The sequence below is a fragment of the Lutra lutra genome, chromosome X, assembly GCF_902655055.1.
Source record: "Lutra lutra chromosome X, mLutLut1.2, whole genome shotgun sequence".
In the NCBI taxonomy this organism is placed as follows: Eukaryota; Metazoa; Chordata; class Mammalia; order Carnivora; family Mustelidae; genus Lutra; species Lutra lutra.
In genome coordinates, this window is record NC_062296.1 from 64837150 (window position 1) to 64981328 (window position 144179).

The window sequence follows — 144179 nt, forward strand, 5'->3', positions numbered from 1 at the left end:
TACCCCTTTTTATAGCTGGTTCCACCACCACGTGCCCGCCCAGTCCAGTACATAGAGCCCCAGTGGCCCGGTCTGGTCTGTCCCATGCTAGGGAGCCCTCTTTTTGACTAACTAGGGTTCTTGATGGATGGAACTCAGGACTGAATGGGTGTCTATGTGCGTCCAGGCTTGTGCTACAGTGTGGCCTGTACCTCATCTCATGGGTTCACCAGATCGTCCTCTGGGGCAGTTCTCATAAGTCCTGTTAAAACAGCCTGGATACCTGCAACTCAGACTGGTTAGGTGACTCGCCCATCATTGCTAGCAATCTTTCCTAAAATGACTTCTGTTAGAAAGCATCATTTGAAGGTTCGGAATAGACATATAACATATACATTAAAGGCTCTGACAACTGTTTCACTTTCTTAAGGAAATTGACAGTCCCCCATGCCTGAAATCTCAACTCTTTTACACTTTTTAAAAAGATTTATTTATTTGTCTGAGAGAGAGAGCGAGAGAGAGAGCAAGCACATGCGCGAGAACGTGAGCAGGGGAGGGGCAGGAAGGAGAGAGGAAGAGAATTTCAAGCAGAATCCCTGCTGAGCACAGAGTCTGATGTGAGGCTCGATCCCACAACCTTGAGGTCATGATCTGAGCCAAAACCAAGAGTCAGACCCTCGACTGATTAAGCCACCCAGACGCCCTTCTTTTTCACTTAAAAAAACACACACACATTTCCCCAACTTGCTTGACCATTGAACATTTTCCCCATGCAACTTGCAGCAAAACAAATCATTGTGTGACAGAATCTGCTCCCTCTCTCTAAACTTGCACGGAAAGAGTAAACTTCCTTGTCCCATCTGATGAAAGACTTGGCCACGTGGCTTGCTTTGGCCAATGGATGAGGACGGAGGTGACGGTGCGCCAACCTCAAGCCTAGACATTAAGGGACATCGCGTGTTTCCGTTTGTCTTTTGTGCTTTTCCACTCTCTGTGAGAAGAACATGCCCTAGGGGGCTGCCAGCCCTCCATACTGGACCCCAGAATAAGACACGTGGAGCAGAGCCACCCCAGCCAACTGGCAGATGCATGAGTGAAAAATCAATTCTAATCATCATTTGCACCTGAGTTTGGGGGTTGCTCATTACACAGCATCATCATCAGTGGCAACAGCTGCCTGATACACTATTCCTGCTTACTGTGTCGTAGAACCCTCACACTCAATGGAACTTCTTTGGGAAATGCTGAGTCATAGTCAGTAAATGGCCAAGCCAGGGTCACAGTCAAGGCTTCCAATGCCAAAGCCTGCTTGCTCCACCACACCACACTGAGGGAGATGAACAAAAACTGCCCCCAGGGTTGGAGGGTTGCCCAGAGATGGCGTGCTTTGGGGATTTCTTACTGCAAGGGAAATACAGGGTGAGGGGCAGGTGCGGGTAGCAGAATCTCTAGGCTGGCACTCCGAGGCAGGCCTGGAGCCCTCGGGCAGGGGTACCAGAGGCAGGAAGCCCACACGTGCTGCTGTAGTCTATCCTTAGAGGCCCTGGATTGTGGAGGTTAGGATCTCAGACTTAAGACTGCTTTCAAGTTCTCACCTTTCTTAAACCTGCAGAAGACACATTGTTTCTAAGGTCCTTGCCTAAATTCGTACCGATTTGCTGAGTCAGTGCAAAGTGCAGAATTCATGGTGCAGGAAGACATTAAACAACCTACAGCCCTTTAGACCACGTTGCTAGGGAACCCCCTTAAATCCTTGTGGCTTCTCCCCCAAAAGTAGGGATGCCCTTCTAGCATTTAGAAACAGATGGAAGGAAGGATTTTCACTTCTGCTGGGACAGCAGTGTCACCTGAGCTAGACTCTAGAGAGGGTCAGTCAATCTTCACCCAAGAAATAGATCTTGAGCACCCTTGGGCAGGGGTGGGGATGAGGGCTGCAATCCACCGCTGGGTCTGCAGGAACCCGGTCCAGAAGGGAGAGAGGTGGGCCGGGGACCACCACAGTGCGATGTGCTGCTGGTGGCAGGAGGTCTGAGGATTCTTCACACATAGAAAGGGAGCAGCCAGGGCCTACTGGAGAGGGCCTGAGCTCCAAAATGCCAGCCTAAGGTCAGAAGGATCATGCTCTGGGAGGCAGCCCTGGGATGTGACCGGGAATGAGGAAAAGCTAAATTAATAAATCTACATCCCTTGTCTTGTGCTCTATCTGGAAAAAAAGAAAAGAAGAGGAAGAGGAAGGAGAAGCAGCAGCTAGTCAGGCATGGAGACTTCCAGAAAAATGAGACCTAGATGCAGAGGCTGGTGGGGATCACTGAGCAACTCCAGGGCAGAGGGCCCGGCCCAGGATCCTTGAGCATGCGGGTTTCCCCTACCCAGTGGCCAAGAGCAGGGCTCCGGGACTCAGGTGAGACTAGTTAGGAAAGTTAAGTGGAAAAGGAAATTAAGTTAAGAAACACTTACTGCCAAGGTCGTGGATGGTCAGTGTCTGTACTTGATGCTGAGTGGGTCCCAGGTCCCTCTCTTGCTTCTTCCAAGTCCCAGCCTTGGTAAAGAGGCTAAAGACACCAGCTCCAGACTTGGGAGGTGTGTTTTGAATCTCAGCTCAGCCAATTGTTATCTGTGATGATCCTCAACCAGTTCCTTAAGGCTTTAAGCTCCAGTTTCTCCGTCTGCAATATGGGGATGCCGTTCCAATCTCAGACAGGGATAATGGAGGATGATGCTTGCAGAGTACTAAGCATCGAGCTTTCAGGCCAGGCATGTCTCGGAGATATGGTAGCTTCAGGTCCAGACCACCATGATAAAGTCAATATCACGATAAAGTGAGTCAAACGAACTTTCTGGTTTCTCAGTGCGTATGAGGGTTATATTTACTCTACCCCATAGTCTGGGAAGTGTGCAATGGCAGTGTGTCTAATAAAAACGATGCCCAGAACTTAAGTGAAAAATACTTTATGACTAAAGAATGTGAACCATCATCTGAGCTTTCAGTGAGTCCTAATCGCTGACCACAGTCGTCGTAACCCAATATAACCATAATGACAAAGTTTGAAATACGGCAAGAATGACCAATATGTGACCCAGAGACCTGAAGTGAGCAAATGCTGTTGGGAAAATGATGCCGACAGACTTGCTTGATGCAGCGTTGCCATGAACTTTCCATTTTTATTTTATTTCAAACTTCCAATTTTGAAAAAAAAAAAAAGAAAGAAAAAAACACAATATCTGAAGCGACGCAAAGGGCAGCAAATAAAACGAGAGAGGCCTGTCCATGGTTCTGACTCGCTAGGCAAGGTGTCCCTTCTGCAAGGAGAGAGTCGTCACCCAGGCTTCTCCAAGACAGGTTTCGTGAGGTCACGGTAATGGCTGCCACAGTGTGCTACCCAGGCTCCTGTTCAGGACCATGGGACTGAACCTCCCCTCGGCCCTGCCCCAAGCTGCCAAGGCAACCAGTGGTATGAAGGTCTTAACTGTCTGTCCCCGCAGGGAGCTGCCTCAGCTCCCTTCCCAGGGCAGCCTGCATCCAATGATTGATGGTCTAGGGGTACACAGGCCCAAGGCCCTCACCCCAATTTGGGGCAATTCTGAGAGGCCCCCTCAGCTCCAAATCCCCAGGGTCGGCTGAGGCTTCTTGGTCATTTTTCCTTGGCCCAGTCCGGCTTCCTTCACTTTTCCCACCAGCGCATACTCCAAGAACTCCCCTCCATGTACTTCCCACATGTCACATGCCAACGCTTTTCAGGGTCAGGTGCCACTCTGGACCAATTAGCAGGGCACAGTGACCATCTTTAAAAAAGCAGCTGCTCCCATGGTTCTGGGGCAGGAGGGGTGGGAGGCGCAGTAGACGGAGAGAGCGAGCAAAGGGGAGTTTGGAGCCACTTGTAGCCAGCGTTGCCACATTTTTGGTCACCTAGCGTCTGAATCTACGAAGGAGGCAGAGGCCCCTGTCACTCGAGCAGCTAAAAATGCACGGCACTTGCTAGAGCAGATGCTCTTGTGCCCACGCATAAGCACTTGGAACTCACGGCTCCTGTATGCGCCAACGGAAGCGCACGTGACTCCATACAGTGCGGGCTGGACTGGCAGGGACGTTGACATCTCCCCCAGGGGAGGGGGAAGGCCACCCTCAACCAAAGACAGGTGGGGATTGGTGGATCCAAACTCTGGTGGACTCGCTCCTCAGGTAAGACAACCCCAAGAGGGTCTATACTGCCTCCCAGAGGTGCCTGGGAAGAAGGAGCCCCAGTTGTCCACAGCAGTGACCTGCTTCTTCCTGTGTCCTTTATTGGCTTTTGCCTTTTCCTAGCTCACTTCCCTGCTGGTACTTCCAGGGATCACTTCTCAAGGACACTACTTGCATTTCAGGCCTTATCGCAGAATTATCTCCTGGAGAAACCCAAACGAGGACGATCGCCTCTCCAACACACCTTGTGGTAGGTCAAGGGCACTCAGTCTCAGCCAGTCAGGTACACCTGCCATAGATTGGAATCTGGAGCCAGGGGCAGCTGGGAATTCTTTTTGGCAACAGCCGCCGAGACTGAGCATCATTTCCAGCAGACGCCCGCGATCAAGGAGCTGAATGTCATTGTTGGCAGTAGAAGCTGGGGCTCTCTCTGGCTTTGGTCTGGCTCCCCAGCTGCCCTCTGATTTTATGTGCTTTCCAAGACTGGTTCGGCAACCTGGTGAACAGGCCACCCAGTATGGCTCCAGCGATTCCTTTAATGCTCCCGTGGAGCCAGTCTCCCTTCTAAACACCAAGCCACTGCCCACTAATGTGACTGCCCATGCCATTTGCTCATACACAGAGAAAGTGATAGTCAGACTAGTGGGAATGTTTGGCCTCACTCTGCATTAGTCTGCTTAGTCATCCCAGTTTGTAGATTTACGTCTCCGTTGAGCTCGAAGAGCCAGCCAATCTATTCGCAGGGGGCCGAGGGCATCTGGTTTCTGAGGCTGCCAGACTGAAGGTCTGATTGCTGCCAGCCATGGATTCACCCAAATGCCACCTCAGAGGAGGGCAGGCAGATACCACTCTTCCATGTCCCTTAAATCCAGGCTCCTTCTATTTGAAAGAGTGGCACGAAGCTTTCCACTTGTCACTGAATCAGACTCACATGTAAGCTTCCTTTTTCAGAGCAAGACTGCAAATGCAGGGAGCTGGGGAAGGTGCCAGTAGGATCTTTCTGCGGGTACTCTGTGCAGAGCAGAGTAAGGACAGAAAGCTAAATGTGCAGCTTTGAGCTACCACCAAGCCTCCTTTATGCAGTGGAGAGGGAAAAAAGTTTTCTTAGTCTTCTGCCTTCTCCCTTGTCTTGGCAAAATTAAGGTTACTAAGTGTCAGTCTCCTCTGAATGTGTGCAGAAAAAAAAATCAGAATAGAATAGAGTAGAATAATAGAATAGATAGTAGAATGATAGAATAGAACATATAGAATAAGAACAGACTAGAGTAAGAATAGAGTAGGGTAGACTAGGCTAGGATAAAATAGGAGTATGGTAGGATAGAATATAATAGGATAGGATGGAATAGAAAAGAATAGAATAGAATAGAATAGAATAGAATAGAATAGAATAGAATTATGGTAGGATAGGATAGAATAGGGGTGTGGTGGGATAGGATAGGATAGGATAGGATAGAAGTAGAAGAGAAGAGATGAGAAGAAAAGAGAAGAGAAGTATGGTAGGATAGGATGGGATGGGATGGCATGGATACAACAGGATAGGGTAGGATAGGTTGGGATGGGACAGCATGGGAGGGAAGAGAAGAGAAGAGAAGAGAAGAGAAGAGAAGAGAAGAGAAGAGAAGAGAGAGAAGAGAAGAGAAGAATGGTAGGATAGGATAGGATAGGATAAGATAGGATACACTGAGCCCACTACAGGCAAACAAAACCATTTTACTCAGTGGTTCTTGAATCAGCCCTTCCCTTTCTCCCATGAAACAAATGTCCTGCAGCTTCACCCCCCCACCCCCAGGGAAGACGGTGACAATCAGCAAAAACAAGTTCCTTTCCTACCTCGGACTGCCTGTGAACCGTGAGCTAGAAAGGCCGTGGCAGGCTGAAGCTCCATTTACACATGGACACACTCCTGTCTTGTTAATATTTGCATTGAACAAGCCATTTTCTGTGCTGACATTTTGCATCTAGTTAAATGCCAGCAAATCCGGAGAGATGTGACTTTGACCTGTGGTTCTGCCCTTACGGACACACGTCGGATGCTGCGGTACTTTCATTTTAATTTTTTATATTCCACATTTTGGATTCTTTCATCTCCGATTTTTTTTTTTTAAACTGGATGTAATGCGTCAGACTTAACATTATCTCTGCTGAATATTTAATTGGGAAATGTTGTTAAAAAGGCATTTGGCTTAAATGATCTAATTGTATGCATAGATATTTCTTTTCTGACAGTAAAGTGGCTTTGAATGATTTTTGGTATTATGAGGGAATTATGGAAAAATAAGCCTTAAAATGGTCAATGCTGGGGGTGTGTGTGTGTGTGTGTCTGTGTATGTGTGTGGTGTTGTATTTTTTGAGCGCGTGGCTTTGCTGAAGGCAAGTAAGAAAGTGCTGCTGAGGATTCCTTTAAAGAGTCTGGGGAGACAGTTGGTGTAGTAATGGACTTGGGCTCTGGAGGAAAACAGTGTTCAAACCTGGTGCCCTCTACTCCCTATATCTCTGGTATGAGCAAGAGAGGCATAGCATTTAAGGCCTTTCTGTCTCTCCGGGCTGCTCCGTGGCTGTGAGGTTGGGATGCAGGGGTGAGGCCCTCCATGAGGGCCCACCCCCTTTTTCTTTGTTTCCTCCCACAGCCCTGCTCAGCGGCTCTGAGACCACACCTTCTGGCCAGAGCTGAGGGGCAGGGGGCACTGACAGTCGGCTGAAGCGAGGCCCCTTCTTACTGCTTTGAAATCGGGACCCAGGGAGCTTAGTGGGTCTGCTCAGTCGGAGCGCTGATGAACACTGGTCTTTGCCAGGCCGAAGTGTGGACGTGTGGCCTGGCGAGCTAGCAGGCCCTGACTCCGGCTTCTGTCTTTGCGGCGCTTGGTTACCACTCCTCCAGAGGCCCTGCCCCGGCTGTGGCTCCCTCAGCTGAAGTCTCTTTAGTCAGCTCTGGGGGCTTTGGTGTTCTGCAAACAGTGTTGGATTATACGGCTGGTCCTACCCAATGTCTCCAAAGTGGGTCCTGTTTCCTCAGCAAATTCCATTTGAAAATAAGGGCTTCGTGTTCATCAAATGAAGAAAAAGGTTGGCAATAGACTGAGTTGCATGGATTCTGGTCCATAGAACTTTGGAATTAGGGTCAGGCCCTAGAATTCAGATTTTTGAAATCTATGAATAATATGGAAATTGTTCTTCCAATCTTCTTCTTTTTTTCCTTTTGTTGGTTCTGAAGAATTTCTTGAAGGCTTACCTTCCCCTAGTGCCACATTCACAGCTAGCTTGCCTTCCTCCCCCTTCCATTTGATCTTCTGAAGACCCTTAGTGCTTACCTGGCCCCTGGTGTTTTCTCAGATGCTATGGGTTCAGACCCTGTTCCTCAGCCTACACTTTCAACTCTCAACCATACACTCAACTTTGCCTCCAACCGTGGGCTCTCTAGAGAGGTGTGCGAGTGCAAACGTGCCCGGTAAACCTCTCCCACCCACAGCTGTGAGCCTGTGTGATCGGGCCACCTTGAAATGTGAGAGTGATACAGGTGTGTTCCTGCGGGTGGGGTTGGGGATTCACCTGGAGGGAGGCGTTGTGGTATTTTTCCTGCCCTTCCCACATTTCACTTCCGATCACTACCCCCCCACCCCGCCCCCGCCCCGCCACCAGCCAAATCAGGATCTTCAGGAGAACTGTTGTCACCTGTGCAGTGAGGACCTGCCAGAAGGGGTGGCTGGCAACCGTCCTCAGACGTGTGATCTGAGCTGATGAGTCTTTTGCGCACCCACCCCGTCTCCCCACCCCCACAAGTGCCCTGCGATTCCTGGGAGGGCCTGACTTGGCCCTAGGAGGCTGGGGGCCCAGGAGAGCAGAGAACAGCCCCTGCTTCCCACCTGGAGAATCTGGAAGGAGGACGGGTAGCTAGAAGACCCCATGATGGCTGGTGAGGGAGAGAGGGCAAGACGGGTAGCAAGACTTGACTCCCAGAGCTTGGAGTGGCAAGGGCGACCGAGCATGTCCTGCTGAAGGTAAGCTACCTCCTGGGGAGGGGGCAGCAACAAGAGGCCATGGGATGAGCCACGGTGGGCAGGAATTGACGGGTTTCTGGTGAGGTGAGCTGGGGTCTCCCAGGCCCTCATAAATATGCCCATGAGAGGGCATCATCCGAGCCCTTCTGGAGAGAGCCTATCATGGGATTATGGGAGGGCCGGTCAGGTATAACTGCATTCTTCTCTCCCATTTCTCCCCCAAAGATGCCAGTGTGTCAGAGATGGAAGGAAGGGGGGGAAGGAGGGAGGGAGGGAGGGAGAGAGAGGAGGGGAGGGCCCAGAAAGAGCCAAGGGGATGGACTAGAGGAAGGATGAAATGGAAACAGGGCAAGTGCATCCCCAGTCCCCAGCATGGGTCCCAGGGTCTCAGGGCAGGTCTGAGAGAATCGGTCTGGGCAATTAAATCCCCAGAGGCACTGGGAGGTGTGAGAGCTTGTAAAGATGTCAAGAATAGAGAAGGGGGAGCTGATGGTTGCAGGTGTGAAGGCAGGTGTTGGAGACAAATTCTGTCTCCTATTACTCCCCGCCCCTCCTCCTTGGCTTCAGCCCGTGTAACAGGCTAGTTTTACACGTGTCTACTAACCAGATCCACACACGCTGACTTCTTCGAGGAAGGGGCCTGGTGATCTTCATGTCATTGAGGACACCGACGCTCGGAAAATAAAGGGTCCCTGCTCCAAATCTTGGAGTTCAAATAATTTCCTTTTTGGTCAACTCCCTAATTCTCGAATTCTTTATGTTATAAAATAGGAAATGCCCAGACTTAGGGTGGCAGTGCAGAGTCTAGGGAGGCTCTGAGCAGGGCTGGGGAGAGGCAGCAGGGGCGTGAGGGACCCGCGGGACCCGCTGTGGCAGGGGGCATGCAGGAGGGGGGACTGTCTGACCTGACTCCACCAGCGATGGGCACGGGAACACGTGGAATATTTTCCTAGTGTCCCACGCCTGGGGGGGTCTCAGCTGTGACAGAGGCGTGGAAGGGAGGGTCCTGTGCAGAAACCCCTGAGTCCCCGAATGCCCACCCTTCAGCAGGCTTCCAGTACAGCCTTTGCCTTCTTCCTCTTTCTATTGAGGCGTCTCTGCGATCTGTTAGAATTCACAAGTGCACGTGTGTACACACACACACACACACACAGGCTGACGCCTGCATACCACCGTGAATACTCAGATACCTGTGCATGCACAAATGCAGACTCACACACACACACGTGCAGGCAGACTCCCGCGCACACACACACGCGCGCACGCACACACATGCGTGCAAACTGATTTCCGCAGGAGTCGGAAGCAGTTTCATTAACACACAGGTACATCTCCTCTATGAGTCAAAGTGGCACACTGGGCTCAGAAGGAGGAATATTTTCTTCCCTGAGATAGCTGAGCGGTTTCCCCTGAGGAAATGATTCAGAAAAATCCTTCCCAAATCAGAACATTCTTGAAGGGAAATCTGCTGTCCAAACATTTGTTTTCTTGACATGAGGACAAGTGAGCAGTGCCCACCCCCCCACCCTCCTGTCCTTGGCTCCTCTGTGTCATAGTATGTGCTGGGTGTGGCTGCAGGGCTCCTGGTCCCAGGAAGATGGGGGCTTTGCCTTCCGGGGGCTCTCCTTGCCTTGTTCTTCTTAAGACTACTTAGGACTTGGGTGCTCCAAGGTTCCCTCCCAAAAGAACTCCTCCTCTTCGAAGAAATCCAGGAGGAAAGTTCTGAAGACATTTGTGTATTGGTAAAAGAATACAAGCATTTGCAAAAATGGTCTTCTACAATGATGAAACAGGACCAAAGAGCTATAAACCAGGGGTAGAGGGTTGGGCTCACACTTCTGGGTGGGGGTAGGGGAGAGGAAAAGAAAGAACTGGACTGGGCGGGGGGTGGGGGTAGGTAGAGGAGGAAAAAACCAGACGTCTCCAGAAACGATCAGAAAAAGGCTGAAATGGTGGATGGAACAGAAGGGTCCCAAGCCGAGCATGGAGAGGTGATGGGCCACTCTCATGCCTAGACTAAATGTGGACATGACAGAGTTGTCAGTTCAAATGAAACAAGACAGAACAAAAAGAAACAATAAAAACGCATATCCATTGTCTCCTAGTTGGCTGCACTTGGCACGAGCAGTCAGAGTAGTTTTCTGGAATAGCCTCCTCTCCTGGCCTGGAACATAAACATAGCCATAATGGCCTAGGGCCCGGCTGGCCAAGGGCCTCTGCCTGGGGAGGGCAGACCACCCACTTCGTTGGGGAAACCACATTAGGCTTGTCCAGGAGGCCTTTGATGTGTCTATTATACCAAAGATAGTGTTTTGAGGTCCTGAATGTTTATTTTGTTGGCTGTCAGGTAAAAGACAGACAGCAGGACAGAGAAAAACTGTTTTAACTCAAGTAATAGCATTTGACTAGAAGTGAAATCAACTCAGGGCGATCGACAAGAGTTGATCAGGTCTCTCCATTGTCCCGCAAACTACTGGAAGAAAGAGAAAGAGAGAAGAGAAGGAGAACGGGGCAGGGGGAAGAGGGGTGGAAGAAGGGATGGAAGAAGAGAAAGAAAGAAGGAGAGAGAAGAAGGAGAGGAAGGAGGGAGAGAGAAAGGAATGCGAGGAAAGTTAACACAGACTTCCCTTTGGCGTGTATTAACTACACCGTAGGAAGTTTGGTGTTGCACTGTTTTGTTTTGTTTTTAGAGAGAACAGGGTGGGGGGGCAGAGGGAGAGAGAGAGAGAATCTTAAGTAGGCTCCATGTCCAGTGTGGGAGCCCGATGAGGGGCTTGATCCCACGACCCCGAGATCATAACCCGAGTCGAAATCAAGAGTCAGATGCCCAACTGACTGAGTCACCCAGGTGCCCCTACTACAGGAAGTTATTTATGCCTTTCCCCATCCATGTTGGATATGTGGTCCTATTGGTTTAGTATTATATTCTCCAACTTCTGATAAAGACATAGTACAGAGAGAAATGTTTTCCTAACTAAAACAAAAACAAAAGCAAGGGAAAAAAAACAAACCAGTGTAGTGGTACAGATGAATGGGCACTAACATCCAATCCCAGTGCTGAGGGTGATAGGGATGGGTGGGGACTGTGGCTCCCTGGGCTCTCCCATGCACAGTGGCTCGTGCCAAGGAGGTGGCCACCATTCCGCTCCAGTTGTTGTTGCCTTAAGGGAGTGCCAGGTCTAGAGTGTCAGGTCTGACTTTTTTTTTTTTAAGATTTCATTTATTTGACAGGGAGATATTAGAGAGAGCACAAGTAGGCAGAGTGGCAGACAGAGGGAGAGGGGGACGCAGGCTCTCCACTGAGCAGGGAGTCCAATGTGGGACTCGATCCTATGACCCTGGGATCATGACCTGAGCCGAAGGCAGCCGCTTAACCAATTGAGCTACCCAGGCGCCCCAGATCTAACTTTTTAAGAGATGCTACAAACTCAGTTTTATGTGGCATCTCCAACTTTTAAAATATTGGATCAAATTTTTAAAACCCATTTCAGGCTTCACTCCCCCTGGGGGGTTCTAGGTTGTCACCTGTGCTCTAGAAGGACAACTGGAAGCTGAGAAGTGAAATGTGCCATTCATTCTTCCCCTCAAATGTTCCCGTTTCCCCTCCAGATGCTGGCATCGGTAGCCAAGAGAGGGTAGTTTAGACTTTAGGGTAAACAGGACCTTTGAGTTAAAGGCAATGAGCAGAGTTGTTGTTGTTGTTGTTGTTGTTGTTTTAAGATTTTATTTATTTGACAGACAGAGATCACAAGTAGGCAGAGAGGCAGGCAGAGAAAGGGGAGAAAGCAGGCTCCCTGCTGAGCAGAGAGCCCGATGCGGGGCTCGATCCCAGGATCCCGAGATCATGACCTGAGCTGAAGGCAGAGGCTTAACCTACTGAGCCACACAGGTGCCCCGTTGGTGTTGTTTTTTAACGTTTGTAGAAGTTTTACAATACATGCTCTGGATTCTTTGGCACTCCTCCCATTGAGAGTTGGAGACTGTGTCCTCTCCCCTTGAATCTGGGTGGGCTCTGTGACTCCTTTGACCAGTCGATCCCAGAGAAAGTGACACTTACGTGACTTCCAGGCTGGGTGAGCGATGGTCAGGCAGCTTCTACCTAATGCCTTTGGAATATCTCTTCTTGAATGTTCATTCTTGGAATGTTCAACTTCTTCGGCTCTCTCTTAGGAAAACCTCGGAATTCAGTCGCCACAGCAAGAGACGCCCAAATCACAAGGAAAGGTCACGTGTAGATGCTGGGATGGACAGTCTCAGCTGAGCTCCCACCAGCCACCAGCCCCGTGCATGCGCCATCTTGGAAGTCAGCTCAGCTGAACTTCTGGAAGACTTCAGCCCCAGCCGCTATCTGGCAGCAACGGCTTGAGAGACCCCAAGTGAGAACCATCCAGCTGAGTCCAGTCAACCTGCAGAACCCAAGAGACTGTTATAATTGTCCTTTTAAGCCACCACATCCTAGAGTGGCTTGTCACCCAGTGACAGTAGCTGCAATGAGCCTCCACTCGGTGCAAGCATGTGGGGTCAGAACGAGATCCCGCTAACACTGCAGACTCACCTAGTGTTCAACTCCTTGGTGTGTGTTGTCAGTGCCCCAGTTCTCACGGAGCTGGAGGGAGGAGGGAGGCGCTCCACAGCCCTAAGCTTCCATGAACTGGGAGGGCTGCCAAGCCAACTGTGGGAGCCCAGCTCAGAGCAGCCTCCACGTGAGGCAATTAAAATGTGAAATTTAACCTTTAAGAAAAGAGCCTGACTTTACCTTTGCATCTTGGAGATTTGGGATGCAGAAGACCTGTCAAATCCCTTCCTCTGCCTGCCCCCCCCCTCACATTTCTGTCTTATGTTTGGACACAGGACTCGGACTGTGTACACACAGGGAATGGGGTCTGGCGCCAAGAACACAGAGCAGCTCAGCACTGCTGTTTCTCCTCTTAGGAAAAAAAAATGACAGGGAAAAGAAAAGGAAGATAGGAAAGATGAAAGGATGGAAGAGAGAAGAAGGGAGGAGGGAGGGAGGAAAGAAGGAAAAGGCAGGGGCAGAAGGAAGGAAGAGGGAGGGGAGGAAGAAAGGAAGAAGGGGAGAGAAGAAGAAAGTAGAAGGGAAAGGAAGAGGGAGAGGAGGGGAGGGGGAAAGGGAGGGAGGAAGGGTGGGAGGACTGGAGGGAGGAGGGGAGGAGGGAAGGAAGGGAGAAGGGGATGGGGAAGGGGAGACTGGCGGGGGAAGGGAGGGAGGGGGGAAGGAAGAAGGAAAACCACTGGCAAGGTAGAGCTGTGTGTTTTTATTTCCTGCTTTAGCGAGTGAGGTAGTCCTTCATCAGAAGCAGATGTACTGAATCACGTCAAAGTCTACCTAGGCAGGAAGCATCGGTTTAATTTACCCAGGTCACGGCAAATATGTTGTCATTCAGCATGTGGAACTGTTTGAACTTACAAGGAGTAACCCAGCAACAGCCATCACCCCACGTGTCCGCTGTGCTCTGATGCTACCATCGTAACCATATTGCAGGCTCAGAATTTCACAAGGTGACAAAAAATTGGATTCTGATGTTTCAGCTCCCCCTGCGAACGATCGGGGAAGCCAGCTGAATACACAAATTCCTTGGGCCCGTGGGCACTGCACGAAAGCCCCACTCCACTGTGGCTGGGCCCCTGCCCTCCTCTACCAAGGGCTGGCCGGGCCGCCTACCCCGAAGCAGGCTTTTGTCGCTGAGAGCTACACCTCTCTGCCAGGCTGATCGGATTTACGGCGACGAGGGCTGGGAGCAAAGCAAAGTGCACACATGAGCTCATCAATTCAGACACCACTATGCAGAAATTTGGATTTTTTTTTTTTTTTTTTTTTGGTCCATGAGAACCAGATCTGATGTTAATCTTGGTGCTATCCTTGGGGAAAAAAAAATCATTCACAGTGATACGACAATAATACATCGCGGTTACTGTGTTCTGACTTGAAACATGGGACTGACCTGAGGGCTTTACGTGGATTGTCTGTCTCATCTGATCTTTAGAGCCACGCCGTGAGGAAGGCCCTTATGATCTTCTCCACTTTACAGGCGGTGATTCTGAGGCACAGAGAGGTTAAGGCTTGTCCAAGGTCACACAGCTAGAGCACGGATTCAAACGCCAAGCGGTTTGTTATCAGAGTCGTGGTCTCCACCACAGGTGGACACGTAGCCCCCGGCTCCATCGAGAATTCAAATTGCTTCTAAGAACTCAAAAATCATTTCGACAATCCCCATGTCTGTTCTTAGGAAAAAAAAAAGAAAAGAAAAGAAAAAGAAAATGGGGTGCCTGGGTGGCTCAGTGGGTTAAAGCCTCTGCCTTAGGCTCAGGTCATGATCTCAGGGTCCTGGGAAGGAGCCCCACATTGGTTCCTCTGCTCAGCGGGGAGCCTGCTTCCCCCTCTCTCTCTGCCTGCCTCTCTGCCTACTTGTGATCTCTGTCAAATAAATAAATAAAACCTTAAAAAAAAAAAAAGAAAAAGAAAATGACCCAGCCGGTGATTCTTATCCATACATTAAGCCCCAGCTGCCCCTTGACCAACCCATTAGCCTTTATTTCATGCCCACGGAATGAATAAAACTTCGTCTAGCTCCCAAAGACCCTCTCAGACTCAGGCTCTCCACTCTTGCAGGCCGGCGTTGCCATCATTATTCAGCCACTGAGGTTTTCCTCGCAGACTAGGAGACCAGACTAATCACAGCTGCGTCGGAGGGGACGGCTGGGGATGGGATGTTTTAAAGCGTCGTCTAGATTGGCAATCAGAGGCCAGCCCGTATCATCAGCTACCGCCTTCCAGGGCAGCGCCGCCACGGGCCGAGAGCCCTCGACTTCCACTTCTGCTGATGGGCACAGTTGGTGGCCTCTGGGGCTTGGCTGGAACCCAGCAGCCAAGGAGAGATTCTCTGAGCTGTAGGCAGCTGATTCATCTGATTCATCTCACGGGCAAGGAGCCGAAGGAGAATGCGGGAAAGAGCAGAGGAAAGTGGGGTCCCCTATTTGACACAGGACAGAGCCATTCTTGGGTGACACAATGTCCCTGGGCCTGAGTTTGGGGCAGGTGTGTGGATTGAGGAAGGCGGCTGCTTCACCGGCTCAGGGAACAGATGGTGGGGTCCTCTGTGTGAGCAGCCGGCCCGCCAGCTGAGGCGAAAACATCCAGGCCCAGAACCCTAGCAGGGCAGGCTGAGGCTCCCTGAGGTTTTAACCCAATTCCCCACTCTCCACTATGTGAAAAGGCAGAGAGCGCCATCGTTCCCTACCCACAGAACAACCAAGAAACACTTTTCAGACGAGGGGCCAGAAGCAAATCTGTTGGCCCTCTGCAAAAGTGTCCCCTCAAACCTCATGACTTTGGGCAGGAAAAAAGTCTAGGTTTCCAGAACTGTGTGGTATTGGGGATCCACTGGTTTGGCATCTGGTGTTGGCAATTAGATTCTTCTAGAGAAAATCACAAGTTTTTTTCCTGCGAGATCTCCTCGTTTTAAGTTGGTTCCATTATAAAATTTTTAAGAAGCCGTGTGGGCCAAATAAAACACCCCCCAGAACCTCAGTTCTCATGCGGGCCTGCAGAACGCATGCGTCTTATGGAGGTAGGGAAACTGAGCCAGAGAGGTGGAGTCGGTCACCTCGAGGGGCTGCGGGTGGCTTGCAAGTCCCGGGCCTGGCGAAGATACTCTTAAGCGCCCCACCAGCGGGGGCTGTCTATACCTCTCTACAGCCCAGGGAAAGGCTATGCCGGGAAGAGGAGAGTCTGGGTCAACCCGCACTCAGAAGAATAGAACATTCCAGGCTTACCCAGCACAAAATAATTACTGGGACCATGTTTCTGAATATCACCTAATGCAAAAAAGTGAGCGTGGCGTTTCTGTTTAATAATAATTTTATTAAAAGTAAAGTTCAATGATGTGATGAAGCGGTGAAATAATTTTCCCATTTCTCTTTTTTCCATCCCCCCCACCCCCACTCACCCCTCCACCGAAGGTCTGAGAGGAGCAGCCTCTCTGACACCAGCTGAGGCCATCATTTAACTCATTCTTGTCCACAAGGATGACAAAGGCAGGTCCTAATTGTGAATTTTCCCACGACGCTTCTGGTTCAAAGAGAACAGATAAAACCTTTGGAAGGGGGGTGGGTCTTAACCTTTGTTGGGCCGTGGGCCACTCTGACACTTGGGGAAATCTACAGACCTTTTCTCAGTACAACAGTGTTAAGTGTATAAAATAAAATACAGAAAAATCACAAAGGAAACCTGTTAGGATGAAATGCAGTTACAAAAATATATTAAAAAAAAACCCAGATATGTGATAAATGCACATTTATTAAGGCATTAAATATGATCTAGTGGCGGGTCTAATAACTACCATAATTTCCAAGCAGTGCCGAGCATATTTCAAGATACCGGTAACAACCATAATGTGACATAAAAATATCTATGATTTCTCTTGGTGATAAACTCATAGACGCTACTGACGGAACCGTGGACTTGCTAAATGGCAGTCAGAGGTTAGTGAAAATAAATACGAGATTTTTTTTTCCAACCCAAATTGACAGATCCCCTCCCCTGAGGGGTCCAATGACCCAATATTAACCCCCTCTCCCCAGATATGAGGCATGGAGTGGAAAAAGCCATTCCTTTTCCTGCCCTTCTGGTTTCTAGGGGCGACGTCAGGCGTTCTTCTTTGTGCAAAATTGCTCAATTGTCCCTGCAGCCACATTCTTAGCAGTCATTTATTGAACACCTACTGTGTTCCAGGCACTTTATTTACTTAAAAAAATCTATTTAGGACTCCAGGTACCGGGAGGTGGTTAATCATGTGCCCTGGTTCAGAGCACATAATGGACCTGGGGCCACGTAAGGCCCGCTTGTGCCTCATTCCCTCCCCGCCTCCCCCATCGGCTGCAATCCACACCTGCAGCCATCTCTCTAGCACAGGCGTACCCTCCGCGAGCCTGGGATGGGTCCTCCTACAGGTACGTCTCCAGGGAAAACAGGCGCTGCCCTTCTGCTAGTGGGTTTGGAGTTTACGCGACCCGTATTATGCTATACACCTTGTTCATTTTCTTTTTTTAAAAAAGATTTTACTTATTTGTTTGAGGCAGGGATGGGTCGGGGGTGTGAGAGCACAAGTGGGGGAGGGGCTGAGCATAGAGCCCTATGCAGGGCTCGATCCCAGGACCCTGAGATCATGATCTGAGCCAAAGTCAAGAGTCAAGAGCTTCACCAACAGAGCCGCCCAGGTGCCCCCCTACCTGGTTCATTTTCTTACCTTTTTGCAGCCTGCACCCCCATCATGAAGAGCCACAGCCGCTGCTGTGTGTGGACGGAGACTGTTCCTTCTCTCTGCCGCGTGGCATATCCCAACACTTACCTCTGCCTTATTTTTCTTATCTGTTCCCCGAACGCTGGACACCCAGGTTGTGTCCAACTCTTTCCTGAGTCATCCCTGGCAGCGGCACAACAGAGGACCTTTTTTATAAAGATGTCCTTCTGGACCTGTACGTGGGACCGTTCCTCTGGGCTCGGCACGTGGCCAGGAGGTCACCAGATCGCAGGGCCTGGGCCAAGTAAACTGCAAAATCAGGTTGCTCTGCAGGAAAGCTGCTGCGGTTTACACACCCGTCGGCCCCGCGGGAGTCACCCTTCTTTTCACACCTTCAGCCACACTGGGTAGATTCACCTCTCTCAGATTCGGCCACGCAGAAGGTTCTAAGAGATCGGGCTCTTTACACACCATAGCAGATATTCTAGATGCCCCAAGTCCCATGTTCTTGGAACACCTTTGCTTTCTGCTCCAGCGGTGACAGATCAGCCCGGGTGAATTTCAGGCTCATGCCGCAATAGTGTCTCATCTCTAACACGCAGCATGCATCTTGACCTTTTTTTTCTTTTTGCCTCAAGGCCTTTGTTAGGCCTGGGAACCTGCTCGGCCTGGAGCCAAAGTCCAGAAATGTGGGGGCTGAGGGCAAATGCTCAACTCAACTCATGGAGACTCCAACCCTGGCATCGGTACAGCCGACAGTTAAATCCGGGAGGCATTTCATATTTCTCAGAGGTCCTGGCAGAATCTAGCCCCCGAGTGCCTACACTGAAGATCTGAATAGTTCTGACTCTGGCTTTTCCTCCTTCCCTTGTTTCTCTTTCCATCTCTCTGCCACCTCACTCCTGCTCCCTGAGCTCACCTCCCAAATCCAGGACACACACCCTATCTGGGATGCAGACGTGGTTCCGAATCTCCGCGGCAACCCTGGGACGTAGGTGTACTTCCCATTTTACAGAGAGGGAATAGGCTCAGAAAGTGGCAGTGACTTGGCCAAGGTCACACAGCAGGTGGCTGTCTGCACAGAAATGTAATCCTTCCAGTATGCTCTGCCTTTGTGAACCATTCTTTGGAGGTTGCCACAGAGGGCAGAACTTGAGGAATAATCTTGCTAGGGAAATAAAGTGATACACGTGAAGCGCCTGGAGATGAGCTTGAGTTCTGTGTTCATTTATCCCTTCATTCAGCAGGGACTTAGTGGGCGGCTACACTGCTCAGTGTTGGGGCTATCGTAGTAAACAGACACGACAAGGACCCCCAGGAAGCTTGTATTCTAGCAGGGGGTATAGATAAATTATTGGAAGAATAATTGCAGCTTCATTAATTGTGCCTTCTTTTCTGCTACTTCCCATCAGTCTGGATTACATTTGGCTAGATGGAACAGAAACCAGATTCCAATGGCCTAAGGACAAAGGCCTTTATCTTTCTTCTGTAAGAAGTCTTCAAATAGAGCTGGTGCGTTTGCTCCAGGAAATCATCAGGGTTAGAGACCGCTTCTCACTCCTTGTTCTGTCCACCTCACACGGCCACAACCAGGCCACTCCACCTGCTGTTATGCTATTAAATTATGACCATGACCCAGGCAGGAGGACAGGAGATGAGCCAAGGATGTAAGTCAGAGGGTTCCTGTCTGCCAAGTCTTTCCCCTTAAAACAAAACAAAACGAAATGAAATGAAACAAAAAACAAAAGGAGAACTTTCCTGACAGTCCTACTTAGGAACCTTTATCTACATGTCCTTTTTGGTGGGAAACTGGGTCCTTTGCTTGCGTAGAGCTGCAAGGGAGTCTGGGAGTAAGCAGTCTAACTGGGCACGTCATCACTCCAAACAGAATTGGGATTCTGTGGGGGTCATTGTTATGATAATGAAGCAGATGCCATGGGGACCCCACTTATGTTCCCTTAGCATTTACTTGTCCTGCAGATCACAGCCTGCTGCCCTAGCCCAGGCACTTGTGACCCATCCCCTCCAGGCTTTCTCTGGCTGCTGTCACTTACTCCACCTGAGCACGCAGCAGGCCCAGAGGGTTGCAGAATCAGTGCCCCTTCCCCACAGCAGTCCTCCATTGGTGACAGTCAGGACTTGGTGGATAAACACCCCAACTCCCTTGCCCCTCAGGTAGAATAACTCCATGATGTATTTTCTCTATCGTGTCCGAGTTCTCAAGCGAGATTAGTTCCAGTGGCTCACAGTGATGCCTAGTTTGATCATGGACCCTTTACTGGCCGCCTTCTCGCCCTTGTCTCACTCCTGGTGCCTGTTAACTTTTTGTCTCAACTTGGCTAGGCCATGGTGCCCAGTTTTTGGCCAAACACCAGTCTAAGTGTTGCTGTAAAGGTATTTTTTAAGATGTGCTTAATGTTTAAATCAGTGGTCTTTGAGTCAAGTAGGGTACCCTGCATAGTGTGAGGGGCGAGGAGGCCTCATTAATCAGCTACAGGCCTTAATAAAGACTGACCTCCCTGCTAGCAATAATGGATTCGATTTCCACACAGCCTTTGGACTTGAGCTTCAACATTAGCTCTTCCTTGGACGTCCAGCCAGCCAGCCTGCCCTGCATATTTCCGAATCGCCAGCCCCACAATCATGTGAGCCAATTCTTTAAAATAAATCAGTCTCCCTCACTACATACACACGTATGCACGTGTACCCCCCACCGCTGCCAACACACACTGATTGGTTCTGTTTCTCTGGAGAACGCTGATAATATACTTTCTCATCCCCTTACCGGTCTTTTCCAAATAAACCACTTACATTCAAATTCCCATCTTAGGATCTGCTTCTGGGGTTGGGGTGGGGCAAGTTAAGGCCATTTGCCAACCCATGGACTTGAGGGTCATATCTATTATTAGTGCAGATCATGGGAGAAGAGAATCCACACCAACATTCTGGCTAGTCATTGAGGGCCACAACTGGGTTCCCAGCAATGGTCTGGACATCGGAACTCACTGCCTCCTCTACCTTAATGCTTTCCACCAGACCTCTCCCGTTAATGCAACTCAACAACTAACTTCCAGAGGCGCCTGGGTGGCTCAGTTGTTAAGCATCTACCTTCAGCTCATGTCATGATCCCAGAGTCCTGGGTTCAAGCTCCGAATCAGGCTCCCTGCTTGTCAGGAAGCCTGCTTCTCCCTCTTCCACTCCCCCTGCTGGCGTTCCCTCTCTCACTGTGTCTCTCTCTGTCAAATAAATAAAATCTTTAAACAACAACAACAGCGAAAACCCCCAAAAGAAAATAAAACAACTAACTTCCAGTTTCTGAATGTCTCCATTTATATTCTGAAGATAAAGAATCCGGTTCCTGTATTTTTATCATCTGTTTGCCCCCCAGGCAAATCAGGAAAGTGGAGTCCTGTGGAAAAAAACATGGCCGCCAAGTGTGTTGGAAGCAAACCCTGTGTGTGAGGTGGACGATCTTCATAGAACAGGGACTGGGCAGTCACAGTAATAAGCATGCACTATGCTGGTATTGAAGCTTTCTGCCAATTCTAAAACATGGCATTATTGACAATTACAGGGATAAAGAACATGAATGAAGCTATACAAATGGGGTTATTTCTGGATAAATCCACATCCATAGAAATGTGAAAGGACAACTTACTATGAGGATGAACTTGCTGTCAGCTAAGATGAGATCACTGCAGCTTTCATTCAAGGGAGGAGCATCCACGTAGTCGGGTTTCCTACAGGTGAAGAGGATTCAGTGTACGGAAATGGAATGGAAATTGAAGATGGTATTCCATCGCTCCGTGGGGAAAACACTATCCTTATCTTAGCTGGGCCATAGGATTAAGGCATTGTGTGGGTCTGGGCCTCTGTACCTGTATTCTGTTATTATACAACGTAGCCCGAATTTCTAGAACCTCTCACACACTAAATCACGCAGGTGTGGTCTTTCTTGTCTGCCTTCCGTGGGGTATTGTACCCCTTTGGTGGCCCCCCCCCCCCGCCAGACTGTGATTCTGTAATAAGGTCGATAACTCATTCGAGTGGTGTAGCGGGTTCAATATTTTCAGACCTTCTTTTATGGCTCGGTCAGCGTCTCTCCCAACATTCCGTCTGCCATTATGGCCCCAAGGAAGGGGAGAAGCATGTGCCTTCAGGAGAAGGAAGAATTTTGTTATGAGGCAAATTCCTTCCAGATAGGTAGCGAAACATCTGCCCCTTCCAGGCCAGACAGAGGATGGGACAAGGAGGAGAGAGAGAGGGAGGGGAAAAAACACAGTTAGACTCTTGCCTCCTCACTCTAGGCTGACATCCCGGAGGTGAAGGCAAATACAGCGACAGTGGGACTCTTGTGCTCCCTGTTGGGAACTCAAGCGTGGACACTGCCAGGCAGAGTAGCCCCAAGGCACCTGTTCGGAGCCATGGATGTAGCCCCAGGTAAAAATGGCCGTGCAGTCAGACCAGGGGGCATTCTGATTTTCTGTCGCTATGTAATAGAGAACACCTACCAACTGAGCAGCTCAGAATAATGCCATCAATTTTGTTCAGAAATCTACAATTGAGGCAGGGCATGGTGGGGACACCTTTTCTTGGTTCCACGAAGCATCAGCCTGGAGAGCTTAAAAACTAGGGTCTGGAATCATGAAGGCTCACCCACTCACATGCCTGCCACCTGGTGCTGGTTATTGGCTAGGCGCTCAGTGGGGAAGTCAGCCCCACATGTGGCCTCCCCATGGGAGCTGGACTTCCTCACAACATGGTGGAAGGACTCCTAGGGCGAGCCTCTGGCCAGGGCCAGGCGGAGGCTCCATGGTTCTTTTAGGACCCCGGAAGTCAGACAGCATCCCTTTTGCCATAATCACTGGCCTTTCCAGATTCAAGGGGAGAGAACACGGGCCCCATTGTTTGGAGAATGACTGTGAACTTCACATTGTAAAAAGGGCACGTGGGGTGGGATATACTGGTGCCGCTGCCTGTGAAAAACAGAACTGGCCACAGGCTGACAGAGAGAAGAATGAAATCTTGCTATCACGTGGAGCTCTCCTCAACCTCCCGGGGCTGTGTAAGGTGGCCCCATGTTCCACGGGTCCCCGATGGGACCACAGAGGACAACTGAGAGTCAGTCCGGGAACCTTGTCAGGGGAAGTTGCTGCCACTTGATCCGGGAGGCTGAATGGGTGTCATGGTCACACCTCCAATGTCTGCAGCACCATCAAGAACAGAGGTCGGGCCTGGCCCTCCACAGCGGAGGTGACCGAGTTTCCTGGGAGCTGAGGAAGGCCAACAACACCGAGTTAGCGTGGGTGTGGGAGTTGGGGGGAGGCGAGAGAAACAGCAGGAAGCTCAGGACTGGGGCTGGGCACTGCCGACAGAACACTCAAGCCAAGTGCTACAGACAGGGAGACTGGGGAGTCTGTCCTGGCAAAACAGTCTGTCCTAACAGCCAAGGGGACGACAGATGGGGAGGAAGCAGGGGAAGGATTCTGGTGAGAAGAAGAACTGAAATAGTTCTCAGGGTTGAGTGGCCGAGGAGCCCGTTCCCTTTGGGGGAGGCCAGGAATGGCCTTCACCTGAGAACTAGAAAGCTGATGTGCTGTTAGCATGCCCGGCCCCCCCGCCCCCCACCCCACCTTCCTCAATTTTCTCACACAGAAAATCACTGTGAGGCAGGTGTGATTATCCCCATCTTACAGGAAAAGGGAAGGACGCTCAGAGAGGGGAAGAAACTTGCCCAGGGTCATTTACTAAATGGCCAGGCCAGACTGTACTCTTTCTCTCTGAGCCCTATCCAATAGAACTTTCTCTGATGACAGAAATGTTCTCTATGTGTGATGTCCAGTCCAGCAGCCGCTAGTGACGTGTGGCTATTGAGTGCTTGAAAAGTGGCTGGGAGGCTGAGGAAGAGAATATTTTTTTAAAGATTTTATTTATTTAGAGAGAAGGGGTGTGAGTGGGGAGGAGGGGCAGAGGGAGAGGGAGAGAGATCAATGTTGGAGGAGGCTGGAGAAGAACAGGGAGGGGTTTGCAGGGAGAGAAGCTCCCTGCACGCCTTTATGTAAGAAGGAAAGTTTCCCGATTTATGTCTTAGAAATCTCCCTCTAGAGGCGCCTGGATGGCTCAGTTGATTGAGTGTCCGACTCTTGATTTCGGCTCAGGTCATGATCTCAGGGTCGTGGGATCAAGGCCCGTGTGGGGCTCTGCACTCAGTGCAGAGTCTGCTTGTCCTTCTCCCTCCTCCTGTTTGCTCTCTCTCTAACAAAAAATAAAATCTTAAAAAAAAAAAAAAAGAAATCTCCCTCTATCCCTCCAATCTCCCACCCTCATTCTGGTGGCAGAATGGAGGGAGTGCGACAGGAAGTGGGGGTCTGATTCTGTAGTCAAGGCAAGCAGCCAGCCGGGAGAGCAGAGGTGGCCCAAAGTGGGCAGATTCTTAATGTATTTTTGGAGGAAATGAGGTGGCGAGGGGAGAGAAGGGGAGAAGCAGGGACCTCGGCCTAAGTCAGGGAGCGCCAGGGAAGCTGGTGGGTCACAGGATGATCCCAGGCTCCCAGGGGGATAGTGGGAGCATTAATTAGTTCATATTTGTCTGCATATTCTCCGATAAAAGAGGCTTTATAATCCTCAAATGAAGCATGAAATTTTGAGCTTCAAGAGGCTGTGGAGAGGAAATGCAGGCGGGAATGGTTGGGATGGGTGGACCAGGGTCATTAGTCAATTACGAGGAGCCCGAACGTCCCCGGCCAGTGTCTCTCGGAGAGCGGGCACATCTGGTGGTCACAGACAGCCTTTCAATGACCAACCTTGCACTCCAGCTGAGAGGGGTCCTTTTATTTCAACCTTAAAATGAAAGCCCCTTCTGTGAAGATGGAACAGTACCCAGCATCCAGTTAATTTCTTCAAAAAGGAAGGAAGAACAAAAGGATAGACTAAAGGGGTCTTAGGCAGACTCTCAGAATCATGAAAACTTCACTTAAACCTCAGGCACCTTCCGCCTCATTCCGAGAGGTTCTCCCAGCTGTGCGTGCCTTGGGGGTGGGGTGGGGGTGGTGAGAAGGGGAGGGTGAATCGGGGCAGTGCGGGGAGGGCTCCTGGATGGCGGCAGCAAAAAAAAAAAAAAAAAATCCTTCCCGGGGAGCAAGTGTGGTAGACCAAGATGAGATGGAAAAGTTCATCTTCTGGACGTTGGATGTTGGCCCCTCTCTTTTATCTGAACATTCTTTGTTGGTCGCTCAGATAAAGCATCAAAAATGATATTAAAATGCTAGTTAGGAAACATCACCCCCAACAAACCCTGTTCATCAAAATGTTAGTGCTCTCTCCGGGGGCCCTGCGTTCGGTTTGTAACAAGCTGAAGCCGTTGAGCTGGGGCTCTGTGAGGCCCAGGAGCATGATTTAATTAATATCCTACCCATAATACCTTGCTGGGTTTATGCAAACAAAGCCCTGTCACTCCTCACCTTCGGATTTACCCTCTCCTTGAAGCAAGCATTTATTTACACACAGTTTGACCTCATGACGGTGTTCAGCAGATGTGGGTCTTACTTATTTGCATTGTTTTGTGACAGTTGCAAAATTCATTAGTGGCTCAGGGAGAAATCCTCTGTGGACGGCCCCAAAGATAGGTGAAGGAAGAGGGTTCACACTAATTAATCCTCCCTCTTCAGCAACGCTGTGTATTAATGATAACATCGTGCCCCTTTCAGAAAGTGCCTGTATCGGTTCAAAATTTTGCGGTCGCAAGTAACAGAGACGGACTCCTGGCTCCCTGGGGCAAAAGGGGGTGTTAGGGCATGATATTGAGACCTTAGATCAGTGAAGGTGGGGAGGAACCCAACTGGGCAGCCGGCCCCGGGGAGGTCAGGATGAGGCTCCACTGCTGGGGCAAATCGATCTCCCCCAGGTCCTCTTTTGGCTTTGCCTCCCCCTGCTCCCCATTCCAGGTCCTTCTAGAAGATTCAGTCACCTGACCACATTTTAATGGACTAGGGTAGTGAAGGACAGTACCTAGTGGCTTCCACAGGGAGTGGGCAGGCACCTTGATAACTACCCCCCACCACCTACGTAAGCAGGAAGAGCAAATTCCCCCAAGCAAAATAGCGGGCCACGGAAGAGGAAAGACGTGCAGGTGGCCAGAGGTGTGAAAAATGTCTCGCATACTGCGTGTTATCTCTGGATCAATGCCAGTTCCCAAGGTCTGCAGGCATCAAACGTTCGGCTGCAAGATGTCGTATCTAAGGAAAAAATGAGGGGAAGTGGGATGATTCTATTCCACCAAGACTTGGGATGGGGTGCGGTTCATGGTGTGGAAGCCCTCCTGTCTCTCTGGGAGGGCAAAAGCCTCATCGGGCTCGTTCCTCAAGCTGAGTTCATTGTAAGGCACAGGGCGTGGAGACTGCCCTTCTGTCACACACAGATGAGAAGGATGGGCCTCTGTTCCCACGCTTTTCGCTCTGTGACCAGTGACTTCTCCGGGAGGAGTTTGCACTTGACAAGCACTTGCCTGAAAATAATAGCCAGCTTGTTTTCATCTATGCTGAAAGGTAAAATCGAAGAGATGGGCTTTATGACAGACACGCTGAGCGGGCAACCCAATGATAAAATGACCTCATATATCCAACACACTTTCCCAGCGTATCTGCGATGTACAGTCTAGACATTAGCAGGCGGAGGAGTGTTTTATGCGCAGCGCTGGAGAGCTAGGCAGGCGGAAGGAGAGCCTTCCCAGGTCCCCGGGATGGCCCCGAGCGGGCAGCCCTTCCTCGTCTGCAGCGGCTGAACCCAAGCCCAGTGCGGGGCCAGGGAGGGGGTGTCTATAAGGGTGGGGCACACAGCGGTTACAGGAAAGACTCATCAGACAAGGGCACTTTGGCAGAAGGACAAGGCTGAGCATGGGTTGAGGGAACATGAGCATCTTGAAATCCCTGAGGCAAGAGAGGGCAGGGCTGGGCAAGCCCGGAGCACACGCTGTCTCCTTTCCACGTGAGAAGACTTTCTGGAAGGAAATCAGGTTTTAGGAGCTTTAGAGAGTGGAGGAATGAGAGGACATAGCAGATAAACTGGAGGGAATGTGACAGTTCCCTAAGACTCCCTGTCAGCTGCCAGGGCTTCCAGAAGCCCCGGCACGACGACTTCCAAATGTGTCTCTCAAAGCCAGAGCAAACCCGTCCGTCCAACAGTCTCGGAACCCACCCATCCACCACGGGGCTCATGAGTCTCAGCCCCTGACCTGTTTGTTTTCCATCCGTATTCACCATCGCAGAGGAGGGCAAGTCTTTCCACCTCCCTCCCTCCAAGGTGGAACCCACAGTCAGTGCTGATGGCCCCCCTGCCACACACTGTCAAGACATGTGGGTCCTTTGCTCTCCTCTCACACAGCCACCGCATGGGACAAAGCCCCCTTTGGCTCTCCCTGGGATTAACTGCAGTGCCTTTCCATTGGTATTCTGGTTCCCCAGACCTGTGCAAGTGCAGAGACTAAATTTCAAAGACCTTTCAGGTCACACATGGTGTTCTAGCCCAGGGCCCCTCACCAACCACTGTCCCTTTGCTCTGTGCGCTCCGGACCTGCGGGTCTCCCTGTGCTTTGTCTAATGTGTGTGACAAGCTCTCAGCTGCCTCAAGGCCTATCTCAGGCTCCAGGAAGCAGGCTCCGATAAAGACTCAGGAGTGCCGAAGGCTTACTGGGAGGAGTGCCCCTGAAAGCTGAAGGGCAGGGGGAGCCAGCAGGCGGCAATGCAGACCCCACAGGGAGCCCCTAGTGGGGCAGAGATGCCCAGCCTTGAGCACGAACACCCTTGTTCAGCTGGAGGTCGAGGCCACCCTGAGAGGAGTATAAGCTCAGCTCAGAAGCTGAGGCTGACCCCGAGGAAGCCAACAGCGGGAGACAGGCAGCTAACTGTGAGTCTTGTCCTCGTCCTCGGGCAGGGAGTCCTTTTGGAAGGGGGATCTGAATAGGGCTTCTCTATGTCTGCTGTAGAAAGTCAAAGCACACTCTTCCCCTCACCCCTCCTTTCCAGTTTACATCTGTCCCTCCAAAAGACTGTCAGCCCCATGGCACCGTGTTCCCAGAGCCTAGAATATTGCCCTGAATGCATAACCCGTACTCAACCAATAGTGGTCGAAAATGAGTAAGGCGGGGGCACCTGGGTGGCTCAGTGGGTTAAGCCTCTGCCTTCGGCTTGGGTCATGATCCCAGGGTCCTGGGATCGATCCCCGATTCGGGCTCTCTGCTCCATGGGGAGCCTGCTTCCCCCCGCTCTGCCTGCCTCTCTGCCTACTTGTAATCTCTCTCTCTCTCTCTCTGTCAAATAAATAAAGTCTTTAAAAAAAAAAGAAAATGAGTAAGGAAGAAAGGAAGGCAAAGAAGGAGGGGTGAGGGCAGTGAGGGAGAAGGAAAAGGGTGGGGCGAAGGAGGCAGGAGAGACAGGAGGAGAGATGGAGGAAGCAGAAGTGTGGGTTACTGAAAGAGATCAGAGCTCATGAGGGCAATCCTTGATCGTTCCTTTCCTTCCCCTCCACACCTGCCCTGAACTCTCATGAACCTCTGGCCCTTTGCACATGTTCTTGTCTCTGCCTGGAACAGACTAATCCACACCGTCTGTCCACTCATCATTCACATATCAGCTTAATCTCACTTTGGCAGGGAGGCCTGGCCCAGAACCCCTTTATCTGTTAGGACAGATTTCAGCCGCAAGGAACAGAAGTTCAGTAAAACAGTGAACAAGATAGAGGGGTGCTTCTCACTCAAGCAAATGCCCAGAGGTAGGCAGGGCAAGGTGGGTTTGGCCATGGCCCTCCAAGAAATCCTCAGAGGACCCAGGGTCCTTCTGTCTTATTTTATCTTGTGTGGTCTGCATTCTCAAGGGCACTTCATGGTCCAAGATGGCTGCCCTGGCTCTAGCCATCACATTCCTATTCCAGCCGGCAGGAAAAATGAGGGGGCCAAGAAGGGTATGCCTCCTCCCTCTAAGGGCACTTCCTAGAAGTCATGTACAACATTTGCACTTGTGTCTATTGGCCAAAACTTAGTAGTCATGGCTAGCTGTAAGGAATGTTGGAAAATCTATTTATCCTGCATTGCCACATGGTTAGGTAAAATTTGGGATTTTGACTATTAAGAAAGGAAAGGTGTTGGGCCATAGCCCCCAGGAATCTCAGCCAGAACCCCAGTCTACACGAGGTTCTCCTCTGGTTTGTTTCTATAGCTTCCCTGTCCCTCCTTCAAGAATTCATCCCAGTTATACTTCCTCAGTCTATTTTCACCACTAGACTTTTGACTTGATGATGGTGGTGATCTGACTGGTTTGTTCTCCCCTTTGTTTCTAAAGCCTAGGCACGCAATAATACTAAATGGATATTTGTTGAATGAATGAAAAATACCTCTCATATGGGGTCCCAGTCCACTGGAGACACACATTACAGCAACTGCAGTGTGAGTGTGTGTGTGTGTGTGTGTGTGTGTATTGGGGGAGATGGCTGGGAAATGTCACCTTGGGCTATGTCCCCATAGGGAATATCTATTCTAATCTTCCTGGAATGGGTTTTGCATGGTAGTATTTTTTTTAAATGGGGATTTGTATTTTAAAAGAATGCACATTTATCTTTTAAAAATTAATAATGCTGATATTTTGCTATAAAAACTGGAGCTTTCTGGGGGTAGATTCAATTCCTGGGCCCAGTTCTTCACTCCTTCTGTATCCCGCCCTACCCTTTGCTCTGTCCCTTGACTTTGGGGCTTAGCCATGTGACCTGCTTCAGCCAGTGAGATGCTAGCAAAGATGAAGCCGGCATCACCTTGAAATGTGCTTGTGTGGTTGCACTTGGCCTTCTGTGTCTCTGCCACATTCACTTCTGTGAATGTCCCGGAAGCTGCGACGGGGTCTTATTCATTTTTACCATTTCCTCTTAGGGCAGTGATTAAAAATACAGTAGAGCCGAAAAAGAGGTTTTGGCAGGCGCCATTTCTAGTCGGTAATGTCCCAGCTAGGTGACCTTGGCTAAGCCACGTGACCTTGCTGGGCCTCACTCTTCTTCATTGTCGAGTGGGAATATTACAATCGACCTGACAGGTTTGGGGAGAGGATTGTAAACACTCCTCGTCTTGTCACTCTCCTTCGCATTGAGCTCATCTGACTTCACGGCTGAGTCTTACGGGAGGACAAGCAGCTTGTCCTCGGGGTGTCAGCTGGTGGAATGCAAGGCATGTATTGGCCCATCGACCAGGAGCCTTCGGTGGTGAGGGCTGCCTCAGGCCATGGGGAAAACCGCTCATTGCCTGAACCCAACACCGGACTCATGAGCCACGGTGAGGCCATTATCCCCAGTTCACAGAAGAGGAAACTGAGGCATGGAAGGATTTTTTTTTTTTTTTAATGACGCACCGAAGAACACAACATCAATTCTGGCCGAGACAAGACTAGACTCTTAACCTAGGGTTTTCCTACTATACCACACTGCCTCTGAGACCATCAGGAAAATGATGTAATCTGACCCAAGAATTCTGCCCTGGAAGCTCCCCTCAGCCTGTCTATCGAAGATAAAAGCAACCGCAAATTCAGTTTACATCTTCTTTTACTCCCTAGCCTGTTGGAGCCAAGGCTGAATGGTGCCAATTTGCCTATGGTGGTTTTTATGATGTGGGCTGTGTTCACTGGGGACTGTTCTGAAACCATCAAATTCATTTCAATTAGAAGTGTAACTTAATGTCCAATTTTCAAACCAGATTCCCTAGGTAAAAGAAGCCCATTTTGTTTGCTGAACCGCCTCAACACGATGGACGGTATTTCTGCTTACCAGTTCTGCCCAGTTGCATGCCCTGGCTGGGACACTTCGTCCATGTATACTAGGAAGGGTAACTCGATCAAAAGAGGGGTGGAGAGTCAGTGTGGAAAATGGGGGGATGTGTGAAATTTGAACCAGCGTAGATCAATTCCAGAGCGTTGCCCAGGGATTCCTAAAAAGAACCCAGGGAAAAATAAATACATCTCATCCTTATTAACACTCCAAGCCCTTAAATGAGTCCTGATGTTAATCCCTACGAGATGCCTAAATGCCTATTTCCAACTACCGCCCCACTTGTCCTATAAAACAACTTGTACTTCTTTTTATTCTCCCCATGTTCAAAAATAAAGGAAATTCCTTTTGCAGTCGAGGGCCAAGGACCAACCCAGGCCTGGCTCTGATTACTGAAAGCCGGGGAATTTTGAGTGAAAGCTACAGCCGGCTGCCAGCCTTGTTATTAGTAATAAGCATCAAGCCGTTCTCGGGAGAGCAGGAGCCTTTTGAGAATGTCAGACGGCAGCCCGCACCTCCCCTCGAGAGCACCTGCATTCGCGGCTGGAGGTGCGAGCTTGTCCAGAACTCCATTTCCCCTTGGCTGAATCAGCAGCCGCAATCAACAGAGAAATAACCCCTTATATTTATATAATATCTACCTACGAGCAACTCAAATTGCCGTGCTCCTGTTTAAGATTCGACAATGGCTCCCCATTGCCCCTTGGAGCGAGTCCAAATGCCTGGGCTTATTGTTCCAGGTCTTGTGACAACAGACCCTACCTTGGCGAGGCGGGAGCTTTGCTCTTTCCTTTCCTTTCTGGGTTTTAAAAGCTCTCCAGGCCAGGCATTCTTCTGCAGCCCGAAGCTGATTACGAAGAGAGCTGATTACGGAAGCTGATTCCAGGGCTGGAAGGCTTGGTTGAAACCCCACCTCTGTCTCAGCTGCAGGACTGGGCGGCCAAGGTACTCTTTCTACCCAGGACTCGGGACCTTTCTCAGATGCCTTCGGGGTAGAGGATCTAATCCGGCATCGCCTTGGGGGATCTGAAATCTGAAATGGTAAGATTTCCCATCCATAGTCTTTTCGCTGGTCCTGTTCCCTTCTGGCCTCTATCCGAGGGGCTGCAGGACTTAGGAGGCTCGCTTCCCGGCCTTTCTTTCAGTTGGCAGTGACCACGTGCTATGGTTCTGGCCAGTCACATGCTGGGAGGGTTGCCGCTGGGGTGGTTGGCTGTGGCCCCCCAGATGCATGGCCTCAGCCCCCTTCTGATTTCAGCCTCGGCTGCTGCAGTGAAAGAGTGTACCCTGTGGCGTTGTTCGGAGTCTCATCAGCAAGACAGCGCCCGATTTCAGGTGGGCACCGTGCCTCTCCCTGCTCTCTGTTTCAGGGCTGCTCTGACACCGTAAGCTCCTTGCGCCTGCACATGAGCAAAGCCTGGAGGTGTGCGGTTCTTACCTTTGGGGTTGACCTTCAACCAGTGGACAGGGCCTGCTGGGTAGATGCTCCAGCCACTTGTCGCTCAGGGCTAAGATTCTGGGAGACATTGTGTACACTTCTCTGGAGGTCCGGATGGAACAGAAGCCCTGTTGCCCCAGACAGCACCCTCCTTGGCACACCGTTCTATTATCTTTTTTCCTTTCTTCTCTCACTCTCCTTGCTTCCTTTTCTGCTTCTCAGTTGCCAAATAAACAATGCATGCTCAAGTCTTTGTTTCGGGATCTGCTTTTGGAGGAACCTAAATGAAAATAGCTGGCATCACCTTCCCTCTTTCTTCTATCTTGAATACAGATACAGATGTGATGGCTGGAGCTAAGCAGCTATTCTGGGACCAAAAATGAGGGACAGGCTAAGAAAGTGGCAGAGATTCCATCTCTGACATGTGTAGGTGACTGAATCAACATGAGCAACTGTCAATTTATCGATTTCTTGTACTATGAAACCAACGCTTATTTCTGCAAGCTGTCGCTCCTTGGACTTTTTTTTTAATGCAACAGAATACAATTCTGGTATATTAATTGTGCTCCAATGTGCTATTGCAATCAGTTTTAATCTCTGTGTCTTTCTTCACGTTGTTCCTTTGACCTGGAGCACCCTCTCCACTCCGTTCTGTTGCTCTCACTTGCCTTTTTCTTTTGTGACACAGATCAGGACACACCCCCTAACTCATTCCCTCAATAAAACCATGGCTTTGAGCTTCTATAAAATTCTTTAATACCTTTGTATATGTAGAACAGAATGCAATCTTGTGTCCACCACTAGGTAACCCTGGGGTTCTTCCACATCATGATGTCTTAGGCTAATCCAGCCTAAACCGAGAGTTTCTCAAAGGCATGGCTTGCACTCCCTAGCACTTCTACAACCTTCCACACCTGATTAAAGAGGCTTATGTAAATGCAAAGGAGTCACATGACAAACACATGCTCCCTAAGCAGATTAAACCGTGATTCTGTGCACATGTGAAGGAGAGTGGTGTGTGCGGCTCCATACTGTTGGCCTGGGGCGTGAGGGGGAGCTTCTCATGGTCATTTTTTTTTTTAATTTGACAGAGAGAGAGAGAGAGATCACAAGTAGGCAGAGAGGCAGACAGAGTGGGGCAGGAAGCAGGCTCTCTGCCGAGCAGAGAGCCCGATGCGGGACTCGATCCCAGGACCCTGAGATCATGACCCGAGCTGAAGGCAGAGGCTTAACCCACTGAGCCACCCAGGCGCCCGTCGCGGTCATCTTTGCTTTCCGTGTCTCCCTCTTTCTGATGGGACCGTCTTTCCCCACTGAACAGGATTTTGGTGTGATGAGTGACAGGGCTAACCACCTAATTTATCTGGTGACCAATGAAAGAAGGAGGGATCCATTCTAGCGGCATGGGGAGGGCGGCTGGGTCAAACTTCCAGAGAGAACGTGAGCTGCTCTCCAATATGTTGTCCCTGGGAGGGATTTGGACCCCATGTGATCTTACGGACTGACTGAAGAACATGGAGCCCCATGCAAAGACTGACCTCACTTCTCTCACAGCCTCTCCTTTTTTATGATAGTCCCTCTCTGGGTCATTGCCTCCACTCCCCACCTTGGCCCCTTCTCCAAAGGGGTCCACACCACAAGGGCTCTGCTCCTCCCTCCACATGGCTCTGGCCGTTAGGACCCTGACGAATGGAGAGACTAACTTGACTGCTCCCGTGGCCTGCCTCAGCCACCCGGCAAAGAGCCACATAATTCCGTGACTCTCCCTCCATAGGGTGGCTCAAATTGATTGGTCTTTGTGTTTTTTTCCCACCAGTCCCGCCCAAGACCAGGCCCTCAAATCCTCTCCTTATGGCTATGGAAATGGCCTCCTAGCTGGTTCCTGGGCTGCCATCATGCCATCCTCTATAGATCCTGCCCACAAGTGGTCATTCTGAAGGGCAACCCCGAGCAAAACATCCCCTTGCTGGAGATCTTCCAGTGACTTCCATTCTCCCACAGAAGAAAACTCAGATTGCTTCTGTATTCTGTCTTATTTTAGTTTCCAGCTAAAATGAACACTCTGCTATTGGGAGACTATACCTCATGCTCGAAGACCTCTCCATGGGACTCATGTCCAGCCCCCACTTCCCCACAACAGAATGCCACTCCGTTTCAACCTTCAAATGCCACGTCTGGCTCTGAAGCCTTCCCAGATGTCTTCAGTCAATTCCGCTCTGTCCTCCCCTCTTGCTCCAGAGCACCAAGCCGGTCTACCCTGGCTTTTGCTGGCCCTTCCCTTGCACTGTATTCGTTTATGTCTGTGGACTCTTTCTTCTGCTGCGGTATTAGCATTTGGGCCTATACCCCCGCAGGAAGCATTGACCCTTGTGCATATAATATTGCCATAACAATTAGAGTTAACCCCTACTGGGCACTTCCCATGGGGCAGGCACTGTGCTCCTCTCATTCCCAGCATCAACTTACTGACTTTTCACAGCATCACATCATTGGACGTCCCCAGTTTTCCCATGGGGAAATGGACCCAAAGAGGGGGAGCCACGGCCCCAAGTCCCCACAGCTTAGGAAGTCATGGGGCTGATCTTCCGACCTTGGGTTCTGTCCCTGCAAGACCTGACTGCAAGGACTAACCTCTTCCGTGACTCAGTTTACCAGAAATCGGACTCTCTGGGGCCTTGCGCCTGCCCATTACCTTACCTTCCCTTGTAAACTTGACCACGAGGCCTCGCAGCTCTGACTTCAAAATCCGCATTTACCAAATGGGGTTCAAAATAACTCCAGTCCTCCCCTGAAGCATCTTTTGTGGAGATGGGCTATGTGAGAGTATGCGAAAGCCCTTTGTCAGCACAAGCGCAGGAGGTGACACCATTGGGTGGCTGGCAAGTGAGGGGTAAAGGATGGTATAGTGGTGACAGCGTGAGGCCCATGTTGAGTGGCATCTCCCGGGACCTCAATGAGTCCGAGTCACCTAGTGAGTCCAAATACCCAAATTTTAAATGTGGAGAAGGTGAAGGATTATTACCTCAGCTCATTACTTTTGAGTATATTTTCCTTTGCACGAGAGTGCTATATCACACAAATCTGTCTAAATAAATTTCAAAGTGCTCTTTTAATAACTATACAATAAAAATTTTAAGCGGTACAAAAGCATTGTGCTTATCGTTTCAATGGTGGCATATTTTTTTCTGATTGGTACATAAAATATTGGGAGGTCTTAGAACTGATGGGTCGCAGATTCAATGGAACACCCTGCCACCGCAGAAGAACGGAAGGGGTGTGAGAATGTGTCATGGAGCCCCTGACGCTATGGCGGGCATCAGGGAGGACTTCCCTGAGGAGGTGACCTGAAGTTGAGGCCCATGCAAGGAGAGGAAGCCGGGAAAGGGCCTTTTGATTTTCCTGGGGAGAAGAAAAGGAAAATAGAGCCCCCGTGTCTGCCTACTGGAGCAGGATTCCTCTACCGGCGGCTCCAAGGGAGGCCTGACTACCGACTCCTTTGGCTGCGTGTCAAAGCCTTCAGTGATGACCCTGCTGCCCCTATCACCTGGGGATGAATGGCACTGACCAAGGCAAGGGAAACCCAGCTCTTGGGGGCAGGCTGGGTTATGTCTCCAGCATACACGCTCATAATTGGGCGCCCGGTTCTGACATTGGTTTTTCAGGTCTGCAGCCTCCCCTTGGTTTGGCGCTCCATTCCCGGGGGCTCACCACCCGGAATGGCATCATAAGCAGCAGCCTTGAAGCAGTCCAGGGGTTAACCGAGAAGCGGCCAGATGTAGCGGGGACTGTGACCATATGGCGTCTCTAACCCCGCCCCCCACCACTCCCTTCTTCCTCTCCCCAGGGAACTGGGACTAACTAATCATGGGACTCTCCTCCACTGTGCCGAGATCTGGGCTCAGAGTCCTTCTTACCACACCGGTGCCAGGCAGCCCCCGTCCATCGGTGGTGGATCTGGCCCCGATGCGGAGGAAAGGGGCACTGGGAGTGCAGCCGGGAGGCCTGGCCACTCTGTCTAGCCCTGCTTCTAGCCAGCTCTGGAGCCAGAGACAATTCACTTGATCTTCCCGAGCCTCGTTTTTCGAAGCTGTAAAAGGACGAAGTCCGACGCTCCCTAAGTGTTCTTCTGCTGTTCATGTTCTAAAAAGCAAATAGCAGTGACCCTGGAAATGAATGCAAATACTGCATGCCAGTGCGCTCAGAAACCACATCAGCATCTTGAAGGTCGACCGCGTGCTCGGTATGGTTGCTAAATATTCTGTAGGGAAGCAGAGAAATGTAAACCTGAACACTCAAGAGCTCGCAGTCGGGGCTGGGAGGGTAACCCTTGTGTCTATGAAAGCACTGGGTCAATGAGAAACCGGTACAGAGAGAGCCGATGGGAAGTCACAGAGGGAGAGCTGAACTTGGGGTGGAGGGAATGATAGTCAGCTACCGCCGCAATAAATCGGGTAACGCTCCCCGCCCCCGCTCCTGCCGCCCCAGAAGTCTTGGTGGCATAGAACACTAGACATCGATATCATTCCAAGGGCTGCGCATTTTACTGACTCTGGGCTGCACTGGGCTGATCTCCACCGCGTGGGCTCACGCATCCGCAGCTGGCTGTGGGTCAGGCAGCTGGCTCTGCTGACCTCGGCTCATGAATTCAAGGGTCTGCTTGTTGTAGGCTGATCTAGAACGGCTTGGCTTGGTACAACTGGGGTGACTTGGCTTTGCTCCTTGCATGTTTCCTCCTCTCACTGGCTGGCCCAGGCGTGTTCTCATGATGGGGGTTAGGGTACTGGATCATAAACGGAAACACACAAGTGTTTGCTCCATCACTTTAAATTTCCCGGAGGAGGAAGGAGGCTACGGGCACAGTGTGCTTTGATAACTTAGAAGATGGGTTGCCCTTGGTCTGAGGGACTGTTTGCTTCAAGCCAAACTCAGGCTGCTATGGCCCAGGCAAGGATTGCTTTTGGCTCCCTCGAAGATGTCCGCCATGATTGAGTTATCCCCCATGCATCTTGCGAACACGCCCCTTGCCTTGGTTTTCCTTGCTCCCCTGCCTCCCTCCTCTTTCTCCCTCACTTTCATTCTCCTGGGTCGTCTCCCTCGGAAAGCATCAGCAAGTAAGTTGGCCTCTGCCTGTTTTCTCAAGGACCCCAGCTATGACATCAACCAAACCTTCCTTCTAGTACGTTTGACTCTTTGAGTACATGAACTCAGGGAAGGGGACCCCAGATTTATTTATTTTATTCCACAGACCGTCCTTCACCTCAGACACACAGACACTTTTGTAAAAAGGCACTTGGGTTAACAAACAGGTGTCCCGTGAAGCCAGATTAGGAAGGCACACTTACCATGTGGCCTGCACAATGGGATATTACTCAGCTATCCAAGAATATGAAATATTGCCGTTTACAACAAAGTAGAACGAGAGGGTATTATGCTGAGCAAAATAAGTCCGTCAGAGAAAAAAATTATCATATGATTTCACTCACATATGTGATTTAGGAAACAAAAAAGAGGATCATAGGGGAAGGGAGGGGGAAAAATAAAACGAGATGAAATCAGAGAGGGAGACAAACCACAAGAGACTCTTAACTCTAGGAAACAGTCTGAGGGTTGCCGGAGGAGAGGGGGATGGGGTACAGGGGTGATGGCATTAAGGAGGGCACTTGATGGAATAAGCCCTGGGTATTGTATGCAATTGACTAACCACTGGGGTGGGGGAAGGAAGGAACACTCACCAAGAATAGGTCGCTGACTGACAGACAAGAGGCATTGAGCCCACGAGATGGAGGTTAGAGCTCCATCTCATTAGGACCAGCGGAGGACCAGATTGTAGGGTCATGTGAAGATTTTCCTCTGCACCTCCTTACCTCTCTTCATAAGGAGCCCAACCCACCTACCAAGGAGGGCTCTTTCATCTTATGCTCTAAATTCAGGCAGAAGACAAGCCTAGAAAGATCAATACAATAATCTAGGTCATCATAACCTGAGACATAACTACTACTCAGGGTGTTTTCATTTCCATAGGGGACCCTTGAAAATGAGAAGGTCATCTCCATAGGCAACTAAATATCTAATGGTGAAATTATAAGCATCCTGTCAATTGGCATGTAAAATTCTTTGTGGTGAGCTTTTCCTCAAGTGACCCTACAGAGCTAAGTAGCAACTGTGTCTCTTTGTGAGATGAGCCAGAAATGGTTGTCTCACCAGGAAACTGAGTCTCAGAGATATAATGTAACTTGCCCACCATCTCTCAGCTGATGAGTAGCAGAATTCTGCCACCACCCCAGAGTGAGATGAAGGAGACCAAAATATGAAAGGCCCATCTTGTCATACTGTGAACTCATAAGAAGGTCAGCAAATGGAGGTCAAGGACAGTGGGCTCAGGGGACTGTTCAGTGTAAGACCATCCCGGAGAGTGATTCTAGCACAGCTGTCTCCCCCTCTGGGCCAAGGGCACGATTCCAAAGCACGGGGCCTCAGGTGATGACATCCTAAGAGTCTTCCCAGCCCAGGCAGCAGCCCAAAGGCTCTGGCCACAGCTGCAGCTGGAGTGGGGCCTTCGAGAAACAAAAGACCTGCTCTGGAGTTAGCGGGCCCATAGCACGCAGGCCAGGCAGAGCCAGCAGTGGGGCAGAAGGCTGTAGAGCAGGCCGCCATTTTCCACCACCAGAGTGCTGGGCAGCCCGGTGGAAAACCCCTTGGCTTTTCTCTCAGAGTCGTTTTCTTAGAACAAATGGAGGCAAGACTTTCCTTACCTACCCCAAAGGGTTGTCTTGAGGTGCCACAGGGAAAAGTCTCTACATTTTTTTAAAAAGATTTTGTTTATTTATTTGACACAGAGAGAGATCACAAGTAGGCAGAGAGAAAGAGGAGGAAGCCGGCTTCCTTCCGAGCAGAGAGCCTGATGCAGGACTTGATCCCAGGACCCTGAGATTATGACCTGAGCCGAAGGCAGAGGCTTAACCCACTGAGCCACCCAGGCGCCCGAAAAGTCTCTACATTTAAGTGCCACAGAAATACAAGATGAGGATGGAAAAGCCACAGTTCATGCGGAGCGCAGGGTGGCTTGATGGAAGAGGCCTACAGGTTTCCTACGGCTGCTGTGACAGATGACCATAAATTTGGGCGCTCAGATGGCACACATTCGTTCTCTTCCAGTTCTGGAAGGTTCCAAGTCTTAGATCAGTCCCACAAGGCTTAAGTTAAGGTGCCAACAGGGCTGGTTCCTTCTGGTGGCTCTGAGGGGCGGAAGTGTTTCCTTCCGTTTTCCAGCTTCTGGAAGCCACCTGCATTCCTTGGCCCGTGGCCTTCCCTTGCGTGGCCTTTTCCTTTCCAGCCTCTGGCCTCCACCCTCACATCTCCTGCTACAGACTGCGATCTCCCGCCTCCCTCGGAGGAGCCCCTTGCAACGGCTTTGGGCCCACCTTGACCATCCTGGATACCCTTCTCATCTCACGATCCTAAACTTCATCCCATCTGCAAAGTCCCCTGTGCCATATCAGGTGACATATTCACAGGTCTGGGGATTAGGCTGTGGGCGGTGGGGGGGATCCCTTATTCCACCTATCAAAAGGCTGGCCTGTTCTTCCCATTCTAACAGAACTACTTCCTGCACCAGCCCCAGAATGTTTCCTAGCACACCCTGCCTGTATCCCGACCAGACCCCTTTAATGCTTAACATTTTTTGTGCACGTGGGCCGACTTCCAACCACCCACACCTGCATCTCTGCCTGAGGGGTTTTGGCCACGGGAGCCGCTCTGCCTGTGCAGATAGCTGGAGGGAGGAGCCAGGGAATCCGTGTCTCCCACACCCTTCCCTCCACCCCAACCCCCCCCCCCCCCCACCAACCTTGGAAGCAGGCCTTTAACCCCTGCTTGACAGGCTCTACTGGATAAACACTCCAGTTCTCTTGCCCCAGGGTTGGGATAACAGAGGCGTGTGCTCTACTGCCCCCTACAGGTCCCCAGAGGAATCACTCTCTGGTCGCTGGCCCTGGCGACTGCCTTGGTAACACTCCCTTCCTTGGCCGCCTTCCCTGTCCTGTCTCTCTCACCGGATGTTTCCTAGAATTATCTCCCAAGCAAACTGCTTGCACTCAAATCCCCGCCTCTCAATTGTGACTATTTCTCCCAAGCCTTGTTCACGCAGCTCTCCTGCCCGCGATGTCTCCTTCCTTTACTCGCCCATCTGCTCATCTTTCTAAACCGTCTTCCTAAGGGAGGTCTTCCCCAGCACGTCTGTGCCTGTCAGTCATGCCTCTTCCTGCCCCTCCCAAGTGGTCACAACAGTTGTTAGCTGGATCGGAGAATGGGGGGAGACAGCTCAGCATACAGGTGAAGACCATGGATTCTGAAGCTAGGTTCTGTGGTGTGGATCCCTAACTTCTCATCACTCACTAACTTGGTAACAACGACTAGGTTACTTAGCCTCTCTGGGCCTCAACATGGGAGTGGTTATCGCACCCCCCTTGTGGGCTCGCTGTGAGAAACAGACGCTAGTGTAGGCAGCTGTCTTAGAATGACGCTCGTCGCACAGCAAACACCTAATGCGTGGCGGCTGTCCCTGGTCACTTTCACAAGTTACTACACGGAGCGCAGGTCTCTCTCATACCCCTCCCAGATCAATAGGGTGGGGCCCAGTCCACGCTGATCTCTGTTTATACCCAGTGCCTGGAGCAGCAAACTGATGTCTGATCCTTTTAAAAATGCCTATTATACACAAAAGAGAGAAGGAAAAATCCTAAGGGGCTGAGAAATGGTGGGAGGAGGAAGAAACCCTGCGGGGAAAGACCACAGGCTTCCTTGCTCGTGGACTCGCTGCGAGGACTGGGTGAGTGGGGCCAGCCTCTAAGCCCTGGGCGCTCTGAGAACCAATTCAGCCTCCGGGTCTGTGAGAGGTGGAGATGCCCCATCAGATCCCTCTTTGAGCGTAGGTCTCGCTGCCCAGCTGTGCGGAGTGTGGGCAGCGGACACCCTCCAGCCATTGGCTCCTTCCCGGAGCATGCCGGCTTCTGCTAAGAGCTGTCTGGCCTGAGGTCAGGCCTTTGTCCGAGATGGACTTCACCCCGAGACTGAGCAGTGTGGGAATGTAAAGGGCCAGACATTTCTGTCGGACAGGAGTCTTTCCAGGGAAAATCCTTGTCCAGAGCACCCCACTGGGTTGGCTCAGCCTTCGCTGAGCCAGGCAGCTGGGCCCCAACTCCTGCTTCCTTCCCTTCTCTTCCACAGGTGCTGATCTCCAACAAACATCTTGTCCCACAAACCCTACCCCTGCTTCCAGAAGGCACAGCCTGTGACGGGAACAAGGACTCCACTGCCTTCCAAGTTCAAATGAATGCTTGAGGCTCTCTTTGGAAGTTCAGGGACCCAGAACCACCTTATTGTTTTCCTCTCTGACAGTTCAACCCCTTGGTGATGTTAAGTGTCCCGACTTGAGCCTGGGAATGTTCTGAGCTCACTGTCCTATGGCCCAGACAAATGAGAGCTGTTTATCTTTCAACTTCACTTAGAACAGTAAATAAGAAAACCTCATTAATTCAGACTGTTCTTATTTGGAATTTGTGATGATCTAGAGAGTGGCCTGGCGGGTGTTTGTTGACTTTTGTATTATGAGGGAACAGAGAGCTTGCCAAGCAAATGGGGAATGTAAGCAGATTGGAAGGGAAACATTTCAACAATTTTCCAGAGGGAAAAGCCCCTTCTCTTACTTTAAAAAGCTCCAGTTTATAGGCAAAAGATCCACGAGACGTTCTGATCCGTTTATATCAAAATACTTTTTAAAGCGACCCATTGCTGGTCTAGTTGGTGTCATTCTATGAACTGAAATTCATTTCTTTTTTTTTTAATATTTTGTTTATTTATTTGTCAGAGAGAGAGAGAGAGAGAGCGCGCACAAGAAGGCAGAGCAGCAGGCAGAGGGAGAAGCAGTCCCTCCGCTGAGCAAGGAGCCTGACAGGGAGCTAGATCCCAGGACCCCGGGATCATGACCTGAGCTGAAGGCAGATGCTTTACCGACTGGGCCACCCAGGCACCCCCTGAAATTCCATTTGACGTTTATGGAGCTCCTATTGCCTGCAGAGCATGGGGTAGGCCCTGTGGGGTCTACCAAGATGAAAACAACAACGTAATCTTGACTCAGAGGAGTTTACAATCATAGCAGATACTGCCATTGCATTAAAAAAATGTTGTTTTGCATTTCTTCTCAATTGTTGAAAAGTGCTTCCTACATACCCAGCTCTGGCCTCCAAGCTAGACTGCCCTAGTGCTACAGTAAGCACTTGTCGAACCACAGAACTCGAGCTCAGACTGACCGCCCGGGTCACTGGTCACCCACCACCCAGCGCCTGCAGAATCTGGTCCCTAGCTAGAGTCCCAGCAAGTTGTCATGTCCCTCTATTTTGACGCTGTGGGATGCCCCACCTCGCTCACTCCCCCAAGGTTGTACACATCACAGAGGAAATCCTCGCCCACAATAATCGGCTGTGATCTCAACCTTTCTAAAGAAAGACCCCAACAAAAATGGCAGTCATGACCTTGGCTCCATGCACTTCGCAGGGACGGAGCTGGCTGGGTTTCTGGCCTGAGGCGCAGCCTGCAGGCATCCAGAACTTCCAGACAATTACCATGCCCCTGGAATTGCCCTCACTCCTGATTGCTATTGGTTAATTAAAGAAATCTAGGCTCCAGACTGTATTACCCACCCATATGTCACCTCCGATGTAACTAACGAGTTCTCAGCAGAACATGGCTGGGTGTGCGCGTGCGTGCGCCCGTGTGAGTGTCGACGTTGTTAAATTTGATGCATGAGGCTTCTCTCCACAAAGAGGGGTTCCCTTTCTCCCCTGTGACTCTTCAGTTGCGGTGCCGAGGCTCGCTCTCTGCCAGCTGTAATTCTGCCAATTTTCTAGTGTCACCCACCACGTTTTCACTACCGTCACACACCTTGACTTCTTTTGCACTTAGTGACTCCTGAGCCTCAACCACTCCCTAAACTCTTTAACTGTTACCACTCTAGGGAGATAGTCCTGCTCTCCTTCTGGCAAAGCAGGGGGCTAAAATGGCTAGTCTAGGCACCCATCTTATCAGAACTCATTTTCTTCTATTTAATTCAATTCAGTAAGAATCTGGCATCAACTCAGGGAGGGGCTCTGGGATGGGAAACAAAGATCAGACCCTGCATTCAAGGTATGGTCTTTTTGGAAAAATAATAAAAGATTCCCATAGCATTTACAGAAGAATCTATTTCATTGATTCATCCAACAAATATGTATTAAGCATTGTGATAGCTCGGGTATGGGCGGAGGTGCTGTAACCAAAGGCACACCCCATCCCCCCCCACACCTGTCCCAGGGCCACGACTTGCAAAAGAGAAGAATTCATCTGTTTCTCCTGTAACATTTCTAAGGTCCGTAGTCTGCGTTTGTATGACAGCTTGGCTCCATGTATTTCTTTTTTTTTTTTTTAAGATTTTTTTTTTAAGATTTTATTTATTTATTTGACAGACAGAGATCACAAGTAGGCAGAGAGGCAGGCAGAAAGAGAGGAGGAAGCAGGCTCCCGGCTGAGCAGAGAGCCCGAAGCGGGGCTCGATCCCAGGACCCTGGGATCATGACCTGAACCGAAGGCAGAGGCTTTAACCCACTGAGCCACCCAGGCGCCCCATGGCTCCATGTATTTCTTTAAGAATTCCAGATCCTTTGCTCTTAGGCTCTGCCACTCACTAGGGTGTGGCTGTCGTGCATCAGGTCCCAACCTGGTCAGGGTACCTTCGTGTCCTTGCTGGTTGGAAGGTGAAAGGAAAATTTCAGGGCAAACATCTCCCCCCCCCCTTTTTATAAAGATTTATTTATTTATATTAGAGGGAGAAAAAGAGAGGGGGCGAGGGGCAGAGGGAAGAGGAGACAGAAACTTAAGTAGACTCCTCACTCAGCACGGAGCCTAACGTGGGGCTTGATCTCATGACCCTGAGATCACAACCTGAGCTGAAACCAAGAGTCAGACACTTAACTGACTGTGCCACCCTGACACCCCAGGGCAAGCAGCTTTTATAACTGAGTGAGGTATAGTTGTCCCCGCATCTTCTTGTCCCATTCCACTGGGGAAAACCTAGCGGGCATGGCCACATCTAGTTGTAAAGGAGGCTGGATATACTCTGTTTACCTGGCTGCCTATGTGTCCGAGGAAGAAAGGCAGGATGGATTTGGAAGAGCAACCAACAGTGTCCCACACCAACATCTGCTGTACGCCGGAGACTTCCAGATCCCACGCTTACAGCAGTGATCAAGAAGACATGGTCGCTGACCTCGGAGAGCTTAGATTCCGGGGTGGGGTGGAGTTGGCGGGGGGTGGGGGAGCAAATATGAAGTAACTTGTAATGTTGGTGTGAAATGGGAGGAAATCCAGATCTGAGACCGGGGCCTGCTGGACTTTGAGGTTATGCCTTTTCAAACATCCTTCTGCTTAATACTTGCCCAAGACTTCCCACAGCTCTGACAAGATTTTTCGTGCCGCCCTGGGAGTGTCCGCCCCACCTGCCTGCTCTAACTTAGTCTCCTGGGCAGAATGCCCTCGTACTCTCGCTTCAGTTGGGATTTACCACTGGTTTCCCGAAGGCAGACAATCCTTTCATACTTCTCTGCCGAGACCCAAGCTCTTTCCTCTGTCCGGGACACCCTCCCATGAAGGATGCCGGGTACCCTCTCACCATCCCCTTCCCTTTATCAGCCCAGATGGCCTTGATGTCTGAGTAATTAGACCTGCTGCTTGCCCCCTCCTCCCATCATCCTTGGCGCAGGTCCTCCGCAAGGCTCTGGCCTCCGTATGAGGGGATGGACAGCACGTGGGCTTAGCGATCTGGCAGATCTGAGTCCCAATCTCAGTGTCGCTACTTCTTCACTATGGAACTTGCTGAAGTTTCCTTATGCTGAACCCAGAACGGAGCAGCTGCTTGACAAAGGGCAGAGATGTACCGCCCTCATGGGTCTGTGTCCCCTACAAGATGGGGAATTTCTCCAGGCAAGGACTCCACTTGGAGATCCCAGGCTCTGGAACAGGAGAGGTGCTGGAGGCAAGTCTGTGAAATGAGGACAGGACCCTCTTCTGTTCATTCATACTGACACTTGTGAATTATCTGTATGCTCTCTCTTTTGGGGGAGGGGGGCATGTCCACGTTTTAAAGGACCATAGGAAGATAGAAATGCTTAATTCAAAGAAACGACTTGCCAGTGGAATTTTAGACTCACTGTTGTGGAGCAAGAGAACCCAGGTTCTCGCAAATTCCAGCAATGAGCCACCTACTCCTTCCTGCTATTGCTGAGTTCTGTTCTTACCCACGTGGACCACCATCCATCTCCCTCAAATGATCCTGTCTTCTTCCCCACCAGGGAAGGGTCTAACTGGTGCCTTGCTCCCGGAGGGTGGACATACATCAGCATAATTAACTTACATGGAGCTTCCAAGCCCTGGGGCCTGGCGGAAGGACAGCTGTGGGGGAAGTGACAAGACGTGGGTGTCCTGCTAGCTCTGTCCCTTGCCTGCTGTGGTCTCTGATCTTCAGTTCACAACTCTGCAAACTTCAGTGAACTGAACTTATTAGGACAACTGGTATCGGGCTTCCTCACCTCTCCCGATGTCTCTCGCCAAGGCCAGGGAGCTCCAGCCATGACTCCTGATTTTCTGTCCTGTCCAGGACCAGCCCCACCTCCATGCCCATCCCCTGAAAGCGGGCCTACTCCTCTTCTCCTACGCATCTTTCTTCCGGCCCGCAGCAGCCCTCCTGATTATTATTCAGTCCAAACACCTCTGTCATTCTGGCATTTTCATTGATTTAAATTAAGAGTCAGACTAATAATTAATGCAAACTCTCCCCCCATGCTCACCCCCTGACTGATGGATTCTCGGTGTCAAAACATTAACCTTTAGGTTTGGGACCTTGATGCATTCAAACCTCTACATACCTGATAAGCAAGCAAACTATAGAACTATTCCCTAAACTGCCTCTTCCTATCTCGCCAGCCCTTATTTGTCTATGCAAATAGATATTTGTCTTGGGAACGAAAACAACCTATATTCAAAAAGACACAGACACAGAGAACCAAACCCAGCCATCACAGCTAAGTTCTCCTGCCTCCCCTGACTGGGGCTGAAGGCCCTTGACTGGATGCCTGGAAGAAACCCTAGGAGGCCATCTTGGAGACACTAGCAGGAACTCCGTCAGACCCAGGGAGCAGGACCAGATTCTTCCGAAGTTTCGAGAAGTGTTTCAGCTACCTACTGCCGGGTGACCAGCTGCCCTGATCGCTAGTGACTTAAAACCTCAGGACTCATGTCCTTGCTCACCATTCCCCAATCTGAGCCAAGCTGGCTGGGGAAGGCCCAGCCCCACTTGCCATAGCATTGCCCGCCTGGGGTGACTTAACTGGGGCCAGAAGGTCCACCCCCAAGGGGGCCTGTGGCTGGCCAGTTGGCCCGGGCATCGGGCTGGGAGCTCCGAGGGGCCTGTGGTGCAGGGTACAGCCCTTCCCTCCAGCCTGGGCTCCTCGAGGCACAGCAGCTAGGCCCCAAGAGGGGAAGTATGAGGGGGCAAGCCCAACGTGCAAAGGATTATTAAGCTTCTGCTTGTTTTGTGCTAGCTTGTGCCATAGAGTCGATCCCCAGGTCAGCGTGGCAGGGTGGGGGGAGTGGGGGATGGTGGGAGGGGACGGGGGGGCTCCATAAAAAAGATAATCCTGTGCGGCTCAGTTCATCGGGGCTGGGGAAGGTGGAGCAGACGCACCCACAGTTCACCACAGATGGTAATGGAGGGGGACATGTGGAAGTCATTTTCTTTAAACACGACAACTGCCTGCCTTATAATTCAAGTATTTTTTTGCAACAGCTGTCTGATCATCTCTTCTAAATAATAATAATAAAAAGTGGGGCCTGTTTCATTCTTCCTTGTTTTCTCCCTTGAAACACTTAGGAGTCTTGTGGCTCTGGGGTCCCCGAGGTCCATCCTTTTGATTCCAATGTGCCACGACCCCTTAACCCAGCTGGCTCTGTTCTTTCTCTCAAGTTTCCGGTCGGCTCCCACATAGGGCCATCATCCTCAAGCTGTGGATAAACTTGCTGGATATTTGAGTTACGGACAGAAGCTCCTCAGTGCATGGGTTCAGAGAGCTGGAGCCCAGCCATCATCTGAGAGAGGGGAAGGAGCTGGGGTCCCCTCTCTCTGCCACTGCTGTCCACTCTCTGTGTCTTGCTGCCTTTGCTCATTCTGTTTTTCTATTTGTTCTCTCTGCATCTCTCTCTGACGGCCTTTGCTCTCTTTCTCTGTGTCCTCTGTCTCCCTCTACCTCCCTTTGTTCTTGTCTGACTTGTCCCATCCCATCTCCTTTCTCTCTGGGAATCTGTCTGTCCACAGGGTTCTCTCCGTGTCTCATTGCCCCTGTGCGTCTCTCTCAGTCTCTGTTGCTCTCGCATCACCTTTCTGTCTTCTCGAGGTTTCATGTCCCCGAGCCACTCTCTGGCAGCATGTCTTCTCCTGTCCCTGCCATCTATACTTGTCTGCCCTGCACAGTTTGCTCTCAGGTTCCAACTCAGGGCCCTGGCCTGACCCGAGGTGTGGAGGGCGTGGGGGTGGGGGAGGGGGGAGAGGGATGGAGTAGCTCCAGGCCCCTGTCTGGTGGCTTCTTTGCGAGCAAGCTTGGCATTCTCAGCTGCTCTGCTGTCCTCATCCTTCCCCAGACTGGCCCAGAAAAATCAAGCTCAGGGGATGGGGCGGTCAGTGGCTCTGGTGGGAATTCAGTGCAGGAAGACAAGTCTAACTGGGAGGGCAGAGAACACGGGCCTACAAACCACCCTCACACTCTGAAGCAAACACTCTCACGTTTGGCAGCTCGACCGATGGTTCACTGAGATCGCCCAGCTCGCTGCCCAGCTGCTGAGGGTGCCAGCAGTGGGGGTGGGCACCCTCCAGCCATCAGGGCAGGAGGGATGCCGTGGGTGGCCCAGAGCGCCTGGCCTCAGGCCACACCCTCTGGGCAGCCTGCATCCGGTGACTGAATGACAGCGACTTATTAAGACATGGCCTTCTCAACCCATCTTGGAAGGCCCATTCTGGCTCTGTGGCTCTCCGTGGGGTTGGCCAAGGCCCGCTTCACGGCAGCTGGTCAGCTCCATCTGTCCACTGCTGCTTCCTTCCCCTCCTTCCCCAGATGTGGATCCCGAGGTCTCTCCCTAACTAACATCTTGCCTGCTAACCCAGCCTCTGGGAAGCCCAGCTGGTGATGCTCACCATCTCCATTTCTCTCTCTCTCTCTCTCACTCACACAGACACAGACACAGACACAGACACACACTCTCTACCTAATTTCTTCTCTCCCCAATGCCTAAAACCTACCTTTCTCCTTGGATCTCTCCTTCGTCATGTACCAAAGCCCTTTTCCCCAGGCAGCTCACCTGGCCTCACCGTCCCCCCACAGTCTGGTTCATTCGTACACTGGTCTCTCAGATTGCTCTAGAATCTTTGGCAATTCCCTGCTTCCCTTTCTCCTCATCAGCACAGTAGAAAGAACTCGGGCTTGGAAGGGGAGAGGCCCAGTTGGAAATCCTGACCCCGTCACTAACCAGCTGGGGGACATTGTGCAAATCACTCCCATACCCTGTGCAGCACGTTTCCTTGTCTGTGAAAGGGGTTCCTGAGAAGTCGATCTCACAGCGTGAGAAATGGCACCTGAGCTTGCCGGGTGACGGTACCACATAATCCTGCGGTCCTGAACATGTGTCACGTTGGTTCTTTAGTTCCTGTGACAATTTTTTCCTTTTATTCTTGTTCTCAGGTTTTCACCTTTTGGTTCTCTAATTGTTTAATGGCAATGGAGCCCTCGCCACAGAAACAAAAACAAAAACAAAAACCAAATAGCAATTGTACGATTTACTAAACCCCTACTATGACTTTTCTTTTTAGTGCCTCATTTGATTCCCACAGCTGTCCCATGGAGAGGGCTCTGTTATCCTCTCTTACAGACGGCGGCACAGAACCTTGGGAGGCAGAGAATTTATCCAAGGTCACGTGGCAAGTGACTAGCGGTGTAAGACCTGAACACAGGTTTGATCATGTCCGAGGCCCGCGTGGCACAAGGGGGACAGAAGTCTCTCAGACATCATGACCTGTGCCACGACATGGAATAGGATCCATCCATGGTTGTGAATCCCAGAAACCTTAGGGAATGGATGATGACCTTGACACTTCATTAGAAATTTGGTTCTAGTCGATTCACTACCCAAGAGCCGGGGAGCACAAAAAGGTCGGGAGCCCCGAGATCTAGTTTAAGTTCTGTTTTTAACTCACTGACCTCCTCCATTTCCGGCTGCCTGGGAACCCTAACTCTTTCCACATTCATTTACATGCCTATTCATGGGTCATGGGGCAGAGTACAAAGAGCTTGTTTTGGGACTCAACCCTACATTTCAATCTAGGGTCTGTAATTTAGCTGCTGTGTGACTTTGAGCAAGTCACCGAGCCCCTCTGAACTCAGTTTCCTCTTTATAAGGGGGTGGTAAACTGCTTACTTCACAGGGTGATCATGAGAAAATGAGGTCATTATTTTATGTATGGAAAACTTCCAGGTATTGTATCAATCTTAGTTTATATTACCATTATTATGAGGAATCAGTAGTTCATATGCAATCCTACTGAGAATTTCTGGAAGCTGGGACTTCCCCCTTTGCGGTGTCTACAGTGCAATTTGCGTGCACTTGGCACTAAACACTTGAACCGGCCTGAATGGAGTCTGGTAATCCAGGAAGAATATATGCTGTCTTCTCTTCAGGAAGGTAAGTGGGCTTTTGAGAAGCAGGCAGCACCTCATTCACACCTTCAATTTTATAGGGCAGAGGACCAAACAATTTCTCCAACCACCCGTTGGCATAAGTTGGAATATTAATTTTGCATTAAGATCAAAGAACAGAGGCTTGAGGCTTCCCTCCAGGATGGCTCTATAGGACAGGTGGCTGCCATATTGGAATTACAAACTCTGGCTCTCCAGAGCTTTGGGCCCAAGTCACACGTATGTCAGCAGAAGCACACGTTCAGGGGGAGGGCCGACTCTGCAAATGGGAGCCCCAATCCTGCAACTGCCCAAAAGAAACAGGGAGGCACCTATCGGAAATCAGAAGGTGGGCGTGGAAAGCAGTGGTGCCTGCCTCTCTTTCTCTTCCTGCTGTTGCTTTCTTCTGCTCTGAGGGTCTCTGGGAGGAGCTGTGTCCACTCCTCCAGGGTCTCTGCTCCTGCAGGGGTGGTCCCTCCCTCTCTCCCTCCCCTCAAGTCCTTGTTCCCCACCTGCCTCTTGTTTTCCTAGCCTTGGGGGTGGGAGACTCCTGCTTCTGCTTCTCGCCTTTGGGTTCGCTTAGCTTCTTCTTTGGCATCTTTTAAGCCTTCCAACACCTGTTTTAAATCCCCTCCGAGGGGTGCCTGGGTGGCTCAGTCAGTTAAGCATCTGCCTTTGGCTCAGGTCATGATCCTAGGGTCCTGGGATCCCACATCGGCTCCCTGCTCAGTGGGTAGTCTGATCCTCCCTCTCCCTCTGCCCCTCCCCCTGCTTGTGCTCTCTCTCTCGCTCTCAAATAAGTAAACAAAAATCTTAAAAAAAAAAAATCACTTCTGAAACCCCTCACTGGTTTCTGCTTTCCTGACTAGGTATTCCATTATGTGAAGTCGAGATCAAGGAGCAACAGCATTTGGTGAGACCTATGGAGGAAGTCTCCCTTCCACTCATCGCAGAAGACATGTGATGTCATAATCTTACGATGCAAAATGAATTTTGTTGCAACAAACAGGTTAATAGTAATAATAATAAGAAGAATACTAGTTAACCTGGTACATAGAGCCCAGCATAATATGTCGAGAAGCTGCACACCTGAAACGAACGTTAATGTTGTGTGTTGACCAGGGTCCAATAAAACAATTTTTTATTAAAATAAATAAGTAAACAGGAAGAATTGCCTGGTGAAAATGTGTCAGAGATCAATGTGTGCCTCTGTCATATCTGGGCCTGATATGAGGCAGTAGTGGAGTGTAAAAGGAAGCAGGCTGGCCTGGATTCCGCGGACATAAGTTCTAAGAGCTTGTTTTGTGGCAAATGATGAATTTGACCTTGGACAAGGTGGTCGATCCCTCTGAACCTTTGTCTCTACATATATGAAGTGAAATGATTGCAATAAATCGCCTCCGTCTTGCAAAAATATCTTGGATTTGGTGAATCTCAGTATACATACTGGTGAGTTACTTCGTAAGTATTATGCGGGCAGGGACTCTGTCTTATTGGTCTTCATAACCATTACACTGTTTGGCCACAGACATACAATAAATATTGATTGACATGAAAAATAATATCAGACACATAAATAGTACTTACTATGGGCTGGCATTATTTGAAGCACTACACATATAGTAACTCATTTAATCCTCCCAATAACCTATGGGAAAGGCACTATTATTGTTTGCATTTTATGGGCAAAACAGAGTGAGGTGCAAGGCCCAGAGAGTGAAGTTGCCTGAAGACAAACAGATAGGGGTGCCTGGGTGACTCAGTCGTTAAGTGTCTGCCTTTGGCTCAGGTCATGATCCCAGGGTCCTGGGATCGAGCCCCGCATCTGGCTCCGTTTTCCGGGGAGCCTGCTTCTCCCTCTCCCAATTCCCTTGCTTATATTCTCTCTCTTGCTGTCTCTCTCTCTCTGTCAAATAAATAAATAAAATTAAAAACAAACAAACAAACAAGCAGATAGTCTGAGGCCAATTGGTATTCAAATACAGGAAGTCCGGCGCCAGAGTCCGGCTTTTTTAAAAAAGATTTTATTTATTTATTTATTTATTTATTTATTTATTTGATAGAGAGAGAGAGAGATCGAGCAAGCAGGGGTGGGGGGTAAACGGGGAGGGAGAAGCAGATCCACCCCACCCCCAACCCCACCACTGAGCAGGGAGCTGGATCGGGAGCTCGATCCCAGGCAGAGCCCAACTCTTAACCACTGTCTTAGCATGGCTTTCTCCAAAAGCAGACTTGAAGACAAGCATTCAGGTTCAAGTAATAATATCTGGGAGATGATTTCTGGCAGCACTGTGAGCAATGAGGCAGAAAAGGGAAGAAAGCTGATAAAGAACGTGCTAATAAGTGGGTTAGTGCTCTGGGCATCGGGTCTCCGTCCTGGGGTGGTCGTTCCACGAGGCTGAATATAGCCCAGTGTGGAGGACCACTCCTGGTGTGATAATCCCGTGGCCTTTTGAGCCAGTCCCCGAGTATGCCACATGTGCCCCCTGTGGCCAGAGAAGCGCCTCAGCTAGAGAGCTATCGTAGGGCAGAGGCGCACAGGGGAACTTTCCTGCAGCGCCTTCCCAGCTGGGATGAGGGGAAATGGGCAGGCCATCGGCCGTGTCTACCACACTTGTTAGTCACATGGCTTCTTGCTTACTTGTTTGCATGTCTGTTGTCGTTTACAAGTGAGATGGCAAGTTCAGATCACTGTACAGATGCCAAGGACATGATCAGAGCCTCTTTTTCTACACCCAAGGGGATGTTGTTAATGTCAGTGACCAGGATGATCGGCCTCCAAGTCACATAGACCTCACCTCCTGCTTCTGCCCCTCAGCCTCCCCACCGTGTCTTCATGCAAGCCTGCCCCATCTCTCAGCTATCTCCAGTCTCTGACCCTTTCCGAGATGTTATCGCTGGGATAATCTTACAGAAAGGCAAATCGGATCATGCCGCTTCTCGGCAAAAAGCCCTTAGGACCTGCCACTGCTTTCAAGGAAGAAGCCGATCTCCTTAGGGAGACACACGAGGCTACTGACTCTGTATCCAACATAACCCCCACACCTCCTATATGCACGACCTCATTTCCACACAAGATCTGCTCTATCTACACCTTTGTGCCTGAGAATCTTGTGCCTGCACACCTGCTCCTGCTGCTTCCAGCTCTGGTTTCTAAGACTAGCCAGGGTATCGCTTCTTCTGGAAGCACCGCCTTCTTGCTCCCACCCTGCATGGCCCCAGAGGAGGTGCCTCTCTTAGCTTCCCACACCCAGCACAGGGCTTGGCATACAGTTGTAGGTACAATATTGGTCCTCCGCAGTCCTGGACTGCATCCATCAGGAATCACGAAGACCCTTTTGTTGACAGTAGAAAGTGCTTTGACACACTGCCTTGTGTCCAGCATCACATGAGTGTCCCAAGGAGCCTCAGGGTCATGGGACAAACGCATCTGAGACTGAGATTCGGGAGGACCAGGTTTGAATCCCCCTCTGCCACTTACAAGCCATACGATCTTGGGTCTATCTCTGAGTGGTATGGGGGCTCAGTTTCCTCATTTGTAAAAGGGGGTTGTATCACATGCCTGATCTACTTTGTAGGATGGTTATTAAGTTGAAATAATGAGAAAGCGCCTTAGAACTCCCCTGGGTTCCCCAAGAAGCAGACTCAGACAGGGTCGGCGTTTAAGTTGTTTGTGTGTGAGGAGATCTAGGGAGCACTGATGGGGTTGAGGGAGCAATATGAGAAAGGAAGGCAGCCAATAAAGGGCAGGCTCATGAATGGCTTACTGCTCCAGACAACTGGGGCTCAGTCCTACTGGGAACTCTGGGAGATGCTGGGGAGCACACTTCAGCATTGTCCCACCCAAGGGTGAGCAAGCCAGAATATTTTTGCACCAACTTCTGGTCTGACACTCATGGAGGGCTGTTCCCTTGCCGCACCCCCACACCCCCGCCCACCATTCACGTCCATTCACGTGGACTCTTCCAGATGGGGTTGGGGCGGGGAGTACTGTGCCCTGGGGACCTTATTGGCCCATTTTACAGAGCCCGGGACTATTCGGTGGGCAGCACAAAGCAGTCCAGTGAGTAGTGATGAACGCTGACCCTGGCTCTGAATTGCCAGGGTTTGAATCCCACTTCTGCCGCTTGTGGCAGATTATTCAATCTTTCTGTATCTCCATGCTTATGTGAAAAGCAGGCCTGCTAAGGGTCCCAATCTTGTGGGGCGGCTGTGAGGGCTGAAGAGATCCTTGGAATGAAAGCATATGAAAGAGTCAGGCACTTAGCAACTGATATTTCTGATGTCCTTACAGAACACACGTAAGTCAAGTAGAGAGTGTGATTCCTGTTTGAGACCTGGGGAAACTGAGGCACGGGGAAGCTTGCACTCGCTGACTTGTTGGCCAGTGACCGCTTCCTTCGATTTCTAGCCTCGACTCCTTCTCATACCTCAGTCTCACTCCCTGGTCTGAGCCCACACAGGCGGGCTCCTGGGGGCTCCCACGCCCCAGGCTGAGGCACAGCTGGAAACGCCAGTGTGTGTGTGTGTGTGTGTGTGTGTGTGTGTGTGTGTGTGTCTTGTGCTCCTGGTGCTTCCAAGCTGCAGAGGCTCAAGGAGAAGGAGGTGGTGTTTCCACACGGATGCACACAGCCAGCCCAGGCGGCTGCACTTCCAGGAGCTCCGGGCCCATCAGGTGGCCTCAGAGCAGAAGCTACAGGGTGGTGGCTGGCGAACCCCGAACCCTCCCCTCCCTGCATCGCGTCGGCGCTCTCTCTCTGCACATGGAGGGAGACAAACACCTCTCCCTTAATTCTGATCACATTTGGTACCATCTCCCTGTTCTTGGTTCCCTGTTCATTAAAACACGGGCTAAGAGTTGAGGGAGCTATGATCCAAGAGAGGGAGAGGGAGAGACAGAGAGTGAGAGAAGGCCCCACTGGAGGAATAAGGCAAAAGGATACAGAAGAGCATAGATCAAAAGAAAGGATCAAACTTCCCTGATCTAAAGTCAAGGGTGGGCAAGAGCGGAGACAATTATAGTCTCTGCTTTCTGGCCCAAAGCTCCGCAGTGATACTGGGTTGCTAACTCCCAACTGGGGGCCTGTGTGCGGCTGTAATCAGGACATTCCTGTCGTTAGTGCGACAGAAGAGGCAAGCACAAAGTGAAAGTCCCCGAGTGTGTTCTATTGATAGAGCTCAATCGAACATGGGGACCGGTCCTGGCCGCGGGGCTGTGGTAAATAGGAAGGCATCTGTGGGACTCCCAGTGAGTGCGGGAGAGCGAGGTTTAAGTCAGGACCACAGGGCATCCCAGAGGGTCCCGTGCCAGCAAGCAGGACGGTAAGTGTCTCCCTCTCTATTTCAACCCTGCCTGTCAAGCAAGGGAGAGCGCTCTCCTCCCTCTTGGTCGTCTGTCATTAAGGGGACAGCTCCGGAGGCCCCTCCGAGAGGCAGGCATGAGGGCACACCAATGAGGAAGATGCAGCCGCAGGCTCCAAGGGCCCCCCCAGTCTGGAGGAGGAAGGGGGCTTATCTTGAGGGCCCACCTCCATGGTGGAGCGGCTTGCAGAATGACATGCGTGTGCGGGCGCGCGGGACCACCTCTGGGACCACATCAACTCCAAAGCGCGGGAGAGGCAGTGACAGCGCTCTGAGTCACCTAGGAGGTGCGATTTGAGAATGCAAAGACCGTGACACACTCACACGCCCCAGCAGGCCCGCTGTGAAAGACGAGACTCCCTTCCCGAGGCTGGAGACAGGACAGACTTGTCCTAGCACGCGGTTTGACACTGCCGTGCATTTACCCAGTACCACACAGCTGCCTGGAAGGAGGTGGCCGTCACCGCCTGGGGCCAGAGGCTGTCCTCCTGGGCAGGGGAAGCAGTGCCCTCTGATGGAGTCATCTGGGGGGTACAGGAGAGCCCCCATGACGCTCCTGTCCCTACTCTCACCTCCGCCTTGCAATATCCAAAATGTCAGGGCGGAACAAATGCCTCCCCTTGGCATTTAAAACAGAATTTCCTCCACCTGCAGAGGACCTCACATCTGGGACACCAAGAGCAGCTCTTCTGTGCTCGGCTCCCTTGATGGCCAGAGTGTCTCTAAGCACCTGGTTCGTGTGAAGGGGACTTTTGGGTGGGGGGTAGGTGGCAGGCCGTTGGGAAACACAGGGAGGTGTTAGCAGTTTCTCAGACCTCCTTTCTGAAGGTCCCAAGGCCACAGAAGGGAAGGGAGTAGCAGGTAAAGTGGCAGATTCTAGAAGTGCAGAGAGGGAGCTGCCCCCCACCCCTTACCCCCACCCAACCGTGGCCTTGAGCAGCACCACCTCTGGGCTAATGTGTCTTTAAGAGAGGGGCTTGCAAATGCTCATCAGATGGATCACTGTAGGTTCTGGATATGCGAAATACGACGTGACAGGGCGTCTCTATATTTTTAGAGATGAATTCATTATGGCTGCAGGACGTTGAAAGGAAGTGGGGCACCAGCGCTCGGGTGTTTCTTCCAGTGGAAACCTTTTCATTTTCCTGTGTCAGTGTGTGAGTGAGGGCGTGTGGCAGACACGGATGGTTGTTCACACAAAGGTTGGTCCCCTGCTTTCCTCGCTAATAGAACCTTGGTTAGTTTGACGGCAACATGCACTGGATGAGGGAATACATCACAATTAGACCAAGAGAACCAACGAGATGTCAGAGGATCTGTGATGGAGGGACCCTGAGAAGTAGTAGCCCCTGGACAAAGACTCTTTCTTACTTCCTGCTTGGGATGCTGCGCCACTCACAGACGATGCTTGAGGCCCCAGCAGCCCTCTTGAGACCATGAGGCAGCAAGCCTAAAACGGAAAAGGGACCAGGCCAAGGGCTGCCAAACGGAGGGGCACCGTTGGCCTCATTAAGTTGCTGAGCCCACCTTACAACCACCCACATTCAGACTCCTTGTTTTTGTTTGTTTGTTTGTTTTGTTTTTAAAGATTTTATTTATTTATTTATTTGACACAGAGAGAGAGAGACAGCGAGAGAAGGAACACAAGCAGGGAGAGTGGGAGTGGGAGAAGGAGGCTCCCCGTGAAGTAGGGAGCCCGATATGTGGCTCGATCCCAGGAACCCGGGATTATGAGCTGAGCCGAAGGCAGACGCTTAACAACTGAGCCATCCAGGCGCCCCTGACTCCTTGTTAAGTGTGCCCCATGTGTACTCATGGCGAAAGGTGCCATTTTTGCCGTTGGCAGATTTTTCTGATGTACTGAAATATCATCACTGCTACTTCATACTCATGATGGCAGTTGGGCACCAGAGTGGTCAACGAATTGAAAACATGGACTGTGAATTCAGCTGGATGGTAAATAGAAATTGTTCTCTGCTTAGGTGGAGTACAGAGCCTTACCGACACTAAATCCATTCGTAGATTGATTGATATCTATTGCCTTTCACTGTGAAGGAGCCCGGGACAGCAGAAAGGTCAATGCACTGTGTCCAGCTCTGTGATCCTGGGCCTTCGTTATCTCTCTTCATAGAAGAAACAAAAGGGGTTGAAATAGAATCAGGGTCTCCTGACATTTGACCTGGAATTAGTCCAGGACAAATTTTCCAGACTGCAAATTTACCACTAAAAACCTTTAGTTCTTAAAATCCATAAAATTCATCTTTAAATAAAATGTCTTTAATGTGAATTAATGTTTTATTTCAGTGATAAAAGAAATGGATGAGAAAGAGTTTAAATAGGTTTCCACTGTTTATTGAAGAATTTAATAAATATATATTACATCTATATAATTTTAATTGATCCATGGTGGAGAATTTAGAGCGCCTGCCCCTCCTTAGTCTAGTTTGTGTTGGGAAATAGTGCACTAGATGGATCTTTAAGATTCCTTCCAGCACTAACATTATGATTCTAAGTAGAAAAATGTGTTGGAGTTCTTTGCCAACACAGAGAGCCAAAATGGCGGCCTCGGCTGGTGGTGTTCTGCCTTTCTGGGTCAGGGAGCCGATTGCCAATACCACGCTTCACTCATGACCCTGAATGAATATCTGAACACGTTGTTCTGTGGAAGTAAAGCAGAAAGCTCCAATTTCAGAACCCTGTCAGAACCTGGCCTGTGGAGAGCCATTTCTTCTGCCCTTCTAATTCTCATTTTAATAGAACAAGATCAATGGCTGTTGAGTCAGACTGTCAAATAATGGAGGACTATTTACTGAGCCCTGTTACAGGCTCAGTGCTGTGTAAACACATGTCCCTTTTTTCTGGGATGTCTTCATATTCATACTCTAGAGGAGTTGATATTAAAAAAGGCCCAATCCCATTTTTTTTCTTCCAGACAAGAGAAAAGCAGTTGGTTCCATAAGTGGATAGATAGGATTATTTTTCTCCGGAGTGGGGCTGCGCTCTGATTATATTAAATCCAATGATGAGCCCATTCCCATAATTGTTGAGGCTTATTTCTTTCAGGGTGGCCTGACAGAGCCCCTCAGACTGAATTCTCCTGACTTGAAACCACAGCTGAATTTGGAAAATGAAACCCAATATCCCCCATGTCTCCCCATGTCAGCCCCAAAGTATCTTTTCCCAGGGAGTCAGGGACTCGCCACACCATGAGTTTCTATCCCATGCTCTGCACCCAGCCAACGGGACTTCTGTTGAATTAATTCATTATCCCAGGACCAGCTTGCTAGAAGATATTTTGCCATTTCGGCTGTGCGATGGTCTGACCCTCAGGACAGAAGATAAAGCAAGAAGGCAATGCTGATTGAATATCGGGATGCCTGTTTTGGGATGAGGGAGTGACTTAAGAGAAAAGGGAGCTGGATCAGAAATGGAGCTAGGCTCCAAGAACCCCACGGGTTAACAGAAGGCCAGTGTGCCATCTTTCCACATGGGGAAAGACTGCCCAAGAATGACACTAATTCTAAGGAAAGCAGTGGGATGGAGAATATGAGAGAGATTATGAATCTGAGCTCCAATTTCCCGACAAAGCCTTATATTTCTGATGGCTGTAAACCAATAGATTCCTTTTTCTGTTAAAAAATAATGAAACGTTACATGGACCAGGGATGTGGTCCAAACTTTAGCAGGGAGACAGGCAACAGGGAAGGTCTCAGAATTTTCAGGAAGGTCAACTGAGCTCAGAGACTTAGAAAAAATAATGTTGATAATAAAAGATCTTTGGAAGTACAGAGTGTTTCACGGTTTCTATAACATCATCAGCTCTCAAGAGCACACAGCATGTACTCCAAATGTGGTCTCAATGCAGCAGGACACCAGGGACTATTAGATCTTGGACCTGAGTATTGTATGGTTACATGAGTCATACAATCTAGGGTGGCATTAATTTCAGGGGCACCTCATTTCCCTGCCACGAGGTCCCTATGGGGTTGGTAGGTCAAATATTACTTTTTCCATTTTTTTAAAAAGATTCTCTTATTCTTTGAGACAAGAGAGTGCATGAGCAAGGGGAAGGACAGGAAGCCCCTGTTGCACAGGAAGCCCGACACAGGGCTCAATCCCAGGACCCTGGGATCATGAACTGAGCTGAAGGTGGACACTTAACTGACTGAGCCACCCAGGTGCCACTACTGTTCCCATTTTTATTATGAAGAAATACTCAAGGTCACAAAGCTAGTAAATGGCAGAAGTGAGAATGAAACACAAGCATCTGACTCCAAGATCAATGTTCTCTCTACCACAGTATCATCCAATTATCTCTTTAATCATTTATCTAGTCATTCACCTATCTGTCTGTCCATCTATCTATCCATCCATCCATCCACCCACCCTCCTATCCATCCATCCATCCATCCATCCATCCATCCATCCATCCATCATCCTTCTATTCATTCATCTATCTGTTCACCTATTCAACAAATACTCATTGGCCCCTTATGTGACAGATGCTGTCCCCAGTTCTATAGATGAAAAAAAATGTAACCTTGGTATCTAGGCTTCCCCAGGCTTTGAGGACAAACAAGGTCAAGTTAGAATTTCATCTGTATTAGTCATGGTTCTCCAGAGAAACAGAACCAATAGGACGTGAGTCCATAGAGACAGAGAGAAATTGATTTATTGTAAGAAATTGGCTTACATAATTACAGAGGCTGGCAAATTCAAAATCTGCAGGGTGTGCTGGAAGGCTAAAGACCCAGGAAGGGGCTGATGTTGCAGTATAGGTCCAGAGGCCATCTGCTAGCACCATTTCTGCTTGCTGGTACAGGTCAGTCTTTCTGTTTTATTCAGGTCTTCAACTAATTGGATGAGGCCCACCCATATTATGGAGAGCAATCTGCTTTACTCAAACCCAACTGATTTAAATTATAATCTCACCCCAAAACATGCTCACAGAAACAACCAGAATAATGTTTGACCAAATATCTGGGCCCCATGACACATCTTAGTTGACACATAAAATTAACCCTCTCAATATCATTCTCACTTACAAGGCTCAGGATCACAAAGTTGTCTCTAAATGTTTCTGGGAATGCCCAGAAAGAATCTTGACTATGCATGAGAACAAGTCCTATCCTCATAGACCCTGCTTCAGGGCCTCCAAGAGGACACAGCTCCCCTGAGGGCCATGGTGGAACCCACAGCTCCACCACACAGCAGCTCTTTCCTGGAGGTTCCAACCTTGAACTCTTAGGATGCTGGGATCTGAGATGAAGAGAGATGAGAGAAGAATGACCTCTTCTCTAGACTTGGTGGGCTCTTTATCACTTGGGTCATGGGCAGCTGCACTTGCTCCTGTCTTGCATGTTGATATTTACCCAGAAGGACTAACTGATTTCACTTAAAATGTAGGACCACAACCTCAAAAAGGTCCTCTAACCACATGGCAAGCCTCTATTGGAAGTCTATTATTTGCCCTCTGATAAAACAATTTCATACTTTCCTCATTTTCTTTAAACTTCTGCATTTGCCCCACTCTGTGGTTGCAAGCTTGTGACCTCATTTCATCCTTTGTTGAGAAAGTGGAAATAAGCCCATGGAACCTCTATCTTTTCAACACCAAACCCACCATTTACTGATTAGGATTTCCATGCTACCAAGTTCCCCCATCCAGTGAATATACCCCTCTCCTCATCTGGTTGGTTTTCTAAGGAGCATCTGGCACAGCTGAGCCCTTTTGGTTTCTTAAAATACTCCCATCTCTCCCCTTCCATGCCAAAAAATGTGCTCCTTGTCCTCTACCTCTATGAAGAGAACCCCAAAGTTTAGTCCTAGGTCATCTTCTCTTCTTTATCTATGCCCACATTCAGGTAATCTCATCCAGTACGTGACTTTAAATATGGACCCATCTACATTCCAGATTTATTTTTTCAGCCCAGACCTCTCTTCTGCACTCCAGGTTCATGTATCTATCTGTCTAGTTGTGTTACTTTGGGTCCTCCAAGAAGCAGACTAGACTGGACACATAAGAGATTTATTGGGGGGAGGCACTTGTGAAGTAAAGCAGGGAGGGAGCTGAAGAAGGTGGCCAGAATCTCCAAACAGCAATGTGGGATATGATACCTGCAGAGGGAAGGGGACAGGAAGGAGTCTTGGACAGAAATGTTCACCCAGTCCAACAGGGAGTCCTTGAGCCAATGCAGCCCATCAGAGATCTCCCCACATCTTACAGGAGCGAACCTGCCTTAGTATCCCATTATAGTCAGTCATAGTCTGAGAGCAGCCTGCAGGAAATGTGGCCTCAGTGTGAAGCAGTTGATTTCAACAATAAATTTTGCTTCTTGCAACAAGAGATCTAAGTCTATGGTGCCTTTTCATGGCCCTGAAACTGATGTCTTGAAATTTCTAATAAACACCTAAAACTTAACATAGATAAAAAATTAAATGACTCTCCTCACCACATATATGTTCCCTTAGGTGTTTATCATCTTGGTAAATGGTCTCGCTCTCCTCCAGAAGCTAAAGATAAAGACCTAGGACTCCTCCTTGCTTTATCCCCCACTCCTGTTCCCTACTTTCAGTCCACAAGTCCTTCTGGACTTACCTTCACAATCTTGTATTCTATTACTACTTCTCTTCATGTCCACAGCTACCACCTTATTCTAAGCCTCTGTCCTCTCCCACCTGACCTCCTAAATGGCCTCCCCACTATCACTCTTGCTGATTCTTCACCCACATGACCAATTCTTCACAACACCCAAAGTGATCTTTGCAAAGTAAATTAGAACATGTTATATGCCTTTGCTTCTATGGCCTCCCATTATGAACAATTACACTAAAATCCCAGCACATTGCCTTGTTCTACAATGTTCTAAAATGACCTGTGTCATCTGGCCCCCACCTACTTTCCCACGCTCATGGGATCTAGGCACACCTGCCTAGGCCTCCCCTCTATTCCTCAGACACATTCCCTACCCTCCCCAGAGCCCTTGCCTACATTCCCAGAGCTTCACATCCCTCACTTCTTCTCATTCTTTAAAGATCACTTTGCTATTGTCTTCTGAGACAGCATTTCTCCGACTATCTTGTTTAAAGTAGACACCCTCAAGTTATGCATTAGTAGAGAATGGTTGTTCTTTTCATAGCCCATATCACACCTTGTCTATTCATCTCATTTATGTATTTTTCTGTTTCCCCTCATGTGAATCTAAGCTCTGTGAGAACAGAGTCTGTCTTATTTAATGCTTTCCCTCCCAATACCTAGCACAGACCTGGAAATTCTAATGGGAGCATACTCACTATTTGTTGAATGCTCAGTAAATGAACCCCTCTTTTGCAGGGCCTCAAAACTGTCTTTCATGTGCTATTGATGGCTATTTTAGTTAGAAATAGGTTTTGTTGCATATAACAGTGGCTTAGCCAAATGGTGATTTGTTTTCACTTTTCATGGAACAAGAAATAGAGGAAGACTGTCAGTTCGGGACCATACCACATTTCCACAATGCCACCAGAAGCCGAAGCTCCTTCTTGCCTCCATTCGGCTGCCCTGAGTGTATGGCTTTAATCCTACGCATCTTACCTCATGGTCACAAGATGGCTGCTGCTCCGTCTGTGTAACATCTATGTGCCAGGTAAGAGAAAGAGGGAGGCCAAAGGCCAAAAGCTATCTATTGAATAAAGCCTGCCTCTTAAAGGAGCTGTCACAGCATGAGTTCCTCAGGCTTCAGACTCTTCAATGGACAAGAGCATGTAAGAGATTTATTAGGGAGTACTCGTAGGATCAGGACACAGAGAAAAGAGAGGAAGGAAGCAGAAGCGGGTATTGCAAGAACCCAGGCCATCATGCAGTCCCAATGAAGGTCTCAACCAATCCCACTGGGAGCTCAAGAGCCTGGATGACACTTTGGAGTTGACTCAAGTTGGGATGAATAGGCCAGATATTGCCAATATTCCATGCGGACAAGTCACTGGAGGCTAGCCTCCTGTGAATGTGATTCCTTCAGCAAGGCAATCCATGCATGTGCTAACAGCCAAGGGATGTCTGCCGGCAGTGCTCCCATGGCTAAAGCAACAAGTTCTTCATTCCTGAAGAGCCACCTGGGTGGTGCAGCAGGGAGTCTAGTCCACAAGCTCTCTTAAAAGCCTTGTATAATGATTTCTGCTTCTATCTCAGTGGTCAGAACGGTGGAATGTAGCTACCATCAGCCGCAAGGTAACTGGGAAATGTAGGCTTTTAGCTGGGCACACTGCCACCATGAAGAAAAGGAGATTTGGTCAATTTAGGATAATTAGAAGGCCACCAGCAGCCTCTGCCATGGTAGACTAGATGCTACGTCCTCTTCTTCACGTCCCTGTCTCTCTTCTCTCTACTTTTCTAGTGCTTTAGCATTAAAAACAAGTAAACATGGGGTGCCCAGGTGGCTCGGTCATTTAAGTATCTGATTCTTGATTTCAGCTCAGGTTATGATCTCAGGGTTGTGAGATCAAGGCCTGTGTCAGGCCCCACACTCAGCAAGGAGTCTGCTCCCCTCCTTCCCTCTCCCTCCCTCTGCTCCTCCCCCTACTTGTGCTAGCTCTCAAATTTTAACAATTTAAAAAATGTTTTAAAAAAGCCAACAAACCAACAAACCAGATGAATAAACAAAACAAATGCATACGAACAAATCTCCTCCCTTCTTTATTAGCGAAAACACAAAGTCTCCCACGCACGTCAAAGTCTTTGCGTATGGAACTTGCAAGGAAAATGGCTGCCGGCTGAGTTAAGATGAAGAGATGTCGACCCCACCTTTAGGAGACTCACAATATAATGAGGAAACGGTCTAATATAAGGCAATCTGGTATAAAACAATGACCTAAGTGAAAGGAGAGAAAGATTCTGGAAACAAAGAGAAGGAAAAGGAGATGCACCCTGGTCTGTGTCAAGGAGTCTGGGATCTAGAAGCAAAGAGAGACTGGAGACATCACCTTGAGGAAAGAGGTGCAGATATTTTCCAGAGACCAAGGGGCAAGGAGCTGGATGACAGGAAATAATATAACCTAAGGTGGGGAGACTGAGCCCGGGGCAGCCAGCATCTAACCTTGGGAGACACCAACTGTGGGATAGGCTCGGGTAGCTACAGCAAAAACAGCATTAGCCAATTAGCCAGAGTCCCTTCTCTGGCTCTTCACTCATTGCTGCCCAGGTCCCGAGATGCTTTTCTGGGCAGGTCTCCAAGCTAAGGCAAGTATGGCTTCTGACAGAACTGCTGGAGAGAGGGGGAGAGAGGAGGCTTATAGCCAATGGTGGGTGTGTAATACCTATGAATGAATTAAATTTACACAAACAGCCCTTTTACAATTGTCTAGACAGGAAATAGAGAAGGGAGCTCAGTGTAAAATATCAATTGTGCCCACACACCTTAAATGTTCCAGTCACATGAAAGCAGTAACAGCTGGAGGTTCTTAAGACAGCCGTGGTATGACAGAAAAGGCTCTGGGTTTAAATTACAGCCGTAGCATTTACTAAATGCATGGTCACAACCCTGAGCCTTGTTTTCCTGTCTTTCAAATGAGATGCAGGACACTGTTGGTGGCCTACCCACTTATTATTTACCTCCTCCATCCTTTCTTACCCAACCTCAGTGTCATTCAGGAATGCCCCTTGCTCAAGGAGGCCATGTGCTTCAAGGAAACTGTGCTGCAGCCCTGTCCTCAGAAGGCACAGGATTCAGGATATGTCGAAATGAAATATGGCAGTCATGTTTCCTTTGGTATGGTTTGACAGGGGTATGAGGTTTATTTACTTTTATTATTTGTTATTTATTGTTATTAATTCTTAAGTAGGCTCCAATGCCCTAGCACAGAGCCCAGCATGGAGTCCAAACTCATCAGCCTGAGACCAAGACCTGAGCTGAGATCAAGTGTCAGGTGCTTAACTGACTGAGCCACCCTGGCACCCCAACATGTGATTTAATTTTGGCCAATGCTGTGTGTGGGGAAGTCTGTTGAAGCCATCTGCAAAAGATCTAGTTAAGAAAAAAAGATAGGTAAAGATAAAAATCACTCTTCTTCTATTGGACTTTGTGGTATCTGCAAATGACTTCTTGAAAAACAGCAGCCATTGTGACCATGAGGATTAAAAGCAATCCAACTGCTACAAAGGCTATCTGCCACAGTAGGGATTAAACATGATAACATGTGAAACCACTAACCCAAAGCCAGTACAGTACACTAGACCCATAATATCTATCTATTAATTTATTTGAATTCCATCTTGTTACAATCTCTCCCCAAATCCCCACTATTCATGTAAAAATAGTGGTTTCTTTTTTTTTTTTTAATTTGAAAATGTTCTTGTCCTTGGCTCTGGCTGGGGGTCATCCCCAAACTGGGTCATTGTCCAGCCAATTCAGTATTTGACCTGCTTCCCAACCACTTCCATTGGTTGCTCCAGAAGTGGTCCCCGGAGTATGTCTCCTAGCCAGAACCCACAGCGTGGGACTCTGGGCATAAAGACAGAGCCTCCTATTTCTGGTCTAGGGATAATTCCTCCTAGAAAGAATGAGGACATCTTAAAAGGCAGTGCACATTTTTAGAAAACATGATTTAGGAAAATTGGAATTAACTTTATTTGGAAATTGGTCTCATAACCAAGTCAAGAACCTCCAAAAGGAGCCTTGAATTTACAATTTCAGGATTCTTGTATTGCTTGTCCAATTTGGGAATTAGTGCATAGACTCCAGATGAAACAATTTGACAAGCACAAAAGCAATGTACAGTATAAATATTCTTATTTCCTAACTACTTGTCAGCTATTTCTAGTGAGTAAATATTTACACGTTTTCCTCTCCCCCTGCGGAAAGCAGTACTCACATATATGAACATAAATATTTTGGTGTATGTAAATATTTACTCGCATGAGCAATATAGTTCTTTTTCTAGTCTCCCTTGTAAGTTCTCTAATAACAGAACAATTCCTGCTTACAAATAAGTTCTGATCTTGCAACTCTTCTAGAATATTCTTCAAATGAGAGGCATTTTATGGTAGAGGTTAATTGCTGGTTAGCCAAAACAACTGGGATCAAATCTGAACTTGACATCCTGCTAGCTGTGTGACCTTGGGTAAGTTATTTAGCCTTGCTGAGCCCAGACTTTCCTCATCTATAATAAGATAGGGATAATAATAGTATCTACCTTATAGGATTGTTGAGGTTGTTAAATGATTTAACAGATAGGAAATGCTTCAGAAAGTGTCTAACACACTGTAAGCCCTTAATAAATAAATATTAAATGTTATCATTGCCAGTCACTGAAAATAAGTGTTCCTTTTTTTTTTTTCTATTTAGCACCATGGATTTAAATATGTTTACAAACAATGCCGTAATTTGATTTAAGTGTCTCTTTTTCTTCTAAGTGTCATTCAAAGAATTTTTAAAAGCTGACCATAGATTTTGTGTAACCGAATTTCCCCAGACTGGCTGTTGCTGATTTCCCACCATCCACCAGGTTCGTGGCCATCATTTTTCAAGCATTTTTCTCTTTGCCAGGTCTTGTGCTTAGTACTTTTAAAGGCAATATTGCATTAAATCATTGCAACCACCTTATGAAGGGGCTAAAATTGGTGTCTTCATTTTCCAACGAAGAAATAGAGGCTCAGGGAGGTTAATTAACTTGCTTTAAGTCAAACAACTAAAAAGTGGTGGAGTTGAGACTCACACCAAGGTCTTCTTGATGGGTAGGACCTTGCTCCAAACCACTGTGCCATTCTCTCCTCAACATTCACAGAGAGATGCCCCTCGAAGCAAGGGCTTAAGGGGCTCTTTGTCACTGTTGTTGTTATGGAAGTAGAGTAAATTCCATTGTACTTTCGAAATGTCATGGCCCCGGGCTGGCATCATCACTGCCGTGTTGTAAAACAAGGTTGAAAACAGAGTGCTTGAGGCTCATGGCACAGTGCCCCATCTTTTGAGTTTTCACCTAGATTCTTCTCAGTCACAATTGACCAGATACAGACTCTCCCTACCCCAGCTCCTGATCTTGAGTTCTCATTGTTCAAGCAACTCCGGATGGTACCTGGAAACACTGGGCTTGGTGTCTATGGTCCCTGTCCCTGTGAAGCCCCCAGAGGTGTCCTCGCATCAGACCCCCTAGTTACAGGAGGGAAACCAAGCCTTCCAGTCACGCCATTCCTGATTTGGAAACTTTCCCTCCTCTTGGCCCCCAGGGCTCTTAGCAGCCATTAGACTGGGTCCAGTGGTGTTTTCCAGTACCCCAGGCCCTTGGGGCCCTTTCTCTACACTGCCTTGGGCTTAGCCAGCCAAATCTCCCAGATCCTCCCAGGGCGGCACCATGTCTGCTTCCTCCACAACCCTGCAGGTACAGGAAATCTCTCTCCTTCTTCCCATTTACTGTTCCTAATCAACATACCTACATCAGAAGTCAGGGCGGGAAACAGAAAGCTGTGTATGTATTTCGAGCAGAGAGAGATTTCATGCAGGGAATTCGGTGCTTTCAAAATCTCCGGAAGTGAGGAAGGAGAAAAGTGTTTTGGATTTTGCGTTATAGGACAGATACCACAGATACCACTACAGCTATGATCCAGAGGTCGGGAAAAGTTTACTCATTTCTTTCACCCATATCCAACATCCATAAAGCCACCCATATCCATAAGGTTGTGGAGCAGACAGCAGAGTCCAGCTGGTGTCTACTCTCATGGGGCACGGTGGGCTTGGCCACCTGAACCGCCTCAGAGGGATGGCCTCACACCGCCCTTCCACCTTCCAAATCTCTCAGGACTGTGTCAAGGAGGCAGAACCCTGGTTTGAAGGGAGTCCACAAAATGTAGGTTTTAGCTTTCCAACAGCTCCAAACAGAAGGAGGTTCAACTGCAGTTTGAGAAGAGCAAATCCACTTATCCAGCCCAATTCTCTCCTAGGCCTACTCCGAATTCCTTTTACGAACTTGTGGGTGAGAGATGCACCTTCTCGTTCCCTTGGGCTCTCTCCCTGGGACTCAGCTCATATGCCAGTTCAGGAGCTAATTAAAAAAATAATGATTCATTTCTATACGAAGCACTTTTGAGCATGACTATGTGTCAGACACTGCAGTGAGCCCAGAAAGCAGAGAAAGGACTAAGATTTAGTCTAAGCCATCAATAAATGCATAGCCCTTAACAGTAGAGGGACAAGACTGTAAGGGATATGGTGCAGAGTGAGAAATGGCAAGAAGGATGTGTGTGCTGGATTCTGTGGGAGTGGAAGAGAGTGTCAGAAAGGAAGTCTCCTACCTCGGCTTCGGGGTTGTTCGAGAAGGTAGAGGGAGAAGTGAGAGGAATGTGTATGATGAGAAGCAAAGGCCGGCATGGCTCCAGTTATCTCCTGCTGCCTAACGAGCTCCCCCCAAACTTGGTGGTTTCAAATAAGATTGTATATGGTCCTGATTTCTGCAGTCTGGGCTAGAATCGGCTGGGTGATTCTTCTGCTGGTCTTGCTCTCAAACACTCTCATGGATGAATTCAGCCAGCCGTTCAGTTGGGGGCTGGATTCAGCTGAGCTTTTCTCTCTCTTCATGTAGTCTTGGGGACTCTCCCTTGCCACATAGCTCCTCCACGTGGTCTCTCTAGCATGGTAGCCAGACTCCTCAAATAATGACTCAGGGCTTCCAAGACCTCAAAAGCAGAAGCTTCTAGGAATCTGAAGTGGTAGGCCAGTGTCCAGGGTTCACTTATATTCTATTCAGTTGGTCAGGTGGTCATAGGATGAGGCTAAATTCAAGGGAAGTGGATTACATAAGGGGATAAACACCAGGAGGCCTGGTTCATTGGGGTTGGCACATGGTTGACCAGATAAATAAGGCTGGGAGAAGCTCCAGACAGAAGTGAGAGATGCACAAAGACATGGGGTTGTGAAATTCTCTGGCATCTGGGGGAAAGTTAAGCACTTCAGAGTTGTGGGAGGGAAGGTATGTAGGCCACAGGGAGTACAATACAGCTACAGAGCTGGCCTGCTCAGTCATGGCCTCTGCCCAATCCTCCTCTTTTGCCTCATCTACCTTCCTTGGATTTGGCTTGCTTCCTGGCCAACGTCTTCTGTTCTGCTCAATTTCCAATTTCCATCTCTCCCTTGGTCATATGAATACAGAAGCTATGTGAGAGACTTCGATCTAGCCACCAAACTCTTTTCTCTTCTTCCTGAATCTTGAGGTAGACCATCCATCCACCATCATTGCCAGGTTCCTTTGCCATTTGAAGCGGCCATGTTAATGGGGTTCTCGTTGATAGAACATGGCTAGAAGCGGTGAGGTGCAGGCCTTTTAGACCTGGACTGTTAAAGACCTGCCATTTAATTTTTCATGTTCTTATACTTCTCCAGTTGGCTAGAAATAAAGACAACCCTCAAGGCAACACTGGGAGCCTTGTGTTGAAGATGGCAAAGCCATAAGCTAGAAGATGCCTGCGTTCTTGGATCATTGCAAGGAGGCTTTCTTTCTGACCAGGATCACCCATGCTAGACTGTGAGAGAGGGAAAAAAAAAAAACAACCTTGTGTTGTAATAAGCCCTTGAGACGTAGAGGTTGATTAGTGATAGTAACTGGTACTGCCCAACTCCCATAATGGAGAACCCAACAGGCTGGGACCTCCTTAGCATCACCCGAAGGAATTGGAGAATTTGTGGGGAAGGGGTTGAGGGAAGAGGAAACCCATAACTCAGGCTGCAGTAGGGCCAGCCAAATCTGGGAAGAAGTTTTTGAATGAGGCAATGACAGTTTTCCTTTCTGTGAGACCAGACTTACATAGAGTAACAGCTGGAACCCACTGCCGGTTGACTCTTTGACACATTCCCACCTGAAAATGGATTTTACCCTTTGTCTCTTAAAGTCTCTAAGACAACATGGATCCCTGGAAACCCTCCCAGTTTAAGCTACTGACAGGTGAGCAATATAGGTTTTTGGATATGTTAATTAAAGGAACAGCATTTTGCAGAAACACAATAATTTATATTTGATGTTTTGCTTTAATTGGAATCCCACAACAACCCCTTGAAGTCAGATGGATGCCATCTATTATTTCTCTCTGGATGGGAAAACTGAGGCTGAGGGAGAGCTGACCCAACTAAGATCTCACAGTTCAAGTGGAAGACAGCTGGGACATACGTCTTCTAGCCTCAGGACAATTGTAAGCAAAATTACTCAGACCCTGTCGATGTCCTGCCTATCCCCTCAAGAGCCACCTGAATTCACCGTCGTTGAGATTGACAGTTCCAGAGTGCAGTAGAGCCTCCCAACCCGCTGCCCACCCGAGGGCTGCGTTTCTCGGCTTCCCTGTCTGAGGAGGCTTGTTGAGCTTCGCACAGGTGCAGCCGGCAAATGTGAGTGACTTCACAGCCCAGGGGGAACCCTCCAGCAACAGGGGGTCTGGGTATAAATGCCTCAGCCTCCCCATTCCCTGAGCTGTGCTCCGGTGGGGGGGGGGGGCGCGGTTCCCAGCGGAGCCCTGGAAGATGCCCAGAGTTCATGAGCACACTCCCTGCCCTGCCTCACTCCCTCTGCTCCCTCACTCCCATTCTGTGGGATCGCCTCCCACCTCAACTGCTGCACCCACATCTTGTCCTGGAGGAGGCTCTTGGGGGAGCCTGCACTGTGGCGGTACACATGTAGTGGCCAAGCTGGAAGCACCCAGAAACATTTCTCTCTGACCTGGACTCAGAAGCCCTCTCATGGCAGTGAGCAGGGATAAAGAGCATGTGGTCCCCTTACCAGACACCTCCTGTCAGACTCTCTTCTTTGTCAGAGGTGGTCGGGGGCACTGGCAGGTCCGGACTTGCCTTCCTATTAGTGACTTTGCTCAGCTGCCCAGCTGGCACGAGGCACCAGACGGGCAGCCGTGGGCCCAGACAGGAGCAGGTGCTGCCTGCTCACCAGCTCCTGTCAGCGAATCCAGGATAAGGACTGGGCAGGAGTAAGAGACTGAGCCTGCCCCCAGGGTGGGGGAGAGGAATGTTCCATCACTTGCCATGGCTGCCACCGCATTCCCGGTCTCTTTCTGGTCGGGAGGGAGGCATGGGCAATAGAGATGTCAGCTCAGCAGTGGCTGATCTGTTGAGACAAGCTTAGCGTGGCATGGTGCCACGGGGAGTGGCAGAGGGGCCTCGACCAGATGCCCGAGGACCCACAGGCCTGGGTCTGACATGTTGAACCATGTCGGGCTGGGTGTGCAAAGATGCTATCTGTGAGCCTTCTCCCAGAACAGCTGTGTTCATTCGTTCGTTCATTCATCCATCCATCCATTCATTCATATAATATTCCCCGATGCTGCTTATGTGCCTGGCGCCATGGTCCGAGCTAGGCACAACGGGGAATGAGGGAGAGGGGATCTTTCCCTTCCATGAATGGATAATAGACAATGGAGGCAGGTATTGATCTAATACCAAATATACACAATTATATGGCAGCTTGGGGTTTTCCTGCCCACATTGCTTACACCCAGTCTCTGTCTGGAGCCCAAGCCCATATCAAGACAGGGGATTTTACAGGTGGAGGAAAGAGACCCCTTTAGCATGAAAAAGCTTTCAGAGTTACGCCAGGAGGCAGGCAGCTACCGCAGTCACTGCTAAGGAAAAATAATACACAGAAATTCTGTCAGCTGTTGGCGTCCGAATCTGGCCCAGCTTCCTTCTCTGCAGGCCATGTGGAGACAAGTCTGAAGCACCAAGTCCTGGAGAGGGTGGCGGGAGCCTTTATTTACCGGGTAGCGTAAATGGGTGATGTAGCGGGACACCTCCCTTTCTCACCCCCCGCCAGGCACTTGCATCTCAGGGCCCATGAATATGAAGGGGCAGAGCTCTAAATGTCAGGTGTGGGGCAGTCTATCTCTCCAGGTCTTCCCTGTGCTTCCCGCAGAGGCTGGCTGGGCCTGGGGGTGCCAAGGGATGGGCTCAGCCTTTCTGCTCATCTAGAAAAGGGCGGAACCCCAGCTCCACCCATCGACACCCTTCAGGGCCACTCGAGGGCTACTTCTCGCAGGTGGCATTTGGAGTGGCTCCCCAGCCCTTCAAACCCTTGTCCTGGGGAGCTCCACAGCTGTCAGAGAGGAGGAGGAGAGGGGGTGGAACAGCCGGTTCAGATTCACTTCAAACCAGCAGCGGAACAGTCCCCGTTACATCATTAATCCCCTGGGCCATGTAAAGTTTCATCTGCTTTCTCTCAATGATTTGTACCAGCTGCATTTTCCGAGAGCTCCAGGACGACGACCGAGTAGACTCGCCCACATGTGTACAAAAATCCTGGGGGAGCTGCTACAGAGGACGGGGGTTCTAGATTTGCCTTTGACTCGTTCTGGCTGTGTGAACATGGGTGAGTGAGTCACTTTTCCTCCCTGCTCTACCTGCCGTCTCTGTAGAACACGGCAATAAGCGACGTTGTACGATGTGGCAGGATGTTGTGGTGCTGACCACAGATCCAGGGGCGGCTGGGGTTTGGCAGATCCTGGCAAGGCTTGGGGCTTGCCTGGGCCAGCTATGCCCCACATGGCTCCTCTCCTGGACCAGCAGCCCAGGTGGGCATGTTCTCGGATGAAAGCAGAGATGACAGGAGGATCTGGATATAGGCGAGGCTCAGAACTAACGGCATCCCACTGGCCAAAGCAAGTCCCTTGGCCATGTCCCACACCAAGGGTCAGGAAAGGATACTCGCCCCCACCCCATGATGATGCCGTGACAACAGGCAGGGTGAAGCCCCAGGACCAATCATTCAGATGACCACACTTCCCTCACCAATAATGCCAGCAGATCATCAAGTCACAGGGGGTCCCTTGGGTCCCTTACAGCCTAAACATTCTGTAACTCTAAATAATGATGTAGAAACAGTGTCAATGGATATTGACCAGTGAGAGCAAGCAAGAGAGAGATCTGGTCTGTTTTCACAAAATTTCTCTGAACGCATGAGGAAATCACAGCCAGGTACGATGACGAGGTTCTCGAAATCTGCCCAATTCACTCAAACTGGGCAACTGTCTTTCACAAGCTTGGCATATGCGACTGTCTATATAAAAATGTGGGGCAGGAGGGGGGGTTCTGTTCCAAATGCCCACACCTGTCCTTGCCCCCCTGACGCTGGCAAGGTGCGTTCACCTGCGGCAGAGGTCGGGAGCTCAACTCCCCCCAACATGTTCTGCTTTGGGGGCAAAAGCAGCAGCTTCCTGCCAGAGAATATGCAATTAAAAAAACAAATTATATCAGCAGGACTCTCTTTGCTGGAAGTGTGAACTTGATAGAAATCAGAAATGCAAATGGTATTGAAGTGCAGTTAAAACTTCCGTTTTCCAAAAGGGGGAGAAATTAATTGCTTTTCTACTTACCGTAGTGATAAGCCAGAGGCATAGGCTATACACAAGGAGCAGCATCCAGAAACCTTCCAGAAGAGAGAGGAAAGGGAGGCAATAAATCTCCCCTAGAAAGCCTCACGGTCCTCGCTACAGATGTGTGCAGCATATAATTTTTTGGCTGTGCGTTTCAGGGACCTGCCAAGTGTTTAAGGTCCAACCGACTTCTACAAAGAAGGCGGGAGGAGGAGATATTGGGGAAAATCCTCATACAAGATAAAAGAAGAGCTCAGCCAGGTCCCCCTGATCTGCTGGGGGAAAGGTGGTAGTTTATGGATTTTTATTACAAGGATCCCTGCAGCTTCTTGGCTTTCTGGAATACATACTGTTCCAAGAATGCCCCTCGAGCCACAAACCACCACCAACTTATTCAGATGTAGGCCCTGCCAGGAAGGCCTGGCATGCGGGGATTGGGAGGCCTCCCGTGAACAGGGTTGACTATCCGATCCAGGTTGCCTGGGACAGTCCCACTTTATTCCTGTGGTCCAGGTATCTCAGCCAGTCAGCAATCCCATTCACACACAAAAGTATCTTCATGGCCTAATAGTTTTGGGAACCTGCTTACAAAAGAAAGACATATCTCTTGCCCAGCAATTCCACTCCTAGGGGTCTACCCAACAGAAAGGCATGCACATGTTCGCTTAAAGGACACTTACGAGAATACTCCTAAGTGTCAAAGACTGGGAACAACCCAAATGTCTATCAACAGGAGAAGACATAAACAAGGCGGGATACATCCATGTAATGACATGCTCTGTAGCAATCCAAACCAACAAACGGCAACCACCTGCGGTAATATGGATGGACCTCACAAATGTAATATTGAGAGAAAGAAGTTAGGCACACAAGAGTACATATGACACGATTCCATTTATGCCAAGTTCCCAAACAGGCAGAATCCCTCCATGTTGCTAGAAGCCAGGATAGAGACGTCCACCGGGGATAGGCATCAAAGGAAGGGAATACAAGGGAGCTTTCGGGGCACTTGTCCCCTTGTTTCATGATCTGTGCACAGATGTGTTGGTGCAGATGTGTTGAGTCTGTAAAAAAAAACAAAAACAAAAACAAAACCATCAGGCCATTAAACTGGGATTTGTGCATCTTCTTCTCTATGTCTATCTCAATGGAGGAAGAAGATAAAATAATATGGCCACCTGCCCGGGACTCACACACCACCCTCAACTTGGCCAGCCCCATTTCCCACCAGTGTTCTTGGCTCTTCTTGCATCTGAGGCCTGTGTCGCCGATGGGCAGAAAGGAGCCTCTGTTTTCTTCTCTGGTACGCATCTTTTCTTCATGCCCTAGAAGAGCCTCATTAGCAGCTTCTGGTGGTGCCGCCCCCGCTCTTCCAGTGTGGGCGTGGTAGAAATGTTTCCTTCACCCTTCAGCATTATAGGTGTTCATCTCTTTCCTTCACTTGCTGCTATGGACTGAGATTGTGGCCCAGCCCTGAATTCATATGTTAAAGTCCCAAGCCCTGATGTGATGGTCTTTGGAGGGGGCAGCCTTTGGGAGGTGATTAGGTGTAGGTGAGGTCATGAGGGTGAAGCACCCCCGTGATGGGATTGATGTCTTTGTAAGGAAATGCAGGGACCAGAGTTCTCTGTCCCCACTCTGGGTATACAACAAGAAGACGACCATCTATGAACCGGGAAGAGAGCTTTCACCAAGAACGATACTGTGCTGACATCCTGACCTTGGACTTCCAGCTTCCAGAACCATGAGAAATAAGTGTTTGTTGTTTGTTGTTTTGCTGTGTTTTAAGATTTTATTTATTTATTTGACAGAGAGAGAGTGTGTGTGAGTGCATAAGCAGGGGGAGCAGCAGGCAGAGAGAGAGGGAGAAGCAGATTCCCCGCTGAGCAGGGAGTCTGATGCTGGACTCGATCCTAGGACCCTGAGATCATGACCTAAGCCGAAGGCAGATGCTTAACCGACTGAGCCACCCAGGCGCCCCAATGTTTGTTGTTTACGCTACCCACACTGAGTTACTTACCAAATTAAGGACACTTCATTTTTCAAGTTAGTCCTCATGGGGCTTTCCAAATACCCTTTTCTGAGTCACTCCTCATTCTATTAACCTGCTCTAAGGAGCAAAAACCAAAGGGCAACGTATATGTTCTGGTCAGCACATGATGGCGGCTCCGTCCTCACATGGAAGCTTTCTACCCTTCTCTCAGTTCCCAAGCACGGGCACCTTACTGATCTGAGCCCTGCAGAATGTAAACGCTGCTTACACATCCAGCGCAGGCAAACCAGCAAAGGCAGAGAAGCATTCTGTGCCCTCCCCTCCCCTCCCCTGCTTTTCTTTTGTCCACCTCGGTGGTGGGTCGTGGCATGAAAGATCAGGAGGAATGCCGAGCTTTACCCACGCCCGGCTCCCTCCCACGAGCGGACCCTTTCCCTTTCCTCTCTTCTTACAGCGGCTTCTTTTCCCACCGACCCCTCCTCCCGGGGTTCTGTTCTGCCTTGCCCAGTCTTGCCTCTCACACCGTGTTCTAGGGGACTCTCCTCTCCTCACTAGCCACCATGCCCTCCTTCAGATACCCAGTAGTCCCGCAGCCACACCCTTGGCTCAGCTCAAGGGACCATGGACATTGTACAGCTTACAACGTCCCAGTCAGACTATCTCAAGAGAGGGCTGTGCCATTAACTCCCCCAGGGGCTTCTAAACCTTCTAACTCCCTCAGGGTCCGGATCCTTGTTGTCACACAAAGCAAGCACACAGAAAGAACGGAGATGTTTTCTTGAAGCTTGAGATCGGATTTCAAGGAGAGCAACAGTGTCGTTTGGGCAGAGACCAGTGAGATGGTCCCTAACCCATTTTGCTTTGTTCCTGGGCACCCGGCTGCATTCCATGTCGCAGCTGCCCTCTGGGGGTGACTTCTGGCCAATGAGCTAGAGACAGAAGTCAGGTGTCTCCCTTCTGGGCCTGGCCCATAAGTACTTCCCACGTGGCTCTTTGATTTGTTTCTTCCATTTCCTCTATTTGGGGGTTGGCCCCTGGCGCCCTGGGTGATGTGGGAAGATAGGAGTGTCTCAGCTCTATCTTCGCATTAAAGTCACCAGGGGAACATCAAACAAAACAAAACAAAACACCCAACTCTGTGTCCATGTCTCACCCTTAACCAATGGAATTAGAACCTCTCATCTCAGGGTGACCGAGCTCCCCATTGGTTCGAGTCCCCCAGTGACTGTGTGAAGCAGAGTCCTGGCCCCTGTCACCTTCTGGATGGATGTTCCTTGAGAAAGAAAGAAATTTCTACTGTGTTCTAGAGCTAGCTTTGCTTTCAACCGATCCGCTGGGCAATTGCCCTTCTACATCTGGGTTCTCCAGTCACATCCTGACCCATCCGTGGCTGGAAGGAGGCTCCTGGCAGGAGGTGAGTAAAGAGGTTCACCTCTGGGAGACGGGAACAGGGTGCCCCCCGCCCCGCCCCCGGTCTCTGGGAGAAGCTTGAGAATCCAGTGTGGACAAAGGAGGACAGCAGCATGAGGGCGAAGGAAAGGCGGAGAAGGTAGGTTGCGGTTCTACTCTTTTGTGGCCTGGCAGAGCAGGTCCGAGTGCATGGGAGAGGGGATGCGTTGTCAGCTGACACACCCCAATTTCAGGCTAGGTTTCAAGCCCTCCTGGTTTTGGAAATGCTTCATCTGGATTGTGACCCCTTTCTATTGGATGACAAGGTCTCCTTGGCTCTGTGTGGAGACAGGTTTCCCTGGGTGGTAGATTCGGCACACTTCAAGTGCTTTGCATTTTCACTGGTTCAGCTGGAGCCTTTGGCTTCAGGCAAAGCACCAGGGAAACGCAGGAACTGGATGCTGTCTGTGTAGCTAGTGACCCTTCCTGGCTCTTAAGAACAAGCCTCTTCTCCCTTCTCATTTGCCCTCCTCCTCCTCTTCCTTTCCCTTCTCTTCCCTCATGCCCTCCTCCCCTACCTCTCTCCCTCCCCGCTCTTTCCTCCCCCTCTCTCCCTCCTTCCTTCTCCTCTTTAAATTTCTCCTTCCCTTGCTTTCCCTCCTTCTCCCCACCTCCCTTTATCTCCCTGTACTGCCCCTTCCCTTCCTGTCCAGGTTCTTCAACAGAAAGTTAGCCTCTCACTACAGCCATTCTCGAAACCCTGACCAGCCAGGCTATGGGGGTGACCGTTGGCTCGCCTGCTGCTATTCACTGGTTCAAGCATTGTCAGCATGGGGCTCACCGTGGTCAGGCACTGGGCTCTGATTGGAAGGCACAAAAACAAAGGAGACCATGTTGGCTATAGAAATGTTTACAACTGGACAAAGGGCAGAAGTGGGAGGTTACAGTCAGGAACCAGGGAGGCAGAGAGAGTAATCGTTGAGACTCCATTTTCTCACCTGTGAAGTGGGAGTCCTGACTGGATGCGTTTCTTACTGTTGCTCTAACAACGTATCACAAACAGTGGTTTAAAGCAACACAAACTTCTTCCCTTCCAGTGCTGGGGGTCAGAATTCCAAATAGGGTCTCCCTGGACTAAAATCAAGGTTGTTTTTTTTTTTAAGATTTTATTTATTTATTTGACAGGAAGAGATCCCAAGTAGGCAGAGAGGCAGGCAGAGAGAGAGATGGGAGGAGACTCCCTGCTGAGCAGAGAGCCCAATGCGGGCTCGATCCCAGGACCCTGGGATCATGACCCGAGCCGAAGGCAGAGGCTTTAACCCACTGAGCCACCCAGTCGCCCCTAAAATCAAGGTCTTGGCAATACTGTTCTCCTCCTGGAGGAGGGGGGTGGGTGGGTGGGAATCTGATCCCTTGCTTTCCCAGCTTCTAGAGATCCCTGGCATTCCTTGGCTTGTGACCCCTTCCTCCATATTCAAAGTCAGCAGCATGACATCCTGTGCCCCCTATGATCTCTGTCTCCATCCTCACTCCTCCTCTGACTCTGACTCTTCTACCCTTGTGATGGATTGGCGCTGGGCCCACCCAGACAGTGCGGGTTAATAACCCTCATCGCAAGGTCCTTAACTCAATCACACCCCCAATGCCCCTTCTGCCAGATGAGGTCTCACTCATAGATTCCAGGGACTAGGATGTGGACATTTCTGTGGGACACACCCAGATGGGTCAAATGTGGGAACGTCCATAAGGCCCCTGGCATAGAGCCTGACCCACGATTGGCACTCCGTTCATGCCACCCACAATTATTACCACCACCCTCCTCTGCAGTATGCGCCCTTGAGCTTAAAGTTGCACCGACAGATTATACTGGGGACAGGGTCAAAACCCAGCAGATCTAACATCTGCTGAGCCACAAAACAGGGAATGACAGCCCATCTGCCTTGGATGACAAGCTAGTCTTACCTGTGCCACATCTGGACCCCTGAACTTGGCCTTGCCGTCCTTGCCAGGCTGGACTGCACGTGTTGACTGGGGTGCCCCCCTCCTTCCCCACCAGTGCAGGTGTCCATCTGGTGTGTGGGCTCCTGGTGAGGGCAGCCTGGGGTAATGGCCAGGAGACCTTAGGTTGTGCAGTCAGGCACCAGGTTTGGGGCACAGTTGGGTCAGGCTCCTTCCATTATGGCCTTCCCACCCCTGGACACTGAGCCGCCCCACCCCACACCCCCGCTTCTCTAGGAGAGAGTGACAAGCCCTGAGCATGGCCTGGCCAGTCTGACATTTGCCCCAGGTGTCAGTATTAAAGGGAGGGGACATATGTGGGCCCTGGGTTAGTTGGCTGCCAGCGCACCAGGCCAGTTTCCTTGCTATCAAGGTGGTAGTGTGGGAACATTCTGGGCTTCCAGGGGAGCAGATTTAAAATCAGATTCCTCCCCGCTTCACACACACGGAGTCTGACACATGAAAATTTGGGGTGGAGCCCAGGAACATGAATTTTCAGGCAGTTTCTGGGTCATTTTGATGCAGAAAGTCCTCAGACCATACTTGGGTCCTGAGCCTGCCCTCACTCTGCCACCAACTACCCGAGTTGAACTTAGACAACTAACTTCACCTTCTAGAGACTAGTTTCTTCAGGATCAGTCAGAGGGGTGGGAGGGGACATCCAAGGCACTTCGAAGCTGGGAGCCCACGTCTGCAGCAAACTCCCCCTTTTGTTATTGACTCAGAACTTCTGACCTTTGATCTTCTATCTAGAATGTTTCTAGAATTTTCTGACAGCCTTTTTGGGGAGGAAGGGGGGTAGCTGAGATCAAGGATTTCTTACATTGGGAGGGACAAGATGAAAGTTGTAGGGCAGAGCAGGAAAGGAAGGTGTGAATGTGTGAGCATGTGTGTGTGTGTGTGTGTGTGTCTGTGTGTAGGGCCTATGCACTCATGTGTATATGTCTACAGATGTTTCAGCTGCCTCTCTATCCCAGGGTTGCAGAATCTCAGAACTCACAGGACATGCAGACTACAAAATCCAATTCCCTTGTTTTGCTGGTGGGTCAATGGAGGCTGGGAGGGGGACTGTGAGTTGTTGCTTGGAGTCACGTAAGTTCTTACAGTAGGAATTTCTTGACCTTTGTTGTTACAATTACCTGGAAGATCTTTTAAGAAAGATAGGTGCCTGGTCCCCATGCTTAGAGACTGCAGTTTCACGGGTTCAGGATGGAAACTGGGCACAGAATTTGTGGAGGTCCCCTGGGGACGCTCATGGGCAGCCAAGGATGAGACCCACTGACAAGGTTGGAGCCCACTGCCCCTGTCGCTGAAGAGCCATCCCGGCTCCCCTGGGACATGGGTGGTGGCAGCATCCTGAACCCGTGAGCTGGGTGTTCAGGCTCCCAATCCCTCCTGCCCCCACCCAGAAGAGCCTGGCTCCCAGTGGTGCAGTGGGAACACCAGGCTGCTCCAAGATGCCTTTAGAAAGTTCATCAACAGGCCTCACCTGGAAGCTTCCGCTTAACTGGAAGGAGGTTTAATTTTTTAATTTTTCTTTTTAAAGATTTTTTTATTTACTTATTTGAGACACACACAGAGAGAGAGAGAGAGAGACAGAGACAGAAGGTGCTTGAGCGCATACCCGAGTAGGGGGGACAGAGGGAGAGAATCTTCAAGGAGACTCCCCGCTGAGGGAGAAGCCTGACATGGGGCACAATCCCACGACCCATGAGATCATGACCTGAGCCGAAACCAAGAGTTGGACGCTCAACCAACTGAGCCACCCAGGCGGCCCTGGAAGGAGGTTTTAAAGGCTAAAGGCCGTCTGTGAACATAGGGAGCTCTGCTCTAACCAGAAGCACGCTCCCCAGGGCCTGGGGAATGGGGGGAGATGGGAACATGGGGCCCATGAGCAGAGATGGGAGAGTACATGGAGGAAACTTCCTTCCATGTTGGTGCTCCCAGGGGAGAAGTAGGGGGCGGTAGGGGGCAGGATGGGGAGGAGGACTATAAACTCATCTGCTGAGTCCCTCTCTCAGGGATTCTAATTCATCTGCTCCTTTTCTGTTTGGGCGACAAGCACATGGCCTGTAGCCTGTGCTTTTTCATTTACATTAAGCCTTTTAGTGGAAGAAAGAACTCCAAAAGCAACAGTCCTTCCGTTCTCTTGGGCTGCCTGTGAAATCAAGCCTGGAACAGCCTTCCCCTGAGTCCCACTCTGCTGCCCTGCCCGTCACCCTTTTCTTTTCTAATTTGTTCTGTTTCTTCTCACATCCCCACTCCTGGGCTCCTATGTATAGCTGTGCAGGTTGTGGACTGCACAACCGCCCCGGCCCTAACCCCTGCTGTATTATCCTTGCCATCCCTCCCCAGTCCCTCCTACCCCACAGATCCCATCCTCTTACTTCATTTCCTGCAAGTTCTTCCTCCCTAACTGTCTCAAGGGGAAAGTCTGGCCTCTGTAGGGCCTGACCCACATCCATCAACCTTGGCAGGGTGGGGCAGGGCCAAGGCCAGGTGTCTACCGCTTAAGAGAGTCAAGGGACCTCCTTTCCCAGCGGGCTGCCCCAAACCACTCACAAAACCCAGAATCTCTTGCTCATCACAGGTTTGCTTTGCCAGATGTAAATTGTTCTCTAGGTTCACCAAGAGGCCATAGAAGCTGTTTCATAAATAAGCTTAGCGTGTTTTCCCTTTAACCTGGCAGGCTCCCCCCTCCCTCGACACAATTTTGCTGGAACTACATAAATACATCCTCCTAGCGCCCTGCACAGTTCACAGCCTCAAGCACTGTTTAAAAAAGTTAACATGTTTAATCTCCATAACGATATAAGTATTGACCAATTTTACCAGAAAAGGAGGGGCGAAAAAAAAAAAAGAACAACTACAACTCACCACCAAAACCCGAGGCCGGGGTCACATGCCTGAGGCTGGAACTGAAGTCTGCTGGTCCCAAAGCCTATGTCCTTAGTCACTACACCCTAAGGTCTCCAGTCCCCCTGAGCTGTCCCAGCCCTGCCTCTCCCACCTTCCCTGCCCCCCTCAATGTCTGCCGTCACAGCTCATCACGCCGGCCTCACCTCTCAGCCCTGAGTGGTCAGCTGGGTTGCCTTCCTGCCTTCCCCCCACCTCACACAGGTTCCTCTGGGCTACTTCAAGCCGATGTCACCTTAACACTGCTGTCCGGGGCTGGCGTTCCTGCTGGCTGTCCCCGCATCCCACAGGCAGGACCCAAACACACGACATTCTCCCCTTCCTTTCAGACCCCCCGAAGTCACCTTCGTTTGGTTCTGCGGCACAGACGGGACATAGGCCCACAGCGTCCCCTCTGGCTTGAACTTCTACCTTAATGAACCAATAGGGACAAGGAAATCCTCACCCTCAACAACTACACCAGGCCCTGGGCCGGATGGCTAGCTGCCCCCTCCCTCCCAAGCCTCCTCCCTCCTCCCCCTCTCCTCCCAAGCCCTCAGGGACCAAGATGGGGAAAACTGTCCTATAATAGCATTTTACAGGCACATGCTCATGATCTAGGTATTTCTCTCATCTGGTTATCTTTGGAAACATGGGGAGGAGAGGGGGTATTAAAGAAATCCTCCCCTGCTTCCATCTTAGAAAAAAAAAAAGGCAGAACATTCTGATTCACTAACCTTATCTTTAAAGAAACCTGACAAGGAAAAGGCAGGGAGATAAGATCTATGACTTCATCAGCTTGTTCTCTGAAGTTGTTTCAAGCTCTCCCATCCCCCCCACCCAAGGCCCCTTCATTTCCTGTTTTCAATATGTAATGGCAAGGAATTCACAGCCCAGTGAGCCTGGGGGTCAGCGCAGGAAGCTGGTGCAGAGAGGAAGCTTTTAAGAGCCAAACTGAAATCTGGCCACAAGTCAGGAGCATCTCTTTTTAATTCAGATTTCTTTTCTTTTTTTTTTTTTTTTTTTTTTTTTTGCCTTAACTTTGCGGTCAGCGGCTCTGGATGGCTTGTGGTCTCAGAACAGCTGCTGGTTTGGAATATCTTAAATGCAATGTGAAAGCGCATGAGGGTTCAAATTAAAAAAGAGAAGGAGAACTCTGCCATTTCATAGCAGGAATTCTTGATGCTCCAAATGCCTCCCAGACACCCTTGTATCAGCTCTTGCGACCTCCCACGGTGGAGGCCAAGGAACCGGTACCATCTGAATCACTTTGTGCCGGGGAAAACAGAGACACCCACGTGTTCCTGCTTACACGGTAAGTCGGCACAACATTGTGACAGGTGTTTTCCTGGGCCCCAACCAGCTTAGGGCGGGGTGTGTATGTGTGCAATACGGGTCACAGCTAAAACGCCAAGAGTAAGGAAAACCAACTCTCTCTGGCTCTGGCCACCGGCCATAGAGACGCGCGCGCTCCCCGGAATCTTGGGTCTTCACTCAATCCCTTCCGTCACCAGAGGATCCTTGGGTGGGTTCTTGTTGGTTGCCACGGTAACGCCACCAGACACTCTCTTGCCAGTCAGGGAACAACAGCCCCTGCAGGGGGCATGGCACAGAGAGGCTTCTACCCACCGGCTGGTCGCCCACTCTCCGAGGAGCTGAGCGCGTGGTGTTTGGATGGCATACCGATCTTCCTGGGGGTGTGAAGCTCCGCTCCGTCTCTCTCCTCTGGTCTTCCCTTTCCGGATTGCTGTCCCTGCTACTTCCCAAAGGCTAGAAGCTCGCGCACACAAGGGTGGACTTGGGGCCAGGGTGCAGACCTGCCCCCTGCTGCTGAGGGCTGGCCCGAGCTCGGGGCCTCTGGCCTGCCATGAGGGGCCGCCTCTTTCGGGGGGCTGTCAGAGTCCGGCTATGAGCATCTTACCCATATTCACTTTAGTGAACCCCACTCAATTTTCCACCGCCGGGTCCGTCATTCCTTTACCTCGGGGATCCCTCAAGCCCAGAAGTGTTCCTTGCCTGCTGCGGCTGCCGAGGGCCAGAAGCCCTAGAGATGTCACACCCTTCCTGATGTCCCAGAGCAACCGTCCACCTCTGACCAACAGGACTCGCCGTATAAATGTCCCGGCTCCCCGCCCTGAGGCGGGAGGACTCTGAGGCACGTGATCTCAGCGTCTCCACAATGGCCCTAGCTTGCTGACACCCTGTGTCTCTTCCCCACTCTCCCTCCTGGTGTGTCTGGGGCTCATCTCCCAAATAAGGTGCTCGCCCTTGAATCCCTGTCTCAGTTCTGCATCCAGGGACCCAAACTGAGCCAGGGAAGAACTTCTCTGACACCCAGCCACTGATGGGGCTGCCACTTCTAAGCACATGACAAAGATTTCAGAACACTCTCAATACCCGGCTGGGGGGTCCTCTTTGACTTCTTCTAGGCCCTTCTCCCCTTCCCCTTCGTGATTCCGATTCTCAAAGTCCTGCCCCCTGTCACCATCTGTAGCTACAAGGTACCCTGGGTACCACGCGATAGACTCATTTTATATTTTACGGACAATAAAAACCGAAGCTCTAGGGGGCAAGAGATTTGCCTGAACTCACTTGATTTGTACGCGGCCGGCAAAGCAGGAAGAAAAAAACCCTAGGCGACTGGCCTAATGGCTCAAGGCCCTTTTCAGGTAAGACTGCGCAGGTGTAAACCTGGCTTCTGGACTTCTGCTCTGAACTTTCTTTTCTTTCTCATTATGACAAACAGTTGTGCCCCCCAAGTGGTGGCCTCCAAGGGGACTGTTGGGATGTGTCATTTAATCAGTGCGCAGGGACTGCACTCCTTCCCTGAGCCAGACATGCCTGCAGATCAGCATCTCCAATGGCTGGCGCCCCAGTAGGATAATCACAAAGACTTCACAGCCCACCTCTCTCAGGGCACAGAGAAGTGGCCACATGGACAGGGCTTAGCTGGTGGCATGGTGGAGGGTCTACAGGGTGACAGGGATGGCACCTGACCAGGGAGAGGGTCTTTGCCTTCACTCCTCCCTTTGTCTGCACTGTTGTGCCTCCAGATACCCACATGGCCCAGCCCCTCGCTTGCTCAAACGTCACCCTCGGAGGGACCTTCTCTGACCGCTGTCTAAAATGGGGTCTCCTTGTGACACCTCGACCCTGCTGGATTTTCCTCTCCACATGCATCACTCCCTGACATTGTGTCATGTGCAAGTTTGCAGCTGCCCCCTTCACTCCCACCACCAGACTGTGAGCTCCCCTGGACGGAGAATCTTGCCTATTTTGTCCACTGTCCCTTTACCAACACCTAGAAGAAGTGCCAGCACATCCTAGAAGCTCAATAAATTCTTGTTGAGGTGAATTAATGAATCAATGAGTCACCGAAAGGAAACAGACAGGGCAGTTTACTTGCCTCATCTTGGGTGACACATTCAGTCAAGAGGGGCAGAGGCAGGAAGCAGGGAGGGACACCCCAAGCCCACGTGACTCCATGGCCTCTGGCCCGCTTCTCTACCCTGTGCTGGGTTCATTCGATCTCCAGGTAACAGGGGACATAGAAAGCAGAAAACGAGGACAAGAGAGACCAATGCTCCGTGGAGACAGGACATCTCCCCCCCACCCCGCCCTCCCTCCCTGCCCTCTTCTTCCCTCCTCTGTGTTATCCCAAGGAGCTGCTTAAGAAGAAAGCCCTCCCTGGACTTTCCCCAGAAACTGTGCTCTGAACACTCGGACGCACAATCAACCAATTGTTAAGTCCTCGACAATACCTCATCAGCGAGCACAGCACTATAATTAAAAGTAAATCCAGCTCAAGCTCTTTAAAATAGGATCTAATTTAATTGGCACCTTTAATCTATCACTGTCACTCCCCGCCAACCAGGAGAGAATGTCATCGCAGCGGTAGGTGGTGAGAAACTTCAGCGGGCCCCTCGGCGGTGGCGGTGGCGCTGGGGTCTCCCTCCCGCCCCGGCCCGGCGAACAGCTGGGAAGGAGCAGGCAGTGCACGAACTTGGAAAAGGGAGAGCCCACCAAAGTGGGGGAGCACTCAGGTGTCACTGGGGACTGTGGTGTGGCAGCGGCAGGCCTGGGTCCTCACAGCCCTCCAAGGGCCCTGACAAGCCTTGGCAGGGGTCTGGGCGGGGGCCTCTTCCCTCCCTCCAGCACGTCTCAGAAACAAAGCTCTGGGCACGGTCTGCAGAAACCGCAAAAGAATCAAGCTCATGGTGGAAAGACTGGCCATGTCGGGGGTGGGTTGTTTGCTGGCGGGAGTGGGGGAGGAGGGCAGGGGGAGGGGTGTAGTGAGTCTCTGCTTTGTGTCAGCATTAGTTCCCAGCCCAGCTCAGAAAAACAAGTCCCATCCTTTTAGAGAAACATAACACAAAACCCAGACGAGTAGAGCAGTAGTGAAGATCGAGGTTGAGAGGGCTGGCTGAGAAATCCTATAGAAATGGGTTCTTATCCTGGAGAAACCACTCAGCAACCTGTGAATTTGAGAATGCTTGTAAATCCCCTGGGCCTTAGTTTCCTCATCTGCAAAGTGAGGGTGGTGATACCTACTTTGCATTTCTGTGCTGAGGTTCAAGGGCCATGCCCAGGGCCAGCAGAAGCTGGGGGGGGGGTGCTGGGGTGGGTGTTTCACCTGCTTGCCTGGGGCTCACCCCAAGGCTACGGCTTCCCGCATCTTCCTGCCAGAGTGTGTTCTTTGGCCATGGAGGACCCCCTCCACCAGGGAGAGATGGAAATTCATAAAACCCCAACTTTCCACAGCCAGGCATGGTCCACACGGTCTGTCCGAGGCCTCCAGAGGCCCCAAGCACCTCGTGTCCCCTGCGGGAACACTCTGATTTGCTCGCCCTCTCCCAACTTTCCTTTTCCCTCTCTCATTCCTCCACCCCTCACTGGGGCCTCCTGGGTCACTTCCCAAAACAACAATTGCTCCGAATTCCTTGTTTCAGGGTCTGCCTGGGTGGGAATCCAAGCCTAGACATTGGCATGTCAAGCACCCAATAAACACTACTGTGTGACTTCTGTAGTTTCCGGATATTTGAAATCCAATTGTGGATTGCTTTGCCTATATTTTGTGCGTGTCTCCTTAAAGAAATTGTCCGGGAGCACTCCAGGAAGGACTCCTCTCCCTGCGGACCCATCTCAGCCCTCCAGTCCATGGCCCTAGGGAGGACTGCTAAGCTAATGCTCTCAGTATTCCCAAGATTCCTTGGACCCTATACTGCTTGGACCTTTGGGTCATGCCAACTCCATGTGAGTGTTGAGGGGTATTGCAAATTGAGCTGTGTCCCCCGCCCCCCGCCAAAAGGTATGTCCTAACCAGTAGTAACCTGGTCATGGGACCTTATTTGGAAACAGGGTCTTCCCAGATGAGTAAGTTAAGATGAGGTCATGGATGCGGGTCTCGATGCACTAAAAAAAGAGAATTTGGACACCGTGAAGGACACATGTGGGGAGAACACCACATGAGACTGAGAATTATGCTGCCACAGCCAAGGAACCATCAGAGGTCAGTAGAGAAGCCTGGAACAGATCATTCCCTTGTGTCTTCAGGAGAAACACAGTTCTCCTATGCCTTGATCTTGGACTTCCAGGCTCCAGAGCCTGTCCCCGTCCCCTGCTGCCCTGTAGCTGCCCCGGCAATCTGGTGGGTTGTCTGGAAGATTCTCCCAGGCCTCATCCTCACTCTCCATCAACAGGACATTTGACCCTGAAGAGAAGGGTCCAGAACAGTCAAAGCCTTGCTCCTCTCAGCAGTGTGTAGTCCCCAGAAAGGGATCAGCAGCCAAGAATTGGTCCTTTTACGGCCGGAACTGCAGCCCGGTGTCCTGCAATGACTCAACCTCCTTCTGTAAAGTGCCCCGCTCCCTCACACTCCCTCACACTTCACAGTCTCAGCACTGACCTCACCTGCCGGTGTCCCCGGCCGGGTCCATTGCAGTGACCTCGTGGGCCAAGCTATTCTGTTTGCCCCTCCAGACCCACCCTTTGGGCTCCTCCACTCTGCTCTGAGCCCTGACAGGCTGGCCTCTGGGGGCTGTGTCCCCAGGGAAGCCCTGCCACCCAGCTTCCGGTTGGATTTAACCAGTGGGCCTCACCAGCAGGAGGAGGAAGGTGGGCAGGCCGAGAGGTGGGAGAATGGGTTCCCCGGGCTCCCTCACCCTTCCTGCCAGGGTGAGCCTGGCCCTGGCTGCCTCCCCCTCTCTAAGCACCCCCGCTCCTGTCCAGTGCCTCCTCACCACGATCCTTGGGCTCCAATGTCACCTGTCACCATCCAACCCACCCTCCAAGCTTCTCTCAGTGAGCTTTCTAAGGCTCTGACTCTGTCACTACGAAAACACTGGTGGGTCTGCAGTGCAAATCCCTCCCCTCCCCCTCCACAGTCAAGTTCCTTTACAATGTGGTGCTGCCTCCACTCTGGCCATGCCTGCTGCTCCACGTAAAACAGCCAAGGCTTGGGGCCCTGGGCACAGCCTGCGCTAGGCGTCACGTGCCCTGCGCGCTAAGGGCTTGCTGTCCGTGCTCCCTGCAGGGCACTTCTCCACTTTCTGGACCTGAGTGACATGCCGCCTTCAAGTCTCCAGCCACAAAATCACGTGCCCCTGGAAGATGTCCCTCAGCTTCCACCTCGGTGGATTCCACGCTCCCACGCGGGGCACATGTAGATCTCCGAGTCGTGGCTTGTCCAGGCAGCCCGCAGGCAGATTGTTGGCCTTTCTGTCTTTTTCCCACAGGGTGGACAAGTGCCATGTGTAATTCATGTCTGCATCGGTAGCAGACCCTGGTGATGTCGGTCCTGCATCGCCCTGACCCCCCCCGAGTTCCCTGCAGCATGGCTGGGCAGCTTCAAAGGATGCTGACAGCTTGGATTGAGGCCCTAGGCTTCCTGGCCTCTGGAGTAAGGATTCCCAGCACGTTCCACACGATGCCTCAGAAATCGTGGAGGGGAGACAGCGCCCCATTGCCCACAGTAGTAACATGCTTGTTAAAGCACCTGTCCAAGGCCGTGCTTCCCCTCCCATCTCCCTTTTCTCACTCCCTCAGTGGTGCCTTCTAGGTGTTCTCCTGAATAAACCATCTGCATCCCTTAGACCTTGCCTCAAGGTTGGCTTCTGGGGGAACCTATCCTGAGACAGGGGCCTGAACAGCCACACGGGGCTCTGCGCACGGTAGGCGCACCATAAATGCCCAAGGAATGAACGAACAAGGGGTCGGGAGCCGCCGGCCCTCTCCGGCCGCATGGGGACCCCGGCGGTATTCAGGAACTGTGCCTGTGTTCTGAGTAGTCGTGTGCCCTCCTTGCTGGGAAGGTGCCACCCACATCTACGCGAGCAGCCCGAGCTTTCTCCCGAGCCAGCTGCCTGCTGGGGAGACAGGGGCAGACAGGCAGTTCTGATTATGTATGCAAATGCGGGTCTGGCCCCGAAGCTCATGTGAGAGCCACACAGCTCGGCTGAAACCACCCCGGAGAAAGAATCTTGCAAAGAATACTAAAGAGCATCCAAGTGTGAAGAATGAAACACACATGAGGTTTCTTTAAAAACAAAAACAAAAACAAAAACAAAAACAAACAAAACGGGAATCAAATGTACTTTTCATCTTGGCTTTCTCACAAATAGGCAGCCCCAGCAATGAGCCTGAAAAAGCCAAAGAGGCCTTTATACCGATTTCTGACCTCGACTGAGACTGGCAGCGGGTCATGGGGCTTTTCCTGAAGATGAGCTCCAAGGGGCTGAGGTGGTGGCAGGCCGGTGGCATCTGCGTTTCGTCTCTACCTTCGTGGTACACACATGACGTCCAGGCGCGGGCTCGCCATGGAGACCCGAGCACAGCCAAAGGCTTGGGAATGAGGACCCCAGGGGTCAGGGACGGCATCACAGGCTGTAAGAACAAGACATACAGAATGGTGGTGCAGCTGGAGGAGCCCTGGGCCCCGGCTACCGCGTGGGGTGTGAGCAAGAGAGGGAAAGGGAGGAAGAAGGGGGAAGAAGACAGGAGCCCGATCACAGAAGGCCTGGAGTGTCTGGCCAGGGCAAGTCCCTGACGGATCCCTGAAGGTGGGAAGAGGAGGCCGGCCTGAAGTCGACTGCACTGGGCCATGTGAGCACGCGAACCAAGAAGGCAGCACGTGCATAAGATGGGCAGAGAGCGGTTTCAGAGCTTTGAAGGGGTACGCTGGAAAGTGTGGGAAAGCCAGGAGTGTCTGGCTTCCAGGTTTTGACTTTCCAGATGGAAAATGAGGCCCTTGGCTGAGCCAATGTGTCCAAGAGACAGAAGAACATGAAAGATAGTTATTTGGGGGGTGGTGATAGGGCAGGATGGTGAGCTCTCATTTGGGGTTCCCAAGGATCTGAAGCACAGGTGGGGACCTCCGGATGGAGGCGTCCTGCGGGCAGCTGGATGGATGGTTTTGGAGGAGACGTGGGTTTTGCCATCATTAGCATGTAGATGGTACCCGAAGCATTATGAGCACAGGGCTTCATCCAAGGCAAGTGGACGGAGAGAGAGATGAAGAAGGTTGAAGACACATTCCAGGAAAAAGAACCATTAAAGGAGTCGGCCAAGAAAGGGGAGGCCCTCAGAGGAGGGGCAGAATGGTCAGAGAGGTCGGGGAGCGGGAGATGCTTAAGGGAAGTCAATGGAGGATCTGTACAGGGGCCAACAGTAGCAAACCGCGCTGAGCAGCCGGGAAGGCGCAGAATGAAAACTCATCTCTGCCGGCTCCTGCCCCCTCCGTGAGTGCCTGATTTGGTGCTGGGAGCTCTGTACACACCTGTCAATCTTTGGGGAGAGGAGGGTTTATTGACCGGTTTATGGGCTACCTAGGCCCTTGGTCTGCTCTCCTTTGAGTCATTTCACAGTTTATCAGCCCTTCAACCAGAGGCTGGACAAGGGAAATAAACTTTTCCCAGTCAATTTTATGACATAATCTATCAGTTCTTTGGAAGGATTTAGCAGAGGAATAATTTGAAAAGATTAGTTGGTTTCTGCGTGGTGTGGTGGTGTTGGATTATCTATGAATTTCCTTGTTCAAATTAGGGCTGGTGGTCTTCCTTAGAGTTGGCCATCATTCACCTTCACCACATACCCCAAGGAATACCACATGGCTAAAAGAGAGACCTATGTTTTGTTTTGTTTTTCATCTAATAGAAAAAGCAGACAGAAATAGAATATATATTTAGCAAGTCTTTGGGGGAAGGAGAACCTTCTCTGTGTTAAAATGATAGAACAGACCAGAAAAGAAAAAGACCCACCAGCCTAACTTCACAGTTAAAAATATTTGTTTCTAATATGCACAAAATATTAATAAAACACTCGCAGCAAAGTCCTTTCTTATGTAGAGATCAGAAAATGGGGAGAAAAGAAAAACACTCAGGGGTGCCTGGGTGGCTCAGTTGGTTAAGCGTCTGCCTTCAGTTCAACTCATGGCACTCTGCACTCAGCGGGGAGTCTGCTTCTCCCTCTTTCTGTGCCCCTCCCCCTGCTCATGCTCTCTTTCTCTCAAATAAATAAAATATTTTTAAAAAAGCACTCAGTCGCTAGTAATTCAAAGGGTAAAGAGCACGAGCAGATAATTCACGAAAGAGAAAACATAACCAGCTCAGCAACATTTTGAAGAATGTTATGCCTCATTAGTAAGGACCTAATGCAAACTAAAATAAGGAGGTACCATTCCCCACCCACCCCAGTAATGTCACCTAAAATCTTACTTAGTGCCGTTGAGGGTTTGGCGCGATGGTTGCGGATGACAACGTCCATGGACGCAGCTCTGTTGGCAAGGCATTTGGTAAAGGCAAAAAGATCTGGGGAGACTTGGCAACCCCACTTCCAACCCGAGGAGCACAGTCTAAGAAAGCAATTGTAAACACCGCATGCCCGGGCAGGGCGGCAGAATGGCAAATACCAAAATCTGAACTTTCAGCATCAAGGAACTGATAGAATAAATTATGGTGCATTTACCAGACGAAACATTATGAATCCATTAAAACCAGTGGCGAGGAAGATGAGACAGCACCAGGGGAAAAGGAATGTAGCATAATGTCAACGGATAAGGGGAGGCAAATTTGCTCAAAGCAGTATATGATAATTACATAGATTCAGACTCAAAAACACGCACATGAATTAAAACATGTAAAAAGTCCAGATGAAAATATGCCCAAGCACTATGTCACCACAGTGTCGTGTTGGGGATGATCTGTCTTTTCCGAGTTTCCCAAGCACCATCATGATTGGAGGCATGGAGTTAGGGGATCAGATCATCTTGGGTTCACAGCTTAGTTTGATCACTCACTGCATCATCTGGAGTGAGTTATTTCATCTAGATTTGCTTTCCTCCTCTGTAAATTGAGATTTGGAACGACTCCCTTAGAGGGATATTATGAGAATTAAGTGCAATACGGGGAAAGTGCCTGTCATTGCGTCTAAAACAAAGTAAGCCATCAATAGATGCGAGATTTCCTTATTGTACTTATTATTTAAATAGTGCAACAAACTTGCTAACGCTGTCAACTGGCAAGGATGCCCTGAATCCATATAATACTGTTTTTCTTTCTCCTGCCCTCCTTTCTTCACAGACAACTGCCAAGAAAGATTGTCAAAGAGTTAATTTTAGAAGGGGGAAGAAAAAACCGTTTCCTTTGCTTAATGAATGTGAACTTCCTCATTTTTCTGGTTTATTTTTCTTTCAAGTTGTTTTTATAGCAACACCGCCCTGGCACAGTGACAAGACTGTGGGAAATTTCACGTGGAAATAACCGTCCCCATTTCACACCCTGAGACGCCAGATCTCAGGGGCGCCGAGGGGCCTGGGTCACACATCGTGCCTGGTATTTTTGGGCGCCTCAGCCCTGGAGGACCCCTTTACCATCATCCACTCTCTTAAGCCTTTCTTTCTTCCCCTGATGAGTATTAGCGGCCATGAGGGATTTTATGGGACACTCTAAACAGAAACCCCAGTAACATAGGACTCAAGAGGATGAGAGAGAGAGAGAGAGAGAGTGTGTGTGTATGTGTGTGTGTGTGTGTGTTAGGTGGGTCGGGACTTCATGAGAAAGGCCACATTGGAAGTAGATGAAGGCAGAGTCCTAGAGGGTAGTCAAAGGCCACAGCAATTTACATTGGGTGGACATCTCTTCTGTGGCCAAGATCTGTGTACATGTGCAAGCTGTGGGCTCGGAAATCTCCTTCCCTGACCACTGCTTCCTATTTCCCTCCACTCTTTTATTCCATTTATCTAACCCTCCTGTGTCCACTGGGCCTCAGGCTCTCCCCCATCTCCCATCCCCCAGCAAATAGCTTCGCTTTTTCCCTCTCAGACTGGCTTTGGATGCTACTGGTAATCTTTAGTTTCTTGGCCTTATTGGTATCCTCAGTGCCATCCAGTGCATTGGTCTTCCCAGCCAAGCACCTAGCTCAATCCAAAATCCCAATTCCCCCTCCCTGGTACCAGTCACCCTGTTGGAGGAAAAATCTCACAACTGTGTCTAAGTTCTTGTTCCACCTCCGTGGAATGATCCACAAGGGGTGGCCATCTCCTACCTGGGCCTAGGATCTCCCATGCCCCCCACCACACTGCCCTCCTCTGACCCCCTCTTGTTCCACCTCCGTGGAATGATCCACAAGGGGTGGATCTTGTTCCACCAACCGCTCTTGTTCCACCAACTGCACTCCCCCAACCCCCTCCATTCTGTAGGGCAGCAGCTTCCTTTCCTTCCCTCCTCAAGCTCACAACTGCCCCCCCCTCCAGCTCCCCTAGTCTTGTTAGGCGCCCTGACACCCTGATTCAAAGACAACATAGAGGCAAATTGAGGCACACATTCCACCCTCTTTGGCTTCAGACTTCACCTTTTCCTGGTTTTCATCAGTCTCTGAAGAGAAGTCCCCCCTTTCCTCACCAGTAATAATTCCTTTCTCCTGGTGCGGAACGGCACCCGCCCCCCCCCCCAATTCCAACATCCAGCTATGTGAGCTATTCTGTGGTCAGCAGTTCACTCTGTGCTAGCCACAGTTCCAATATTTTATCTTCTTTAATATTTATAACAGCTCTAAAAGATTTGCTCTATTATTAGTTTTAAAGGTAGAGAAACCCAGGTGAAAAGAGGAGAGTAATTTACTCAAGGCCACCCACTAATGACTGACCAAGCAGGAATGTGGACCCTGGCTCTCTGGCTCCAGGACCCATTGTCTGAACGAATGTGTGATGCTGTCTCTCCTGGTTTTCTCAGGAAACTTGTTCCACCAAGTATTTCTTTCCCTAATCTCTTCAGTCTCCCCTTGTCTACACATTTAAGTTATCTCTCTTCCTCAAATCAACATTTGCTTCCAACTCTTCCTCCTCTACGCTCTCGGTGTCCTCCTAAGGTCAAACTACCAACAAAAGCATGCAACATGCTCTCCCCACATCCGGATTGCTGTATACTCTGTGTACACCCCTCACAGTCTGACTTCTTTACCCCCAAAGCCCTGACACCTGAAGATCCGCTGGTAGATCATATTTTCCAAGATGACCACCACAAAACCCTTCAACCTGCTTGCCTTTCTGACCATGTCTCACTAATGCTCTCTTCATCAAGGAGCTGGGGCTCGTGTTCCTTCTCATTGAATCGGAGCTGGCCTATGACCGTGGCAGCAGTGACTTTATAGGACTCTCGAGACTGGGTTATAAAAGGCAGTACAGCTTCCACCTGGTCCTCTTGAGATGCTCTCTCCTGGAATCCAGCCACCATGCTGCGAGGAAGTCCAGAAGCCACATGGAGAGGCCACGTGCAGGTGCCCTGGCTGCTAGCTCACCTACGGTCTCAGCCAATAGCCGGTGTCCACCACCACACATGTGAGGGAAGATCTGTCCAGGTGATTCCAGACTCTAGCCGGAGGGTCTTTCTGGTGAGGCCCTCACGTTGGAAGCAGAGGCAGCCTATCTCTGCTGAGCCCTGTTCTAAACAGTGAGGTATATAATGAAATGATCGTTGCTGTTTTAAAGCACTGTTTTGGGCTAATTTGTTATGTGGGAAGAGTAACTGGGATAGGCCTCAACAATTCCCAAGCCTGTAGTCAGCCCTCCAGATTTGTCATTTGACTTTAGTGTTTGACTCCTTTCTCTAGCGTTCTATGTGGTCCTTCTGCTCTTTCAACAGAGCCCTAACACCCACAGCCACACTCTTCACCTGAGGGGCACCTCTTCTGAGCTCTGGACTGAACACCCATCTGCCTCCAGTGCTCCCAATCCACATAGATGTCGCTCAGGCAAGACGCAGTTGATTCCTTCCCTCCTTCTGGCTGCACCATCTGCTTCCTCCCGCTTGGCTCCCCATCTCAGCAACTGACCTCACCATCAACTCTGTGGCCCCTGGGAGAAACCTCAGTTCCACTAAATGCAAATGACCCACCCACCTAAATTGTGTTCAAATTTTGTCATCTCTTCTCAACTCCCACAGCCAGATAGATCTCTGTCATCTCTTATCTGGAATAATGCAGTTATCTTCCAACTGGTATTTCTGCCTCTAGTCTCTTCCCTCTGTCTCAGCTTAGTGACTGCCACCTGAGATTATTCTGAAGCATAAATCATGGTCCTCGCACTTTGGTGATTCTGGCTTCTTGGAATGAAGTTCAACCTCCATAACGTGGGATGCAAAGTCTCAAAACTGGTCCCAGGTAGCCCATCCAGTCTTTTCTTCTACCAGCCTTTTCCCCATTCCCACAATCTTAAGTCTCAGCTGCTTACAACCACTCCCCAAACTTGAGAGTGTTCTCCATTCCCCGCAAGCCATTGTCTTGAGTGTTCCCTCTGCCTGGAATACTGGTGAAGTTCAAGGTGTCTTCTAGACCCAACTCAAATCCCTTCTCTTCTGAGAATCCTTCTCTGATGCTACCAGGCAGGCAGCATTAGCCACATTTCTTCCTGCTCTTTCCCCCCACCAAAGTGTTTATCAAAGGCTATTATCTTCATATGCTAAAACGTGAATGTCTGGAGGATGTAAACTGGAACTTACCACTGTATCTGTCAACAAAGGTTGAATGAATAAGGAATCGAATGGATATAATCATGGATAGATGGAGGCTGGGAGGGGGTGTGTGGGTGGATGGATGGTTGAATGGACAGGTGCTGGGTAGCTTAGATATGTAGGTGGGAGATGGTTGGGTTGGTGACTGAACAGCTAGGTGGATGGTGGATAGAAGGAGGGATGGATGGTCAGATAGTGGGCACATGATTGGATGGATGGTGAGCCCATTTATGGATATGAGATGGGAAGAAACGGGAGGGAGGGTGGGATGAGTAGGTGGACTGAATATAGCAGCAGTTGTAGGACAGTGGATGGATGAAAGATGAGTGGTGAGTGGCAAATGTGTGGGAGGAGAGTGGAATTGTGGGTTGACATCAAGAAAAATCTTAGAAAGAAGAGAGTGGGGGCGCCTGGGTGGCCCAGTGGGTTAAAGCCTCTGCCTTCAGCTCAGGTCATGTTCCCAGGGTCCTGGGATCGAGCCCCACATTGGGCTCTCTGCTCAGCGGGGAGTCTGCTTCCCTTCCTCTCTCTGCCTGCCTCTCTGCCTACTTGTGATCTCTCTCTCTGTCAAATAAATAAATAATCTTAAAAAAAAAAAAAAAGAGAAGAGAGTGAAAAGCCTTCAGAGCTGTGTGCCCTGAGGTCGTGTGGTTGGGAGCGGGCTCAGTGTCAACTCCAGCCTCAGTTTGCTAACCTAACCCCTCCACTTGGGGATCTTGGGGCAGGGCCCTGTGCTGCTCAAGTCTATGTTCCAGTGTCTAGCACAGTTTCTGCCTTGTTCAAATAGGCTTTATTAATATTGGTCTAATGGAACACAGTTCTTCCCAGATGATGTCCTTCCTCTAGCAACTAGAAACATAGGGCTTAAAGAAATGTACTTCATTTGGTTCAGGAGAGGAGTCTGGCCTGCCTTTGGTCCTGTCCAGCCCACTACTGCTTCTTTCTCTGCCTTTTTCAACACAGACCAAGGGTCCTCCCTTAACTTCTCTGGGCATATCCTTTGTCATCTGTAAAAAGAATCTTGGACTGATTCAATTCTATCAGCTTGACATTTCTCAACCCAAGATCCCAAAGAGTCATAGGAATATGCCAACTACTCTCAGTATTTCCATAATCCACACGTTTGTCTCTGGGAAGCCCACCAGGCAACCAGCAGGTCCAATATCTTTGCTTTGGGCTAGGATTATATTCACTTAGGCAGAAAGAGCAGCCAACTTCAGCTTGTGCTGACCAGTAGCCCTGTTTTATCATTTTATTCTTCTTTATTGGAAATGGATGGGGAAATGAATCATTATGGAAGAGAGGTAGCTTGGTTGCAAAATCTTTTCAAACATGGTGACCCTAGGTGGAACGTCTATCTCTTCATGGTCCTTAAATTCAGCTGGCCTACCCACACTTCCCACCAGGGCCCACCCAGACCACTCACCTAGTCCAGGTAATTGCCAGCTGGCTCTCCCCATCCTCTGCTCTTACCCCGACCTCATTCTGGCTTGTAGATTCATGGCTCCCCAGGGTCCACACCTGCATTGGGTCCACGTGGGTTTTTGGAAGCCCTCGTGGTCTCCTCCCATTGCAATACCGGTTGAGCTCTCCTTAAGCATTCTCCACAGCCTCCTCAGCTGAGAGACTCTGTACCTTCTCCCATGCCTTTGCTCCCCTCTGGCCACGTTCCCTCTCCCTCCCACAGCCTTCACTGAAGAGGGGGGAATCCAGACTGTGATCCCCAGGATGGGTGGGCTAGAAGGTGTCTTCTGGAAACCTCCAATGGCATTGAGAGAGGGACCCTCACGGCCCAAGGAGGGAGTTCTTGTAGCTGCAGAAGGCTAAACCACAGGGGATACCCTGAATTTAAAAACTGTGGTTTAGGCCCTTGCCCTTCAAAGTGTGGTCTGTGGACCAGAAGCGTCAGCATCACCAGGAAGCTGGTGAGGGGCCCTCTGCCACCTTACAAACCCCTTGAATCGGAATCTGCATTTTAACAAGATCCCCAGGGGATGCCCAAGCACAGTAAAGCTCTGGGACTGATGACAAAAATTCAGTGTGATTTCGGCAATAAGTCACAAGCCTCAGAAGTTCCAGGATGGTGTTTCATCCTATTACTAACAGAAGTGACGTGGGCCCCATGGAATAGCTACCCCTCCCCAAAGTCTCTTCATTGTAAAAATGCAATTAAAACCCTGAGGAGTTCGCTCAGCCATTTCTACCTCGGTATGATTTGGTTTTCAGCCATAAGCGAAGCTGTCAGCCAGCACCGGTCTGAGGAAGTGGGACGATAAAGAGATAAGCTTGGGTAGGAAGGGCAAAGGGAACCGGGAGGGTAAAAAAGGGAAGGGCCGGGGTGGGGGACGGACAGTCAGATAGTACTTTGCAGGGGGACGGAGGCAGAGAGTGAGGTAACGCAGTACGGCATGGGGGAATGAGCAGGCCTTACCCGGGGGCCAGAGGGGAGGGGGATGAATGTAACTGTCGGGTCTAGACTGAATTGTGTCCTCTTTCCCAAATTCTTAGGTCAAGTACCAACTCCCAGGACCTCAGAATGTGACTATATTCGGAGGTGGGGGTCTTTAAAGAGGGGATTCAGTTAACATGAGGGGGTTAGGGTGGGCCTTGACCCAACAGTACCAATGTCCTCATAAGAAGAGAAAATGTGGACACGGATAGAGATCCCAGCAGGTGTCCCTCCCAGAGGGAAGGCAAGAAGGCAGCCATCTATAAGCCCAGGAGAGAGACCTCAGGAGAAATCAACCCTGACAACATGCTGATCATGAGAAAATCTGTCTGTTGCTGAAGCCCGCTGTTCTGTGGGGTTTTGTTATGGCCGCCTGAGTAGACGAAGATACCACCTTTGCCACTTTGGCTGTTTTACCCAGAGCACACTGAGGACGTGTGTACTCTGGGAGAGGAAAGCCCCTCCTCCACACACAGACCCTGCTTCTCCTCGAAAGTGGTAAGAAGAAATGGAGGCTTGGCTGAACTCAGAAGAGAAGTCTGCTACCCCGCCCCCCACACCCCGTGTTTCCTCTCAAACTCTTAGCCACCCTCCCCACGAACCTGCCCACATGGTTACTACCCAGTGCCTGGGTCCTGCCAATGGGGAGAGGGCTCAATGCCGTCGGACAAAAGCAATAACACCGTCATGGCGTCTACTTTGTTCCAGGCACCATTCGAAAACCGCGTGCATGTTAAGTGACCCACCAAGGCTTGCGAAGCAGGGTCTTTTCCCTATCATGTGCCATGGACACGGTCAGGCAACCCCCCCTTCACAAAATGAAGGATTCCCCCCACCCTGTTGATGGGAGAGCTGCCTTCAAAAGGGCCCAGGCTCTGAGTGTCTGCGGGAATGCCTCGGTTTCAGAGGGTCAGTAGGGGCACCCGAGTGGCTCAGTGGTCAAGTGTCTGACTCTTGATTTTGGCTCAGGTCATGATCACAAGGTCTTGAGATTGAGCTCATGCCCAGCATGGAGTCTGCTTAAGATTCTCTCTCTCCCTCTGCCCTCTCCTGCTGCATTCTCTTAAAATAAAATAAAATAAAATAAAATAAAATAAAATAAAATAAAATGGCTAGTAGCCCTCATCCAATGACTGATCAATGCAGGGGTTTAAAAGCCAGATCCCTGTGCCCCAAATTTGGACCATCCCAGTTCCAGAGCTCCCTGTGAGGTTGGCTGAAGCTTCTGAAGAGATTCCATCACATCCTTTCTTCTCCCTCGGCCCATCCTGCTCCCTTCCCTTCCCTTCCCTTCCTTTCCCTTCTATGCATTTGGACCCCAGGACACCCTGATACCTTCCGGCGTGTGCATCTCCAGCTCAGAGTCAGCTTCCTGAAAAATTGAACCTTCAGCTTTTCTCTTGGACAAATCAAGAAACTGAGGCCTAGTGGAGTTATGCAACTGTTCTCAGGGCCACAGCATTAGCAGGTGATAAAAACTGGGACATGAGCCCAGGCAATCAGGCTCCAGAATCCATACCTTTAATGGCTACTCCTGTCTGATGGATAGTTGAGCGCCAACCCTTTCTGTGGTGGAATGTGACCTAGAGAAGGTAGCAATCCGGACTCTACCCTCCCACCTCCCTACGAGTCGATTAGAACGCAAGCAAAATGGATTTCCTCAGGGGTCCAGCAGGGCTCCGTTTTAAGAGGCAGCCCGAGGGACCACCTATGGAGGCTCTCCCGACACCTGCAGCCGAAGTGGCTCTTTCCAGGCCAGCAGTCACGACGGCAGTCTCCCCTCCTCTGACCCGGCCCTCCCTACCGCTGTGCGACTCATGTTGAAACACGGCGTAATTGCTCGCCTCGTAGAAGCGAACTGAATCAGCGCCCTTCTGCTGACAGCATTAGTGACAAGTGATCGCATCAGGACACTGGATCGGCAGCCAGGACCTGGGCGCCTGTGTTGTTTACTGGTCCACCATGTATAATTTCAGAGTTTAATTTTATCTTCCCAAACTTACAGGTGCAAAATGCAGGATAAAGTTCTTTAAGGGGCCCCTGTGAGAAAGCAGGCTGCGCTTGTCCTCCCTCCCTCCCCCACCAGGAGCTCTCAGGGTGGCTTGCTCAAATTAAATCATTATTGAGGACGAATAATCCTGGTGGGTTCAGAAAATCAGTTTTAAATTCAGCCTGCTAGCAAAATTCTGAATGTATTTACTTTCTAGATTTCATTTCTCCATCCATATTAAAGCTCCGTGGCATTATCAATTATGGGTTTATTGCAAAGCACAATAGGATTCAATCTGGAGGAATGCCTCGGGGTATGTCTTAGGAGGACGATAAAGCTAATAGTAATGGGTCTACAACTTCTAAGGCTAATTTTCACAGTTACAAATTTCGTAAATAAATAGAAGGCATGTCAGTTTCCAGTCACCCAGCTTGAGGCCTCTTCTACTGATAAAACAGGACCTTCCGTCGCTTCCATCGGGGGGGCTCCTGTTTGACTTTCGATGGGCCAGCCTGAAGTTTCCCTGATCCCCCCAGGAAGGGAAATGATGAGCAGTTCAGAAGGAGACCTTCGGCACCCTCTGCTGCTCCTCCCACCAGGTTGGGAGCCGGTTTGGATGAAAATGGACACAGAAGCTTAGCCAGCCCTGGAATGGGGAAGGCCACTATAGAGCTTCAGCCCAGAATCGGGCCAGACTCTGCGACTGGGCTGGATGGGCTGTCATTCATGAGCCCTCTGGGGCTTAAAGCAGGCTTCAGGGCTCCATGCAGGATGGGGCTGTGCTCAATCCAGGCCGGGGCCTCTGCTGTCCTTTAAAAGGAAAGGAAAGAGCAGGCCGCAGGGAGAGGAAGGTGCTGGTGTAAGGGCTATACTCCTATGCTCCTGGCTATTTGCAGCCAGGTTTCTCTTACACATGGAGGACGGGCCCTACCTGCCCACTCTGTGATGCCGCCGCTCACACACCTCTCACCTGGCCTGCCACGTGCTGCCAGACACACTGGTCCCCAGAGCTGCCTCCTCCTCCGGCTAGCGAGTGGCTGTCCTTTTCTTGCGAGCTCAGACTCACTTCCCACTGGCAGCATCTGCCCTCAGGTGTGGACCTCTAGTCTTTCCACTTTCAACCCAGGGCTTTGCCGATGCTAAAGCCGCCCCTCAAGGCCAGTGCACGAGAACAGTCCAGAAGGGCAAGGTTAACACCCAAAGAGGCACTCTCCACCCAACAGAGGTGCAGGGCTCAGGGATATATGTGCCTGGCTCCCTTCTCTCAGGCGGACAAGTCCAGAAGCATTCCATGGAATGCCCCAGTAGGGGCAATTCCTGGTTGTCCGTGGCAGTGACTTTCACACACACTTATACTGGCTTCCCCCTGTTTCTTGCCTCCCTCTCCCTGCTCCCTCTTTCCTGAGGCTTGGGATCACCTCTTGCATGAATGCCCCACACCCTAGTCTTAGTCACCAGTTTTGCTTCCAGGAGAACCCAACTGAAACACGTGGGCATCACAGGATCTGCTCCTTCGAGTAGGATAAATGCAGGCATCTTCCAAAAGCTCTTGTAAAGTGCACGCATGTGACTTAGCGAAGGAAGAAAATTCTTCTCCCCTCCCCTGTCCACGTGGAAGCTTCGTCAGGGGAGTTATTTGTCACCCGGGAAGGCAGGGAGAGAGGAGAGCCAAGAGATGTAAGATTATTAATGTGGGGAGGGGGCTGGCAGGGAGCAGGGCAAAAGAGGCCCCAGGGAAGCAGGACTCAACAGGAGTGAGAAGAGCAAGGGCAGGTGGCAGGGAGTCTGCTCCAGGGGGTGCATGTGTGCACGCACGTGTGTGCATGTGCGAGGGTGTGCACACGAGGTCCTGTGCATGTGTACACCCGTGTCAGGGCAGCTGCACAGCTTCCAGAGGGCTTGAAGGTGCACCTGCAGGGGACGAAGGGCTTGGATCCTAGGCCAGTGTGCTGGGGTAGGGACTTGCCGACAACCACTTTGCCCAGGGCTCCGTTCTGACCAGACACAGCTTCTGTCTGAAGCAGTGACCTCCAGATGCCAATCTGGGCCACAAGGTTGTCTGGTTATGGCTGGCCCAGAGGTGGTAGAGAAACTGCAGAACCAACACAGAGATCAGCCCACAGACATCTTGAACACCTGAAAAAACTTAGCCCCACCTGAAAGCCACACCTATTCGAAATGGCTGATGGGTCTCAAGAGCCCATCATGGGTCTCAACAGCCAGGAGCTGTTCTAAGTTATTTGCCATGTGTTAGCTATTTATTCTTCAGGACAACCTTTGGAGGTAGGTACTATTGTCATTCTCTATATACAGATGAGAAAACTGAGGTGGAGAGTGGTGGAGTAACTTGTTCAAAGTCATGCAACCAGTAAAGCGCAAGCCTGGGATTTGAAGTCAGACAGCTATGTGAGCAAGGCAAAGTGTTTGGTGCTATAGAGAGACACAGATGTCATATGAGACGGATTTCTGGCGTTCAAGGACCTTAAAGTTTATTGGTGGCGTGGGGTAGCAGACATTTACACAAATAACAGAATATGAAGCAAAATGAAATCTGCCCTTTAAGAGCCTCCAGGGTACCATCCTGTTTTAAACAGTCTCTGATTCTATGGCTTATGTCTCACTGTAGCTTTCGTAGGTGCAGGTGCTTGGAAATTTGGGGGGGGGGGGTGGAGGCACTTATGGTCCCAGGACGGGATGGGGTTAGGCTGACGTGTTAATTCAGATGAAGTCATACCTTCTCCTTGCTGCTGGGAACAGGGCTGTGATCCTCCTTTAAGGCTTCCTGCTGAATCACCCCCACTTGGTTCAAGTTCCTTTTAGATGCACCTTCTTTCATTCAATTCTTCTGTAAACTTGGAGCCCCTCTGATGCCTCAAGGCAGCATGAATGCTCTAGTCAGGCCCACTAGACAGGCCTCTGGGTGCCTGTACCCTGCCGAGTAGTCTGTTGAATCTACAAGAGTATGTAGGCTCTGATAGGCTAGGCGCAGAATGAGTTAGTGAAGGAAGCCATCTGAAGGGAGAGGGAATCTGGGCAAAAATGAGAGAGTCCAGCAGGAATGAGACGATCATGTGGCTCCTAAGAGAGTAAGACCCTGAGTTCCTGAATTTCTGCACCTAGTACCAGTTCACAGGAGACTTGCTGTTCTCCCCTTCCTGCCACTGAGATTTTGTAAGATCTGTGTATTCACAAGTAAATCTCTTGTTCCTGAAGCTAGCTTGAGTGGAGTTCTCTTCTTTCCAGACAGAAGAAGCATTTATTAGTATTTATTTTGTAGATGAAATAGAACTAACTGTCATATTATGGTCTATTAACCAATAATAAGAAAACAAGTTAAAGAAGGCGGCAGTAGAATGTGCGTAACAAATACGGGAATAAAATGTTGTGTTCTAAGATATAGAAAGAGTGGATGCCAACTTATAAAGTCAACATCTAGATTCCATGACACAATGGGCCAAAGTGACTAATGAATAAGTGTCACACAAGAAAATAGTAATTGCAAATCAGAGCCTCGGAAAACATAAACTTTACAAGTACACTAGAATTTATTCATTCAGACAGTTATAAAAATTCTCCTTGAGCACCCATTTATATGCCAGGAACTTTGTTAGATTTAAGGAATATGGAGTTGAATCTGCTTTGATGATGCCCTCAAAGTGCTTCCAGTCTAGATTTGGAGAGGGGAAATTAGGCAGACATTAACAAGAACACCTAGAAACACCTGTTCTGGAAACATGTGGTGCTAAAATATGACAAAAACCAGGAGAGACTGGAAATGAGGGAAGTGAAACTCCCAAGGTGCCAGAGTCAAATACAGATGGAAGGAAGCATAGTAAGTCTATAAATTGATATGACAGCATTCAGGGAGTCTACCAGAAAGAATATAGACTCTAGGAGCTAGGGGTCAGAGTTTGAACAAGAAGGCAAAGTCAGAAAATATGGTAGTGACCCACATAAAACAGGAGAGCTGAACATGAGATCTTGCATAAAGTTGAGACCTCAGGAGGATGAAAAAGGGTAGTGGACCACTCTGCCATCAGTCCAGGCTAGTGACAGTATCCCCTTTTCCCAGAGCTCTAGGTAGTAAATAAAAAGCTCTCAATGAGAATTCAAAGCCTAAGAGAGTCTGAATTTACTCCACCTGTATGATATAGGAATTCCTCAAGCCATAACATTACATAAAATCTGACCCTAGAAAGCAGAGGCAAAACTCGTCTGTACCAGTACTGCCAAATTACAGAGTAGAGAAGACTTCCATCCAACCTCCTACAAAAGCCTGCTAACGATGACTTCACAGTAAGACACATCACAACACATCTGAGGGCATGATTCACCATAACGAGTCAGCAGGAAAACAAATAAGCAAATTAAAATAGAAACATTCCCAAAGACTTGGGTATAATAGAACAACTGAGTGAGACTGTAAAGTAAATATATTTCAAATAATTAAATCAATAAAAGATGTACAAGTCATAAGGAAAGGACACAATACTATGTAAAAATAAAGCAGACGTATTAAAAAAAAAAAGAAGCAAAGAGAACGTCTGGAAATGAAAAAAAAAATTGAAATTAAAAATGCAGTGGATGAGTGAAAAAGAATAAGACCCCAAGCTGGAGAGAGAGTTTTTGAACCTCAAGATAGAACTGAAGAAATCACCTAGAGTGTACAGTGAGATGAAGTGATAGGAAAAGTAAAAGAGGGGCTAGAGAACATTGGGGCTATAATGAGAAGGTTTGACACAGAGCTAATCAAGCCTCCAGGACAGGAAACTCAAAAATGTAGGACTATGGCTAAATTAGAAACATGGCAGAGAGAACTTTTCAGAATTAACAGCATCCACAAATCCTCCGATTCAAAAGCACAGTGAGTCCTGAGGGCAAATGAATATTGATCCACAATCAGGTATATCACAGTACACCTTTGTGACTACAGAGACAAAGAGGGAATCTCAGAAATAGCCTAAGAGAAAAGAAAAACCATTTACAAAGAGCAACAACTGAATGACAGCAGCAGATTTGCAGCAGCAAAAGTAGAGGCCAGAAGGAACAATGGCCAAAGAGCAGAGGGAAACATAACTGGCACTTCAAAAATTCTATACCCACCTAAACTGTCATTCTATACCCACCTAAACTGTCAAGAGTGAGGATGGCAGTGCTCAAACTGAACATTACTAACAGTGGGGTCACACGTGGCTCTCAATGTGATCCAATATCCAATAAGCCATGTTGCTTACAAAATATTGTCAAAAATGTGTAAGATGAAAAGAAAGGGACAGGGGGACTCTCCTGCATGAAAAAGAATTTAAGCAACAGAGTAACTAAATGTGGTATGTGGTCCTTAGCTTGACTTCTGAATGGACCAGATCAGCTGTCAAAGACAGTTTTTGAAAGAGTTGGAGCAATGTGAATATGGACTGGATATCAGGGAATATTGGGGAAGCACTGTTAATTTTGTTCAGCTTGTACAGTAGTGGTATTGTGTTTATGTTTTAACAGTCTGTTTTCAAGATGTGCGCTGAAGCACTTAGGAATGCATATTAGCCAGGATCGAGTGGCATAGTAGAGGAAAGTCTTAATAAAGGGACTATTTACAAAGGTGTGACCAGGATGTGGGCAAACCAACAAAATATGTTGAAGTGCCCGGAGCTCTAGCTCTCAATTGTGGGTCTTCAAGGAAACAGGGAGCAGCAGCTCCTGGGACCCCGAGGAAGAGGTGTGGCTATCGCTCTAGGATTCCTTCCAGAAGCTGTAGACTTCAGTTGAGAAACACAACACTGCCAACTCTCAGTCCACTTTCTCATCTGTTGGATCCTCCTACTGACCAAACCCAACCAACAACCAGGGGGCAAGAAGGTCTTTGGGATGCGGTCCTAGAGGTCAGTCTCTCAAGAGCAGAGAGAGAAAAGAATAGGGGAAAGAAAAAGGCAAAAGTGAGGATGCCTGTAATCTATTTTTAGAACAAAACCAGATGAAATAAGTACAGTGTATGTTAACAATTGTTAAATCCAGATGAAGCATATGTGTGTTTGCTGTACTGTTTTTCCTACATTCCGTATATTTGAAATTTTTCATCACAAAAAGTAAAAAGCAGGTTGAAATAAATTAGAGTGGTTAGAATGAAGTCTGGGAGAAATTATGCTTCTGATCTTAACAGAAAGAATTACCAAAGGATTTTTTCAGAAATGTACCTCAGAAATTCAACCCAGAAGGGAGTGATAGGATGTGAAAAACAATGGTGAGCAATGAACTTGGTAAACAGGTGGGTAAAGCTAAGTAAGCATTAATTAGAAAAAAAGAATAGCTGGAAATCACAGATCAGTGTGTAAAGGGATACTGTAGATGTAGGAGGAGAGAAGAGGTCATGTAAGGTAGACAAAAGGAAAGTTGCTTTGAGGAAGCCTTCCTGAGAAAGGAAGGGCTGATGAGTTGACCTGAGTTTTAATGGTCAAATAGGATTAACGGAAGAGGAATCAGAGGGAAGGACAAATCCAGGCAGAGGGAGAGGCATGAGAGAGCACTGAGCTGGTTCTAAGCATAGTCTGTGTCTGATAAACTTGGGCAGGGGTACCTTCGGGGGTTTGGCAGAAGCAGGCAGGCAGGAACCGCAGCCAAAGGGTCTGTTAAAAGTCAGATCTCAAGGGTCTAAGCTAAAGCCCCAGGAGCAATACGAGGATTTTATGCAGAGAAATGCCCTGATCAGACTTGCATTTTGGAAATGAAACTCAAAGTCAGTTTTGGAGGACTGATTGGAAAGTTCAGAGGGGTGGACAAGAGCAGTAAGAGCTGCAATCAAGGCGAGGCAGGGTGAAGCTCTAAGGCAGTGACAGATGATGGAGAGGAGACAGATTTAAGAGAGAGCCAAGAGGTCAAATGAATGAAACTTGGGGACTATAGGATGGGGGTTGTGGGGAGTGGTAGTGAGGGAGAGCCAGGAAGTAAACGTGGCCCCCAGCTCTTGCCTGGGTGACTGACGCATGCAGGTGAATTCGTGGGACTGTCAACCTTCAGGAGGAGCAGGTTGGAGATGAGATGATGGCTCAATATTGTTCAGGTCTAAGTACCTTGGTCAGAAGCTATGCACTAGGGGGAGGCCCCCAGACATCAAGTATAGATTTAAGACAAAGTGATGGTGAAGGTATGTAAGCCTTCTTTATTCCTTCTATCAGGAAGAAAAACTTTCCTATAGTATATCTCCTTTCCATATGTATGTACACGTGCACGCATGTGTCACACACACACACACACACACACAGACTCATTGGCCAGATGAATTGGGTCATATGACATCCCTAGCTTCCCAGGAGGCTGGAAAAAATAGAGAAGAAAATTGTCATAATTAGCTTAGACAAATCATGATCTGGTGCCTGGGGATGACATGTTGCTCCCAAACAAAACGGATTTTCTGTTAGCGAGGAAGAAGGGAGGATGGGTGTTAAGCAGAAAACGAAGAGTGTTTACCCCACACAATTATACTGATGGGGCCCGGGTTTGATAACTCTGAAGGGTGAACTGTGGAGGTGGGGGAGAGGGGAGGGAGTAAGCTTCACCAGATGCCCGATTCTGAAGCCTAGTGATAGAGACCGGGAGATGCCCTGCTTCCTGGTCAGCCTAATGAGTGTGGAGAATTGGCTCCAGATCAAGGCACATCAGATCGGGGGACAGAAGCCAAGAATGACTGAGAACTTCCTGCCTCAATAGTTTGTTCCAGGACCCAGGACGGTGCTGAATGTGCATTGGGAAATTTGATGGACCCAGTTAGAGGGATTTGTGGTGGCAGAGGGGGGGAAACAAAAGAAAACCAAGTCAATGTTAGGTTTTGTATTAGATGCAGCTAAAAAAACCCAATCATTCCTAATGGATGCAGTGTGTTACAGCTTCAGTATCGCTCTGAATTCCAAGGTCAATAACTTCTTATTCCCAGGTTCCCACACTCATCCCCTCAAGGTCTTGGACTGTCCTTGGTTTTGCTCATCTAGGACAGGAGCCATGTCCCCAACCTGAGCCAGATGCTTGCTTTGACTGCCAGCATCACTGTCCCAACGCCCCTCAAAGTGTGTGCTTGGCTGGTCTTCATTAGAGTTGAAATTCCTTGAAGAGTAAAGACGGTATCACTCATCTGTCTTTCCAACTTCCATAGTATTTCATACGAAGTTCCCCTCAAAGTGTTTGTTGGGTTCAATTTTACTAAGTTGAGGAGGAATTTAATTTAAGTGGTTAAGGGAACCACCTCCAGAGGCAGCCTTCCCAGGTTCAAATCCCAGCTCTGCCACTTATTAGCTCTATGTCTTGAGCGATTGGTGGTGTTCAACAACATTTTTTTCTTTGAAGAGCTAATAATGGTACTTACCCACTCCACTCCCCAGATTGTTTTGAGGACACAAAGTGCTTAGAACAATGCCTGGCACATAGAGAAGACCAAGTGTGTGTTCTTTTTATTAAAAGTGCAGTTGGTGGTGGTTTGATAGTTAGGGCTGGCCCAGGGGCTAGGAGGCCACATTTGGCATCATCCCCTCCCACCGTTTCCTTTTCTTTCCTCCTACCTCCTTCCTCAGAAACCTTCTTCCTCATTTGTGGCCTCACTGTAGTATCCCCAAACCACTGTCCCTCCCCTGTGCCATCTAAGCCTCTTGCTGCCAGCTCTTTATCACAGAAGGAAGGATCTGAGTCACTACTTCATTCTACCATGTTAGTGCCTACCACCAACTTAAAAGTTTCACTCCCCACCCCTGCAAGGGTGCTTTCATAGTAATAGAGCAGACTTCAAGATAAGAGGCCAAGAGAGACATCTTGTGAGAGAAAGTAGAGGGAGGGACTTCCAGGTGTCCTTAAATCCCCACCTAGGCCACTGGCTCCATCGGTTGGGAGCTGGTGGTCATGCATATTTTCCATGTGTAGGCTACAGGGCTGGGGTACAGGGGACAGGGCAATGTGAATGTCCTCATTGGGCAGATACTTCCAGTGCCAGAGGACCAGAGGAGGCCAGTGACGGGAAGTCAGGAGAGGAGACCCGGGAAGGGAAACTGAGTTTCCTTCTAGGCTGTCTTGGAGGGAGATGAGACCCCTCTTTTCCATCCCACATGTGCTCCTTCCTCCAGGAGAGGGGCTAGTTCAAGGAGGTAAAGACAGAACTCAGAAGAATAAGGTAACCCTGCCAACAGTGAGAGCAAAGCCAGTGGGGCTGGGCTGCAGGCTTGGAGGGACGAGTCCATCCTTAGCAACACTTTACAATTTGAGAGTGCCTTTAGGAAAAGCCTTCAGAACACTTCTGCATGCATTTTCCTAGTTATCCTCATGATAACTCCGTCAGGTAGGTGGAGGGGGAGGCTGAGTGAGAGAGAGGCTGGTTCTGTCAGGTCAGCTGCTTTAACCAACAATGCCATGATTTCAGTGCCTTCGCAAAATAAAATGTCTTGCTCACCCATGAAGCAGGCTGATGTGTTTTTTCTGGTCTGACTGTCCTCCGACAAGCAGCGACTCAAGGACCCAGGTTCTTTCCATCTGGTGGCTTTGCCATCCCTGAGGGGCCTGGAGATTTCACTTCATCCCTTTCAAGTGGCTAATAAATGAGAGAGAGTGTGGTGGGGAGCATGGGAGGTCTCCCGGGCCAGGCCCAGAGGCCATGAACTTCACTTTCACTGACATTCCACCGACCTTCACTTGGTCTCATGGTCACACCAGACCGGAAGAGAAAGAAACCATCTGGTCAACAAGCAACTGATCTCCACCACACAGACTATATTCATTATTGCTATTCCCTGTAATAATAACTATGCATCCCTGTCTCTCCAGTCTGCTCCCACCACTATACTGAGAGTTACATACATTAGCTCTACTTTTCCCAATACCCCTAGTGGGTAGAGATGGTCACCTGCATTTCACAGAAGATGAATCTGTGCTGGAAAAAGCTAAGGAACTTGTCCAAGAAACCCACAGCCACATACTGTTAGAGCTGGAAACCAAGCTAGCCTGTCTGATGCCAAAACATGCTCTCCTACTCTGCTCCTTCTCCCTGAACCACTGCTGAGAGGTCACCTTGCCTACCATGGAAAACCAACATCTGGCTACTGCCCTCAACCCAGCTACACTCTGTGCCCACATTGGGTGAAGTGGGCACATGTACATGCCCAGCACACCACACGGGAGCTGAGATGGCTCAAAATCCATCCTTCTACCGACTCACATGACATCCCCATTATCTTCCGCCATGACCCCTCCACACTGGCGTAGGGCCCCCAGTGAGGCTGGCTCCTCCCAGAGGCCCAGCAAGAAGAGGAACAAAAGTCCTCTGTTTTGGGCTTCCTCGTTCTGAAATATCTGGCAACTCCCTCTCCCTCTGCCCACTGGGAAGCCAGCTGCTGACACATCATTACTTTGTCCAGCTCTCCCTGACTTCCTTTTCACTACTCTGCCACCTGCCCTCCAAAGAGGACACGGAATTCTTTGTTCTAGGTGGAGCGCATCCTTCTCTAAAGCCATAAACCTCCTATCTTGGGATCAGCGTTAAAGAGGGTGTAGTCAAAGAGAGGACATCACAAGAAAGGGAGGGGTGCTAAGAAATGCTGCTACAATAAGACCCCTATAGGCTGTGATATGTCCATCAGCCACCTGGTGGCCCTTTCTGAAGGCAATCCCCATTAGATAGAACAGATTCCCAAGCAGAATGTGGGGCCCTCGGTTCGGGATTGAACATCAGGCCAACTCCCTGCTCTCCAAATCACAAGGTCAACAGAGTCTAACAGCCTTGTCAAGTTGGGAGACAAACCAACGAAGTGGGATTTACATAAATGCCATGGTTCACAACTGCCCCTGTGCGCTCAGATCTCTTCTCTACCTTTCCATGGCTGTGCCTTGTCTCACGGGGAACTACATCTCCCAGCCTCCCTTGCCCTCCTGTTTCCAGCTCTGCGTGGCCAATGGGGAAGACTGGAGGACCGGAAGAAGGGAGAAGCCGGGGTATTTTATCCCCCTCGCTCTCTGCTTCCTATGGCATCCCCAGCCACAGAGATACTCCAGTGCCTCCCTCGGGTGGCCACGGCTCCCTCTGGGACGTCTGCACCATGGGTCAAGTACCCCCTGGATGGCCTCAGCTCTTGGTCTGCACATACCACCTCTTCCTCCTGTCCCCTGAGCCCCTGAGGTGGTAGCAGCTTCCTCATCATTCCGAGTGGCTTTCTTGCTTCTCTATTTCCTGTGTAACCAATTCCCTGAATTAATTTGAAAGACTTGCCAAAGTTTCTGTCTTCCTGTCTGGACCCCAAACAAAATACATTACAACCATAATGCGTGTATATACTTTAGGAAAAAAAGAATATGAACATCACATGGCCACATGTCTTCTTTCAAATTCAGAAAGTTACACACAAAGCTTGTTCACGGCTCTGGCGTTTGTCTGCCTCTGTGGCTTCCCAGAAAAAAGTGACACCTCCAGCATCATGGCTTGCCACTGGAGGTGACACTCGGGTCACCCCCTGATCCCACGAGTGAGGACAGTGCCCTGTATAAAAGGCCACAATTAATTTTTATTGCACATACATGTGGGGAGATACCTGCTTGGCCTCCGTGTGAGAGCCATAACTCTCTTAAATTGATGTGTCAGCGAACTAAAACTCAATATTTTTTTTCACACAGTATATTTTACAGTCAGAGGCCCTTCCCTAATCGGAATAAAGCAATTTGGCTCCCTGTCATTGCTCACTGAAAACATATGAGCTGGTTGGCATTTCTAGCAGCCCAGATTTATCAGGGTCTCTGATCGAGTGCACAGGAGGTTCAGGGCTGTGGCATGGACAAAAGTGGATTTTTTATGATGGCATTGTGCTGCGTTTCTGCATAGCTAGATATATCCCTTTATTGCAGAAATATGTTTACTGTCTCGACTCCCAGATCTACTTTAGATTGAAAAGATCCCACAGAGTTTGCGTGAGGGCTTGGGGTCATTCTTCCTGGACCTTCTAAGCTCTCATTTCCATTCTGTACGACAGTCCCCAGCTTGCCCTCTTCAGCATTGTGGGATTCTGAAAGTTCCAGCTCTGAAATGCGGTCTCCTTGCAGGTTCACAATTGGCAGCAGTAGAGTCGGCTAAGGACAGGATTTCTGGAGCCCTGGTGCCAAGGCTTTGCCCACGAGGCTTTGTAAATCTGTATCAGGACTGAGGAAAAACCCTTCTGAGGGGTGACTGCCATCCTCGTCATAACTGTAGCAGCCAGTGACAGCGTCCCCTTGGATCCCCCTTACTGTCTCTTTGCCCCCATCTGACTTTGCTGTGCTTTTCTCCTGGCTGCCTACACCTATGGTCCTCAGACCAACCGGAACCACTTTGCCCGCATTCTTGGAGAGCCAGAAATGCCTGGAAGCTTACCTCCCCCAGGATGGCCCTTAGCTAATGACTGATGCTATGAGGAGTTAGGAAAATCCAGCCCCCTTGCTGGGAGTCCCAACAGAATCTGAGGCATAGCATATGCACTAGCCCTCTCCACCCCGACCCCCTGCCCCATGAGACCCGCGCTGACCTGAAACTTGCTCGGCTCCCTTACCCTCATGTCCTACCACTACTCCCTTACTGCCCTCCCCAGGGGGCATTTCCTTAATACATCACTTGCCTGAGTCCTCATCATGTAGTCTGTTTCCAAGGAACTCAACAGGACAGAAAGTATGTTAGAAAGCTCCTCATTCCAGTCACATACCTGATACTATGACATTCCTTCCAAGTGGTTATCAAGCAACTGCTTAGTTACTTCTAGAGATGAGCAACTCACTACCACCAGGAATAGAAAACTCATGCTATAGTCACTTCCATACATCAGAGAGTCATTGAACACAGCAGCTAGGAGCAGCCTTGGAGGTCATCTAGATTAGGCTTAATCTTGACATGAGGATGTTGTTCATGCCCCATCCCATGTTCCCTCAGCACACTCGAATCACCTGAAGTCTTAGACAACCCTGGGCACACTAACAGCTTCCCACCTCAAGAGTCTGCCCCGTACTCCTGACATCACTTTCTAGAATCAGGGGTGTGACTCACAGTGTGGTTATGTTGAAGCCCCAGCCTCCCTGTCCTTCAGGGAGGAGAGTCTGAGGTGTGAACCACGTGTTGTCTTATGTGGCCCACCACTAGGGGGTGAACCCTAGTTGCCCTGAGTGGGAATCTGCTTGTTAACTCATATTATTTTAACTTCCATCCCTTCCTTCCATCCGTCTCGCCACTCCCTCACTGTGCTTCTTGAGACCACCTCACAAATCGGTGACCTACACCCAGGTCCTCCTCTCAGTGTCCATTTTGAGGGGATTCAAACGAAGACAGGGGCCCAGAGAAGCTAAGGAGATTCCTGTTTCTTTCCGCGGGATACCCTATCCCACCCCCGCCCCACCCCCGGGACACTTCCCACCCCTGAACCCCTGCTGAACTGGCAGAGCTCTTCTGGTGAAAGATCACCAAGTCTAGCCCCTTGAGCTCCAGGCCAGGGTGCTCGACGTGCGGCCGTGCCACATGTGTGCATTTTGTTGAATATTTAAACTATGTTCTGGTTTGTTCGGGAATGCATTGCTTGCAACTTGACTCAATATATAATTTTTATAACTCATTTGCATAAACACGCAATATTGTATTTATGTGTATATCATACATATGTCCTTAGGACGCATCTTCTACACCATAAATTGGGTTGCTTTGTTGGTACGTGTTACGGGTATTACTCAGGAAGGGGTGGGTCAGGCCTCCTGATTCTCAGGTCCATGAATGTTAGTTCACTGTGGCCACGGGCAGCCCTACAAGGCTCCCCTAAGGGTCCAGCAGAGCAACTCCCAGGCAAAGGCCCTCTGCTTGATGCGGTATGGCTTTGACCCCCTAACCCTCTTGTACCCCTGTGTTGAACCCCCAGCTCTGGCAAGCAGGGCTGGGTTGTGGCAAAAGCCATAGGATCCCACTTTTCCCCTGGGTTAAGGCCCGGGCTGCTCCGTGGCCATGTGCCATCCTTTCCTCTGTCCCATGCACTTCCTGCCAAAATCCCTTGGGTGTAGAAAGGGTCCCTTTTAGGACAGCCAAATGGGAGAAGAGTTCTCAAAAGGTTGCATCCCAAGGGAAGATGAAAAGACCTTCATCCTGCATACTCGAAGCCCTCTAACCTCCAGGCGAGACACAGGCAAAGGGCACCCGCCCACACCTTGCCCTTCACCCATGGCTCCCAGTCCTCATCCTCCCCAAAGGTTTAGAGGAAGGAGAGAGAAGCCTAGAGCTCCCCCTAGAGGTTACATGTTTCCACTGACCGTTTCTTTTTTTTTTTTTTTTTTTTTAAAGATTTTATTTATTTATTTGTCAGAGAGAGCGAGGGAGAGAGAGCGAGCACAGGCAGACAGAATGGCAGGCAGAGGCAGAGGGAGAAGCAGGTTCCCTGACGAGCAAGGAGCCCGATGTGGGACTCGATCCCAGGACGCTGGGATCATGACCTGAGCCGAAGGCAGCTGTTTAACCAACTGAGCCACCCAGGCGTCCCTCACTGACCGTTTCTTCATCAAGGCTTGGGAGACCCGGAAGAATAAAGGTGGTTCTCCGTTGGAGCACAGGGTTGACCGGGGCTACAGATGGGTAATACATAGGGCATGTACCTCAGAATTACACCCCTGAACCTCGTATGATTAAAAATCAAGTGTGAGCTGTATAATCTGGGCAATGCTTAGGATAAGACTTATCAAGAGTTTCTCAGGAAATACTACCCCGTGTTCATTCCTGAATGGCAAAACCACGCATGGTTCTAAATGGGAAATGCAGAACTATGGACAGCTACTTAATAAAGAACTGAGGAGCAGCCCTCCTGCTGCTTGGGCTCCATGGAAATGGGTGTGGCCATCTTTACTTGGTCACTATTTTGAGTTCAAGAAGAAGGAAAACTGGTAAACGTGGGCTTTACTACTCATGTAATCACAAGGTCAAACGCCCCAGAAGAAGTAATTCAGCTATGGAAACAAACCTCGAGTACTCCTATGATGTTTTACTAGGTACCTGGTAAGTGAGACTCTTCAGGACGTACGTGGCCTATGAAACCATCCAATCCGAATGCGGATCCAGAACTTGAACTATCAGTTCCACCACTGAAAAGATGATGCATCTTGGGAAAGCTGCTTAACATCTCTGAGCCAGAAATTCCCTCATGATGATGTGGAACTAATCGTGACAGCTCTTCCTCTGACAAGATGGCTGCTGGTGTAGATTGAAGAACTGGAAATCATGACCCACTTGCGCTCACTGATAAATGGGCTGTTTCTGCTGAGGGACTACAATACATAGATAGGTGTGAAGGCTGGCTTAGGGTCTGAAGGGACCTGAACACAGGACACAATTTCCTTCATTATAGATTGTGCTGCGCTTTTTGAGAAAATTATCATATTGGCTTCCATAGCTAGATAGATAAACATTTGGTCGCAAGATCCATAAGGACAGGAGCTGGCTTCTTTGGCTCCCTGCTGTAAACAAGCATCTCACACAAAGCAATGGATTAACAAATATTTATTAAACGGATTGCTTCGCTATTTCTTATGTACCTGTCGCTTCTGTTCTGGCAGTTGGACGGAACCCCAAAGGAGAGCCGGCAGGTTTTCTAAAAGAGAAGGGAGTGTGGCCCATGTGAAACTGTGCCATGGGTACTGGCAGAACAGATCCTCATCTTTGGGCACGGGGTGGGGCATGGGTCCTGGGACAGAGAACAAAAGGGGGGCAGAAGAAGAGAGACATGTCCTCTTCATTGCTGGAGTAGAGGATGGAGCTTCAACACCTTAAGCATGGGAATGTTCAGGGTAAGATGGGGACTCAGAGCGGCATCTCCTCATGAGTCTAAGTGGCACCCCATTAAGTCCATACATCAGTACACACTGGGTGCCCTGCAAGAAATGATCCTAGGAAGAGAAGAGCCTGGCTCAGTCCAGCCCCAAACCAAGAAGATGCTAGAGCCTGGGGGTTTCCCTACCCAGGAAGAGCCTGCTGGGCTCAGGATGTCCTACTCAGAGAAAAACACCAGAGGGAGGAAAGTAGCCTGATACTGTGAACTGCCTACTGCAGATCAGACAGTGGGGCTGGAGAAATGGCTCTTATTGCCCTGACACCAGACAACACAGGGTTCAAGGGTTGTGGGAGGAGAGCAGGTCCAGACAGCAGGTATAGACAACTTTATAAAGGAGTTTTACTAGAAAGGGGAGGGGAGAAATGGGTAGTAGTGGGATAGGTGTGTGCATCAAGGAAGTTTTAATTTCTTTTTTAATGGCAGGCATTATGGCATGTTTTGACGCCAATGGAAATGATTCAGTAGGGAAGAGAAATACGGCAGAAGCAGGAGAGGGCAGAGCTAATTCTAAGAACAGAGCCTTGACTGAGCAACAGGAGATGGGACCCAGGTCCCACTTGGAGGAGTGGGCCTTGGAGAGAATGCACAGTTTATCTATTTCTTCCCGAAGAGAGGCAGAGCTTTGAGTACAAATGCAATCAGGCAGGCAGGTGTCATGGTGGGAAGTAAAAGTTCTCTTCTGATGGTTCGTCTTGCAAGGTACTAAGAAGCAAGGCCAATGGCTGAGAAGGTTGAACGGGGGAGGAACTGCTGGGGGACTGAGGAAAGATGGAAGAGTCCGAAAGAGTCATCTAAGAGAGAAAGGGGAGAGCCAGTTGCAAAGGGGCATGTAGGATTGCTGGGCTGCACTGACATTCCACTTGAGGTCTGCCACTGTAAATTTCCAGTGAGACCAGTCAGCAATGGTGGAGGACTTCTCTTCAGCCAGCTTCAGATGTTCAAGAGCTGGGATGGAAAAGGCTGAATGAAACAAGGCTGAGCTTGTTTAGCAAAGGCAAGCAGAGCAATGGAATTGGGAGATCATACAAGGAGTTGACAGTGTGTATAAGGAATGGCGCACACAGTGCATGAGCTATGGACTCCAAGGCTTCAGAAAAGTTGGAAAAGGAAGAAGTGAATGGGGTGAGGTACAGTGAAAAGCTGGTGCAGTGACAAGACTGGGGGACCCATGGGGACCCAACGGTGATTGGAGTTGGAGCACTAGAAAGAGTGAGCTGTGAGGATAGCAGGTGGGAACACTGGAAGCATGAAACTGACACTGGGAATGGAGAAATCCCTGCCAATGAGACCTTGGCAATGGCTAACATGAGGGTAGTGAAGACCCACGGGCATGCGAAGCCAGAATGTTGGAAGGACTCTCCATGTGCGCATTGAAATGGCCAAGAACTAAGAAAGTTGTGGTGGAGAGGAAGACAGGGATCCTGGTGATGAGCTGGGGTTGGCTGAAAGCTGGTGGTGGCTGTAGTGAGCAAAGGAGAGAAGAGGATTACCAACAAGGAGACTGTGGCAGCCATGACAATGCCCTTCTCAGAACTCTCACTGTGGGGGGTGGGGTGGTAACCGACTATCCCGCCCCCCCGCCCACTTCTCAGCCCATCACCTCCTACTGGTTGCTCCCAACCAGCAAGTGAGCACAACACGGATCTATGAAGGCAAGTGCACTCCTCGGAGATGCAGGATACTTCCAGCGACCTTGACACCAGGCCTCCCCATAGCTTGGGCCCAGACTTTCTCAGGCATGCCCACCCATAAAGTCTACAACTTTCCCTACCCAACCTTCCCACCCTCCGCAGGGCTAGACCTGCATCATACTGTGGCTGCTCTCTCTGCTTCCTCCAGCTACCTCCATTTCTCCCCCCAGCGTGGGTTTCTCCAATAAATCTCTCGCACATCTAATCCTATCTTTCCGTCAGCAAGTCTCAGAGGACCTGGACCAGCAGAGTGAGGACATGGGGAGTGCAATCTACGAGAACTGCTTCCAAAGGCCTGGGTGCTTTAGGGAAGAGGGAAGGGCAACATCATGGAGAAGTCGCGATGAGGAGCAAGGGGCACCTGTGTCCCTCCTCCAGCCCCAGGGATTCATGAGGGCTAGTGCTGCTAGGATGGCAGGGAAACAGCACCCCTTCTGAGGGTGCAGGATTCAGGCAGAATGCAGGTAGGCCAAAAGTGAAGGGAAACTTCTGACAATCCCAGACCTGGCCACCTAGCCTCATGACACCAGTGTTGTCCTGTCTGGCAGCTGGAATCTTAACTCAGGCATGTCGCCTGGGCCACACAGGCAATAGGACCGCCTACTACCAGACAGTTACTGGCACGTGCAGTAGACCACTGGCCTCTCTTCTGGGACGTGCCTGTGTAACAAACCTGGCTACCACCGGCCGATTGGCAGCACTAAGAGAGTTTACTTTTCTAATATGGGATGGAGACATTCTCAGTATTTTGGCATCAAAGGATCTACTCTGCTTCTCTTTCCCTGGACCTCACGTGCCAGAGCCTAGACTCTGTGACAGATCCAGTTACCCACATGGCAAAATAAAGCTTCTCCACTAAGAGACCAACCCTTGATCTTTATTTTAGTTTCCACTGCTCCCCCACTAGAAGTTTAGAGAAGAGCTTGAGAATATAAATGGTTGTGTGGATGAAGATCACACTTTCTAGAGGGCAGAGCAGAAGGGTCCAGGTGGTTGGGGTGTGAGAGCTGGAATCAGCTTGGGGGAAATTCAGAGCCATTTGGGGACATGGGTCCTGGGGACGAGAACCCAGAGGGGCAGGATAGCTGGTGGTAGCCAAGATAAATGGGGATGTGGGGCATGATGGGCTAAGTCCTCATGGTCTTGGGAGAGGCTGACTGGTTAGTTGTAATTGTGGCTCCCTTGTTGAGACCTATGTGGCTGTATCATAGAAGGGCACGTGGCGAGAACACCAGGAGACCGCAGAGCTCTGTGAACCCTTCTGTAGACCTATTTTGGGCCTTGTCAAGGTGAATGGAGGGGCAGCCATGCCAAGAGCATGCTGAGCTCTGTAGGCCTTGCCACACAGAGTGTTCAATAAACACTCATTACACTTCTACTGTGTGACAGACACTGTGCTAAGTGCTAGGGTCATATCAGTGAAGAAGACCCCATGCCAACCTTCAAAGACCTGAAAACACAGAGAATGACACAAAAAAACCCCACAAGCTATTATGGTAGGGTCAGAGGAGTCCTCTTGGGGAGCACGAATAAACACATGCATGGGAACTCTCAACCCGATCTTGGGGCCCCTGGCCCCACCCTTCCCCACCAGGACACCAGGCCTGCCAAGGACTAAAGTAGTACCTGCCACGCCAGTCCCTGGGGCTGTGCCACTGCCCCTTGCTTCTGGCCTTCTCTGTCACCTTTTCTCTCCAATATGAAGGCATCTGCTCTCTGTCCACTCCAATACTTTGTTAGGCTCCTAGCAACAGACCCAGGTCCCTTCAGCTGACTGCTACTTCGGTAACTTTCTCTCTGTAGATGTGGTAGATGGCCATACCGGACACAACTCCCATCCGGGGATTGACGCTATTTCCCCTCCCCTCAAAGCTGCGCTGGCCACGCTGGCCACCAACCAACAGAATGCAGCGAGAGTAACACGGTGCCGCTTCCGGGCCCAGGGTCGAAAGGACCAGGCAGGTCCAGCCTTTGTGCTTCACCTGGGAGCATCGTGCAAAGCAGTCGGGGCCACCCTCCGGGGAACGAAGCCCTGAGGAGGCGTCCAAGCCCACGGCTAGAACCAAGACTCAGGATATGCGAAGAAAGCCATCTGGGACTTCCCGGCTCGTCACCAGATGATGTGGCCCTGTGAGCGAGCCTGGCCAAGAGGACGTCGAGCAGAGACAAGCCATCCTCCCAAGGGCTGCCTGCAGGGAAACCCACTCAGGGCCACCATTCCCCCTCCTGCCTGGACACTAGCGTCATGCCCCACTGCTCCTTATTGAGGAGTGACAGAAACTAGCTGGCTGTCTGCAAGTTTCATTTCTTCTTCTTTCAGTATTTCTCAGGCTCTCTTGAAGGGAGGGGAGGCCACGTGACTAACGTCTGGACAGTGAAGCAGGAGGGATGCCAGGTGGGTCACTCCAAGATTGGGCTCCTAAAGACCTCTTCCACGGATTATCTACACTCTTCCCACCAATCAGAGTTTCAGAGAGAGGGATGACCTTGGAAGCCAGACATTGAAATGGTAGGGCCGTAAGATAGAAGGAACGTGGGTTTGAGAATCCCCTTTAGAAGAAACTCTCCCATGGAGCAGGGATAACTGTTTTGGACTTCCAGTGACATAGAAATCATTTTTGTACCAGGTTTGAGTTTTATAACTGTTGAGGTTTGTGTCTTGCTGCAGTTGGCCTTACCTCCATTTACAAACCTGGTATCTCTGGAACAAACACTGCACTTTTTTAGGATCCTTAAATTGGAACTGAAGGCAAAAACAAAAAACCAAACCAAACCAAACCAAACCAAACCAAACAAAACAAAAAAACCTGTTGGATAATGTTCCTCTATGAACAATAAGGAGAAAATTTAAGCCTGGAAAAATGAAATCCTATGTAGTCTGGATAGTTCTGAAACACAGCTGCCTCAAATACCACCTTACTCTTCTTTCTCTGGCTTCCCCTGTCAGGTCCCCCAGCAAAGGGTCTGGCAGAAGCTGAAACTATCTCAGTGCCTGCCCTTCAGTCCACTGAGACTTGGCATCCTGTCATCCCGGGGGCCGGCCAACCCTTCCTGACCTGCCTTTGATGCTGATCAGACCTGGTGCCCAGATTTGCTTAAGGCCATGTGAAGCCTCTGGGCCATCGTGCTGGCTCTTCCTTCCCCTTCCAGGCCCTTGCATTAGCTGAAGGATTGGAATCTGGCCCAGGACTCCACCCTTATTTTTGGTTAGCTCTTCTCTCATTTCCTCTCCCTTCCTCCAGAACAAAGCCCTACTATACCCAAGGTTTTTTAATGTAGGACCCAACTATCCTGTCTGTCTTTTGCCATTACCCATTCTTCCCCAGGGACAGAGTCTGCCTCTGTGCCCTCAGATACCTGGGGTCTTCACCAATGACAGACATTCAGGAAATACCTCCACAACCCCTGAAGATTTCATTAGTTTCTACAGTCCCTGCTGAGATCCATCTAAAAAGTTCTCAAAGTAGGATGAGGCTACGGCATCTGATGTATGCTGCCTGGGCCTTCGGACGGCTTTTCCAGGGTGGCTGGTCGTTTCCCCTAACAGTAAACACCTCCCCACTTCTGCTGGGCCTGGTGCTGCCCAGGGACTCCTAGGACGGCATGCTAGAGTCTGCAAAGTCATGCTGCTGGGTTCCCATCTTCATCTCTTTCCACCTTCTCACAGCCTCGCGCCGTCTGCACCCGTTCTCACCACCCTGCCTGCTGGTCACCTCGAGTAATGTCTCCATGCCATTATGCCTTGTGAGCGGTCATCGCTACTGCCCCTACTTGCACCTTCCTGGACCACTTCTACATCCCCAGGGGCACGCACTCTGACTGCTTCTCACCTCCAGCACCTGCTTCTCTCTCCTGGGGATTTCACTAGCCCCAAGGAGCCTACTGAACGGCAAGCAGGGATAGCCCAGAAGGGCCGGAGATTTGATGCCCTTGATGGGGCAGTCTTTAACCAACGGGGGATCAGAGTAAGTGGACTGTCTATTCCAGATTCCTCAGTGGGGCAACTCAGGGGGGCTGTGGTGGGTTGACTGGTGCCCCCCTCCAAAAGACATGTTCAGCTAAGAACCTGTGAGTATGACCTTATTTAGAAAAGGGGTCTTTGCGGATGTAATTAACTTAAGATTCTTGAAATGACATCGTCCTGCACTCAGGTGGGCCTTAACTCCAATGACAAGAGTCTTGTAGAAGAAAAGAAGACAAGATATGGGAGAAGGTGACAGGAAGACAGAGACAGAGCGAACCGTGATGAATCTACAAGCCAAAGGCTCCCAGCAAGCATCAGAAGCCAGGAGGGAGTTGTGGAACAGAGATGCCCTCACAGATTCCAGAAAGAACCCATCCTGCTGACTCCTTGATTTGAGACTTCTGGCTTCCAGAACTGTGAGAGAGTACCTCCCTGTTGTTTTCAGCCACTGAGTCTATGGAGATCTGTGGCAGCAGCCCTAGGAAACTGTGACGGGCACTCTATCCACAGTTTCTCAGAGTGCTTCTAGAACTGAGGGCTCCCGCTGCGCACAGAGACAGGCCACTCATTGCGTGCCTTTTCCTGGCCTCTTTCTCATGTCTTGCTTTTCCCACCCCTCATTTGAGCTATGTGAGATCTACAGTTAAGTCCTCATCTCCAGGTCTGCTCTCGGGAGAACCCAAGAGAAGACATGCAATGTTATACAGAGAACATTTCCACCAATAATTCACCATCTGACCGCAAACATTCCTAGGGTTTGCTGCTGCCTGTGAAAACTCACAGCTGCCCTATCACTGGTGTCACTCACTCTGCCTTCTTCTTCTTTTCACTTCCCCTTCTTCTCTTTTTCCCTTTCCTTTCATGTCTGTTTGCTTTCTTTTGGTCCGTGGTTTCTGCATCCCTCACTCCCTCACTGTGGCTCGAGAGAGGACTCCTCTATCCTCAGAAAACAAAAACAAAAACAAAAAAACAAAACAAAAAAATTGAGACAGGAAAGGTCTGGCTTCTGGAAACCTTCTGAGAAGTTCCGTTTCCTCAGGAAACAAACAAACACCCTTGTCTCTTTTCTACAGTAACTTCCAGGTCTTTTACCTCCAAAGTGTCTCAAAGCTGAAATGGTTCAAAAGCGATCCATGATCTCAGCACTTTCGGCTTTTAAGCCTGACCTGCGCATTCCATCTCTTCCATCAAGGTTACACTGGGACCTCCCCAAATCGTGTGTCCTTCCCTCTGGGTCTGTTTGACCTTTGGATTCCAGCCATGTCCGCCACCGGCCCAGCCTGCTACTGACAGGGTCATGGGTGTGACAAATGTGTTTGTTCCTCTTCAGGCATCTGAGGCTGTCTTTGAGCACATTCTAAAGCAGTGGGATTTGGGCATTAGTTGCTGACCTTCATTATTTGAGCTGTCTGCTCTTCTCTGTCAGAACTCATTGTAGATATTTAAAGTGAACTGTTAGTCGCACATGAAAGTATAGGAAAGTTTACAGTCCGAGAGGTAGTCCAAAGTCTACTCATTTATTACCTGCTACCGATTTCCTAGTTCAAGGGAGAGAGATGTTATTTTCCCCTGGCTTTTATTTTGATTTGTTTCCATTCTAATTCAGAAGTTCCAAGTCACTAAACCACTCTAGAAGGCCTTCCTCCCCACACCTGGAATTCTTAACTCTTGGAGAAAGCTGGGCAGAGATCTGGGTGAGAAAGTAGAGCCAAGGTCTTGGATGTTTACAAGTGTAAAGCTAGAAGAGCCCTACAGGCTACATCATCCAACCGCCTTATATCACTGGTGGGGAAAGGAAGGTTCAGAGGGGCAAAATGACAACCCCGGGGTCAAATGACCAACCACCACATGAGCTACAGAGCTGAGAGGAGCAAAGCAACCCCATGGGCCGCAGGGCTTCCATGACAGATTGGGTTGGAACTTGAAAACCAGTGTTATCCCAGTCTCTCCAACGGCCTGGAGCCAAGGCTACTGTCTGTTGTCCAAGTCAGGCTTCTTTCTTCCTTCTTCCTACTGTGCTTTAAACATCTCCTCTTGTGTTCTCATCTCTTAGCAGAGTCATTATTCAATTCAACAAGGAGCTCACTTTCTGTTGTGTGCAAGTTCCCTTTGTAAAACATGGAGCAGTCAGTATACACACACACACACACACACACACACACACACACACACACACATATATGTATTTTTAAATCCAGTGTTAGATAAACCTACAATTAACTGAACATTTTTCCCTTAGAATTGCCCCAGAATGCTTTAACTATTTTTGCCCAGTGTGGGGACAATGACTCACACTGGATATTCTGTCACCAGTGGCCCTGTTCACACTGAGGCCAGAGCAGAGGTTTTCTTCCAGCCTAAAACAGGGAGGTGCCATCCATTTGTTAAAATGAAATAAATGTTCTTTGCAGCTTAGGCTCCCGGGCAGTAGACAAGCCAAATAAATGTGGAATTGCTCTTTTTTCTCCAATTCTATGGTTTCAGACAGAATACAATATCTATCCATTGTCTAACACAGCCCATTAGCCACCTGGCTGACAGAAAATAATCTTAAATGGACACTTTGAAGATGGGTCAGCCCACGGCTTTTTTCTCATAGGTTTCAATCTTAATAGAAAACTATACTTAGCATTTATAGAACCTTGTCAGTCAAAAGTCAGGGGCCAGGCTGAGTCACAGTCCCTTTCTGCTAAGAGGAAAAGTGGCACTTGGATATTGTTATTTTTATTATCATTATTAATATTATTTTTGAGAACATGGCATGATGACCAAACCATTTTTTTTAGCATTGATTCATTTTTTTAATTAAAAGCCTATGAAAATTACCAGCTGTGCAGACTTTGAGCTTCACCACTCTCATCTATAAAAAGTGAACAATAATATCCACCTGGCAGAGTTATGAGGGTTAAACAAGAGCGCATTTATAAAGTAATTACCTGATACAGAATTAGTGTTTCTCAAAGGTAAGAAGATCTTTTTTCCTCTTAGCCATATAATCTTTGTGACAGTCAGTTTTGCCCTCCTCCCTCGAAGTTCAAGGATGGTCCTTAGACAACCACAACAGGGAACCTCGGGTTTTTCTTGTAACAAGAGGGCAGTAAGTTTTGTTGAATAAATTGAAATGATGCTTGATGTGACATCTTTCCCTGTGATTGGGCTATAGAACTGTCTCTCTATTGAAGGTCATTAACCTACCAAAAAAGAAAAATCAATCAAAGGCTCTGACCTGCAATGTAAATTAGAATTCTTTTAGAGAAAGACATAGGAAAGGTTGAGTTCACCTAATTTCCAAAATCAAGAAAAGGTGGTTCTGATCCCAGTGTGGGAAAGCTTGTACAAGAATAATCCTCTCACAGATAACAGCTATAAATGCTGGACAAAAATACTAAAACCAGCTACCCAAAGGCTCTGGAGAGTGAGCAAAAAGAAGCCAATCCTTGCAGGGGCATCAACCTTGGGAAGCAGAAAAATACATGGGATGAGCTTCTCCTTTTTTACAGCTTTTAGTCGGAGGTTAGGCTATATCAATACTGCCACAAACAACACTGCTGCTAAAAGTCCTAGAGAAAATCTCGCCTTTCCAGACTGAAATGTTCGGGGCAACTCATACCTGAATGCTACCAGAATGTGCCAGAGAGGAGGGGCCTAGTGAAGAGGAACTGTAAACTCTGTGTATGTCCTTTGCCCAAATCTCCAGCTGACCTTGGAACCACATGCACAGGGAAGAGAGAAAGTGTCCTAGCTAAGGACAAAATAATTACGTTGAGATTTGAGCTATCACCTGAGAGATAGAGCTTGCAGTTTGAGTCCAACAAATTTAATTGCTTACTTAAAAAGAGAAACACTCTTTGGCGGAATATATCAGAATCCAGAGTCCTTATAACTTTCACAATGTCCAAGACATCATCCAAAATGACTTGACGTATGAAGAAACAGGCAAATGTAACTCATTCTCAAGAGAAAAGACAATCAGTGAAGAGTCATCTCAAGACAACTCAGATGTTGGGGTTAGCAAGCAAGGATTTTAAACTAGCTATTATAACTATGCTCAATGACTTAAAGGAAAACATGCTTGCAATAAATAAAAAGACACAGAATCTTAGCATAGAAACTATGAAAAGAGCCAAATAAAACTTCCAGAACTAAAAGATACAATATCTGAAACAGAAGTTAAGGGAAAAAATGACCTTATTAAACAACTATTTCTAGATATATTTGCTTCATATTATGTTATTTAAGCTGAAAGTGGAGTGAGTAGAGGAAAGGAAAAAGAAACAGAGAGTGAGGGGAAGCTAGAAAATGAGTTGGGGAAGAAACAAGAAAAAAGTTGTGATGAAGGGAGCCTCCAGGAAAAAAGAAAATATGCAGAAAAGGTAGAAAGAAGGGATATACTGAAGCTGAGTGAGAGAAATACATGAAGAGAGACTGGAGAGGGGAGAATGGTAAAATTTCAAGGCTTATAAAATACTTTTGTTTAAGTTGCTGTTCATTTGGAATGAGATAAAAGGCCTGACTACATGGCTTTTAATCACCTCTAAAATGGCTTTTTCAAATGCCAATTATTGTTTAATAAATTGCTAATCAAATGTACAAAGATGCCACTCTTAATTATTTCATTGGCTTCAATGGTGGAATCTCCTGCCAGAGTCACCCGGGCACAGTAAGATTGTTCATTTTCATGATGACAAATCATGGAGCACTCAGATTGCATCTATCACTTGTGACAACTGTCTGACTGAGGAGATCCCAGCAAGATGGCTCCTCAGAAATTACTCCCTCTTCCCACTGACTGGGACTCTCAAGGAGCTGCACACTCAAAGGATGTCAGGGTAGCCCAGAAGTCTGAGAGGAAAGGGCTATCTGTTGAAACACCAACTGGGATCTCATATATTTTCTTGGTTCCAACTCTCTTGGCACAAACCTGGCTGCTAACTAAGTCTGTCAGGGGCAATTCGTACTTTAATAGGGGAATCCAGTATGTGGAAGAACCCTTAAAGGCTTAAAGATACTAGTTTTTAATGGTAGAATTACAGAAAAAGATCATTTTTACCTGAGAGAGGGAAGATTTCTCAGGGAGACAGCCCCTGTCTCCTGGGGCTGGAGCTCAAGCTAGAAAATGGCAAGGTGATCCAAAGCCATTGATAAACCTTGGTTCAGCTGGGGGCCCAAGTTTGGTTTTGCCAGTCCACTGAGGCCACACGTAATGAAAACTAACCAAGCAATTTCTAATGTTTCTGTACTAGCATCTCTTTTCAGATTCTGAAGCAGACATGAGATTGACATTGCTATATCTTTTCTTTTCCATTCTAGTGAGCCTTTAATCCTTCCCCAAATATGAATGTTTTCATGGTTACATCCATCTATGGCAATACTGCCCTTTCTCTGGAATCAGTTGTGTTTTTTCTGTAAAACGTTTTTGATCACAAGCCATCCCTTGTTTGCTTTAGAGAAGGGACAGAAATTGGTCTGTAATATCACTGATGGGCAAAGAGTTGGTGGGGATCTCGGCAGCATAGGACATCAACAAAAATAAAGGGGACTTGCTGGTCTACCTTTGTTCACTAGACTACGTTTTCTCAGGGCCATGAATTCAGGAAAGGTTCCATGATAAAGAAAGAAATCAAAAGCAGCTGGGCCTCTGTATAAAAGCTCTTTGTGCACCAAAACAGATGTGGATCTGTAAACAATGCAAGTCTCTTTCAATGGCCGTCCTAAACGAATGTACACTATGCTTTGCTTTGTTTTTCAAATAAGCCAATTTTAGCATTTTGGGAAAATTTGTCATTTTCATTGATGAGAATAGACTGAGTTATGGGGTACATGAAACTGTGCTAGACACCCAAGGTACTGAGTACTTTTGATGGGGGAAAAATGAGGAATTTCTCTTATCAGAGAAATAAATCAAAACCTTTCAATTATAACTCACTGTGCTCCAAGCTGTGTGAGGATATAAATAAACACAGTGTGACTTCTATTGTTAGACAAGTTGCTCCAATGATGCACTTTGTTGCCAAAGGGTAACACTGTGGGTGTGGGACTGTGTTCTGAATATGGAGCCAAGTCTTTACTGGGGCCAATCTGAACAGTTTCCCCTCCACTTGGTAACTTTCTTGAGATAGAATTTACATAACATTCTCTAGTTCCAGTTTTGTAACTACCACCATTATTAATTTTAGAACATTTTCATCTCTCAGGAAAGAAACCCCATATCCATTAGCAGTCACTCCCCATGGCCTCCCCTAGCCCTTTGCCCTCAGTCTCGGGCAGCCATTAATCCTTCTGTCTCTATAGACTTGACTATTTTGGACATTGAATATCAATGAAGTCATACAACATGCAGCCTTTTTACTTTCTTTATCCCCATCTCCTGTTTCACACATCCCCGCACAATATGTGGCCTTTTGCGACTGATTTCTTTCACTTAACATCACATTTTTCAGGTTCATCCATGTTCTAACAGGTATCATCCCTTTTTCTGGCAGAATAATGTTTGACAGACCATAGTTTATGTATCCATTCATCAGTTGATGAACATTTGGGTTGTTTCCACCTTTTGGCTATTGTGAATAATGCTATGTGAACCTTTGTGTGAGCTTTGTGTGAGCGTGTATTCACACCTCTTGAGTACAACCTAGGAGTGGAATGACTGGGTCATATGGTAACTCTACATTTAATTTTTTGAGGAGCTTTCAAACTGTCTTCCAAAATGATGACAGATTTTTTCCAAAGTGACTACATACCAACAATATATGAGGGTCCCAGTTTCTCTATATCCTTGTCAACACTGTTATTATCTGTATTTTTAATTAAAGCCATCCTAGGAGATGTGGCATGGTATCTCACTGTGGTCTCCTTCCACTTTTAAGTATTGTTACCATGAAGATTCTTGGGCCATCCACCCCATAGAAGCTTTTAAAAGCAAGGAAGTCTTGCTTCCAGGGGCCTTTTAAAAAGCCCTCACTATGCCTCTGAGTTCACCTCTTGTCTTGTATCTGGTAGCTAATCTGAGGAAGAAAACATTTATTCATATACTCATCTAACATTTACTGAACATTGACCACACCAGACACTGGAGATAAAACAAAAAACAAAACAAAACAAAAACACACAGTCCCAGTCCTCATAAAGCTTGCAGTCATCAGCGTAATATGGACACTTGCACAGGGAATACACAATAGAGTAGAGAATATGGTGGAGGAAAAAGCCAGTCTATTGTGTACCAACACCAGATGGCAAATATCCAGTGTGGGTAGAGGGATGGAGGGAGTAGAAGGTCATAAAGGCTCTGTGAGGTTAAGAAGTTTGGATTTTATCTAAGAACCTGTATTAAAAAATAAAGTTTCTTCTAGATAAGGGAGTGGCTTGATCCACGATGGTAAGAGTTAGCTATCATAACTTGGTAGTTAGCTATCATAACTTGACTCCTAGAGTCCTAGGGATCCTTCCAGTCTCTGCGAGGACCTCGGGAGAACTGATCCTGTGTTCTTGGCCTCAAAGCCACAGAACTGAGACTCCCAATTCCCACTCAAATCCCTTCTATAACCTCTTCCCCTTTACTTAAAGCAATGGTTCTCAAAGTGTGGTCCCTGAACCAGAATCAGTCTGGAAACTTGTTAGAAATGCAAATTCTTAGGCCTTACTCCAGATCTGCTGAGTCAGAAATTCTGGGGGTGGACCTAGTCATCCATTTTGACAAACCCTTCAGGGGCTTCTAATATACATTTAAATTTGAGAGCCACTGAGGTACTTCAACTGGGCTTCCTCTCCTTGCAACTAGTTCACTACCACAAGGCAGAGCATTTCCATCTAAGGAGATGCTACAAGGAGGTACATATTTCATTGCTTATGGGCTTGGTGTAGGAGTCCAGAGACTATGGCCCTTGGGGCAAATCCTACCAGTTCCCTGTTTCTGTAAATAAAGTTTTACTGGAACACGATTGTGCCCATATATTTAGGTATTGTATCTAGCTTCTTTTGTGCTTTGATTGAAGAGTTAAGTAGTCATGAGAGAGACCGTGTACCCCACGATATGGAAAATAGGTACACTGTGGTCTTTCACAGACAACATTTGTCAACTCCTGATCTAGAAGAATGGCATGATAGAAGGACATTCTGGAAAGGGAGATGTTGTAAAGGAATGCTAGAGTCCAGGTGATAAAAGAAAGCATGACTCTACGTCTGCTTATAAAACCCAGTAGCTCCAAGTATGATAACGGAAGACCCATTTCTTGATGTGCAGAAGCAGCTGGACCATATTCAACCAATTCTTAAATATTTACAAAAGACCTCACTGACAACAAGACCTGGGGATCTCAAGCTCATGGGCTTTCCTAAAATGCAAAGTCCACCTCCTTCTCTGTTCAGATTCAGGGGCATGGAACTGAAGTGGAGCCCAGGAATCTGTGTGCTTGTCTGGAGCACCCTGGGGATATCTGCAGGTGCCTCCTACACAGCTTTGGATGAGCACTGGGTTGGAGGCTGCTCAAGGGGCTCTGAGCAGGGAGTACCATGTACCATGACACTTCAGAATCTGGCCTGCAAATTTTATGCTGCTTTCAGAGGCTCATTTGTCTTTTCCCAACCATGGAGGATCCAGGGAGATGAAATCTTTCTTGGAGTCCTCTTTTCTTGGATATCTTGCTTTTTTATGACTTCTAAATCCCACCTCCTAGCTTCCTACCTCAGATGTCCAGAAGCTTTCAAGCATAAAGCAAGGGAGAGGCTGAGCTTTCTCTCTGTCTGGGGCTCCGCCAGGAGTCCTGGGTCCCTGCCTAAGGACTCACCCACCTTTGGGTATCTGCTCTGGAATGACCTCAGTTTTCAGAAAAGAACATCCCTCTTACCCAGGAGGATGACTTACTTGGCAGATCTCAAGAGATGAGGTTTAACAGAATGTAACATAATTACTGAACTGTCCATGCAAGGGAAATTGACATACAGAATGAGGGGCATCTGCTTATGAGGTCATGACATCTGGACAGTGTTATCAGAGGGTTGATGGGATTATGACCAAGTCAGTCATATCACAGAGGAGCCAGACAACTTAGCATGGCTTCCTTTGTCATCACCATGTGTGTCTAAGCTCCTCAGACCTCGCGTCCTAATTCCCTTTACTCATCTGTATCCCTTGCTAGACTGTATGTTTCTTGTAGGCAACAGCGTCATTCCTCCTTCTATCTCCAGCAGAGTGCTTTTCTTATAGCAGCCTTTCAGTAAATAACAAATGAATGAATAAATGTAAGTATGGATGGTTCATTGAATCATGGGAACCTGTTAAACACATGTGAACCGACCATATGATGGTGGCTTCATCTTCCTATTTAACAATCACATCACGTTAACCATATCCTTCTAGCAATATGAACGGATTTGTCAATGTCCTTGTGGTATCAGGATTTTCTTAGAGTTTCTTTTCCAGTAAGTGAGTCTTGGAAAAGCCGTAAGTAGTATAGACTTTTAAATAGACTTTTAAATCTAAATTCAGCCCAACCTACTGAAAGTATCTACCTAAAGTTCTAGATCCAGAGGACTCTTGAGTGTTCTTCAGTCAAAGAGAAATATTTCAACTGACCACTTACTACATTCTGAATTGGCCTCATAAGCTTGGAATTTGGTTCATTTATCAAGTTTTTTTTTTATTTGAAGTTTACTGCACAATTCCCCTTTTCTGAATGAATCTTACATGGCCACCAAGAGGCTTCACTGTCAATCTTAGTTTGAATTTAGTGACTTTGAAACCATTGCCACACAGACCAGCCATGAGTTCTAACAGAAACAAATGTTATTAGAGGGAGTTAACTTTAAACACCTTTCCCTGAAGCGGTATTCTGCCACTGGTATGGGTCCTATATTCGATGTCTCAGCAAGAGGTGGGGAAAAGAAAGGACTCGGAAAATAGAAGGCTGTCTGGCCCCAAGGTGCAAACACATTAGGTGAGTAAGAAGATGCCCATGCGTGGGAACATTCCTACCGCGCAAACCCTCATATGGGAGATGACACAGATTAGTGTAAAATGGTGTCAGTAGACTGTACTGGTCTCCTGATAAGTCTCCTTCTACCATCACCACTCCTTGGTTATACGTAGTCTTAGGTAAGTCTCTAAGCTCTCAGGGGTGCCAATTTTCCCATGGGATGAAACAGAGGAGTTCCAAATTCCCTTTTAGGTTAGTACCATATTCTCCAGTTACGGTGGTTGTCATGTCTCTCACTGATATAAAGACTGGCTGCCCACAGCCCAGGGTAAGTCCCTGCCTTTAACATGGCCTGGCTCTAAAAGATAAGCCTGGCGGACTACAGTCCCTCTCTATTAGCTATAACCTGGGGGAAATGCCAAGAGAAGGGATCCATTTGTACAGAGAATTAAAGCTGAAGGGTCACTATGCTGAGAAAAGTCACATAGAACAAGATAGGACCCACACAAGTCAACATGATGAAGGGGAAGGGACTCTGAGCAAGCAAAGGCTGTAAGGTTGGGATTAGGAACTGACAAGAAAGTCCACAGAGAGAAGAATGGAACCAACGGGGAGGCATGTGTTGAGCTCACAGACCCCCATTTCTAGGGGTTATATATTTACTAGCTTTAGAGACTCCTGTCAACTCTCTGTACTTGCCAAGGTCCAGCCACGTAGCATCTCCTGGTCACAAGTAGCCTTATCCTGCTGAAGACATCTTGAGGTGACTTTATTCCATTGTTGCTTCTTGAAACTCCAAACAGCCTAACTAGAACGGGAGCCTGACCTCCAGGATTCTCTGAAGTTTTTACAAGGCTATCTGGTATAAACTGTGTGCTAGGCACCCAAAGAGTAAGGTGTATTAATGTAAATCATGAGTTTCCAAACACCAAAACCGATAGCTCATTACAACTCAAACCAGAACAGACACCGAACCTTCGTACATTCGCTCCTGGGAATATGGCCAAGACCCCTGGGCTCGGGGCTTCTTGAAGAACACTGGGTGTGGCTGCCTCCCATGCCAAAGGGACAGAACAGGCAGACGTGAATCAGCCACCAGAGGGAGTAGAAACAAACCCACGGGCGGGCTATGGGGAGCTTCCCTTCTCACATTTCTCTTGGGTCACAACATTTCCGCCAAGTGTGCTGTTTCCTCTGTTGCTCAGGCCAAGCAAATTGTGGTTAGCTGGACACAAACATGGGTCCCAAACTGGAAAGCACCTGTTCAGGCTCAAGCATCCAATGTCCATTGCGTCACAAGGGTCGCAAATTTCACTTCATGTATCAGTCAGGTACCCAATGGTCTCTTCCCGCGCAACACAGGCAGTACGCCCCTAAAGAAGGCTCTGGGTTCCAGAGGTTGTTTACAAGTTGTTTATAAACACAGAAGGCCTTGCCCCACAGAAATGATACAGGAGAACTTGGGTTTTGCGGGTCAGCCTCCCAGTGCTGATGGTTCTGGTTCAGTGATCACAATGAACCAGAGAACCAATGCTGCTCTGTTTCTGGACAACCGAACAATTACCAAAAATGTCACTGCATCTGCTCAGGGACCAAGCGCCACCTTCTCCAGGCAGTGTTTCTTGATAAGCCCTGACCTGGATGAAGCTGCCACTTCTTCCTCCGTGTCCTCTCTCATCCCCACCACCACTACTCCATCCCATCCGTCTTCTCCACTCTTCCCTGAACCCCAGATCTCACAGGAAACAGGATGAACATCTGTTCTTTATCATCCAGTGGCTGGGCATAGAACTTGTACTTGAGACATGTTTGGCCAGAGGGCATGGTGGTGGGAGCCCACCACACCCACTCTCATCCCTGCTGAAAGCCCCTTCCTGTCATCCCTCCGTGGCTCCTCCTTCCTCCTATAAAGAAAGCCTGGGTCTAGGGGCTGAGCTGGAGGCAGGGAGTAAGAAGACTCTGGAGATTTCTCCCTTGAAAGACAGAGAGGATCTTTCCTGGTCCTCAGGAATGGAGCGGGGTGGAGGGAGAGGAAGAGATGAGAAGAGGATCCAGGAGCTCTGGGGGCAGGGCAGGGGGCAGAGGCCTTGATTCCCACAGACCCTCATCTCTGGGTCCCCATCTCAGCTCCAGAAGGGAAGGCCAAGGTTCTGGGAGAAAAAAAAAAAAAAGGGGGATAGTCTTTTTCATGTCTAGAGCTGAATCTTTGACTCTCTGCGCTCATCGAGGAGAATCATAATTTGGAAAACACAAAAGTCCTTGCATGTTTGGCCTTGGAAGTCATGAATAATCAGTTGGGGTCTCAGGAGCAAGGCTTGATCTGCCACTCACATCATTCTGAAGCCGAAGCCATCTTACCTTTGGACTACCGGCTTCACGGCTGTATCTTTGCAGCAAACTTACCTGCTCATGTCTTTTTTTTTTTTTTAAGATTTTATTTATTTATTTGACAGACAGAGTTCACAAGTAGGCAGAGAGGCAGGCAGAGGGGGAGAGAGAGGAGAAGCAGGCTCCCTGCCGAGCAGAGAGCCCGATGTGGGATTCGATCCCAGGACCTGAGATCATGACCTGAGCCGAAGGCAGCGGCTTAACCCACTGAGCCGCCCAGGCCCCCCCGTGCTCATGTCTTTTGACTACTTCGCCACCCCATGGAATTTTAGAGCGAGAGGATCTTAAAAAGCATAAAGCTGAGCTTCTTCATTTTACAGCTGAAAAACCTAGCGGTCCCAAGAGGTAAAGACATGTGCTCAAGGTCTCACAGTTAATCAGGAGTTGTGTCAAGAGCCGAAGCGGGGCCGTCAGACCCTCAGCCAGGCGCAGTTCCACCTCATCTCCCGCTGGCCCCCGAGCCAAGCCCTGAGGAGGGGGCCCAGGGTGCGCTGGGAGTTCAGAGGAGGTAATTTTGAGTTTTAAAATAGCTGTGGATAAGTCACACACGGATAATCAGGAGCTGCCTAGAGCCTGGGCTCTAACTGAGCTTTAAGTCAATATTAGAAGCTTGAATATTTATGGGCATTTTGGTTTGTTTCCAAAAGTGGATGAAAGCGCCATCCTTCCTCCTGTCACATAAGTGGAAAACACCAGAAAGGCGGGATTTACAATGCTTTCCGAGCATTTGTGCACTTGACGTGGATGCGGGTGGACTGGAATCTGGAGGCAAGAACAGAGGGAAGAGGGCAACGCCAGGTTTTTGGTTTTAAGGAGCAGGGCTAATTAGGGAATTCCGAATTCGCAGAGCAAAAGGTGCTGTTTGGCTGAGAGATTAGCTATGAAATTTGCAAAGCGTGATGGGGCATTTTACAGGAATGCCTCGATGCTCTCTGGAGGAAAGGGGTAAGTTTCAGTCCCGTCTCGAGTGTGGCAGTCACCTTCTCATCCTGGCTGTGACATTCCACGGCTACTAGAAAGTTGACCCCTTGCCTTTCTGCCCATTTCTAGTAGGATTTCAGAGCACTTTTCCAATTAATTACATTCTAATGCAATTGTACTTTTCCCTTGGATAATTTAGCAATGATCTTGAGATCTTTAGAGAAGAGCGAGAGCTTTAGAGGGGGAACTCTGGGACTGCGGCCTTGCTCTGTAGTTTACTAGCCAGGTGACCTTGGGTAACTCTCCTCTTGGTAAGACTCATCTGTAAAATGAGGGGTCTTGCGTGCCCCGCTGGCTTTTCTGGCAGATTCGTTGAAGGAGGCGGATGGCCGTGCCATGGAAAATTGTCAAGTGAGGTACCCGAGCTCTGAGTTCTCTGTCATCCCCGCTAAATGCTGGGGAGTCCTGGGCTGGGATTCGGCTTGGGGTGGGAACTTTGTGGCTCACCTTGTCACCAAGGATGGGCCCAAGGAAATGTGTCGTAGGTGAGGCCGGTCTAGAGCAATTGCCTCCTCAGATGTCAGTGAAGGTGATCTGAGCACTTTGAATGTGTCAGGCCTTCTGCTAACACTATGCACAGGTCACACCGTGAATTCTCACCATCACCCTAGGAGGACAGAATTCTTCTCCCAATTCTCTCACGTGGAAGCTAAGGGCACAGAGTGGTCAAGAAATGCCTGAGATCCCACAACTAGTATGGGGGGGCAGGAAATGACACCAGGTGGGTCCCCAGGGTCCTCGCTGTTAATGACAGTGGCAGACGTATTCCCCCACAGGTGGCTGCACTGGGAGCTCCCATCCCCAAGCAATTCAACAGTGGGACCTCCGTTCATTTCCACCTCAGGAGATAGGGTCAAATTCCCCTCCCCTCAAGTGTGACCCAGGCTCAGAGTCAGGAAGGTCACCTGCAAAGGGAGCACAGTGACAGGAAGGGAGCACGGGGTGGGAGAGGGGTTTCTGGGAGCCGATCAGGTTCTATGTCTTGGCCTGGGTGCTGCTTGCTGAAGGCACTGACTCCGAGCCTCACCAGGCTGTGCACTTATGACTTAGCACATTTCTTTAGCATGTACGGTATGTATCGATCAAAGGAAGAAGAAAGCAGACCAGCCGTCCAGCTATGAGGATGAAACTGAGCATGAATGCCTGAGGAACAGTCACGGAGGAATTGCAGTCTGTTGGAGGGGATGGGCAGTGCCACTTGCCAGGGGACTCCCTCAGAGACAAGGCCACAGCCTCCACGTTCGGGTCACCAGGACCAACAGGAAGCACGGCCTACAGAAGGCATACGGTGAATGTCCCCTGACCTACCACCTTCGGCCTCCCCTTCCTCCTTCCCAGTCCTGACCCCCAGCTGACAGGAGAAGCCTTTTCAGAAGGCCCTTGGCTGCCAGCATCCCGCGGTAGCAAGATCTGTGCTTCTTTATACCTGTTCCCTGTCACTGTCCATAACTAGACTGACAGGACAGGTAAGGCCAGGCCGAATGAAGACACTAAAATTCCCCCAAGGGAGTTTTAGTCAAGATCTTTGCCTGCCTTCCACAGCAAACCTTCCACAGAATGGTGAAGAGACAGCACCATATAACGGGTAGGTCAATGCTGGCCTAGGCGCTTACGTGTACATGCTCCTCTCAGCTTCCTGACGACCCTGTGAAGTGGGGACTGCTGGTGATCCCTTTTTATAGGGAGCTGAACCATGGCTCAGAGAAGTTAGGCAACTTGCCCAAAGTCAAACAGCTAGTGACCCACAGAGCCTAGATTAAACTCAGCTGTCTGGCTCCTGTGTTTGTACAATCAGGCCCTGTGAGGTCCTGCCTTTACGGAGGTGATGAGAATATATATTTGGGAGACATTTTCCAAACATTTGTTTGATAAATACTAAATAACTGAACAGAGAATAGTCTATCCTGCAACGTCAAAAGGACCAGCGCTGGAGGTGGTGAGATTTATTTTCAGCGACTAGGGGTCCAGGTGGAGAGAGGTTGGAGGTGGGCGTGGCCCCTTGGATCAGAGAAAACAAAATCCTGCTCATAGAAAAAAGATCCGTCACTATCCCCCCCGCCACACACACCCCCCTCTAGGATCTGAACAGATAATCAGAGCGTGCAGACATTCAACAGTAATCAATTAGTACCTACTTTAGATTAAATTGAGAATAGGTAAATCGATGCCTCATCAAGGCTGCACACAGCCAGTGATTTGAGACACAGGCACCCCCAACGACGTGCTGCAAACACACTGAGGTCTCTGCGACGCAGAAGGACATGCAATCTTGTCCCACAGCCAAAAAAATTTCTTAGACTGGGCAACCCGCTGTATTTTACACACACACGCTTACGCACACACACGCTCTTTCTTTAGCCACTTTCCTCCATCTTTCCAGAGGCATGCACTTCCTTATGTCATCAGAAGAGCCCTCAGCATTAAGAACCCAGTGTCTGGATCACAAACAAGCAGAGCATCCTTGACCTTGACCCTCCCCCCCGACTCCGGCCCCAGGGTCTAGAAGGTAAGCCTTGTTTTGGTGGTTAGGGACTGGTTTTACTTTTGAGAGCGGTGTAAACAGAATCAGTGGTTAAATATGACTAGGGCTCTTGCTGGGTTCCTCTTCAAATTCCCAGAATGGGAATGAGAGAAGGGACACCTATCAGGTTTCCAAAGGAAGTTCTGAGAGCTGGCCTGACATGCGACCTGAGAGACAAACATACTCTAGTTTCAAATGGGGAAACAGGGCACTGGATAAACACGTCGGGGAGGCAAGAAAAATAGAGGCAGTGAGGAGAGAGGCCTTCCTGAAGCAGAGGCCTTCACCCGCTGGTGTCTCGTTTTCCACCAGCCTGTCTGTGGAGGGTCCTGACAGCCAAGAGGAGGAAGCCCCAACTGTCTGAGAAAATCCAGACAAAATCCCAGCCAGAGGAAAAGGGTATTTCCAGATGGTGTCCCCGCAAGCCTGTCCCTGTCAAGGCCTGGAAGATGGGTATTTTTCACAGAATGCTCTCAAAAGGCATGTCACAAGTGAGAGACACTGGTTGCCGGCAGGGAATATGGCACTGAGCCTACAGAGCGACCTCTGCGGGCCTTCAAGAATGGTCCATATGAGGGGCACCTGGGTTGCTCAGTCAGTGAAGCAGCCGCCTCTTGATTTTGGCTCAGGTCATGATCTCAGGGTTGTGGGATCGAGCCCCGTGTCGGGCTCCACGCTCAGCAGGGAGTCTGCTTGAGATAGTCTCTCTTTCTCCTCTCCCCCTGCCCCTCTCCCACTCCCTCCCTCCCTCCCTCTCTCTCTCTCTCTTTCTCAAATAAATAAATAAAATAAAATCTTAAAATAAAAAAAAGAGTGCCCACGTGGCCAGAGGGTTGAAAGAGAGCTGTCTGAGGAAGCCCACAAGATTTCACTGAGCCCAAGGTTAGGAGAAATATGTCAGTGGGAGCTGTGATTCTCGCCTAGTCAGAAAGCTGAAATCATTACACCATCTGAGTTTCCCTACCACCTTAGCAGTGCTGAGGGCTATATTTATCAGTTTTTATTTTTTTTAAACCCAAATGAATTTAAGAGAAAAAATGGCTTTGGGGAGAATTTGAGTTCTTTCCTGATAGCAAATAACCAACAAGTATGGTTTGGCACCTCCCAGATGTTGAGCCCTAGGTGAGGCCTGGAAATGAAAGATATATGAAAAGCATAAGTATCTATTTCATAAACAAAAATTTGAAAAGCATTCCTTGGGTAATTTGCATCTCAATTCAGAAGACAGACGTGAGGTCGAGACATGATGGGGAAATGACAAGAAATAAGGGAGGGGAGCAGACATCAGAAACGACAGAGAGCTGGTGATCTGGGGACTCTTCGAGCAAAGATCAGAGAGGAGGTAAGTTGGCCCTAACATTTGGAAGAAAAATCTGAATTAAGGGAAAAGAGCTGAGAGTGAGGCTATTCCCATGACAGGACGGACAAGAAGAGAATACTAATGAGACCTACTCCCACTTCATGCTGAGTGCGGTAGATTGTAAAAATGCTTACAATTATTCGCCTCTCTGCATTCACTTCCTTGCAATGTGACATTGCAGCTCCTCCCCTCAAGATATGGGGTCTAGTTCCCTGCTCCTCGAATCTGGGTTGTCTACGTGACCGGCATTAGCCAATGGGACATTACCGCCGAGAAGAGGCAGAGGTTCGAAAAGGACTTAAATGTTGGGGCTCGTCCCCCTTGCTGCACTGGGAACCATGAGACCATCGTGTGGATGAGCTGGAACAAAACTACCGGAGAGGCTCCAGGGGAGTAGAACTGGACAGGCTAGCCAACAGCCCGCCAACCAACCACCAAACCTTCGAGAGGGATCCTTCGTGACCATCCACCCTGTCAGATGATCGCGGATGCATGAGCCAGCCCAGCAAAGAAGCTGTACTTAGCCGACACACAAAAATGAGAGCTAAATAACATGGGTACTATTTTAAACCACTGAATTTGGGGGTGGCTTTTTATATAACAACAGCTGATGCACTGGGGAATAGCTAGGTTTTTATGGAGGATGGTATGATCTCGAAGGGCCAAAAATAAATTGGGTGGTCAAGAGAAATGAGGGTCCTGAACGTGAGGAGAAGCAAAAGACAACGGAGCCCTGGAAGGTTCCCCGGCAGAGAGGTCCTTTGAAGAGAGCAGCACTTTAAGCAGTGAATGACAGATTGGAGGGGCAGAGCTGAACATAGAGAAGCCCAGCCTGCGGGGCATCAGGGCTTGTGCAAGGGGGCCCTTCAGAGGAAGGAATCGCAGGACATTAAGACAGGTAAGCCTTAAAGTAGGAAAGGATGGTTTCCAAGATGCCTCTGGAGTTTATCCTTTTGAAGCCTGGGAAAAACCCCGATGTCCAGGACACCAAAAGGAAAGTGGGGATGAGCAGGAAAATCAAGTATGATTCAGGCAGGAATTTCATAGCTGCCAAAACAAACAAACAAAAAAACAAACAAAAACAAATGTAAAACTCACTTAACATCGTGATTTCCTGGTAGAATCCGAATCAGGATATCCTGTATTGTACAGGGGGGAGCTGACCACCCTAGCCTTCAAAAGTGCAGGGAAGGGGCTAAGCTGGGAGGCGTCCATAGTAAGATGTCATGGACTTGTACGCTGCCGGGCCATCTCCACTTGCTCTTGTCCTGCACGGAGTTCAGATTCTGGAGAGTGAGAATCTGACAGGGCCATGGTCCACCCAACAGCTTAGCTCCTGGGTCAGGTGTCCAGGGGTCCTTACCTACCAGTCAGCTGTGGAGGAAGATGAGTGTGATGGAGAACTCCAAATGTGGATGCCCTGATGGAAGGTGGCAGCACAGGGCTAAGAGGCCTAGGCTTCAGGGAGGGAGGACGCCAGCAAATAATGACGAATTCATTTTCCAAGAGAATGGAAGGGGGAGAGCCCAGGGCAGAGGCCAGGAGGCATGGGCAATGCCTACAGATGTGAAAGGAGAAAGGGGAACCCACTAAAAGAAAGGGCAGTGTGAAAGAGCCTTCCAGAAGAGTGGTATGAAAATCGAGGCTCTGCTATGTCTCAGGAAACACAGGCCAAAGAGACCGAGGACCGTGAAACAAACTCTTTGTACGTTCAGGTGATCGCTGGTGACTTTTGGGAGGAGAAAAGAGAAGAATGGTTTAACCCTTTCCCTCCAGGGAAGGCAAGAAGTAAAAACACGGGAGGAGTCTACACAAAAAGCAAAGGGGCTGATTTCCTTGGAGGGCCATAAGGATGGAGAGGGAAAGATCTGGGGTATCTTCAATGGCCACAAATCAACCTCATGAATGTCTTGGGGGGGAAGGGGCCCCCAAATCCAGACGTGCACATGTGCAATTCGCAGAGTCCAAGTTTCTGTAAAGCATTCAGTCAACGGTTTTGTAACAATCAAGTCAGTGGACATGCCCTTACTGCTCACGGGGATGTCCCTGGGGCTTCCTTCAGTGCAGTTAATTTCCAGGACATGGCGCCACTAAATATTAGCGTGTCCCCTCGTGTTAATGGCAAATGGCAAGAGGCTCTCATAATTTAGATATTTTTATGGCTGTTCTGTGGAAGCTAATTTTGTCTAACAAAACCCCATTAAGTTTTAGCTCTATCCTTTTCCCTTCCTCCAACTCCCAGAACTGGGAGTTATATGTTAATTGCAGCCAGTCTATGCTAATTAGATTTCATTTCTGTTTCTTAAAGAGACAGATGCCACCAGGCCCTGCCCCAGTCATCACTCCCTCCCACCTCCGTCGCCAGCTTTTCAGAGGTTAAACTCCAGACTGGATGAAGAATTCAGTTAAGGCTCACACTTGAAGTTGGAAAGTGAGGGGGTCAGGTGCTTCCCTATTCCTCACAACTTCCTTTGAAGACGAAACGCTTCTTTTCCATGAAATTCTAAGGGTAGCATTTCTAATTGAGAAACAAATCAAAACACTATTAGATTCCTTAACTACACACAAAATTCAACGAAACACCCCAAGGCCTACTATAACCATTGCTTTGAACAGAAGACCCTCAATTCTGGAGCTTTCATCTATGCTCTGACAAGTTCAGGCTCATCACTGGGGGCTAAGTAAGGATTTATGGGACAAGAACTACCCAAGGAAAAGAGTAACTTCCTATATTAATTCTTGGTTCTGCTCACTGAAAAAGCACCTTCTAGGAGCTCAATAGGCATTCGGGAGGATAAAACAATGGACAAGACAAAGATCTTACTTACAAAATTGTCCGTCCGGTCCACTGGGAAGACATAATAATAATGCTAGAAAATAAGTTACCTGCCATTTATCAAGCACGACTGTGAACGCAGTTTATGGGCATAATCACACTTTCATTGTCATGGCACTAGCCTGGGGTAGATATGTATATGCCCATGACACAGATGGGAAAGTTGAGGCTCAGAGAGGCAGGGTGTATCAGTTACCTCATGCCACCACCACAGAACTCAGTGGCATACCATAATAAGCCTTATTTTTAAATTGAGCATGGGCCTGTGGAGCTGGTAAGGACGTTCTGCTTCAAGATGTGAGTCATCCTGGCTTGGCGGCAAGCTGAGTTCAAGTCTGTTCTGTGGGTATCGCATCCTCTCTGGACCCAACAGCCAAACCGGGGTATGTTCTGCTCATGGTAATGACGGAAGCACAGAAGGACAACTAGAAATACATGATGCCACTGAAGGCCTTTGAAGGTCTACACTTGAACTCATATACTGTCATTTTCAGCCATACCCCAGGAACCAATTCAAGTCACATGGCCAAGGCTAATGTCAATGGATAAGGAAGTGAAAGAAATGGCAAAGCCACACAGCAAAGGCTGTGAGTTTGTAATTCTCATAGAAAGAGGGTATGAAAACTTAAAAGCAGTGATCTAATCTGCATGCACAGATCCAAGCTGGTAGACCTGACTCGGAACGGTCACACTCCAAAGCCCATCCGTCCAAGCACTCTGCTGCATGCAAACATCTAACAATAATAAAGCTGGGCAGTAGCAAATGAAGAGCAAGGACACACTTCAATCGGGGGACTGTGTTAGGCTTCACAGAAGAGACACCCAGGCATGAGGGTGATGAGGATTCCTGATAGGGCAGAGGTGTGGCTTCGGACCCTGCTTCAGGAGGAAGCAGCCGGAGGAAGGACGGAAGGATGTGATGTCATCATGAGACTAGAGTTTGGGGTCCCAAGGGATGACAAGGGAGTATGAGAGCTGAGCGTGGGAAGTCGAGTTCAGGATGGGGTTCTGAGCTCCAACCCATGATGTGATCTCATCTGGTATCTCTTGGGCCGGCTCTTTGCAAACCTCACCATGCATACGAATCCTCCGGGAAGCTTATTAAGATCCAGATCCGGATTCGGGAAGTCTTGGGTGCAGGGACCTGAGATTCTGCATTTCTAACAAGCTCTCTGGCGATGCCGATGCTTCTGTCTCACACTTGAAGGAGCAAGGCACTGAGCAAACAGCCTGCCAGCCACTCAAGGTCAGGGATGAGGTTTTCTGTCTCTTTGTTTCCATACAACGTCTCTCGTGCTGGCAAATACATAACAGACCCACCGCTGTGGGTTGGATGTTGTTGTTGCGGCTGCTTTCCCTCCTCATCGACCTCCCTGCCCTCCCGCAAGTCTTCCCTGCTCAGTGGTAAAAAGCCAAGGCTCTTGGACACCTCATTGGGTTAACTGCCTGCACACCTCTACTTTAACTGGTTTTCTCGAAAGGGAGAAAAATAAAGTGCTGCAAAAAGGCAACCTTCTATTAGTGGAGGTCTACGCAGATTCATTAGAGCTTTGGGGAAGCCATCCGAAGTTGATTGTGCTTGAAGGGGCTGCTTGTCTCCTCCCATTTCCTAATTTGATTTCACGGCTCTGCAATGAAGTCGGAATTAGAGCCACATTAAAGATGGGAAGAGGGAGGAAAAAAAAAATCCCACCACCAGTCAGGTTCTGAAACTTTCAAGGTGCCTTCTCCCCATCTCCCCGAGGAATCACCCATTTTTACGAGGGTGAAGGTGACCTCAGGAGAGACCACGGGCTGAAAAATCATGGCTTTATAGTTACTCACAAAGCAGAGAGAAGACGGATTACTGAGAGGTGCCCCTTTGTGGGTAGGGGACTCTGGGAAAAGGAAAGAGGAATTCTGGAAGTCCCACTTCAGTTAGGGTTCACCTTGGGAATAGCGTTTTGGGTTTTTTTTTTTTTTTCTTGGTACCAGGTGAATGGCACTGGGGCTCATGCCTCAAGATGTCCCAAGCCTTAGCGGTGGCCTTGAGTTTAGTTAATGGTCACAGAGTCATTCCTTTCCGTTCAGATAATATTCGGGCACCCACAGCAGATGTTGATACCCTGCCCTCATGCCCTTGGCACTCACTCCTATATCCTGTGGGTGTTTACAGGGAGCACCTGTTCAGGATTCTATTCATGGGAGTATGTCCAGGACTCAAGGCAAGCTGGTGTTTCTACTCTGGGAAGCGGTCCTCCACCAAAGGCTTGGTGGATTAATACCTCAGCTCCCCCACCTCTTGGTTGGAATAACTCTGGGGGCATATTCTACACTGTCTCCCAGGGTCCCCCAGCTGGTCCAAGCTCCGCGGGGGGAGCCCACAGAGACCACCTGGGCCCCTCTTACCCTGTATTGCCTCTTCATTCCTCTATCAGAGCGTCCTGGGATTAATTTTCAAGTCAACTCCTTGCACTCAAATTTTTGCCTCAAGTTCTGCTTCTAGGGGAAATTCCGACAAAGACAGTGTCCCGAACTTCTTCCATGAAGATGCCACCACTCTAGGCTGGCAAGGAGTTGGGAGTTCAAGAAGGAGCAGGTCTCTTTGAGTGAACGTGTTAGGAGTGAAAGGTGGGGGAGGAACTCAGGACAGTCCCCCGGGCAAGGATGGGAGGAGGGTGCGTGTTGGGGAGACGTGGGAACTAGGTGCAGGAGGCAAAACACAGGTCAATGATTGCCAAGTGGAAAGGTGCCAACTCAGTCATCATCTGCTTAGAGCTTATCCTGTTCTTGGGTTTTCACTGTGAAATGGGAAAGATTAATGGGTTCCCATAAGACAATGGGTTTGAGTTCTGCCTTGCCTCTCC